This window comes from Hetaerina americana, unplaced genomic scaffold, assembly GCF_022747635.1.
Source record: "Hetaerina americana unplaced genomic scaffold, ioHetAmer1.1.p SCAF_1, whole genome shotgun sequence".
NCBI classification, from domain to species: domain Eukaryota; kingdom Metazoa; phylum Arthropoda; class Insecta; order Odonata; family Calopterygidae; genus Hetaerina; species Hetaerina americana.
Genome location: NW_027286069.1, coordinates 11112840 through 11257018, shown reverse-complemented (window position 1 = coordinate 11257018; position 144179 = coordinate 11112840). Strand labels below are relative to the sequence as shown.

At 35.8% G+C, this 144179-nt stretch overlaps 7 protein-coding genes across 11 annotated transcripts in view; 2 read left to right on the top strand and 5 right to left on the bottom strand.

Annotated features, from left to right (window-relative positions):
- LOC139688040 (serine/threonine-protein kinase 11-interacting protein) overlaps nucleotides 1–19372 on the bottom strand; it is a 41592-nt gene extending 22220 nt beyond the window's left edge. For 2 of the 3 annotated variants that reach the window (XR_011700724.1, XM_071585448.1), the window contains exons 1-5: nucleotides 18456–19372; nucleotides 14296–14492; nucleotides 8346–8532; nucleotides 4877–4975; nucleotides 2110–2499 (exon numbers count right to left, since the gene is read on the bottom strand). Coding sequence is in view for 2 of the 3 variants with exons in the window: in XM_071585448.1 (XP_071441549.1) it covers nucleotides 2110–2499; nucleotides 4877–4975; nucleotides 8346–8532; nucleotides 14296–14492; nucleotides 18456–19203 (1621 nt within the window). In the remaining variant the exon portion in view is untranslated. The remainder of the gene's footprint in view (nucleotides 1–2109; nucleotides 2500–4876; nucleotides 4976–8345; nucleotides 8533–14295; nucleotides 14493–18455) is intronic. The other variant, XM_071585457.1, reaches the window with a different exon arrangement.
- A 5086-nt stretch (nucleotides 19373–24458) lies between these two features.
- Nucleotides 24459–32623, bottom strand: LOC139688117 (peptidyl-prolyl cis-trans isomerase B). The gene is made up of 4 exons (XM_071585548.1): nucleotides 32373–32623; nucleotides 32082–32289; nucleotides 31818–32002; nucleotides 24459–26623 (listed from the first exon to the last, which is right to left on the bottom strand). The coding sequence occupies exons 1-4, from the start codon at nucleotides 32535–32537 to the stop codon at nucleotides 26489–26491; spliced, it is 693 nt and encodes a 230-aa protein (XP_071441649.1). The 5' UTR covers nucleotides 32538–32623; the 3' UTR covers nucleotides 24459–26488.
- Nucleotides 32624–33978: 1355 nt separating this feature from the next.
- On the top strand, nucleotides 33979–42559 carry LOC139688031 (small ribosomal subunit protein mS27). Its single transcript, XM_071585438.1, has 7 exons — nucleotides 33979–34194; nucleotides 34270–34359; nucleotides 34432–34502; nucleotides 34576–34828; nucleotides 34902–35053; nucleotides 40363–40602; nucleotides 42042–42559. The coding sequence occupies exons 1-7, from the start codon at nucleotides 34143–34145 to the stop codon at nucleotides 42507–42509; spliced, it is 1326 nt and encodes a 441-aa protein (XP_071441539.1). The 5' UTR covers nucleotides 33979–34142; the 3' UTR covers nucleotides 42510–42559.
- Nucleotides 42545–79787, bottom strand: LOC139688021 (superkiller complex protein 3). Its single transcript, XM_071585427.1, has 19 exons — nucleotides 79511–79787; nucleotides 79207–79439; nucleotides 78223–78424; nucleotides 77785–78142; nucleotides 77463–77704; nucleotides 77074–77379; nucleotides 76303–76482; nucleotides 74267–74430; nucleotides 72168–72303; nucleotides 70168–70352; nucleotides 66252–66437; nucleotides 60630–60844; nucleotides 60364–60551; nucleotides 59401–59629; nucleotides 55032–55301; nucleotides 52277–52430; nucleotides 48744–48918; nucleotides 46734–46928; nucleotides 42545–42928 (listed from the first exon to the last, which is right to left on the bottom strand). Exons 1-19 carry the CDS (start codon nucleotides 79598–79600, stop codon nucleotides 42635–42637), a joined length of 4002 nt encoding a protein of 1333 aa, XP_071441528.1. The 5' UTR covers nucleotides 79601–79787; the 3' UTR covers nucleotides 42545–42634.
- A 3659-nt stretch (nucleotides 79788–83446) lies between these two features.
- LOC139700041 (pentatricopeptide repeat-containing protein 2, mitochondrial-like) lies at nucleotides 83447–89313 on the bottom strand. Its single transcript, XM_071598505.1, has 8 exons — nucleotides 89167–89313; nucleotides 88674–88908; nucleotides 86259–86361; nucleotides 85965–86159; nucleotides 85699–85887; nucleotides 85514–85624; nucleotides 85323–85430; nucleotides 83447–83941 (listed from the first exon to the last, which is right to left on the bottom strand). The coding sequence occupies exons 1-8, from the start codon at nucleotides 89234–89236 to the stop codon at nucleotides 83771–83773; spliced, it is 1182 nt and encodes a 393-aa protein (XP_071454606.1). The 5' UTR covers nucleotides 89237–89313; the 3' UTR covers nucleotides 83447–83770.
- A 6752-nt stretch (nucleotides 89314–96065) lies between these two features.
- Nucleotides 96066–109486, bottom strand: LOC139688012 (zinc finger protein Paris-like). Its single transcript, XM_071585416.1, has 4 exons — nucleotides 109184–109486; nucleotides 108768–108908; nucleotides 108260–108595; nucleotides 96066–98162 (listed from the first exon to the last, which is right to left on the bottom strand). The coding sequence occupies exons 1-4, from the start codon at nucleotides 109346–109348 to the stop codon at nucleotides 97566–97568; spliced, it is 1239 nt and encodes a 412-aa protein (XP_071441517.1). The 5' UTR covers nucleotides 109349–109486; the 3' UTR covers nucleotides 96066–97565.
- Nucleotides 109487–117786: 8300 nt separating this feature from the next.
- Nucleotides 117787–143789, top strand: Jwa (PRA1 family protein Jwa). 3 transcript variants are annotated; one of them, XM_071585406.1, is made up of 4 exons: nucleotides 117787–118121; nucleotides 120717–120934; nucleotides 126053–126166; nucleotides 143391–143789. In XM_071585406.1, exons 1-4 carry the CDS (start codon nucleotides 117946–117948, stop codon nucleotides 143411–143413), a joined length of 531 nt encoding a protein of 176 aa, XP_071441507.1. In that variant the 5' UTR covers nucleotides 117787–117945; the 3' UTR covers nucleotides 143414–143789. The 3 variants fall into 3 exon arrangements, with proteins under 3 accessions (XP_071441507.1, XP_071441499.1, XP_071441490.1); XM_071585398.1 differs by lacking the exon at nucleotides 143391–143789 and adding an exon at nucleotides 133085–134113; XM_071585389.1 differs by lacking the exon at nucleotides 143391–143789 and adding an exon at nucleotides 129443–129576.
- The last annotated feature ends 390 nt before the right edge of the window (nucleotides 143790–144179 follow it).

Here is a 144179-nt window from a genome sequence, read left to right as displayed (position 1 = left end):
GCAGGAGAAATAATGTGCGTAGGCCATGAGATGGTCATCGCCTTTGAAAAATGGATACGTGTGGCAGAGTAGAGAAGGAAACTGAATAAGGTTTTGTGCCAGCTTTCCTTTGGTGTGGACCCTCCCTCCTACATTAATCCCGAGGGAGATGACAAGCACGGCCGGCCGCTCTTGTCACAGATGTTTTGCAACATGGAACCAATTAAAGTTGCCGTTTTTATCGCAGCAGTAATGCTCTTCTACCAATGCTTTAACACATCTCCCTAGTTGCCCCATGTATGCAGCTGCATAGACAAAATTTAAGTTAATTAAATGAAGAATACAATTTATCTATCCACTGTCTTTCCAAAGACAGTGGAAAGATACATTGTATTCCTCATTTAATTAAAATGAATTTCCACAAAGTTGAGCCAGAAACAATTGAAAATTTAAGTTCTTAAATTACACTTTCTTCCACCTTATTGATTCCATTCTTAGTTTTCATAGGCAGCAATCTTAAATTGTGCCTTTATAAAATTCAGATTTACGTTTAACTTTCAGTAAATTCCTGGTTATCCTCTTGGATTACTCCTTTGTAATGTGCTAATTTGTTCCCTTGTTTTTCATCATTCACTGCTCCAACTATCCTATTAGAAGTCTGAGAGCTTTGATCAGTATATTTTTCTTAACATTTCCTCAATTGTGTGTGAATTGCACTTATTGCCTATTGATATTTATTTAATAGCTTTTAAATCCTTAAAAATGGAAAGTTTAATTTAATAGCCTGTTCATGAAGAAATGAAACAAGATGGCGTGGGAAATGTTTCATGGATCACTTGAGATTTTGATAACAATGGCCTAGTCAAGTTTATTGTAATCTGTGGAAAAGAATATGCATCGTAAAATTAAACAATCCGTGGATTCCCTTTCCACTTGCCAACTTCCTTTACACATAAAATATAAGGAGTTCAAGAAAACATTTAACCCTTCCCCACTCCAAAACACATCCACCTTCCTGCACCCTCTGCCCTAACAGTTAATACATTTACATCTCCATGTTCAGTAGAAAAATTTGTACCTTAATACGTCACCTATGAGAATAATTGGTCACAAATATTAAATTTCCCATGAAATTTTTTTTTCCATTTATTTATTCAAGAGAGAGTTTTTATTCTATTCTCAAGATGATATTTCACTCCATTTATTCTAAAACCAAAGATCAGTATCCATTTATCACCAGGGATTGTTTAATATGCATTTTTCTTGAATGTTCACACGTTCTAAACAAATTAAACTTACAAAAAATAAAGACATTAATAAATTTCTTCATGAGAAACTATAAAATGTATTCTGACCCAAATAACTTATTATGACTACAATTATGAAGATAAAATAAGGCTCTGCATATTGCAAAAGTAAAAGACTTACTTCTTCTAGCAACCAGGGACATACAAACCCAGGCAAAGAGGACTGATCGAACAGCAGGGTAAATATTTAGGGATTTGTGAATGTTTAATGGATCCCATTATATTGTCTGTAATGTTTCTGTAATTTTCCATTTCTTCATAGCACTACTTTTTTATACCTACAGTAAGGGAAATATTGAATATGATTAGCCAAAAACAAAACTTTTCAGTCAAGCATCTTAGTTTGCACAAGGCAAGCCAATACAGGCATCAGGCCCATGCCTATGTATGTACAGCAACAGGTGCTTTCTGTGCAGGAGATCTATTAATTTTTCAGGGGCAGAGAGACAGCCAGTTGGGGATTAGGGGCTTCCTTTTATGATAAACAATGCCATCAATTCTTGACTTTCATTCCTCTCCACCTTTAGAAAATATTTTGGTCAAGGTATCTGCAGCCTACCAAAAATTACTACGGATCCACCTACAGTCACCGAATGTGAGCTTGACAGCAAACAACAAGCTACACATTTATAATTGATTCAGAAGAAATTTTAATGTTTTAAATATTATAATGTGAAAAAAAGAGGCTGTTTCAGAACGCAATGTACATGTATATCTGTAATGTATATCTTTCCTTCTCATGGTATTTTAAATGCAAAAGAACTACAATGCAAATTGTGGAGCTTAGTTTCACTTGGAATAAATCAGGTGGTTCACTACATACCTCCACTTTCTTTTTCTTCTTGTTCTTTAACACATGCTGCATTTTCCTCTTCTTCTTCCTGGGATGCTTCATCATCTGCCAGATACTCATCCACCACTTCAACATGAACTTCCTTAGCTTTATCACATGCTGTCTCCATAGTGCCATCACTTTTCTGGACCACCTGGTCAAGTGATGGTTCCACCACTAAAGGTTGTGAAGGTGAGGGATCAGCCACAGAAGTCAAAAATGTGGGAGCAACAGCTGTCTTCACAGAGAGACCTAATATATTCAGCACTTTCTGTCCTCCATGCCCATGGAGCCAATTTTCCTCACCAACATTCTTGCGTAAAGTTTCTATGTTCATTTTGGTTTCAAGATGACCTGCAACCACAGATGTAGTGGCTGTCCCTGAAATTTATAAAATCAGCAGTGCAGATTAGCCATACCAACTTCCAAAGAATATTTACTAGGGGTGGGTTTGTCCAAAATTTTATCAATGCTGAATCCTTGCTTCCATCAAATCCCAATGCCTAAAACTCCTATTTTAATTTCCACTTACAGTCCTCATCCTAATTATATTTAGGGCTTGGTCTGCATTCAAATTCATTCAATCAATTTTTAGAGGCATATTTAACTCACCAGTAGTTTTTTCACTTTCATTCTATGAAATTTTACATTTTAGGCCATTAAATAATTTTTTTAATTCAAGACAAAGAGATGAAAGAGACATGGATGGACTTCCGAGAACAATTGGCCAGATTGACCTGGTTACGGAAGAAGGAAATCATTACCAATGACCACCTTTTCCTGTTCCACTTTCTCTCCTAGAGATTGCATGATTACTTCCAACCCAAACTCCAGGGAACCGACTACTGACCTCTTCCTCCCCCTCTTCCCAGGGTCCCAGAGACTATTCACCATACACCTACCTCCCCATCTCCTGCCCTACATCCTTGTCCCTCCCTATTCTCAACCCAAGCTCACCTCTTGATAATATAAGTGTGAACCCATCTTGCAGCACTACTCCTGATGATGCTACGGGGTAATGAAATTAGTCAGCAATAAAAATACATTCTGTGAAGATGCAAAGTCTCATGCATTAACTTCCCTTTCATTATAATGGAATTTCACAAAGCATTAGCATCAACCATCTTTCAAATTAGAGATTTCAACTTTAAAATAATGTACTTAATTCTCAAATGCATATTATGGCCACTCAATTAAATTTTTATTGCATTTCATCGGCAAAAATGTCACGGTATTATTTTGCATTAAAACTAAAAATTTTTAATGATGCGAAGACTAGTCCATGGCCTAGGTATTCTAGTGCATATGATCTTGCTTCATATTTTCACCTATTATGGACAATTCCTATTTCTTTCTTGAATTCTTGGACCAATTATTGAAGAAAAAGGTCATGTCTGACTGGTGCTCACAAGAATTTCACAACTTCAATAGTCAACCCAAGGGATGACGTCCACAGAGCATAAACCAAAGTGAGAGTTTAGAGATCAAAGCCAATCATCTCTGACCAAGAGTTAAATGGTTTACAATACAATGTTTGGGATGCGTGCTTGAGGAGGGTGTTTCCTTCACTGATGTGGAGTGTGGACTAAGAGTTGAAGATGTGACATATGATATGTTCATGATGGGCAATTTTTTAAAATGTTTAATGGGCATTTTAATGGTAAAAAGTAGAGCTAAAAACATAAGATATAAATGATTTACACAGGAATTATAACTATTGACTAAAAGAGAATATTTCTCAAGCATTAGATATTTAACAGAGAGCTAGATAAAACAATTATAAAAGCCTTATTGTACAAAAAAAATGAGCTCAAGAGGAAAAAAGAAAACAAAAACCAGAACAACTTCATACTGATTATTCAGGGTTAACAAAATGATAATATGAATAAATTTGCCTTCAATTTTTCCGGATGCACTTGAAATGATTCAGAAGTGCAGAATGGATCATCAACCATTGTGGCAGATCCTAATGGAGGGCTGAGAACTCAATAATTGCAGATTACAGGGGTCCAGATTTTTCATTGTGGATAAAGTAAAAGTACCTTGCCAGAGCAAAATAGTTTTTTTTTAAACTATCCCAAAGTGAACAATCAAAAAAACACAGCATAAAAAACTAGTTGAAGATATTATCCTGAGTAATTCAAATTTATTTGATATTACTCTTTAATGTTTTCCCTGTGAAATACAGAAGACCAATTTCCCGCAGCTTTCACCTGATTGACTTCAAGGCAGATTAAAATTTATTTTAAAAATGGAGATTGCATTCAGACTCCAAGCAACATTTGTTGCAAATTCCAGAAAATTTAGATAACGATTCCAGAAATTAACATATTAATTCAACTTAAAAATTATTTTGTGATTTACATTTATTCCTTCTTGAATCTAAAAATATAATCAGTCCACAGTCACTTTCCATGGACAGTTAATTTCTTTCATTTTCATGAAAGTTTGTTGATTACCATAAATTAAATTTCCAGCATTCACTTCATGAGAGACAGGTGTGAAAGTTAGAAGGGAGACCTAATGTAGGAGGAGGGGAAGGATGGAGTGTTTAAGGGAGAGAGATGAAATATATCTAAGGACAGAGAGCATGGGAAGCAAAGGCACACAGAAAGAGCAAGTTACTTCTTGAAGCCCACTTCTTCATCTAATCTTAGCAGTCCATTGCCGCCAAAACCTCATCTTGTCCCCATTCTTTATCAAGATTCACAAGTCAATATTCTGTACAAATGACTAAGGAGAAAAATATTTTCCTTACCTTGATTATCATCTCTGGATTCATTTAAAAAGCACTCCTCTTCATCTGCAATAGATGCCTCTTGAACTTTAACTGGCTTTCTTCCCACAGGAATACCTGCTTTGCATTAATTGGATATTAGGGAGGACACAAGGAAGCTATCAATCATAGTTTCTTAGAGCGGGACTGAACAGTTCCAGAACATTTTCAAAGGAATGTTTTTGCAATTTGATGATGACTGTTCGTTGGACATGTCCCTTGAGCTCAAAACATTTCCAGAACATTTCTGGAATGGTAGTGATAGTAGTTTTTATGGGAGGCAACCAACAGCTGAGGTCATTTGCCCCACAAGTGATGGACAGGAAAGGATGAAGGTTGGAGAGAAACCTGGCGTTGGCAATTGCCTGCTCTTAACGAAAGGTGCCAAGGGGTCCGCAGCTTAATGTCCAATCCACAACTCAAAGTGCCCTCCATAAAGCACCTCAAAAAGGGATTGGGATACCACTGAAAAATATCTGCCACTGCCGGGATGCGAACCCAGGCCCTCTGTGTTGGAAAATAGTGCGTTAGCCACTTAACTATCCCGATCCCCTTCTGGAATGGTTCAGGTACCTTCCATACAATAGCCCTTTTACTCTCTTATATAAATTTTTCATGAGCTCTATAAAATTTTAGTTCATACAGGGAAGTATTGATTACAGATGAATGAATCATAAAAATAATACATATATGATTCTGAACACATTTTCATTTGGTATGATGGAAAATGGCCAACAGATTAAATATTCTCTTCTGAACTTTCTATATCTGGGTATCTTAGGCTAGGGAATACACAATTGGATGATGAATTTTTAGATTTAAAGAAAGTCTTCAACAAATTACAATAAATTGAAAAATTAACTTGAATATTTTGGTATTAATGAGATAGTAACCAAATGGATTATGGGCTTCATATCTCACTGTGAACTAAACAAAGTCATTGAAAGGCTGAGTTCACTGGAAGCAAATATACGAGGGTCATCTGGAAAGTAGTACCCATTCGTGCCGCATGAAGTGCTGACGACGCGAGTAGCCGCTGGACGAGGTCAGATAGCTTCAGTGGCTTGTCTGCCTTCTCTGAGCCAAGTTGCGTGACGCTAGCATTGCCTGTGTTGTTTCTGTGATTGTTTACAATGTTTAAAAAAATTGAGAACGCCGCCAGTTGTGAAGTGAGGGCAGTGATTAAATTCCTCAATGCAAGAAACGTTCGCCCATGTGATATTCATCGCCAATTAAAGGAGGTGTATGGAGACAATGTAATGGACGAGTCGTCTGTTCGGCGGTGGTGTCGCAACTTCAACATGGGGAGGGGGAACACACACGACGATGAGCGTTCGGGGAGACCGTCTGTCATTACAGACCAACTGGTGAGCTCAGTTGACGAATTCGTGAGGAACGATCGGCGCGTCACAATTGATGACATCTGTGAGCATTTTCCCAATGTTTCTCGAACAATTGTTCATGAAATTGTTAAACACCATCTGCATTATGCAAAACTTTGTGCAAGATGGGTCCCTCGCGTATCTCAATGAGCTGGCGGCGAAGGACTATGCAGCAGGAATACAGAAACTTGTCACACGTTATGACAAATGCCTTAATTTGCTTGGAGATTATGTTGAGAAGTAGTTTAAAGTATCCTCTTTCAAATAAAATTTTTTATGTTTGTTAATATTTACTTTTGTGTCTTTATTTCACGAACGGGTACTACTTTCCGGATGACCCTCGTAAATTCAGGAGCACCACAAGAAATTTTATACCGCCCCTACTCTTCTTGATACATTAATGAATTACGTTCCTAATAAGCAGCAACCTTAGATTATTTACACACAACACAGTGATTTAAATAGGAATAAGGAACATGGCAGATTGTGGGTTACTCTCCAGCAATTTAGACCAGATATCCAAGTGGTGCACGGAATGGGGGTTAAAATTAAACATTATAATAATTTCCAATGGAGTTTTGAGTAAAAGGTAAGAGGAATAATATGTAAATTATAGAGTGGCTTGAATTAATCAACTCAGAACAGGTCCAATACTAGGGGTTACATCAACATCAAACTTTCTATAGGGCTAGAGGAATTAAAACAGGAGCTCCATGAGTCACAATATGAAAAGGTAAAACTAAGACTTTTAGAAAGGGAAAGAACACCTGTATTGGCTCGTGACACTGAAGGAATTTTAATGACCCCATATAATAATTACAAATAGGCCCACCACAATAAAATAAGATTGAAAAACACCACTATTTACAAATTCTATAATTCATTATTCCTTCCCATGAAACACAATCATAGTAAAATCAATCATAAGCATCCCTACATTTTTAATTTAAAAAAATCAATATTTAAAGCTTTAATTTAAAACATCCATTATTTCATATTGTAGATAAGCATGTGTGTGCGTGCGTATATTTAAATATCATGTTACATTTTTACTCATATGCTGAAATATATATTCATGATTATATGCAAGTGCATATTTTTGCAAAAATTGCGGGAGCCTCAACACCTCCCACTGCTGTTTCCGATTGCAGTGCATCAATAGATATCAGTCGCATCTTGCAGTGGAGGTATCTTAAATAAACTATCACTTAAGATGCTGGCTATATCACTTGATCTCTCCAGACTGACAAATCATTCTGGCATTAATGATTTATGACTTAATTTATTTTGGTGATTTGTCATATTGAGAAACAATAAAATTAAAATATGACAATGTAACATTTCAATTTCTGCTTGATTTAATTATCATGTTGATAAACATATTTATTTTTGTCCCATATATAAAGAGTCGATCTTAGTGATATTATCACTTGAATCTTTTATTAGGACAACTGTTCCATCGTCTTTCACCAATTGAACACATGGCACACTTCCTACCAATAACGGGGAATTACATGGATGAAAAATCGTAAAACATTTGGTCAACAACTGCTATGAGCATGAATTGAACACCATTGAAATTAAGGGTTTCTGTTTCGTCCTCTTCAGAGTAAAATTTAAAAAGTAAATATAGTATTTTGTAAAGAAAGTAAAACGTAATTATTCAAGCTATTCAGTCACTACTGTCTATAATGTATCTTATACAACTTATTCAAACGTCATACATATAGACACATTCTCTTTCCCCAAAAAAATATTGTCATGTAATACTTTTTATTTTTTCCTTCAATGACTGATTACAGGCACTTCACAACAGACCATCCCCTTTTGGAGTGATGACTCTGTGTGTAACCATAAACACAGTAATCAACCCGAGGGTCGGTTTGGTAGGTGATGGTACAGTTCACCCAGTACTAAGCCCGACGGCATGTGAAATTCACCCATCGGGGTAGGGGGACCAGTTCCTATCCCTGTGCCGGTTATTGTTTCCCAGAAAGACCTGGTACCCGAAACATCAACTGTGTGTATGTTCAAATCTAGATTATAAAATGATGTCATGAAATACATACCAGCTTCTTGACTAGAAGCCTGTTGAACAAGTCCATCTCCCGGGATAATTTGACGCCCAGAATTTGTGACTTCCTCAATGTACAATGAGTGAGAGCAACTAATGCATAAATTTTCTGCGGTGAATCGTTCCCTCTCATAATAAATGGACTGTTCTAATGAGGAGAGTGTATGACCATCAAGTAGAAGCTGAAAATATAAGTGATATTTATTGAGGATGGAAAAGAATGCGCTTTGGCTTATCACACAGAAACATATACTATAAATTTACTATCAAGAGATAGATAGCAGATAACAATTTTGAAAATCCTTATCTGAACTGCATATTAATCATGACTTTTATGAAAACTAAAAAATATTTTGCACTCATGTTTAAGTGCCATAAAAATAAATTTTTAGCAAAATGTGCAATTATATAAACCCCAGTCACAATCATCAATTTATCAGAATCGCTTTAAGTGAATACAATAATAATTTGTATAACGAAGGATAGCAGGTAAGGAGTATTTAAGTAAATTTTGATGTGTTGTGAAGTAAAATAATATTATGCAATATAATACAAACAATTTGCCAACTTCATATCCCCCAGCATATAACAAATTGTTACTAAAACATACATCAAATAAATGAAAAACTCCAATAGCCGTAAACACTTTACCTTTCAAAACAAAGTAAAAATGAGATTATTTGTGTTTTGTATCAATAAACATACATGGCTAGTCTATAAAACCACAAAATTGTAAAAAACTTCATTTCACCCCATAATGTCCCGCTTAAATTGAAGTACAATGAAACCTACCGGAAAGGCCACCTCTTTAAACAGTCACTTTTTCCAGGCACTGAATGTATTCACCACATAAGCAATTTAAATGTCCCTTGTATTTAGTCACCACCAAGTTCAACCTCACTGTTTGTGCCCATTAAAAACAGGCAACAGCTAAAATTAATTTTACTAGCAGATTTTGGAATATGTTTTGGGAATGATGCATTCTCTTCTATTTTACAACAGCACACACTATGGTTAACAGCATGAGTGCAAGAGCCTCCCTCTAAAGACCATCTTTTGTGAAGGAAGTTACCACTCAATTTTCAGAAAGTGCCCACCTCTCTGTGGGCAGCGACCAGCTTTGTTCTGTTCATTTCACTGAACGTTAAAATCTGATCCTGCAGGGGATGCAGGAGGAAACCTGGCAGTGTTTTGGGGTCTCACAATGGCCCATGGCCACCTAACCTACAGGTGGTGGCCATACTGTAGTCTGAGATGGCAACAAATACTGAAAATCAAAGGATACTTTCAGGGTTAAATAGTGCTCAAACCTTATCCTAGGGAGCCGTATGGGTAGTCTGAAAAGTTTCCCTCCTGACAAATAAATTTATTTTTCAGCATAATCTTATTTTAAGTCAATACACTTTTGCCAGCAATGCTCAAAACTTTTTGTAACACTTCCAAGAGGTAGTTGATGCATTTCTCAGCGAAATAAACAATAATGTATGCGATAACATCCTTGTCTGATGAAAATCTCTGTCCTCCAAGCAAAATTTTAAGACTAGGAAACAGGCATAAGTAGCTAGGACCCAATTCTGGTGAATACAGTGATTGGTAAACCAATTTGAAGTGCATTTTTTTAATTTTACCCATGGCAACTGCCCAAGTGTGAGCAGATGTGCTGTCCAGATGGAAAAGCACTTTCTTCATCTTCAAATGGAGTTGTTTTGCAATATCTACCTTCTGCTTATCAATTAATGATGCATAATACTCTCCCATTTTTGCTTTACTTGTTTCAAGATAATCAATGAACACAAATCCATGACTATCCCAAAAAACAGTCACCATCACCTTCCTGGACGATGGAACTGTCTTCACCTATTTTGGAGCAGGCTCACCCTTTGCAGTCCACTGTAATGACTGTTCTTTCATGGATCCAAGTTTCAACCCCAGTTATCAAATGCCACAAAAAATATGACTCGCTTCACTTAAACTGCTCCAAAAGGACCTAGGAAATGTTCATTGGAATGCATTTTTGGTCCAAAACGAGCAAACGTGGCATCCAATGCACAGATAGCTTACGCATGTCCAATTCTTCAGTCAATATATGACAAACGCATTCTTTGAATATGCCCATAGCCTCTGCTATTTCTCTAACCTTAATTTGATGATTATCCGCTCCCATTTGGTGAACTTTTTTGATATTATCAGTGGTTGCCTCAGTTTTTGGGATTCTGGAATGCTCATCATCAGCCATGGTGGTATGGTCACATTTAAATTCAGCGGCCCAAAATTTCATGGTCATAAATGATGCTGACAAGAGAGGCAATACTATGCCTGAGACTACTAATAGAGAAAATGATCCACGTGAGAAAACCACTGTACATAGCCTTCGTAGACTTGGAGAAGGCATTCGATAACGTAGAGTGGAATAAGATGTTCAGTACTATGGAAAAGCTGGGAATGGACTACAATGACAGAAGAATCATATATCGGCTCTACAAGGATCAGCGGGCCACAATACGCATGCAAGAAGGAAGAAATATAGAAGCAAAAATTAACAAAGGGGTTCGACAAGGATGTAACCTGTCGCCAGCACTCTTCAATATGTACATGGAAGAAGCGATAAAAGAAATAGAAGAGCAAGGAATAAAAGGTATCAAAGTGAATGGAGAGGAAATCAACATGTTACGATTTGCTGATGACATCGCTATCGTAGCAGGATGTGAGGCAGATCTGCAGAACTCACTGAACAAAATTGAAAAAGTGTTCCTGGAATACAACATGAAAATCAATAAGAAGAAAACTAAGGTGCTAGTGTGCGGAAGAGAGAAAACAGTGGCCGACGTCCGCCTGAAAGGAGAGAGATTGGAACAAGTGGAATCATTCACCTACCTGGGAAGTACCATTACTTGGGATGGGAGAAGCACGTCAGACATCAAGCGTCGAATAGCACAAGCTAAGACGGCATTCATGGCTAAAAGGCCTCTACTCTGCTTGAAGAGCATAAGACTGGAGACAAGGAAACAGTACGTGAAAACATTCGTATGGGCAATGGCCCTCTACGGATCAGAAGGATGGACCATTGGAAAAACGGACCAGAAAAGAATAGAAGCCTTCGAGACCTGGTGCTGGAGGAGGATGTTGAAAATCAAATGGACGGAAAAGGTGAGAAATGAAGAGGTATACAGAAGAATCGGAGAAGAAAGGACTCTGTGGAACACCATACGCCAAAGAAGAACAAGGTGGGTCGGCCACGTAATGAGGCACAACAGTTACGTGGGAAGTATAATGGAAGGAAAAATTGAAAGAAAAGCCCCCCGAGGAAGACCAAGAGACAAGTATCTGGGGCAAGTGAAGAAGGCTACGGGGAAGAAGAGCCATAGGGAAGTGAAGGAGCTAGCATGGGATAGGAAGGAATGGAGGGCTGCAGTACACCAATTCTAGGATTGTAATACTAAAAAAAAAAAAAATGATGCTGAAGAGTCCCTGTACATAGATTCGAACTTGTCTTTGATTTGCGTAGGCATATTGCCTTTCAAAAACCAATATTTAATGACAGCTCGATACTCAATGTTTTCCATTTAAAAAAAACCCTCCCAAGACTAACTTAAACAAAAATTGAAAGTCAAAAATGGCTGAAGTTTTAGTGAATACCTTTTAATGAATGTGCAAATGTTGTGTCGCCACTTAGTGATACAGTTCAGCAAGCTATTACTAACAGGGTGGACAAAATACATATCTGTGTTGATTTGAACAGAGACCACCTCATCTAAAAATACTGAATTTGTGAATATACTGGCAGGTCTAATGTTTCATATCGTTAATGAAGATCCAATTTGGATTACAGCCCAATCACTCATGCAATTAGACTTAATCATTACTCATGTCTCAAAAGAGGTTCCATAGGAAGCACATCGATTCCTAAGATTGCATGAGTTTAGATATTCAGATTAATCCTCATCATATGATTCATGTTCCCACCAGTAGGCCAACATACACATCGAAAAGGCTATTCGATTAGACCTCCACTGATATATTCCCTTTGGCTCTTCCACAATAGTAGAAGTGAGAAGTTAACCTAGCCTGCAGCACTGATGGTAAGTTTAACGGCTTCATGAATACTTTTAAAGTATATTTCATCACAGCATTTTCAAAGAAACAGGTATGCACAGAGTGTGCTTAAGTATGGTACAGAGACTCTCAAAAAAATACAAAACACTTTTGCTTCCTATTGATTTAATGATTGAAATACAAGCTCTCCATGATACATATACACAGTTAAAGTTCCATAACTTTATAAAAATAATAACAGAATGGTAAAATAATTTATGAAGAGGATGGCTGAAGTTAAAAGATTTTCAGCAGAGAACTAGATTGCAACATCCAAAAAGAGTTTCTTACATGAGTTTGAGAACTGATAAAGCAAAATACAAAATCCTTTGGAAGTAAATCTAGTCCTGATTATTTCGTTTTGGTGATGGGATGATACAGGGGCCCCAATAAATTGTGTAAAAATTCAGTACTAATATCTCTTTCACTCCTCGTGGCTCGGCCTCCAATGGGTATTCAAAATTTCCAGTATCACATTCCTGTGGAGGTTCCAACTAATCCTTTCCACAGACAACAGATCCGAATGAAATAATAATAATAGCTAAGGGCCCATGTTGGTTAAGATGAAGTCATGGCTGGTTTATATGATGTTCATATGTTTTACATTCGTACAGTCCCTATCCCAGTCATAACAGCAGTGGATAACATCATTGCATATCCATTACACTATATCATCAATGAACATTTTGAGCAAGGATGCTTCCCAAGTTTCCTAAAACTGGATCTGGTCATTCCAGTACAAAAGGTGATTGATTCCTAAAATTCACATGATTACTGTCCAATTTAGATGCTATCAGTCTGTTTCACATTCCCCACCTCCCTCACTTAAACCTCAACCAATTATCTGTAAAATGTGCCAACCATTATTCTCCAAGAAATAACAATCTTATTAATGCACAACCTTCATCAAACAAAATCAAGAACTTAAATTAATTCATAAACTACAATCTACTCTAGGGCAATCTCATAGAAATTCCATTTCATTCAGAATGCACAGCGCTTCCACACTAGTCAGCTTCTAAGTAAGTGGTACCCTTTGCATAACATATTCTCATATATATGTATGCATAATGTGATTCTGTAGGCCTGCACCAAAACCCCTTATCTTGTTAGGAATATGGATGTTCACAATTATGACACCAGGTGTAAGGATAATCTTTTTAATGTCCATTGCAGAGTAGCAGTACTACAAAACCCCAGAAGTTTCAGGAAAACTGCTCTTTAATCAACTTCCTAAAGAACTAAAACACATACTTCCACATAAAAATAAATTCAAAAAGTGTTAACAGAATTCTTTTTGAATAAGTTTTTTACTGTGTCAAAGAATACATAGAAATTGCCAATGCAGGGAAATCTGTTATTTAAATCGTAAATACCCTTTATTATGTAATTCAAAACCATGTGTATGAATTTGTATGTATGTACACCTAATGTACCTGTAAATTTGATTTAATCTTTAACAAAGCCCATACAATCATGTATTGTTCTATGGTGAATAAATCTATCTCTCCCCTTCTTCCTCATAATTATATATGGCCAAGGTCAATTCCATTTTGCCATAATTACATTTGCATATAAAAATATCGCAAATGTACAGCCTGAGGTAACCAGAGTTTGAATTGATATTTTAAAATTTCTGTTTCACTCATCACTAAAGCATGCATCACCTAATGCACCATTCAAAAAGTATCCATCAAAAACATTAGTATGGAGAAGGTAATGCAATTACCACAGGAGATATTTTACCACTGATCAAAAGACAAAGTTGACATCATAAATATATCAATTTTCTAAAGCAAAAATGTATTAAAAATACTACATAATATCAAAAACAATTATTAGATGGTACTTACTTTTCCTGAAATTATAACTAATGGGGCAAGGTGTTCAACAGTCAGCAGACGATGGCCCCTCTTAAAAGAAATTGGATTTCCTCGGAGTTGAAGTTTCTCTATTCTTGAAAGTTTGGCAAGAGGTGCTAGGCAACAATGGTTTATGATGAGATTGTTTGATATGTCAATATGTTCCAAACTTGGCATTCTGCCCAATCCTACAAATAACAGCAACAATTTGGGATTAGTAGTCTTGTTTTGAAAATATATCACTGGAAGAGAGAAAGCTTTCAATTTTACACAGGGTGTGGCGCTTAAATCCAGATGAGGTTATGGCTGTTTACTAGATGCCTATAGCTTTCAAGAGTGCCAATCGCGGCCTTCAGTGGAACTACGATATAGCGGGAAATTCAAATTGACATTTGTCCAGATTTAAGCGACACACTTTCTACGTAGGTTTCATTAAGAGTAACATAATTAAGCAATAATGATGTCCATGTGGAATAAGAAACTAATGTAAGTGGTAAAGCCAAATTATTCCTAAATCCTGCATTTTTGCTATTGTCTCCATGCTGATTTTTATTAAATAAAAATAAAATATCATCATGGATAAACAGCAAATCATCAATGCCACCACTTGCTGTCCCAACCCTCATCTTCTATCTTATATTTTCACTATTGAAAAAAATCCTACAACCACACTTCCAATATTTTTATGCATTACTTCCCCATTGCCAAGTCAGTAAATTCTTACCTTTCAGCAAAGGTTATTCACAAATAAATATTTTTATCTTTTTCCAATAAATGTGCTTATTTCATTATGTAGGCCCTCTCTTAATATGTCAGTGGGTTTTCACTATGGTATTTAATATGGTATGGTACTATGATAACTATAAGACCAACATCAATGTGAACAAAATTGTTTAACAATCTACCTAGCCATTTCAAAAATGAGACAAGAGTTACTCTACTCAAGATGATGCTATTTGCACATCTGGTAGATGAGTGCTATTATAGTGTACATGAATATCTATGTAAAACTTAGGTGCATTATACTTTGGTGTCATATCTGTATTATATATTTCTATTTGTCAACGTTTGTTTTCCTATTTATGCGTTTTATACACCTGTCATATATATCCTCAATACTGTCTCTGGTGAAACATATTATTATTCATAGAAGTTCCACAATAACTCTATGATAAAAATTGTTCCTTGTAGAAAATATTAGTAGTTTTAGCCAAATCAATAGATTACAGAATAATTATGACAGGGCTCCAAGTCCAAATTCCAGGGATGACTGCTTGATACTGTGGAAATTTCCGTGCAGAAACTACAATTAGTATTAACGTTATCAGGTTTTTTTCGAACACAGTGATACTGTGTGCTGAATTCGGCATTTCGTTGGGCAGGTATGTGCTAAATATAAATCTTTAACTGAAGTAGAGCCACCATATGCTCTTAATTGTGCATTATTATCATGAATGCCTGGACAAATATTTATCTCTGGTGTGATTTTTGAGTGCATTGATAATTTCACACAAATGCATTGCTATGGTAATAACTCACTACAGGGGAATTAAGGACAGATCAGAGACCTGCACCCAATGCATTACAATTGGAAACCCTAGCAGAATTTTCCTTTCAGTTGGAAGTTGAGTCTCAGATAAAATGTTAAATGTACCATAAAAGGTCTCTGCTATACAGGTAGGTATAGTGTTTTACCAAAGGCTGAAACACCCATGTTTCAGAAATCATTAAAAATGTTCAAGGCGACAGTTTTTGATTTTCAGCCCTCAATAAGGGTTATATCCACAGTGAAATCCATGGAGTTCTGTGATGGGTGTTCATTTTCTGTGACATTGATTGATGTGATATGGACTGACCTTTTATTGAACTGTGAATGAGTAGAAGCACAATAAGTGATTCCAGCTGTTACATGTGCTTATATCAAGACAAGTCTGCCATACCGGCTGCGGAGGCACTCCATGAAAATTTTCAGGATGTTTTCATGCAGCAGTATTCACTTTGTCATTATTATTAGTACTATAACCGAATCCCCATAAATTCACTATTTTTCCCGATTCACTGATTTTTCCTTCATCACTGAGTCACTCTACTTTTCAAATGAAATTTTATCATATTAGATTCCAAGACTATTTGAAGAGCCTCTTCTGCTACCTACTTGAATTCAGCAAGTATGTGCCATGGTGTCAGTACAATCTAATGGTATACCATTATGTCTAACCTATTTGTTAACAATTTAAACTACAAAGTGAAAAGTAAGATTAGGATATTCGGATAACATGGTGATTTATTGGGAGATAAGGATCGTTTAATTATTGCATAGGATCTAGATTGCATTACTAAATGGTGTTCAAACTGGGGATTGTCATTAAACATTAATAAATGTTTGGTCGCAAATTTCTTCAAAAGATCAACAGGATTTGTCCACAAATTAGCAGGAGTTGACCTAAAAGTAGTTGATCTGGTAAAACACTAAGGCGTTACAATCACTAAAGACTTAACTTGGGGGACCCACATACGTAAAATCTGCGGGCAAGCATATAAAAAATTCAGATTTATTAGATGCATTGTTGGTAGAAGTGACTGCATCTAGAGTTGGGGTGGGCATCATTAGGGGAAAGATGATTCAATGCTAAGTTGAACTTACTAAATAAATTCAGATCTTCATGTTCCAGCGCAGAGGTCTCACCAATTATTCGCACTCCAACATACATTGGTCGCTTGGATCATGTATATAAAATTCGTAAAATAAATGTCAGAACTAGCAGACTCAATGACTCCTTCCCACGGACCATACGGGATAGCAACTGTAGGGTTATAGATAGCAAAAATTCCATTTGGCACCCTCAGGTCTAGGGGAATAATTAGTTCTACTCAATTGCATACAATTTCACTAACTTTGTGCATTTTGTTGTCAAAACCATTCCCGCATGACCACATTATAATGCTATTTAACAATGTAGTGCTCTTTACAATATAGCTTGCTCTGCTTTGTCTGCTTTTAAGTTTCCCTTAATATCCCTCGTCTCTCTCTGTGGAGGGACCCTACGGCTGTTGAGTCACTTTCCCTACCTGTGTCCTTGGGGAGGAGACCAATGTATGTTGAATGTCCATGTGGTAGCGGAATTTTGCCTTCTTACTTTTCAAATTCTAGCCAGCACATTATTGTATACTTTTTACTGTACCCTAAGGTGCAATTGTATTTTTAGCTCATAGTTATGTATTTTCAACCGTGTAAGTTGAAAGGATTTTGGTATAAATGTATACGCCATTGTGGGTGTAGGTTTGTATGTGATTTTGTTCTCTTTTACGGGTGGTGACCTAACACCCCCCACCACATGCCCTTGCTGTGGCTTGCAGGGTATTATGTAGATGTATGCTAGGGTGGTTTATCTATTATACCCAACTAGTTGCGACGAACTTTTCTCATGGAAGTAGAAAGCAGTTTTGCTAGTGGTTAGAAAAGGCAGTTTTTTACAACATGGAGTTGGTCACAGACTGACAGTTTAACTCTCTCCCCAACTTATTTAATATTATAAACAAACATTTTTGTACCATAATTTGGGGGAATACGTCCACATAACCATTACTGACATAAATTACACAACTGTCAGCCACCCATCATAGCCACAGCCAACAAATATGAAACTGGATGTGCAGATTTAGGCAGAGAGTGAGCATACAACCCCATTCAGTCGACATGAGCAACTATAGTCTGAAAATCAGTTACAAAACTTGCAAAATGTAAGGAGATAACCAGCTAGTTACTACGTTAACTAATATGTAATAAGTATGGTGCCAACCAATACTTTCTCATTAACAAGTTCTACATTATCATAGGACTTAGAAGAAATTTCTGAGAAAAAGTCCTATATAGCTACAGATAACAAATAAGACCAGACACCGCTTGTATTTTCATACTTTTCCTCTCTCCATTCTTCCAACCTAATGGAGAAAATTACAAAAATATGATAGTAGTTTTTTCATGTCTAATTGCAATTTAAATTTTACTTTTTTACACCATGCAAGCTTTATAAGGCATTAAAAACTCTATATCCATTATAGAAAAAAAGGAATTTACAGCGAAGACTCAACCTGTAGAAGAACTTACAATTTTTAAAAAATACATGAGAATATAGTAATATATTTCTTACCTTCAATATCTCTCAATTGATTATCACTGGCTATTATGGCTTTCAGTTTGGTACCGTGTGAAATAACTGGAATTGATTGTAGTCTATTGTATGAAACATTTAGATATTCTAAGTATTCCGCGCACAGGCTGAGAGCAGATATGTCAGTTAAACAATTGTGACTTAGATCCAATAATTTTAGTCTTGGTGCGTACATAAGAGCACGTCCTAAAGTCTTTAAATCATTAAAAGACAAAAAAACTTCCTTGAGAAGACACCAATTGTCTTCATCAGAAGCCTCAATATCTTCCTCTGGAGCCAATAAGTCTTTTATGTCTTGCAAATCGCAATGAGTACAGATCAACGATTTAAGTTTATCCCTCATGCACCATAGCTTAATATTCATCACTGTAACACCATGGAGTTCAAGGTATTCGAGAGACCTAAACTTTTCTATGCGGACAGAAGAAAGAGGAATCTTGTTTCTATTCCACAGTCGCAGTCCGGATATTTTTTGAACGAAGTCATGAAGAAACTGTAAATCGTGAATCAACTCAATAGACGAGTTGTTCGTGTTGATAACTTGAAAATGCGATGTATCAACATTTTCTACAATCATATCGAATGCTTCATTAAGTTTAATCAAAAAGTCCAAAGTCAATGTAAGTTTGGCAGAAAAATTTAGCAACCTATCACCCTTGTCACGCAATAATGTTGCCATCCTGAGTATGTCTCTCATTGTGGTAGCTTGAAAAGTACTAGATTCCATCTTACCAACTGAAAATTGACGCAAAATAATCACATCATCTCTGGTTTTTTTACGACACACACATCAAATCACGACAGCCTGCTCTTTCCCTCAAGCTCCATATCAAACTTAATGTATTAGAAGATATTGTTAACCTAAGGGATAGGAACGCGATGGGCGTTCCATTCCGACGTTGTCAGACCCTTGTTCACAAGGGGACTGAAACTCCGTCTCATAGTTTTTGAAAACAAGTAGAGGCCGGTTTCCGAGTAAAAGTCTTTACTGTAAATCGGCGGTGTTTAGCTTTCGTAGTTTGAGACCGGTTCATAGATAACGCAGTGATCGCGGTACCGAAACGTTTTGCCGGGAATACAAAATTAATTTATATTTAAATTTTATTTCTGTTTAATAACGTGATAAGAGCCAAGCGAGGGAAATTCTTAGTCCCTGAAGAATTACCTAACGTCACGTTGCTGCCCTATAAACCTAGGAAATAAAGTCAGAGTGGGTTTTGGCCTTACTATAACAGCTTAATAAACTTAAGGCTGGAAACATGGAAGTAATTTGTTAAGACTTTCGTGTGGAGCATGGAGCTGTATGGTTCCGAGACTTGGAAAATTGGAGAAGTGGACCAGCAAAGAATAGAAGCATTTGAAACATGGTGCTGGACGAGAATGCTGAAGATTAAATGGACAGACAAAGTAAGGAACGAGGAAGTATATAGAAGCTCAGAAGAGGACAAGGCCATATGGAGAGCTCTACGGCAAAGAAGAAATAGATGGATTGGACATCCATTGAGGTACAATGGATTGATTAGGAATATAAAAGAAGGAAAAATAGAATTTCCAGCCAGCCAGTCACCAGTTCTTTCATTGAAAGGGGAAAGCTTTCTATAAATTATATAAATATAATTGTTAATGTGCACAATGAAATTCGCTGAACCTCGTTTCACGGCGTACATACATACATGAGAAGTAATTCTACAACACAATAAAAAATGTCACATTTGCATACCTGTTCCTGTTGACGGAGATTGGAAACAACTTCCTCCCAACGGTCGGACAACTCAGGACATAGCGTTTCTTCTTATCCATGTTAGAAATAAGATACGAAGGAAAAAGCTTGACCATTAACAATAAATCCAGAAGACTTCAATAGTACAGCCACGTGTGCATTTGCGAGACCAAGAATTTAGATAAAACCATTATTTCATAGAAAACCTGAAAGCACTATACCTTCCATTATCCCTTTTTGAAAAAGGCGCCGTTTGGAGCCTCTTGATTCCAGGAGGAGTATAGGACACTTTGTAGTAGCGGTGTTTCAGGTAGTTCGAGGATCTTTTGGTAGATGGCCCAGAACCCCCGGAGCAAATCCAAGGGAAGTGGGCTGGTTGGAACTCCGGTCTGCTTATTCAACTTTTTCCACCGTAGAGGCGCTACTTGTCGCAAGTTACCAGAGTACACAGAGATGGTGTGAGGGATTAGTAACTGCGGGAGTTTCGTATATTCAATTCGTTCAAATTCATGAAGCACAGCAGCCTTTCATTCCTCAATTGAAAACTTGGAAAATGTAGTTAATTCAGTGGGAAAAACTTATTTTGCCTATACAACTAAACGTAGCCTGTCCATGAATGCGTCTATTGCCTCTTGAAGATTGCGAAGGGAATCAACTCCACAGGTAATAGACAGCAGCTGGTCTGAGGACAATAGATTAAAAAATTAATTGCAACAAGATAATATGAAACATCCTTCATTTTTGCTTCCAGGATGGCTAAGTAAAAATATTTAATTAATTTCAGCGTTTTGGTTGTTTTGCTTTTATTTCAGGAAGCATATTCTACCTTTTATTAATTTTTTCCATACTGCCCTCTACCTGCACATATTTCTTTCTTCAATAACATACTTGCATTTCTATTTATGAGGCTTCTTAAATTCCTCGAATGGGAATCTCTTCAACCATATTGGACAAAATTAAGATATATTTATTCCGAAAAAGGTAAAGGCTACATCATGTGAGGACTACAGGACAATAAGTTTGATATCCCACACTGCTAAAGTGGTTCTCAGGGTCATAAACAAAAGGATAGAGAGTAGGGCTAATGATTACTTCGGGGATGATCAGTTTGGGTTTAAGAAGGGGAGAGGTACGCATGATGCCATTGCAGTAAAGAGATTATTAATCGAAAGGAATATAGAACAAAACCAGGAGATATTTACCTGTTTCATAGATTTTGAAAAAGCGTTTAATAGAGTGAATTGGGAAAAACTAATGAGCATATTGCAGAAAATATGAATAGATTGGAGGGAAAGGAGGCTAATCCGCAACCTGTACATGTTTCAGACTGCTCCGGTGTGAGTGGGGAACGGGGAATCCGGATGGGCTGTGTTAGGAAGAGGTGTAAGGCAGGGTAGCCCATTATCACCGTTGCTGTTCAACCTGTATGTAGAGGAAATGATTAAAGAGGCATGGGAAGAACTGGAGGTAGGAATGAAAGTGGGCGGGAAAATTGTAAAATCAGTTAGGTTTGCTGATGACCAAGCTTTAGTTTGTCAGCCAGCCATGGGGTTGCAAGCATTGCTGAGTGAATTGAAAATTCAGTGCAACAGGTATGAGATGGGAATCAATATTAATGAAACAAAGGTTATGCAATTTTCTAGAAAGAAAAAGGCTAAGCTAAACATTAGAATAGGAGGGCAAAAACTAGAGCAGGTAGAACAATTTACGTATCTCGGTAGTGTTTTGGACCAACACGGTCTAAGTAGTAGGGACATAAGGAGAAGAATTGCACTAGGCAAAGAGGCTTTCACAAGGAGGAGGGAGTTGATGACTGGGACTTTGAGTAAGGATGTTAAGAAAAGACTCGTAAAAACTTTGATATGGAGCGTAGCTATGTACGGTGCGGAAACGTGGTCATTGAAGCATGAGGATAGACGTAGATTGGAGGCTTTTGAAATGTGGGTGTGGAGAAGAATGGAGAAGGTGAAATGGACAGAGAAGAAAACAAATGAAGAAGTACTTGGTATGGTGGGCGAAGAGAGGGGTCTGTTCGGAGAAATCCTATGGAGGCAGGAAAAGTGGATGGAGGGGGTATTGACCGGCAGTGGGATGCTGAAGACTGTAATTGAGGGGAGAATGTTAGGCAAACGAGGAAAGGGAAGGAACAGGATAGGGATGTTGGACGGGATGAAGGGAGGAATAAAGTACTCAAGACCTACCCTCCTCCCCCCACCACTGTAAACCCCTCCAATCGCCTTTCCTGATGCTTATCACCCCTCTCCCCTTAATGCCAATCACAACCCCACCTCTTACCCCTCCCTGCTCCCCTCTATCACCCACCCCTTTCCAAGATGAATGTTATATAAATGGACCGACACTTGACTAATTTGTATCTGATGATGACACCTGAAGTGCTGAAACTAATAGTACCAAAATAAAGAAGTGGAGGGATACATTGTGTTCTTCATTTAATGAACATGAACTTCTATGAAGTTAAGCCAGAAACAATCAAATACATCTCATTACTCTAATCTAATTTTAGGCACTTGAGTTTGGTCTGATGGGGCTTCTTCCCAGGGAATTAAGGGCCCTTATTGAAGCAGACCTCCCTGTAGAGAATGGTGATCATAATCCATACAGTTATTGCTTTCTTTCAAACAGAGGGAGTCAAATCTTGCAAATATAAATTGAAGAATTCACACACACTCCATCACTCGTTTGGAGCACCAATTTTTAAATGACAACATATATATACAAGCACTTTTTGCATTTTTTACATATTCTCACAATACTTACAACTTGTCACCCACATATAGGTAGGTAATTGCCAACCCTGGTTTGCTGCAGGGTACCATCTCCACCTGCTAACCCAGAAGTTGCTGGTTTGATTCCCACTTGGGTGGGAAACTTATGCAATTTTTATTATTTCTATAAAAAAATGTGTTGTCTAGGTTTACCTTTTACTCATATTTGCTTTTAAATTTTTATCTTTCTGGCCAGATTATTGGTGAGGCCAACAAATAGGAGTCATTCCACAACTTTCATTAACCTCATAACATTCCACTAATTAATTCTCTTTTAATTCTTACATCACATACAAAAAAAGCTATGAAGTTCCAGGATTCACCTCCTCGCTATGTATAAAAATTAACAGATAAGGTTATTCTTCCATTATGCATTCAATTAACATAAATCCTTTTCCCACAATTAAACAAGTTTTCACCTTTACCATTTACTTGGGAGCCCTCACCGAAAGGCCATACTACTTTCACAGAGGTGTCTGTTCTAACACCAACCTAAGCATTCTTGCTTCCAATTCAGTCAAATCTATATTGTTCAAAATTCAAGAGGTCAAAGAATCAGACCAAAATATATAACTTAAAAAGAGTGCAGTCCTTTTTCCAGTGAAGTTGTGATACTATTTTATCTGCCCACAAAAATATTATACCAATTGAGCTGACAAGTTCATAACAATTTCTTACATTATGTTTAGGAAGAAACATCAATGAGTTTCAAATACTTCACTGAGACTCTCAATCATTGCCCTCCACATAAAGGAACTTCCCTTGAGAGAGAACTAAGTCAGTCAGTCCTTGAATTTTTCCTTTGAGCATTCTCTAAGATCACTAACACATATTTATTTATCCGAACCGATGTCAACAATTCCTTTTGGCTACCAAATAAATTGTTTCAGCCATGGTTATTTTACATGAACTTTGGCCCTATCAAACTTTTACTTATATCAGTTACTTCATCAAATAATAAGACCATAAATGCCATAAAACAAAACACTTGTTGACACTGCATCACGAAAAGTAGAAAGAGAAAACTAATGCAAAGGTAAAATTTAAATTAATTATACATTTATAAAAAGCAATTCCCTTCAGAGCCATATCCTATTTCTTTAGTCACATATTAATCAGTGGCATACACATGTATTTACTGAAAATTCTTTCACAGCTAAAATTCCACCAGGGATGAGGCAGTTAGTTGAAATGACAGTTTTTGTAGATTAAACAACCTAAACAATATTGGAGTACAGTCTTCCTTTGGTCCTGGGGAAAGAATATGTATTCCATCATTCTTCACCAGACCCAGGAAAATGGTGGGCATTTCAAGCCTAGAAGCGCTCCTTTTCCCATCTTAACGAAGCAATAAAAGGGGAACCTTAACAATTTTAACTGCTGACACTTCTGGTCTCCAAATACAAAACCATTTTGGAATTGATGAACCGGAACACATCAAATAATTATGAAATAATTATGCTGGATGAAAACAAGGATTTGTGATTGGTGTTTATTTTTTGAAAAAATAATACATAGTGAAAGTGTACTTGGTAATAATTTAAAAGGTTGTCATAATCCAATGAGAACATTATTTATTCTCGACCAGAATACTATACCAATGTGCATGTAAATATAGCAATACTATCATTGTGGGCAATAATAGACAACAATTAGCAGGTAATTTAGGGTACAATTTAGGGAATGGCGTAGCCAGGATGTAAAATTTTATTGAGCGTTGAAAGTTACAAAATATGTGATTCTTAGAAAGAAAATATTAAATTTCGAAACATGACAGCCTTCCTTATAGTCCTAAATACCTGCCAACACAATTTACATAACTTATCCATCTTTTCTTAATCCTGGTAGCCAGGTAGCCAGCAATAAGATGTTTTCTAGTTCCATTTTTTTTTTCAGAAAAAAATTCATTTTTCAAGGTTTTGTGATACTACGTTGACTACTTATGCTTCCTGATGTAATCCAACCGACACTGCTAAATTTAGGCGAGCAAATTTCAGCATTTTCCAGGTATCCATTTAAACATAGACAATGAATAAGTAAATTAATTTTTAAAATTCGACAGCTCAGCTAATTATAATTCCCAATTCTGGAGGAGATATGGAATCATTTATTAGAGTTTAATTAAACACCTAGATAAAAGTTAACAGTGCCATGATGCCACATACCGCCGCAAAGGTGTGTGGCAGAGGGTGTTAGGTCAACAGCTACGCATGGACAATCCAAACTAAATAAATACAAATATATAAAAGACTAATAAAGCAATTTCATTATTACTTTGAATATTTAGTCACCATTTCCCGGCTAGGAATTAATATTTCCTTGAAAATCAACTGTTTATAAACCGATTCTTAAAAGAGTTTAAAACGCTTTCACTCATTGAAAAATATTCTATACCTACTTGATAATCAAGAATAATATCTGTAGGCACATATCATTAGTGTAAAAAACCATTCCTATCATGGAGTAATTATCTACAGTAGTTTTTCTCACTCAAAATAAGAACCTCACAATTAATACTCAGTAGTAGAGCAGCAGTAAATATAAGCAGTTGTTTTGCAGTGTAAAAATCAGCCTGATTAACAGCACAAACGCTGCTTTGAATAACAAAAGTGGTGCACAATTCTCATAGAATAAATCCTTCAAGTAGATTCTAGTAGAATACAAAACATATTGAAAACATGGTTTAAAAAAATAGCCAGATTACTTTTTAATTAATTTTAAATGAAGAAATGCATTCTTCCTTTGTCATTTTCTCCTTCACTCTCCACTACCTTTCTGGTAAAATAACCTTTACCTTTTCGGTAAAATACCATTAATTCTACCAAAACCCAGGTTCTTATTCAGGATAATTTAAAGGGTTTTCCCATTTACAGTTTTCAAGGATCCCTGGTGACCCACCATGCAAACCTGGAGTACCAGAATTGATATATCGAAGCACTTCAATTCTACCACTCACACATAGCCAAAATGAAACAGCATATATTAATTATATGATTCAAAAAAATTACATTCCTCACAACCTTTTTCAGGAACTCTGAAATTTAATTTAACATTTCAACTTTAACCAGCATTTCTAGGTTAATAAATGTACGATGACACCATATTAAATATTTGATTAATCTCAGGTGAAATTTATTGAAGGTCTGATTTTACGCTAAGTATGTATAAAAATTACAAATTTTACACCCAAACATACACACCTACAAGAAATGAGTAGGCCCCAGTAAAATGTTAAATATCATTTAAGTTCACTTACAAGTCTATGATAAATTACAGGTTAGCACAAACTAAAACTGCATTGAAAATATTTCAAAATTAATGCAGGAGTGCAAGTGCAACTGTGAGCGATACATATATCACCAATACAAAATGGCATGACAGTGAAATATCTTCTCTATTTGTGTTATAAAAAGCACACATTCCTTTTTAATTATCAATAGGTCCTTTGCCACCTATTTTCAGTTTGTACGATATCTACACATGGCATCAAACCTTTTGAAACACAATCACTCTGTTGCATCATCACGAGAGACAGAGAAGGGCTCAGAAAGCTCTTCTGCTCCACAATCCACTATCACAACATCCTTCTCTGGACGATCACGGCTATCGGTGGTTGTTTTCTCCATTTTCCTTACCACATCCTGCGGAAAAAGACAAATTCATTGCAAATAAGCTTATCCAGGTCAAAATTTCAAATATTACTTCCCACAAGACTTTCATAAATGGCAACATTATTAGTGAATTCTGATAATGCTGTGAATTGATCACAAAAACAAGGTTCTCCAAAATCTTTCCAGGATAATTTTGTCATGTAGTAAAATTAATCATCATAAAAAATGGGGATGGATGATCACCTGAAATATTGATTATTTCAGCCTAATTTAAGATGAAAACTGTTATAAATGATTCTTTTGATAAAATTTTTTCTTACCCCTATCAACCAAAGTTTTCCTAAGGATGGAATTACATTAGGAGATACTTGCAATGGACTAGGATAAATGGAGACTCTTCTTGTATGTTTGTACATTCCACATGATAGGGTGCTACCATAATGGAAAGTCACTTTCTTTATCTTTAAGTCTTTATCACTTAAAATGACTTTTTTAGAGATTCTTATCCTGACTCCAGCTGTTTAGGAAAGTGATTGGATTCTCTCTGATAGAGTTTCACAACTTTTAGAAATGTTTAGGGGATTTACCCAATATTAACAAACATTTTTATTGGTCCTAGGATATGTGGTTAACACCCATAGAACAGGACATACACAAGCCACACAAGAGGCAGGAGGAGTTACATTGAATGTCTAAGCATATTTTCGTGCAATTGCTACAGCACAATAGAATTTGATTATTATTACCAATCATATGACATGGAAATTCTTAAGAACTGTTATGAAAACTCAAGAGTGAATGACAGGTTTTCCTCTCACTCCCCTCTCCTCAGAGCGGCTAAATGAATGGGCGTTCTGAAGAGTCAACCCCCCGCGATGAGCCACTCTGCCATTTCCCCCTTCCCGCCCTTGCCTTGACCCTAAATTACAAATCCGTGGCCATGGATGGTATTCTACCCTTCCCTTTACATCCAACCCATCCCTCTACCAGTCTCCAACCTACCCCCACAGACATACTACCTTGATCAAAAAGTTCCCGGAATTTATTCAGAAAATTAAAAATACAAGTTTATTCATCTAAATCTATATTGTCCCCTTCAAAGTAATCCCCATCGACTGCAACACACTTATGCCAGCACTTGATCCAATCCTCGAAACATTTTTTATATTCGGTTTTCGGTATGTCCATCAGTGCTTCCTGCGATTTTTCCATTACTTCCTCTCGGCTGCTAAAACGCGTTCCCCGTAATGGTTTTTTAACTCGATTGAACAGAAAGAAGTCACAGGGAGCCAAATCAGGTGAATTCGGTGGCTGTTGGATGGTATTTGTTGCATTTTTCGTCAAAAAATTACGAATAATGATAGCACTGTGGGACGGTGCGTTATCATGGTGCAAAATCCACGAGTTTTCTGCCCACATTTCTGGTCTCTTTCGGCGAATTGCTTCACGCAAACGTCTCATAACGCCCAAATAATACTCTTTGTTTACTGTCTGGCCTTCTGGCAAAAATTCATGATGCACTACACCGTTGTAATCCATGAAAACCGTCAGCATTGCCTTCTTTTTTGACTGAAAACGACGTGGTTTTTTTGGTCTCGGCTCATTTGGTGAACGCCATTCACTTGCCTGATGTCTGGATTGCGTGTCGTACTCATAAACCCACGTCTCGTTTCCAGTAATGATCCTTTTGATGAATGTGGGATCGGATTCAGCCTCGCAAATCATGTCTTTTGCGACGTCAACACGGTCTCTTTTTTGCATGAAATTGAGGTCTTTTGGCACCAACTTTGCTGCTACACGACGGAAACCCAAATCATTAACCACAATGTCTTGGGCGGATCCATAGGCAATGTTCAAGTCCTCCGCTATTTCTCTGATTGTTAATTTGCGGTTGTTGACCAACATTTCTTTTACTTTATCAATTTTTTCACCGACTTTCGATGTCGATGGTCTGCCACTGCGTTCATCATCTTCGATTGACCACTTCTGAACCGCTCGTGCCACTGGTAAACGACCGTTTTTTTTAGAGAATCGTTGCCGAAACACTTTTCCAACATTTCCAACGTCCGTGCGCCACTAAATCTGTTTTTTACGCAAAATTTAATACAAGTTCGTTGTTGCAAATTTAAATCTATTTCTGCAATTGTAAAAAATCGCCAACACACACAGAGATAGATGTACTCTTGGCTACGTAACTTTTGCAAATGTCAAGTTATGACACTAAGATTTAAAGGGAATATCAACAACAGATGTACCAATTTAACAAAAAAAAACAGAACTCAAATCGGAACGATGGGAGCGCCACACGGTGGTTATTCCGGGAACTTTTTGATCAAGGTAGTATATCTATATAAACCTGTTGAAATTTTACTTCTTTGCCCGAAGTTGCTGCACCAAAGTGAAACCTAGGCCACAAGAAACTTATTTTTCAAGTGGAGTTACAAAGTTTTGTCTTAAAATTATTCATTATGGCTAACTAATTGTTAATCATCCACAATAGCTAACCAAGTTGAATTGTTCTCCACCTATTTTCAATGTCTCTTACCATGAATACTATCTCCTCTGTATGTTAAAAAGAACAAGTGATAATTGATATCCCTATCCTATTCTCCTGCCACTATCTGCATCTGTTCAGTCTGAGACATGTACACATACTGAATAAAATATCTATCCCCCTGGACTACACCTATTTTCTGCAACATCATCATTAACAATCTGTCAAATGCCTTCTCAAAATCCGGGAAGAGCACAAGTATATCCTGGTCATATGTTTATACTCCGTTCTACTGATGACCTCATTTCTGAACCCAAGCTGAACACCTCAAAGTATTCAAATGTTATCTTCTCAATTTTTTTGTTTAGGATCCTAAATAGAACTATAATCAAAAATCAAACATAGACTTTGCATAATGCTATCTTTTCTTTTTTTTTGGGTGGTATAAATACTGGTCAAACTAAGGCTTCTAGCCAAATCCCTCTCCAAAAAATTCTGTGAATGAACTGATGAAAAATCTTCCTCCTTTTCCCAAATTCTTGAGTAGTTCTTCAGGGATGCATCTATTCCCACAGCATGCAAGTATTTAATTTCTTTTAACATCTTTTCTATCTCAAAGTCAAAATTTTGGGTCCTAAGCTATCATTATCAACATCACATTCCCTTTGCATATTATCTTATCAAATAGTACACCTAGGAGTATATATGCTTTCCATCTTGTCAGAATGTTACCACTTACATCCTTAACTGTGTAAACAACACATCCTATTTTACATCCCGAGTCCATCACCTTCCTGTCAAGTGCATTTCACTGTCTCTGTCATCTCTGTCTACATATCCTCGCACTGCTCTTTCCCCCATATTAGTCTCTTGCCTTATATTAACTAGCTCTTTGTACTTTCTTCTCCCTAATTGTGTTCACATTCTTCAATATCCTTCTTTCATCCATTTTCCTAATCATATCTTCTGTAATCCATGGCTTCCTTAACCTTTTTCTATTTGCTATTCCTACTTCATTCATGGACTTTTTAATTCCTTACTTGAGATATTCCTATCTTTCTTCTATTGTACCATCCCTTTATCCTCGCCAAGATTCTCATCAACTGCTTTCTGGTAATCCTGCATCACCCCACTTTGAATTTCATTATGAACCTTACCTCCTTAATTCTCTTTAATTTAAAATAAATGATACAGTGATCTGAATCTGCATATGCTCCTGGGTACTTTGTGAGATGATCTGGCTATGCTGAATCTGCAGCTAACCATGATATAATTAAACTAATATCTCCCTGCATTTTCCTGTGACTTCCATGAATACCTACAGTGGTTTTCAAACCAGTATTAATTATAACTAAGCTATAATGCCAACTGCAGAACTTTCTAGTTTTCTCCCCATGGTCGTATCTAATAAACCTTACTCTCCTTAACTCTCATTTCTCCCTTTGCCTTCCATCACATTTAAATCCCTATCACAATGTTTGTTTTAAAGTGTTTGCTTTAAGGTACACTTGTCATTAATTCATCTAACCAATAGTATACACTTACTAGTACTTAATCCATATGACTGCTTTTGCATGTACACCTGAATTAACATTTGGTTGATCTGGTCTGCTCTTATTTCTACCAATGATATTGTTAATCACCTGTTCCATGTTCAATGCACCTAGTACCTCTCATAACTCTGCTATATATATAACTTTGTCACACGAACTCCAATAATCAACGATATGCTTATACCTAACATGTTTACAGCTCTGCTTTCTTCTCGCTTGATATTTTCCAACTTCCCTGTCCACAGTATCATCTAAACATTCCTATTTTCACAGTGATATTCCTCTTCTCTCCTCTTTACTAATGACATTTTCTCAGGGGTAAAAGAATAATGACCACAGAGGCCCTCCCTCATCTGCTACTGGGCGGAACACTCAACCCTTGAGGGATGAGTTCCTAGTTGTTACATCTCATATTCTTATTTAGTTCCATTATTATTTCTTGATGCAATAATTGCAATACTTACACAATTTCAATCTTACATTTCAATTACAATTGCCTTAACAATAAAATCAAAATTATTGTAACCCTACACACACAATATATGAATGTAACTGACTGAGGACCACCGAATAAAAAAACTGGCGAGTCGAAAAGTAGTAATCAGGAATAATGTTTCTATCCCCATCAATTCTCAGGTACACTACCCAATTATGATTTCACATTAAAATTAAATGTATATAACATTTCCTATAGAGAGTCACATTGGTCATGGCGAAACCTCGTACAAAAGTTGGTAAAATTTGGAAGAGTTGCCTTCAAGCCAAAAATCCCAACAATAAGACCGCCGTATCTTCTTGCCCACGGCATATAATCAGGGGCATACCATTGTTCAGACGCACCGATTCAAAATGTAGAACGCATAAGTGTCCTACAATGAGTTATTAAGTTTTGAGAGTCCTTCTTCCTAGATTGAAATACTTCCAGCCATAAGAGCAGCTAAACTTACATTCCTTTATCAAACTATAGGGTCATTCGGTTACCCTCTTTATTTCGAACAGTTTTGAATTATTAGGAATGTCTCAAAGCACTGACGCAAGTTCAGGACATAAAATAATTGTTTACTGCAGACGGTAAAAAGGATAAAGCTCTTCGCATTCAAATAATGATTTTCTAGCTTGCATCTTGGAGACGGACATAGCAACAGTAATTAAACCCTTTAAATCTTATAAGACTTACCATTCCCTTTATAACTTTCCCGAAGACAACGTGTCGTCCATCAAGCCATGGGGTTTGTTTAGATGTAATAAAAAATTGAGATCCGTTGGTATCTTTCCCAGCATTTGCCATTGAAAGCCATCCGGCACCATAATGCTTCAGCTTGAAATTTTCGTCTGCAAATCGCGTTCCATAAATACTCTTGCCTGAAATTTCAGTCCAAAGGATTCGTGAATGTACTGCACTCACTTACCAATATTAATAATCGAAAACTAATATAATTACCCCCGGTTCCATCTCCTTTGGTAAAGTCTCCTCCTTGTATCATAAAATCCTTAATAATTCTATGAAATTTGCTGCCTTTATAGCCTTCACCCTCAGGTTTCTTAGCCAGCTCAATGAAGTTCTTAACAGTTTTTGGAACTGTTTTACCGAAGAGTCCGATTTCTATTCTTCCAATATCGTCATCACCAATTTTCAAATCGAACCAAACCTAAATAAAACATGAAAATTTATTTGGGTCGTATAGAAAAATTCTGAAGATAATTAAGTTACCTTCAGAGATGAAATATTTACCTTATCTGTAACTTTCGGGCCTTTTTTCGCTTTGTCTTCAGAACTAACAAATACAAACCCCACAATAAACAGTAACACTACAGATGACAAAATAAAACAAAGTGGAGATTTTGCCATCTTTTTCAGCTTTTGAACTAAGTTGCTAAGTACTAAAACCTCACGCATAAATAAGCATACGTCTACTGCTAGACCGGCCCTTACGTTTATATATTCGCGTTCTCATCCTTACGCTGGCATAAAAAGCCATGCGTGTTATTCTCTGATTGGTTGAATCGCAGGAACAATATGCAATCGCATTTGTCGTACCTATCGCACCACTGTTACCAACACGATAAAATATGAAACTCTTCCAAGACGGTAAATGCGTGACTGGTCAAGAGCACCTATCCGCCCTTTCTTTTAATTGTTCTGAATGACCGCGATGTTGTTCAAAGGACTAGATGACGAATAACATCACATAAGAATTTTCTGTATTGCACGCACAGCAAGTGCTAAAAATTATCTTATTGATTGAGTGACATGTACTCCATATTCCAATAAATTTTTGTGGATTGGAGAAGAGGACATAGTCTAATTATTTCAACTAGATAGTGTTTTACAAAGGCATTCAGATTTGTGATTTGAAATCACAACAATTAGCTCTCCTCGCCTCTTCTCCAGGCGATTAGGCCTTCGCGCCACCATAGTTCTGAGACTACAAGTAGTCTACTGTGCTAATACACAGTAATTTTATCGCCAACCTAAACTACAAAAATACTTCCTTTAATTGTTGTTGGTAGAGCAGTGCTAAATTCCAACAATACGATATAGTTGCATGTTGGCATTGGCCCCGGCTCTTTCCCATTTTATGGAAAAGTCTCAATGACTTTTACGCTCTTCGTCATGCTTCTGCGAAACCAGCAGAAGCAAAAAATCGTTAATGCACAGTTTACCATACCGTAGCCTAGTAGGCTGCTGAAAAAGTGCAACGGAACGGTCTACTGTTTTGTATATTAAAAATATTATACGCCCAATAGTATTAGCCGATACCTGTGTTGCCTTCTTCAACTGTCAATATATACCTTCCTTTTTCATAAGTACATGCTGGACAATAAAAGTCAGGCTCCACGACAGCGTGGACAGAGCTTCACTATGTTCCCTACCAAGAGCATGAATTCGTACGTGCACATATATGTTCGGGGCAGGAGGTATTAAGAAATCTTTACTTTCCCGCAGCATTCGGATAAATCAACGTTCAAAATACCTATATATCCGAGTGTAGTATAGCTATAGTAGGCTAAAGGCTGTGCTATTAGGTGCCCCCACATTAAAACGAATCACCAATTTCAACTCTTGTACAATATTTGGATGATTATTTTAGTCATTATGCCGGGGAACGTGAAGTATTCTTACAATTCTGCTAAGAGGAATCACGTACTCTTTCATTCTTTTTGCTGCCACTTGATGCATTAAAAGACGTTAATTTTACATTAATGATTTATAGAATTCACGATTCATCTGGTTGGTGTCACTCGTTTGATTGTTTCGAATATCAGGTGGCTGCAATGAATTCATTAAATCTGCGTTTCCGACCGCAAGATATGTATTCCGACCAATTCGACCACTACCACCAAAATGTATCCACCTGTCGGTGGATTCCGACTTCATTTGCGTTTTGCAATTGTTTTTCACACCGGCCAGCTGTATTGAGAAGTAAACAAATCAACCATCTACTCATTAAAATATCTATCGCATACAAATACTCGTACAACTATTACCCCTTCCTGAAAGATGAATGGGTTGTGTCGTTCTCTTAGATTAGTATGCACAATACGGAGTTTGGGTAAATAACTCGCGGTGACCGTTTTTTCTTTTCCGAAATTTGTTAACAACTTTTGTAACAGAATTATATTTTCAGGGAAGAGATCTTTTTTATCGGAAGCTTACAGATGTCAAGAAGCATGGGCGCAGCGATTAAATACACCCATACTGAAGAAAATCAACATAGGTACCAAAAGATTAAATTAAGTGAGCAGTGTGTGCTTTCCTTTCGTGATACCTGTTGTTCCATTTATTACAGATGAAATGTATCGTGAATTGGACCAGACCTTAGAATCGAAGGGGAAGGCGAGCGCCATCGATATAGACTTAGTAAGAAAATATTTGATAATATAATTAAAGTAATGTTTGTGTTGAAAAGGTAACAAACTTTATTTTTCTTTAGTTTTCGAACAGTGTAGCCGATGAAAGTTATGCAGATGAATTAGAAGATATTATTCATCGGTTTCGCTTGACTCCTAGTACCACCGACTTATTACCCTCCACTCCACACGCCGTCATTCGGTCGTTTATTGATATGGGAAACTTTGAAGCATTGATGAGAATTCTTAACGATCGACTTAACTATGGCATATTCCCAGATTATTACTGCTCCAATCTCTTATTGGATACGCTGTTAAAAATGGGGCAATTCAGAGGTGGGTTTTGTTGCATAATGGAATAGCAAAACTGTATTATGAGATTTACCATCGATAAATAATTTTCATCCAGATGCTGCTCGAATTGCAACATTTCAAATGCTCCAGGAAGACTGGAACCATCCAATCACGTCGTGTTTTGGTTTATATGCATGCCATATGTATTTGAAAAACAAAGAAAACGAGCTATGGGAACCTGAAATTAAAGATGAACCAGAAGAGGAGGTAAGATTAGTTTGTGACATAAACATTGAGAACCACTACGTCTTCTGATAAATATTTACAGATCTCTTTGTTCCAGTTTAGCTGGTTAATGTTAATAAATCTATTGCAATAATTGCCTTCGTTGGCATAACACATTGTGACATATTTTTTTAAACAAATTTGTGAGTTTTTGAAGTACTGTGAATTATCTTATAATTTAAAGGAATGGGTCCTATGGTATCTATCAATGCGATTGTTTACTTTTCTGACGTTTATTGCCTAATTACTTTCATCGTATTACAGCTAATTCTTGAAACACTCGTAGACAGTAAATAAGCGTAACTACAATATTTACTGCTCCATTTGCTTTCTTCATTTTTTGTTTATCCCTAGTGAGTGCAGACCAGTTAAAATTGAAAGTTTCGTAATTTGCCTTTCTCTATTAGGCATTGTGCATAATAAAATCTCCACTATGCTCAATTTTTAATTTTTTCAAAATAACCTTAACCATATCCAAAGTGTAGATCACATTGAGAAGATAATTCAGATAAAGTCATATGGATAATTAATTGATTAATTTGAATGATAAATGTTCAGCCTTTATGCTAAAATCATGTCAGGAGTGTGAACTGCAGTGTTATACCTTGGTGGATTAGAAAATAAAGTCAACATGAAGGTTGATTTGATTGGTGAGTGTAGTGCTCACCTATTAACAGCCCTATGCATGAGTGATATTCACACTTCAGGGTAGAAAGTGGACCAGTTCCTCATTCCCAGTGACATCTGTAGTTCCACAGGAGGATCTGGTTCCCGAAAAATCACATTACCCAAGCTAAAGCTGAGGGTGGCCAGAGGCATCCCCCAAAATCAAGCCGAGGCCCTCTCCTCTACCCATTCCATCACTTTTTCTTGATGGATAAGCACATTGAAAGCTGTGCACTCAAGGATGAATCCATTTGGTCTTTTTAAAAACCAACCCTCTGAGAATTCACCAGTGGGACTCCTGGGTAATGATTCTTCCCACTCCTCCCCCAGAACCTTTTTGCACTCCTACCAATCTTCCCACCTTCTAATAGCCGGCCAACTTAATCATATGCAAGGCATTTTCTAAATCTGTTACTTAATAACAATGTCAAAGTTTAGAAAAACTTCAGAAAAAGTTGGAAGTGGAATAATCAGTTAATCTTCATTAAAACTGTATGACATAGTAGAATATTTTACCAGCATTTATTGAGTGGCTGTTAGTTAGGTACCTTAAAACTAGAAAAGAAAAATATTTTCAGGGAAAGTAATAATGTGCCCATGAAAAGGTACACCATACACTGCATGTACTTGTATGCCTTGAATAGGGAAAATATTTGTCCTATATGTGTCACCTTTAATGTATACGTTTTCGATATATGTTACATATTTCAACTTCAAAATGTTGGTGACATATATTTTGTATGTTTAGGACATGTATGGCCAATATATTGATGCATATATGGAAGACATTTGCCAAATACATGGTACACTATTTTACTAGTGGTAATATTTCCATAGGCTACTTAATTACAGCACAGAAATTGTTATGTAGGCAACAATTATCATAGTTTAAAAAGTACCACAAATTATGAATGGTACAAGTAACATGCCTCAAAGCTAGGTACAGTTGAACCTTGCACAACAACTGTAATTGATTCTGGAATCTTTCTCGTAAAGGGGGACACTTGGTTTGTGAAAAAATGTTTGCCATATGAATGAATGTAAAATAAAATTGCATTCCATAATGAAAAAAATGTGCAAGTTTCATAAAGAAAATTATTTATAAATGTACATTGTTTAGGATTGTGGATTATCTCTCATTTTATTGTGGAATTAATCTACATGGAATGCAAATTTGATTTGTAGAAAGCAATAAAGAATCAAAATAATTATTTTATTGTTTATGATAAATTCCCAATTCTTTTTTAGTAGAAACATGTCTGGAGACATTTGTTTTTGCCAAAGCTTCAAACTTTTGTGGAAATGCGACACAACATTATCATTAAATAAACTTGTAGTGAGCATAGCCAATGGCTTATTAAGGTGATGCTCCCCGACATACAATGAAATAGTTTCCCATGACCTCCTAAGCACATTTAGCCTGCTCTTCTAGAATTTACGCTTCTTAAAGGCTCATGGAGTTTCTGAACACTTAATAAACAATGGTTTTATTTTAAATCACCACTTGCCTTGGTGCAAAATAGCAATGTGAGGTCTTTCTTTGGTTTTTGGCAATGGATTCTCCTCTGCTGTTAAATAGGTTAGCTTCAACATCTTTTTCTAGAGGAGGCCTTTCTCATCAAAATTAAATACCCATTGTGGCAGGTTTTTAACTGTAATGAGCTTCTTGAAGTCACCATTGAAGTTATCTATTGCCTTTGAGTCAGAGCTTGCTACTTCAGCATGCCTCACCTTGATTTGAATGCCAATTCTTCTCTTTAAATTCTTGAAACACCTACAGTATCCCTTGAATACTTCCTCTTCGGCCATCGATGATCCTGTTATCTACTTCACGAAGTTAGCAAAAATCACTTTTGCCATCTCATAAATGATGTTCTCGTAAATAGTTATTGCTTTTCAATGATTTTACTTTTAATTGCTATGGTTATTATTATTAACTATATAATTCTCTTATGACTGTCTTCTTGCAGATTTTTCTTCAGGGTCATTTTTTAAGCTATGCAAAAAATATTATTATACTTGGCATAGAAAATCACAAATAATGTTTAAACCCAAGTTGATAAAAAATGTGTTATCACAAGTGACACTAAGATGCTAGTGTAATGAGTGCTAAACTCAAACCAAAGCAACAGGTATAAAATAACTCCAAGAATCCCTCTTCCTATCACTAGTCATGCAAAAAGTTGCTATTTGAGCTAGTCACTTTTTTATGATTATTTTACTCATCATGCCAATTATTTGCTATGGAAGGTGCTCATTAAGAGAGGATTCACTTTATTCTCTTGGTATATCCACCTAGGTATAATATGTACAAATATCATTGTATGGTGTGAATATAATTCAGGGTGTGGCAACATAACTTCCTTTTTTCAAATGCGAAACGCTTCCAAAAAAGGAAGTTATGTTGCCGCACCCTGTAGATGCAGTCATCATTCTAATTATGTTAACATTGGGTACAGATATTGGGTAAAAATTACTTTGCATTCATTTTTACTAATATCTTTTTATTATACCACCACTCTTTGTCTATTAAGTGAATGAATTGGCAGAGTTGGGGTGTAGCATAGGGTTAGGTGGGGGGAGGGTTAGCCAGGCAAGAAATGTTGTTCCTTTGCTTAGCTTTAGCTGATAACTTCAGGGTGTTGAATTATCACCCTGGGATTTTTCTTCTTAAAACTTCTCCCCTAATTCCCTGTTTAAATTAGGTGTGCCTTGTTTTGTTAATTTTGGCAACCTCCCAGAACCACTGGTTTTCCTGTAAATTGACCACTTGGAACTTCCAGCACCAGTCACTTATGCCACCCGTGAATGACCTCTCCAACCGGTTCCCTCCCTCTACCCATCCACTCTTATCCTGTCTCCGAACATATGCAAATAAGATACAACTGAGCAATTAATAGAATATGATGTAAAAACATAGAAGGAACTAGTGGTGGAAAAATCATATGGTGGCTAACTTCATAATTTCCCCTACCTTACACCTTAAATTCTTGAAATAAAATCCCAATTCTTACTTTACCAATGTGTATTTGATTGGACCTGAGAACTCCCTCCGAGTTGAGTTTGAACTCTGACAACTTTTACAGGATTCTCAATATCTCTTTGTGGTCAGACGTCTGCATTTGCTTGGGGGCATTGGTATTTAATCCATTAAAAGGATGGAAAGAATGTAAAACCCAAAGCCGTACACTTAAGGGCACTTATAGGGGGAATATAGAAGGGGGTGGGAAAGTTATTGTTTGGCGGGAAGTACCCCAGTTTTAGTTTAGTCAAACTAAACTGAAACACCTATTTGTTAATCCAAAAGATCCTATTGAGACCCTAGACAAATCTGGAATTTACAAAATCTCCTGCCCACATTGTGACCTTTCTTACATCGGGCAAACTCGCAGAAATATTCGCACACGCTTTAAAGAACACGCTGCATGTTACAGACTGGGAAATTTCAACAAATCATCCGTCGCCCAACACATACACGAAAACTCACACAACATCACAATTGAAGACCTACAGCTATTGAAACATGTGCCTAATCACCTACTCGACCATTACGAAAGTCTGTACATTAACAAAACAAAAGAAAAACTCATGAACAGTGACAAAGGCCCAATATCGTCATCCTTGTTTTCAATCTCCCTTCCGGAATCATGACCGTCCCTTCCCCAACGGTCAAACGACCACCCCCCCCCCCCCTTCGACCTTCAAATTTCCCAAGAATTGTACCTTCTCCTGTTGGCCCCTCGCCCACCCACCCGTGCTTCCCCCCCCCCCCATAACCTTCCCCCGTCCGTTACCATCCCCCCCCTCCCCTACTTAACTGTTACTTACATATTTTGGCTCCGACTAATCATTCTTCTCTGAAGAGGCCTGCTTAGCAGGCGAAACACCTGGTGTCAGGTTTTTCGGCACTTTCCCCTCCAGCACTGTACTTTTGTGTCGTCCGAGTTTGAGTGACGGGTCACTGGCGCCGGGTTTCCAACCCCGTAAACCCTGTGTGTGTGTGTGTTTGTGACTTGCGAAGGTCAATTTGTTTGCAAATACCTGAGCGAGGGAGTAAGTGTTATATAATTTTTATTTTATTTTTTCATTTGTTTGAGTGACGGGTCACTGGCGTCGGGCTTCCCGCCCCGTAAACCCTGCATGTGTGTGTGGTTGCGACTTGTGAAGGTCAATTTGTGGTGCAAATACCTGATCAAGGGAGTAATTGTTTGAACTATTTATTTTATTTTTCATTTGTTTGAGTGACGGGTCACTGGCGTCGGGCTTCCCGCCCCGTAAACCCTGTGTGGGTGTGTGGTTGCGACTTGTGAAGGTCAATTTGGTGTGCAAATACCTGATCAAGGGAGTAATTGGTAGAACTATTTATTTTAATTTTCATTTGTTTGAGTGACGGGTCACTGGCATCCGGCTTCCCGCCAAACAATAACTTTCCCACCCCCTTCTATATTCCCCCTATAAGTGCCCTTAAGTGTACGGCTTTGGGTTTTACATTCTTTCCATGCACTCGGCCGTAGTACGTTCTTTATCTATTTATTACATTAAAAGGATGTTTTGTTACTCTGTACTTCATGACCCATTTCTATGAATTAGATACCTTATGCCTTGTTAATTTTATTCGTTTTTAGGTAAAGGTACGAGTGAAATACATAAGGAATCCATATTTTGATGATCACTTCGATCTGAGGGACACAAATCATCTAATTGGAAAGACGTTTGTCATTCTGAGCAGGGCCCTGCCTGAAAATGACCCTATCAGACTAACTTATGAGCTGGTAGGGTGGTCATTGTATGAGAAGTGGGACAAAGCAAAAGCATTTTTGGAAAAATTTAAGTCATCCAAAGAAGAGTATATACTGTACGAAGGGGTAGGTAATATTCACAGTTCTCTACTTTGCATTGTGATTGAATAATTCATTACTGCAGTTGGAAATGTGTAATATTATTAACTTATTAGTGTTTATTAAGCTTATTATTGAAACCCTAAATTGTTTAGGCCTCAAATGTTCTCAATCAGTAAATATAAACTTTTATTACATTTTCTGCTGGAGGATTTTTAGATTTTTCCTTAAACTAAACATACTGTTGCTGTAAAACAGGCAAGTGTATTGAAATTTACTGTAAGGAGTTCCTCGTGAAATTATTTTATGCACAAGGGTGTTATTCATTTAGCAAATTGCAGTCTTTTTCTTATCTAGTCATGCAATTCTAGGCTAATTGTCATTTAGCACTGGGGTATAGAATTGTCATTTAGCACTGGGGTATAGGTTAATTTTTCCTGTGCATGATTTCAGATTTCTATCAATCCTCTAAGAGTATTAATCATGTGTAATTTAATTGTATGGAAATTCATGCTTCCCATAACAGTATTTGGGCTAAGTTTAACTGAACTCTATTCCATGGAAGGCCTGATTAGCAGAATATATTAGTGTATGTTGTACTGAAGTTTCTTTGGAGCAACTTTATTCATTTGTGTTGAAGTTACTTTGGAACTTTAAATTCCCTATCTATTTATTCCCTTAAGTGCCTTACATGACCCTGCCCACTCCTTGGAGGTGGTACCACTATGCCACTGCCTAAGGTGGTGAATCTTAGCATAACTCTAGATTACCTCAAAATTGAGATGTGCAGAAATGCATTTCTGAGGTCAAAGTTAAAGTTGGTAGTTTTATCTATCAAGATTAGGTAGGTCTTATGAACATTGTGAAGATGTGTTGTCACAACAAGGAAACAATTTAGCCTACTACAGGTAATTTTTCAGCTCTCAAGTCTGCTTAAAGTTCTTTCTAGTGTAATGATAGTACTAAATGCCCTGCACATATCTTGGAAGTCCATGGGGTGGGAAGTAACACAGTGAACCCAGGACATGAGCATGAAACTCTTCCCTCCATTCTCTTCAACTATATTTCATTTGTGTCCTGCCCCTATCATTTATCTAGCTTTCTCCCCTCTGTTAAGGCTTTCAGCATCACATTATACTCCCTGTACCCATCCAACTATTCTCCCTTCTTTGAATTCCCTCAAAACCTCTCCTCTCTTCCACATCTAGAGAGGAAGTCTTCTGAGGATCATTCTTTTAAATCTAACTGACTTTATGAGCTTTATATCCTTTGCAACCCCTTTAAAAACTCTAGCCTTGCCCATGCTCCATCAATTTTTTTGATAAACTGGTTAAAGTTGATGTTTTTATCACATTTCCCAGGAATGCATCACCAATTTGAGTTAAGGATCATTAGGAACACATCATAAACAAGGGAAAAATATCACTTGTATGGCTGTTATGACTATTGATTAATTCTTTTTACAGATCACTTTGATTGAGAAAGCTTTCTCTGAAGGTGAAAGAACCCAGTCCAAGGAACAGGTGCAAGAATTCCTGAGCTCAATTAAAAACTTGCCGAAAGTTCAGTTGCGAGAAGAGCCAAGTCTGTTGTCATTGATGGAAGATCGGTTAAAGCAAGTGATTTCCCAGCAGGAAAAGAATGACATTACTCAGCAGTTGGAACAATATAACATTTGGGGTGAAGAGCGAATGGAAATGCTGAAAAAGCAAGCTGAAATGTATCAAAGAGAGTTTAAACTGAAGAAAATAGAAGAAAAGAAGAAAGAGCTCATTGAAAAAGAAGAAATGTTGTTCTTTTTTGACAAGAAAGATGAGCTTGACATGGTGATAGAAAAGAATGAAGAGATAAAAAGAATCTATGAAAATGAGCAGAAGAAGAAGAAAAAGGTGGAAGAAGCTGATGATGGTTATATTCCACCGGATGTCAAATAGTGACATTTTCTTTGTATTGCATACCTATTAGAATATAAATAAAATGTAAAAAGGCATTATTTTTATTCAATTTTCACAGGGTAAAGACAAGTTTTGAAGGATGACTCAAAATTTCAGCATTGCACTCATTGTTTCCCATACTCTTCATACATTTGGGTGACCATTCGCTCATAATTGCTTAGCCACTTAACCATTGGCCTTGATGCCTCAAGGCGCCTTCTTACATGGCCAATAATGAGTTTAAGCCATGACATTCCTTTCGCAGATTTGTTCGCTATGCAATGTGGGAGATATGAAGCAATCAACACAATCCAATTTTCAGGCACATCTGGAAATAGGTGGACTGCTTTTTGTGCACTTCTCAGACCCTCATTTGCTTTTTCAGATAACAGGTGACTCAGACTCACCAAAGACATAACCTGTAAACAGTATTTAATAATTATCATTATTATTGCAACCAAATTAGAATACTGATGTTCACAAAATAAATTCTATATCATTGATAGTGATTTAGAACAATTCTATGCATAACAAATGCAATATGGAAATTCAATGCACACACTGTAGGTAAGCACTTTGATTAAGCTTAAGAATTGATTGTTATAATTGTGAACTCAAAAATGATTATATTTCCTGAATCTGGCCCTTACACCCTTGAGTACAAAAAGTAACAATTTATGGATAACATTTGAATCTCAGGTTGCAAATGGTGTAGGGAAGTGATAATAGAGAATATTTCAGGGAATTGGGTCAAAGTCAGCTGCTGACAGATAAATTTGGTTTAACTCAGACAGGTCCTGCATGTACTATGTATGCACATATTTTTCCATTAATTATGTAAAATACTGGACCACTTTTCAAAGTGACTTCTAGTTTGGCAGATATAATGAAAAGTTAATACATATATTTTAGCATAATTATAAAACTGCAAATCATTTTAGTAAGTCAATATGATATATATATAGGCACTTACCTTAAAGACACCATAATCTCTGTTTTGTTTACATTTATTCTCATTCCATAGCTATTACAATGATTTTCCAAAACACTCGTAAATTATCACAACCCAGTGGCTGACTACCAAACTTAAGCTCCATCATCTGTAAACCTAACTGATTTTATGAATCATCCACTAACTTTCATTCCATTCCTATCTCTGGTTCTTCGAATGGCTCTTTTACAATTTACTCCACTCACCCAAAGAAAAGCATTGCTGATAATGGACAACCATCTCATCCCTCTTCCTAACACTGCCCATCCCGACTCTCCATCTGCATCTCATACCTGATCGTACTCCTATTTTCTATGATACAATCATTAATTCTAACCAATTGCCTACATCAAATGCCTTCTTGAAATCTATTAATTCAACAAATACATCCTCATTGTATTTCATGTTCCTCTCTAATAGTGATCTTATTGCATACATGGCATCAAGCATGCCTTACCCCTTCTTGAACACAAATTGGTCAACCCTATGTATTCATTTGTCCTGCTCTCCATCCTCCAGTATGACTGGACCTAAGCTATCTTCATCTACATCATACATTCATTCTATGTCAAAGCTTGATGGCCTCATTTCTTTACCATATAGTTTCCCTATTTATCCCTTCCATGTCTCTCAAATCTTTCATGGTTTAATTAATAACTTTCCCAACTTATCTTTAATTGGATGCACAAATTTTCCTGTCTTCCGTAAACTCTCCATATTCTTGGTGTTCTCCACCACACTTCTCCCGGCTATTAGTTTCTTCCCTCCATGATTTCCTTGTCCTTTTCCTAAAATTTTGTTTGCACCGTACAATATCCTTTTTTTGAAATGCTCCCATTTTTCTTCTTTAGTACCTGGCTCCTTTTCCTTCCTTTTTCTCCCACCTTTTGGTCCAATATTATTGCACTCCTTCACTGACTTTCCTCCACTCTGTTGTATACATGTATTACTATAAAACTATCAATCCAGTAATCCCTGCTATCCTTCTATCTTGCCTCAAACAGCCAAAAACCTCTTATTTCCTCTATCCATCTATATCTTAATATTTTCTAATTTCCTTGTCCTCAACGTCACCCTAATATTTCAAGTTCTGATTTTACCTCGTTCATTCTTCTTCTGTGCAGCTGCTGCTGTTGCCAATATCACTTTTGCAAGGATTTTGTGAGATGACGACTGCAGAAGCCTTGCCTCTCCTAATGCCGTACACTACACATGGCTAATTGGGCCAAGTCCTGTAGTTGCCAATACCCATTGTCATTGTATGGTCCAATCTAACATTCTTGAGATAAATAACTGTGGTGGTTTCCCGATAATTTCCTCAGCTAACAAAATAAAATTTTTTTCACTATTAAATACGCAAAAACATTTTCTGATCATGCTTCATTAAAGAGACTTCATATTTCACCTTCAAGACTAGCATTTGTGTATTTCATAATATCATTCAAACTGAGGCACATTTCTTGTCAGAATGCTCCCCCGGCCTTTTGTTCCTCATCCCATATGCTACAGTCCTCCCACAGAGCACATCCTTGGAGTCATGCAATCAATTGGGATGCGTGAGAAACAGGTTGAAGTTGGTCATTGTCACCTTGCCACACTACCACTTGAAGAAATTTTACAATAATGTTCAAATATGAACATTTAGCCATTTTGTGTTCTTTTTTTAGGATATATAGAAAATATTTCCTATGATATGGTCCCTAGCACATTTATAAATATCAAATATGAACCCAATTGTGGCCTTACATTGTGCGTTAAATTTTCCTTAAAAACCACTCCCTTTATGTATGAATTAAATAATGTCATAACAAGGAATTGACCATCATGATTGGAGAGAAGCACATCACAGATAAAAAAAGCCTGCATCAAAGTGAATATGATGCCAAATATGAATTATGCCACTCGCATTTTATCAATCCTTTTAACAATAACACAAAAACTCATGATTCTACTAAAGTAAAGCATTTGAAATATACTTTTGCTGTTTTCACCCAATAATTTGTAGTGTCTAGGTCAAAGAAATTAGTTGCATAATCATGGATGAAACTGAGAATGGCTCAATAATATTTTTGAATGATTTCCACCGTTGTAAACCACAACAATATGTGCCTATGATTTGAAAATAACCAAGACTGTAATACCTCTCTAATAATTAGCATCTGCCCCAAAAATAAGTAGAATGTTTTATCCCACAGATGTAGATGGATGGAGTGGGGAAAATTGTGGCAGGAAAGGTAGGGGAATGTCTTGAGACAGCGACACAACCTATGCGCAGGCCATTGTAGTGTGTGGATTGCTGCTAGACAACCCCTGTTGGAGGGTTGGGTCACAAATTAAAAATGCCATATTACACGGAGCAATGATATGTGGTAAATTTTTGGGTTAAGCTGGGAAAACCTATTTTGGAGTCCATGGCCATGGTTAAGGATGTTTATGGAGACAAAGCAACTTCCCAAAGAATGGTTCTCTGCTGGCACAAGATCTTCCGGAAGGTAAAAAGGTTGACGATGATGACTGCCCTGGACATACGTCAACAACACAGGTTAAATAAAATGTGCAAAAAGTGAGAGAAATGCTCAATCCCAATCGATGCTTGAGAGCCACAATATTCACAGAAGAATGCCATATTCCGAAAAACAGCTTATCGCATTCTTATAGAAGCTTTAGCCATGAAAAAGGTATGTGTCAAAATGGTCCTCAAGGTGATGTTAGAAGATCAGAAAGGTGCTTGTGCGACAATCTCAAGTGAACTCTTGGATCTTGCCCCAGCTGCTCTACAGCCCCGACGTAGCACCGCGAGACTTTTTTTTGTTCCCAAGAATAAAAAGGAGCTTGAAGACAACCATTTTAGCCAAAGAGGCAGTGATGAGGTATTTAACGAGGTTCCCATTGACAACTTCCAGGAATCGTACTGTGACTGGAAGATGCACTGGCATCGGTGTGTCCATGCACAAGGGTGCTATTTTGAAGAATTTCAGTACTTTGTACTTTTATCTGTAGTAAATATTTTTTTCTTAGTTTATTCTACTTATTTTTGGGACGGACCCTGTATAATTGATACATTCAAGGGACTCTGAATATTTTTGTGGATGTTATCCCACATATATTTGCTGAATTTTGTATTGGATAAAACCCAAAATTAATCTGAAGAAATCTTTGCACCAGTTGATGAATGCTTGTCATTAATCCTTTAGTCACTTTGGAATAAATATCACCTGGATTAAGACAGTTACCTTCGATATGTTCATCATGCTTTGGCCAAGAGTCATGGCAATGTGGGCACAAGTGGCAACAGACATGACCTCATTCCTAGGTTGAGCTCGATGGGTGTGCAGCAAAAGAAGTGCCAACAGAAGCCAAAGAGTCGGAAGATTTGGATAACAATGTATTCTTCCACTTAAGTGCCGTATTGATTTTAGGTACTGGCCCTGATGAAAAATGAGCATTCAATTAAACAATCTATTTTATAAACTGTACACTAAACATAATACTTTTTACTATGCTAATTTCTACAATGAATAATAGAGGTATCATGTAGAAGGGTTACACGGCAATGCAATGATTAACAGAAATGTTTTCTCACAGTATTCACATTTAAATATGATGAAACCTATCGAAGGCTTTATACCAGAAATGCATTTATAGAACATATCAGTTTTCAAAGAGACCTCTCTAAAATTTTCCATTTACCCTGCCTTACATGCCCAAAAGTAAAATTCTTTCAGCTCTCAATGTTTTATATTTTGTTTAATTATTAGATTTGATAGGTTGTTGATTTGGGAATTCCCAAATTGGAACTGGTACATATGCAGTTCGGGTATGAAGCCTTCAACAGACACCAAAGCAATTATCACCCACAATAAAATATTGAAAGCCATCAGATAGGACACAGGTTTCACATGTGTACAACATATATATAGAATGAAGTTGGATAGGACATGCTTTGAAACATTCAGAACTTTAAAATGATAATAAAAAAGCAATCTATCCTAATAAGCAATTGCCACCTATATCTGGTTTCAGTGCTCCCTGACTTCCAGATTTTCCTGACCAAAGATCATATTTTCCAATCACTTACCTTTAATATTTAACATGGAAGTACAAAAAACTACACTACATCCAAATAGCATTGCCTTAAATAGCCTACATCTTTACCCCATCTGATTCACCGACATGTTATAAAAAACTAAATAGGTACATTTAACCAAATTTGTTGAAATAACTTTGGTAACCAATATTTCATGAATTAAATACATTCAGGGTCTTCCACCAGGTCATCTTCTTCAGGTTTTCAGGAGTCAATGAGTGGTTCAGTAGTTGGAACATTGGTGAACATGGAGAGCATGAACCAGTGGAAGACCAAACAAGAATTTATTCAACTGATAAGTTAGGAGAACAACAGATCTTACAAATACATATTTAATAAGTACTTTAACAAAGAATCATTTTATTTCCTTAGCTGTCTAAAAAGTGAATTATTATCATTAACGGTATCTCTGTTTGAATAACAGGTAATTTCACAGAATTCCTATGGCATCCATAAATCCCATTTATAAGAGAGTATCAAGCTCAACTTTTAGCAGGCAGTGTATCTCCAATTAAATTACTAATCCTGAATAATATATTAATGTTCTGCATAGAAAAACAGCAAGTCCTAATGTCCAAATTCAACATATGACTTTACTTAAAGATAATTCAGCAATGGAAATAAAATGAAAAAAGATACATTCATAGGCAATAATTAAATATTCCAAAATGTGAATATACATATTACTTTTTTTCACAATCAAGCACCTTCAATCATTGATTTCTGCGCGTACACATTAACACAAGCTATTATTTTATTGGAATTTAGGTAGACAGTACCCAAAATTGGATAAAAAATTATGACTCAAGTCTTCCTATATAAAACACTGGATATATTTTGCACTGTATTCTAAGGAAAAGCTGAAGGGTGAAGAAAGTAAAACAGTTGTTCCAGTAATTTTGTTTTAATATCCTGAATTTCTAGGCATTTTGGAAAAACCTATATGATTTATCTATATAAATTTCAGGAAAACTTTACTCAGCAATAAAAGACAGAAAAAGCTACGATTTTGCTCTCATCTTCAAAACAATAGGTGAAAAGATTAAGGTCATGTGGGCAAGGTCACCAAGCCCAAAGCTTTCCAGAATTGAGATTCTATTACCTAATGTACATTAAGAATCCGTGGTTTTAGAGTTATATATTATTTTTGACTTACCTGTGTAAAAAAGGAATAAGAGTGAAACATAGCTATGTCTGAAGTGAATGCGCCATTATCTTTATATGGATCTAATTTTATCAGCATCTTTTCAGTTAAATCCATGTCCTGAGTCAGTATTCCTAAGGCACACAAGGCAAACATTCCGCATATTGACGGAGCTTGAGACTGAAAACTAGAGCAGTCATCTAATTAAAACACTACAGGGCAGAGTAAGTTAATAACACAAAAATTAAACAATAAAAGCAAATTTGTCCTTTAAGTATATATTTCCATTAGAGATACCACTATAATGTAAGGAAGATATATTTCACAAAACCTTAAGCAATGACATAATATTATATGAGTACCTAATTGCAAGTACCAATAAATCTATATATTCGAAAGCATGCCATAATAGTCTTATTAACTCTAATGAGAAAGGTGGCTTGGGCCTTTGAAGCTTCAAGAAATGAGCGAGTACCCTCCTCTCTGTGTTCTATACTTAATGTTAGCCATTTTTATTCATTGCATTCAGCCACTCTTTAATATTACTTCCCCAACCGGATCCTGGAGGAGACCCCTTCATCATGATTCATCATTCTCTGCATCAGGCATTGCTAATATATTACGCAGTTGGTAGTAGTTTTTAGGGGAGGCGACCGACAGCTAAGGTCATTTGCGCCATAGGGGATGGACAGGAAAGGATGAAGGGTGGAGAGAAACCCGGCGTCGGCATTAGCCTACTCTTTACGAAAGGCGCCAAGGGGTCCGCAGCTTAACGTCCCATCCGACGGACGCCGTACTCACTCAAAGTGCCCTCCACAAAGCACCTCAAGTAGGGATCGAGATACCTCTGAAAAATATTCAACACCGCCGGGATTTGAACCCGCGCCCTCAGGGTGGGAAGCCAGTACGTTAGCCCCCGCACCATCTCGATCCCCTATATATTACGCTGTCCAATAAATACGCGAACTAAGCCAATAAAAACTTTATTTTGCAAAATTTAGTCTACATCGATTTTGTCCCCTTCAAAGTACTCTCCATTCATTGCTATTCACTTATTCCATCTTCTTTTCAACTGTTTAAAGCACCCTTGGAAGTCCTCAGCAGTTAGGCTTTTTAGTTTTCTCATCGTTTCTTGTTATACTGTGTCTTCCACATCTTCCCAGTGATGTCCCATAATAACCTTTTGGCATTTTGGGAATAGATAAAAGTCACAGGGGACGAGATTAGGCAAATAAGGAGGATGATCAAGGATGATGATTGAATTTTTTACCATAAAATAGCAAACAATCAATACTGAATGTGCAGGTGCATTGTCATGGTGAAGGATCCATCCATCATGTTTGGTCAAAATAGTGTGCACTGCTGATTTTCCTAAATTCAGTTCATCAGCAATCATTTGGACAGTTTTTCGATGATTGGTAAGGACAAGGGGCTACACACGATCAATGTTGTCCTCAACACGGGTGGTTGAAGGTCGTCCCGGCCTCGCATCATCCGTGGCATCTTGTTGCCTATCTTTAAAATGCTTAATTCACTTGAAAACAGATGCTTTCTTCAGAGCATTATCGCTGTAAACAGCTGTCAATATTTCAGCTATTTCTTGATAACTTTCACCGCACTTCACCAAAAAACTTGATGTTGATTCATTGCTCCGTGATTTCGTCAATTTTTATTTTCAACAAATAGTAAAAACTAGAACAACAGAAACTAACATAGCCACCATATGCACAGCTCAACCATCCACCAAGCACAGTCGGCTCATTGGGTCTCAGGCAACTAGCGCCACTAGTGGGTGGGGCTATAGCCTATGTCATGGCCACCAGATTGCACCATTTCGCGCATTTATTGCACAGACCACGTATATGCACTTGGGTAACATAATATGCAGATTTATTTTTGTTTCATCAAGTGAAAATGGTGAGAGGAATAACTGGTGCAGAAGTGATAAGAAATTCCAAAACAAATTAAGGTTTCATCCCAAAGTGAAATGGGACAAAGCGTGAACTGTTTACTTTTAGAATAAAGGATTTGCATTAAAAAATTAATTCTAAACTGAACCAACCTTTGGGCATAACTTGCCAGTCTCATACACTGAACAGTCTGGGAAACATGTTTCCTCATCAAATCAGTCACTTCACAGGTCAACTGGATCTCAAATTCAAAAAGATAAGCACTGGTCTACTTCTGATTCCCCTCAAGGACCATCTCCTTCCTTCCTCACTTTTCCCTCCCTTCCTCACTTTTCCCTCCCTTCACATAGCGACACAGCAAGCTTCAGAAGCATTCCATAAAATTTATGCCTAACAAGGTGAAACTGGTTGAATTTCGCGATAAATAAAACTGTAAAATAGGGCCATCCTTTTACTTAACAGCTACCCAAACACTCGATAGCCACATTGAAAACATTAACTTTACACATTTCCATCAGCCTGGGCCATGTTGCTTAGTTCTGAGATCTGCGCAGAGGGATTCTTCAACTGGTGATTTCGAGGCACAGCCCATATGTACTTCGGACCATTTGTCTCCATGTACCACATATAGTTAAAGGAATTTTAATTACCCAAGAAAACATTATTGAGCTACAAAAGGACGGAATTGGATGGGTCGTTCTTGTTCTTACCATTAGAGGATGAAAATGGAAACTAATATTCCTCTCTCTTTCTCATTGTTAGAACACTGAGGGAGAGTTGAAGATGGCTTTTCTTCTCATGGGTCTGAGAGTCAGCATTGAAATTCAATTGAATGAGTCAATTCTTCATGGGCCTTGAGTTCATTCTATGGGTCAATTCTTCCTAAATCTCTGTCCCCCCTTCATGTATAGTGCCTCAAGCATTAATTGATTACTGTTTTTCCATTTACCTAATTTACACAAATACATAGGCTCTCTCCCACAATAATAATCAAAGCATAAGTAAATTAATTGGAGGGCTCAATATTTTTCTATCTTGTGTGACTCTAGCAGCAGTAATTGCCATTACCTTGTGGAGTCTGGTGTCATGACCCCACCCTCAAAGTAACACAAATACCTTTAGCAAGACTAGTGATGCCTGTTCAGAATAGTGAGGCTTTCTAATGACCAGCAGAAGACTTTTCCTTTCATTTTACTGAACAAAAAATTTCAGCGGAAGCATCCATATATGAAATTAAGTTTCAATGCTATGCTGCTCATGCAATTTCAAAACATTGCAGCCATCAATAAAATCAGGGACGGAGGAGGGTGTCTGAAAAAGCTAACAAAAAACACCCTCTCCACCAGCAATAAGAAATTAGAGAATCTATTTTCCCATTTCATGACAAGTGCTAAAGGGGAGAATTAATTTACAGAATGACTAGTGATGCCTGTGGCTGGTGGCTGGATAAGTCAGTTAACACAATGATTACTACATATTGCAGGCCTGTCAGAAGGAGTGGCAATAATATAATTGGAAGAATATGACCAAAGTCCAATTCTTGTATATCTCACACCGTGTCCTCAATGTGCTGAGTGCATTTTAGTACACGTACAGTATATAGTTTAAAACTGAATTGATGAGTATACCACTTACCTTTGAAATAGGAGAGTTTGGGTGATATCTGGATGGACTTTGTAAGCTACAGCAGCCATTGCCACCAATATATGTGACTTCCACTCATCTGGTAGGTTTACCATCCATTTCAGAGCTGTTTCATATGCTGCATATGAATCTTCATATCGTTCCCCTGCAACAACCATAATAAGCAAATGAATTTCAAACTATTACTTCAATTTACCTCATTGCTGAACTTTAAACCATCAACTAGATCTGGGTTGCAGGCAGACAGATTAACTTCTCAATAAAGAGATTAACCTCATTAGATTGACCTCTACACAATTTTGATGAACACAGTTCAAATGTCAATGGCATTTGGGATATCAATGGTGAATTTCTTACTGATAATAGACACAAAAAAGAAATGGAGAGAGCATTGACCGAATGTTCATGATGGAAAATATACACATACCAGAATACTGGAAGAAGGGCATACAGTCAGGGATGATGAGAAAGGAGGGTACATCCTCCAGTCTTACCAGCTACTACAGTACAGTAAAAGACTTGAAGGCAAACAAGACACCAGTAATCATTGATACAGTCTTGAAACTAACAAAAAATTCAGGAAAAGATTCTGATACACCTAAAAAACCAAATACGATACATATTTATATGAGAGGCTAAGCTTTGATGGATATTTAAGAAGAATCGAATCATTCATATACCAAGAAAGAAAAACTGGATGAAAATGTGTGAACATCAGAACAGTCAGACTGATGGTCTATGAATTGAAGTTTCTGGCAAGAATAATACACCATAGAATAGAGAAGAAAGTGGAAGAGTATCTAAATGAGGACCAATTCCAATTTACAAGAATTAGAGGAACAAGAAAAGTGGCTCTCGCTCACAGACTCATTGTAGAGAAGAGTATACTGAAAGATCCACTGGCCTATATCACATTCCTTGGTCTGGAGAAAGACTGGCATCATGGACTGTAATGCGATACCACATGCCCTAAAGGAAATTGTAATTAACTACAATGACAGGATATTGATGCATGCTTTACATAAAAAGTGAGGAAGTAGGGAATAAGTTCTTTCAATGCAACAATTTCAGAGTGTAAAAATCATTCACCTTGACCAGGATTCGAACCCGAATCCCTCAATGCCTGGCCGAGTGCTTTAGCCAGTTGAGCTATTGAGGCATCCTTGAACTCTGTTTGGGGGCTTTAAAGGAACAAGATGTTGTGACAAAATACCATACATACAATGCCACAGGCATCTGTAGTCGTGCACGACAGGCCACAGTCCACAAGATCAAAACTAACTTTAAACACTTAGGTTGTTTTTACCTTTGACAAATTCCAAGAAACTGTGGGAGATGCCGCAGTTTTCTTGGAATTTGTCCTATGGAATAAACTAAAATGAAGAAGGGAGTAAAGTAGGGCTGCTCATTATCACCATTGATATTTATTGAGCACACTGAGAAGGCAATTATTGAGATACAGGATCGCACCCAAAAGTGGTAGGACTGATTTTCTCTGGCGCGAACGGAGCGGTGGAGAGGGGTCTGCCTGGCAGGGTAAGGTGGAGGGGGCTCTTAGCAACAGACCAACACCAACCTCAGTCGCCTGCGGGCTGTCGTTGAGTGAGGGCACCATTTTTAGTGAAGCAAATTTTTTGTCCGTGTCGAAAAACAAAATGAATCTGAATTTAGAGCAACGTTATTCCGTGAAGTTTTGTGCGAAACTCGGGAAGACGGCAACTGAGACCCTCGATATGATCAAGCAGGCTTATGGGGACACTTCCTTAAGCCGTTCCACAGTATTTGAGTGGCACAAGTTGTTTAAAGAGGGTAGGGAGCTCGTTGAAGACGACCATCGCTCCGGACGGCCGTCGACGGCAAGAACCGACACGAATGTGGACAGAGTGAGGACACTGCTGAACACAGACCGACGCTTAACCAGTGAAGAAATTGCAGATCAGTTGGGTCTGTCTGCATCCAACGTCCAATGCATTATTTCACAGTATTTGGCCATGCGCAAGGTGTGCGCCAAGATAGTGCCGAAAATTCTGAGTGTCGACCAACAGGCAACTCGTGTTCCTGACCAAATACGGCATTGCCACGTTGCCGCACCCACCCTATTCTCCCGATCTGGCACCACCGGACTTCTTCTTCTTCCCCCTGATGAAAAGACAGCTCAAGGGACGACGTTTTGACTCGATAAAGGTCGTTCAAGAGGCTTCGACGAGGGTCATCAACGACATCCCCAAAGAAAGTTTCCAGCGGGCGTACGGGGAATGGGAGCAACGTTATACTAAGCGAGTGGCAGCTCAAGGAGCATACTTTGAAGATTATTAAGTCAATGTAAGTATATCGTCAATAAAATTCTTGTAAAAAAATCAGTCCTACCACTTTTGGGTGCGACCCTGTAAATGCTACGAATTAACCCATAAAAACTCTTCCTTCCGCACAATACAACAATCTCTAAGCATACAAATCTTTCTACTTTTCACTTATACTTGACTTTTACACTCTGAAATTGTTGCACTGTAATGCACATTAGAGGATGACTCCATTAATAGTTACTGTTATGGCATCTCCTGCAGTTTCTAAGAATTCTTCCTCCCACATTTTCCTCAACCCTTAATTAATTCTGCAGGGATGCTATCTATTCTCACATCCTTATTCAATAGCAATTCCTTTAATGCCCTCATTATCTCACCGTCAAGTATGACAAAATTGTCAAAAGTGAAATGCAGGAAGGTTGTTGTGTTCACACTTCACTCACCTTTCAAATATGCATGAGCAAGGCCGCACTGCGTCACATAATCAGGTTCTTTAATGGCAAGGTACTGGTTTATGGCCTCATTATATTCTCCAATATAAATTAATGACCGGGCATAATTATTTCTAATTATGTCCAACAATTCTGCATTTTCAGCATTCTCGAGAAGCAGCACTCCTTTCTGAAATGCTTTTCTTGCTTCAATGTACAGACCTTGCCTCTCCAACAGCAAGCCAATCATATTAAAGGCACATGGATTGTCATGGACAACACCTATTAGGACCAAATGTACTTGATTCAAACCAATTGTAAATATGAGCACATTAGCAGGTGTGTACATAAAGATAACTATCTCAAATGATACAGCATAAGATTGATACAACAATTGAAACAGTACATTTTTTACTTGAAATAAAAAATTATCAAAATAAAAATACCCCATACTTCGACGAATTCATACCTCATATTTGTCAAAACATAGAATAATTCAATGAAACAAAGGGAAGTGATCAATGTTACAGCAGTCTGTATAAAATTTTCAAAATGGCAAGAAAAATACTAACTTGCAAAATAACTAGCCTGAAATGGATTGCACTGCACATTATGAACCCCAATTCATTTCCATATTATGCAGATTACGTCATAAGTTAGCAGCAAAAATCCTACATGTTATGAGAAAGTTTCATTTGGAATTAAAATAAATGTAAATGGACTTACTTTAGAGAGTGATTACTGTTTTTTATTACAATTTATAGAATTTTTATTAAGATTTTATTTTCTTCAAAATGAAACTCATAATAACAACTCTTTAGCAGATTAGGGGCTGCTTTCCCCTTAAATTTGGCTCTTTCATGGGAATTAATTTTACATGGTAGCTGGACAAAAATTAACTTCCAAATATTGTATCATTCTGAGTGGATGCTTCATTACTGTCTCTTTTTTCCATCATTTTCATAATCTAAATCAGAATTCAATAGCTTCCACACTTTAGAAAAATGAGTAAGCAACTGCACACACTAAAAAGTGTCTCCAGAGCCAGACACTTTTTCATTCCATTGTATTATTTGTATTGTGGGTCACTTCATAGGCAATGAAAATATTTTTTCTGTTAAGCAAACACTACCTTTTGAAAATATTTCAAATTATGCATATTGAAGGAGGCTATATTTCTCCTTGTAAACCCTAATTTTGATCAATTAGATGCAAAAAAAAAGAAAAACGAAGGTAATCGAGGCGACTTGAGGTGTGATTACACTTTTTAAAATTACTGTTATATGTTTTATTATCACAAAAAAATTAATGCAATTATCACGTTTCAACATTGAGCTCAAGTTCGAAATTTACAAAAAAGGCTAATAATTTTCAAAGTAGTTTTCATAATTATCAAATACTTGTCCACAATGAGGAAGATAGTTAGTAAAATCATCTCCACTTTTTCTAATTCTTCACATGCATTAACTGTTTCCCTCACGTGGCTCTTTCACTGTAGGTATCAAATCATAGCCACATGGCAAGAGATTGATTGTATTTGGAAGGTGCTTTAGAAATTCCTATCTCGAATTCTGTACAGGTTTCTTTAAAACATTTGATTTGTGGTCATAACATTGCCATGAAGAACAATATCATTGTGAAGCAGTTCGGGCCATTTTTCCCTGATTGCACAACATAAGTAATGCTGCAGGATGAGCTTGGAGAAAGCTGCATTCATACTTCAAAATATGGAATAAAATGACACAAAATTATGCCTACAGCAACGTATGAGCATAACTTGAAAAGTTCTCGGAATGGAGTAGAAATAAATGACTGACCTCAGTGAAAAAACTTTATTTTTCACTTTAGTCTCTCTCTACATTAATGCACTAGGTCTGGTGATAATAAATGTCTTGGTCCCACCTCAAAAATTATATTCCTTCCGGCTTGCAAAATACCCTTCTACTTCAGCTGTTAGTTCTTTGTTTGAAGAGAAAAATTTTGAGCTTGGGGATGAGATTGAAAACTGATGGAGCCAAATCAGGTGAATAACATGGGAGTGGAAACAATTCGAATCTTAGTTCATACATTTATTCCATGGCTACGATGCTTGTGTGTGGCCATGCATTGTCTTGATGAAAGATGACTTTCTTCCTTGCCAAATCTAGCCTTTTTTCATGCACTTTTTGCTGTAGTTGGTCCAGGAGGTTAGAGTAGTATTGTCCAGTAATTGTTTGACCAGAGAGAAGACAATCTATCACCAGAATCTCTTGCGCATCCCAGAAAACTGAAGCCATCACCTTTCCATCTAATTGTATTGCCTTTGCTTCCTTTGGTGGTGGTGAATTAACATGTTTCCACTGGTTTGACTGCTGTTTTGTACCTTGGGTATAGTAGTGGACCCAGGTTTCATCTGTGGTCACAAACCGGCACAGAAAATCTAGTTGGTTGCTCTTAAAATGGGTCAACCGTAGTCAGGAAATTTCCATTCTGATTCTTTTGTGCTCCTGCGTCTAGAGTCACAGCACCCATCTAGCATATAATTTTCTCATAATCCAATTCCACAGTTAAAATGCAATATGCCCATTCAGATAACATCCCTTCAGCTCCAGCTATTCCTTGCACTTTCAGTCAACAATCCTCCATGACCATTTTATGCACCTTTGCAATAATTTCTGAGGTAGTGGCACAATTTGGCAGACCACAACGAGGATCTTCATCTAAGCTGTCCACACCAAACAAACTCATTTGTCCACTAGGCAGCAGTTGAATATGAAGGAGCAGAGTCCACCAAAGTGTTCTGAAAGTCAGCATGAATTTGCTTTGCTCTTGTACCTTTCTTTAAGAAGTATTTGATCACTGCTCGAATCTCTATTTTTTCCATTTTCGCAAATCACTACATGGGAACAACAACAGAGCGGCATCCGCACCACAGATCTATTCCCAGAGCACTGATGCATAATGTGTTTACTCATAAAGGATTAGATATTACTACTTGAGAACTTGGGCTCAGACCGACATCTGGTGATGATTCTGAAAACCTTAAAAACTACCTGCATATACTCTAAAAAGAACATTAACTTGAATATGAGGTTGATTAAATACCTTTGAGCAAATGAGTGCATCTTCATGCAGGAGACGTGTTTAAGCTCAGCTTATTAGACACTAGCATATGTTTCATTGATGTAAACTATACATACATGGATTCAATGCACTATCTCCATCCAGCTCACAGCAAGTAAGTTTCAAATGACATGATCCATGCCATGTCCACTTTTGAAAGATATTCTAACAGTGAAACAACCTTTCACATCTGTTCATGCCATAAAATTTGGCTCGCAGTTGTCCCATTAATCACTGGTGCCTCTGGAACACTCAATACATGTTCTGGTGTGTTCTCTGATCAAACATGTGATGACTGCATTAACTTCTTGTGAGATCAAAATATATATGATGGTGATTCTAAAATGTGTTTTTCTTGCCTCTCATATCTACCCTGACTTGATTCAAATACAAGAGAGTATTGTCCTCTTTTATATGCACACAAACATACCTACTTTGACTATCATCTTGGGGGAGGGGGGGTCACATTTCTGAAAAACCAATGGTTAAAAAAACTGATGTTAGTACCAATAAGTAGATAGATGGGAATGTGGTTTTCTAAGGTTTATGGGCCACATTACTATGGCCATAGCAACAGCATCATCGTTCGACATTCAGTTTTCAGTGGGATTAATGGAATTTCTCTCTTGAATCATCATCTCTTCAATTAATGTCATAAAATTACACATATGAGGGCTATATTCACACTTTAAATGTCATGACCTGCAGAAGCTCCGATTCCAAAAATCTTTAATAGTATGAAGATTGCATCCCTTTGTCTTGCACTGCAAATTTCTCTCCTTGCACCATGAAATGATTCCACCAAGTTACGCCAGGAACCATTTCCTATATCCACTTTCTGACTTTAATGCTTTATTCCACTGATGGATAGATTTCAAGTGAAGTTTCAGGTATAATCTTAAAATAATCCCTATTTAATACATTTTACATCATAATTAAACTACAATTACTCACGGGGGATCGAGATGGTGCGGGGGCTAGCGCACTGGCTTCTCACCCAGAGGGCCCGGGTTCAAATCCCGGCGGTGTTGAATATTTTTCAGAGGTATCTCGATCCCTACTTGAGGTGCTTTGTGGAGGGCACTTTGAGTGAGTACGCCGTCCGTCGGATGGGACGTTAAACTGCGGACCCCTTGGCGCCTTTAGTAAAGAGTAGGCTAATGCCGACGCCGGGTTTCTCTCCACCCTTCATCCTTTCCTATCCATCCCCTATGGCGCAAATGACCTCAGCTGTCGGTCGCCTCCCCTCAAAACTACTACTACTACTACAATTACTCACCTGTATACCACATTAAACAGTCGGTTGCCACAGGTATAGCATGCATTTTCACTATAGAATAAATGTAGTTATGCTTCTTCCGGGCTTCCTTATCTTTTTCAACCTCATCTAACACTGAACACACCCAATGTGCATAACCAATGCAACTTTCCGGATGGACTCCCAGTTGTGTGGTGTGACGGAATAGATCCATGGCTTTCTCTGGGGAAATACTTTCTGCTATCAGAGCCTAAAGGGACAAGATTGTGTTGATTAAAGCATTAGATTCCATAGAAACTTCTCACAGCAATACCAACATCAATGATTGGGTGACACAAACTATTGCGAAGGATATTCCGCATAAATAGAGAAGATCAAGTGTAACTGCAATCACAGGAATGACAATAATATTTAAAGGTAAAATTACCTGAAAAAAAGTAATAATTCCTGGTAAATATTGAGTTTCATGTGCCTGCACTTTTTTGTTCATTTAATGGCAACTCTACATTAAATTGATATCTGAGATTATTTCATCAACAGTCATTAGAATCAAGTACATATTCGACGGTAATTTTCATGCAACACCTCTATAATTGATGTCTTTTCATGGATTTTTGCCAAAAGTTCACATCTCCAGGAGTTGCAAAGAGTCATTACCATCAAAAGTATGTAACTATGTCAAGTAATAGTAGTATCTTCAAAAATGAATGTTTATAACATAAACCTTGAAAATGGTCTAATTTAGCATAATCCAAACTGTCATTACATAACTAGATCTAAAGAATGAAATGTAAATATTTTAAACTCATCCATTCCTTAGTACATATGTCATATCTTACACTATTCCTGGAGGTAACAATAAATACATTCAAGATCTCATGCTGAGGTCCAAGCACATATGAGTTTTCACAATTGAGAATTTAATGCATACAAGTATATTTTGTTGATGTGCTTAACAGATTATTTTAAAGAAGAAAATTTTACCTGTCCTATCCAACACCTAGGATATGCCGGTTCTGTTCTTTGAGCTTTAGCGAAAGCTTCATGAGCCAGCCGCAGCTCACCAAGGGTTAGATACAACGTTCCCAAGTTAGTCCAAGCAACTTCATTAATTTCTTCAGCCTTGATGGACATAGAAAATGAGTGCTGTGCCAACTTGAAATTTCGTATTTCTGGAACACAAAATCATATCCATAGAAAAACATTTCTGAATCAGCATAAAATATTACTATTCTGAGACAAGTAGCTACCATTTGATGCAGCTATTATCCCAATAAGATTCCAATGGCTTGAATTCCCTGGGTCCAAGGAGATAGCTTTCTTGGCAGCATCCAAAGAGAGAGAGCGGAAGTTTCTCTTCAACCTTCTCTTGGCGACATGATCAGCCTGGTAGTGATAGTTCAAGGAGAGGTCATGCCACAGAAGACTGTTATTGGGTGATATGCTCAAAGCTTGACAGTAACACCTTCAAGAAGTAAACAAAATATAATTAAAAGTTGAAAAAAAATAAATGGATAAAATAAGATCACTTTCGATAGCAATATCTCCCAAAGCATGTGACTTCTGATTGCTCTTTGCTGCTGGAATCATTTTGTACCAGTAACACAATTGCAGAAAACATCTGGTGAGTTCATTGCCCACCAAGCAGCTCTGCCCCACATGTTAACCTCAGGTTTAAAAAAAAACAATAATCTGAAACCTTTCCACTGGGCGAAGATACCTGAAATGACTGTAATCAGTTGAGGTGAGAGAGTAAAGGATGGGAACACCAACATTTGTCACTCTCGAGAATTTGAAATATCAACTGCAACATGCTTGGGAGCACCATATATTCATTCCAAACTGGCATATCCTCCCTCCCCCATACAATTAAGAAGTCATGGGGGTACAAAAGGATGGAGATGAGTGCAAATAATAAGATAGGGGAGATGATCGTTTTGAGGTCAGGAAGGGGGAGAGGTACGTGTGATGCAATAGCAGTAATAATGTCACTAATAGAGAGGAAAAAAAGAGTGCAATCAGGATGCATTTGATAAAGTTAATTAGGTAGAATTAATGAATCCATTACTGAAGATTAACACAATAGAGATTTAGATGAGCAATATTTACCCTCAAATATATAAGATCTTGGTTAACTTAAAACGTAAGAGGTAATAAATATAATATGGTTCTCATGATGCAAATCAAAATACATACATAATTACAGCAATAGGATTCTCATAATTAAAATGATCAGGCAAATCAGAATTCTTAATGAGTTAGACACACTGTGTGAATAAAGTCCCATAAAAATTATTGAGTTTTACAGATGTATCCCTAGAAATGGTGCAACCTATAGTATAAAAGGACATAACAGAGTACAGGGGATGCTGTTGGAATGCAAGCAATCATGACAAGGTTGTGGTGAAAATGATCGATTGTGGATGATGATCATCGTCAAATTTATAAATAACTAGCTGAATACCCGGCTTTGCACGGGTTAGGGAGAAACAATAATATAAATATACTACATAAATAAAAACAACAAATTATAAAGTACAATAATGCACTACTTCATACAAATTTAAGAATCTTTTTTATTTAACACCTGTTTATATACTACATTTTTTGTTTCATATACAGGAGAAAGAATATATAAATTTTTAGGCGAACCTACTCTGGAGCAAGCAACATAAAGTTGCCCGTGGCTAAAACATGGCGATCTTAGATCAACACCACAAAACTTTAAAGACTGTCCCTGTGATTTATTAATGGTTATTGAAAAAGCTAGCCGGACTTGAAACTGTAATCTTTTAAAGTTGAAGGGAAGATCAGTTGGGATTGGAATAAAAATTATTTCACCTTTTCCAGTTAAAATGACTGCCTGGATTATATTTTTCATTAATTTTGTCACACACAATCGTGTCCCATTGCAGAGTTTTGGTGGATCTAAATTTCGCAATAAAATGATTGGAGATCCTACTTTAAGTATAAGGCGATGTTGTGGCAATCCAGCTGGATCAAGTGAATTTAGGAATTCCGTTGGATAATTGACGGCTTCGTCAGCATCCACTACGGTATCAACCGATTTATATTCAATCACGTCTCCTGGCAGCATGGCTAGTATCTCCTTGTTAATTTCATTATCATCATCGTTCTTAGGAGCAAGAATGGCTCTTTCTCGCAACCATTCTAAATTTTTATAATTTTGATTAACGTTAGGATAGACTGCTCGTACCATATCGCGGACAGTTTTCACCGATACACATAAATCTGATGACAATTTTATCATACCAGATGCTTCAATAACTAATCTATCTTCTCCAATCTCCAAAAGTTTATTTGCAAAACTTTGAGCATTCCCATCTCTTAAGAGGATTCGCATGTTTTGTTTAAGGCTAATTTCTTGGACATGATTCCATAGAACAGAATGTTTTAAACAGGCATAAATTTCATCGGCTGGAGTCGATTTTGGAATGACAGGCAGAGTTTGACGGAAGTCTCCACACAGGAGTACCAGAGCTCCTCCCATTAAACTGCAGTTTCCTCTAAGATCTTGAAGTGTTGCGTTGAGGGCCTCAAGAGATTTTTTATGAGCCATCGTACACTCATCCCATACTATCAATTTACATTCTATAAGAACTTGTGCCTGGCCGCTTGTTTTATTTATATGACATGTGGGATTTTCTTGTCGGGAAATATTAAGTGGCAACTTAAGGGCAGAGTGGGCTGTTCTTCCTCCTTCCATTAATGTCACTGCAATACCTGAAGATGCAACGGCTAGAGCAATTTATCCATGAACCCTGATTTCAGCGAGAACTAAATTAATTAAAAATGTTTTTCCCGTGCCACCAGCAGCATCAAGAAAAATGATACCTCCTTCTTGTTTATCTACTTGATCCATTATTGTTTCGTACGCGAATTTCTGATCTTCATTAAGAAGTTGCTTTTTATCCGCGATGTATGCTTCTAAGTCTAAGACATTGTAGCTAGTTTCACGTATATAATCTGGATAAAATACACCCTGTTGATCTTGTACAGGTGCAAAAAGACCGAGTTCCACTAAAGTCTTGCTAACCATGGTGATACACTTTTCCTCCAAAATAATCAAAGTTTTATTAAAAATGTCGGAGTTAAACGTAATATCCAATGTAGGATTTTCACTTCGAACTTTAGCCAGTATATCCTCACTCATTGATTCTTTATATTTTTCCCATATTGTTTTTGGGTTAGATGGATTACAGGAGGTTATTATGATGGCAAACAAAATTCGGATTTGTCCTGGAAGAGAAATCAAACTGGCCTCTCGCAGTGAGTCATCCCAGTGTTGATCTCCTTCTAGCAACCCTAAATTCTGGCAAGCTTCTCTGAATGTCTCACATATTTCTCCGTTTACCGTTCTTAATTCGGCAAATGAGCGAGGTCCTCTAGTGGTATGTAGAAGCATTCTTAAAAAATAACATTCGGCGTTGTTAGGATGGACTGTGTAGACTCAGCCCAATGCGCCACATGAATAAATATTATTCTCAAGATCAAAGTTGCCCATTTTTCTCCTACAAAAGACTTTCCTTGATGTATTCCACGTATAATATCTCGGCAATTCTGAATACAATAGTGTTCTTGCAAAAGTATCCTGCTGGCATAGTTGGAAAAATGCTGTTTCTATGACAGCAAAAAGTAAACAAATTACATACATACAAACAAACTCTCTCCTTTATATATATAGATGATTTAGGTTAGTAGAACAACTACTTTGTATTTTTCACTAATCAGTTTATGAGTCTAAATATCTGACACAAAAATAAATTTCAGCTAACCACAAAGGTTTAAAATGTTTTTGCAGCATTGAAAGTGTTAAATCACTTGAAATCATAGCTGTGACCCACCAGAGTTACATGTTATTTCAGTTTAATTTTAAGATGGATTAAGATCACTTTCAAAAGGTTGAAACAAATTAAAACAAGCTGGCTGAAAGCAAAATCTGGAAATTTTTCAAAAAGTATACAGATACATCCACATAAACAACCTGACTGTATGATAAGTCATACTTCCAATTTTTAAGAGTTAGGCCTTTTTAATGTACATTAATTGCATCTGCTTGTAGAGACAAATTATTTCCATATTCTTTATTTTATTATAACAATTGAAGATAGTTTATTCGTAAAACATGAACATAAATTTTTTAAACATTCTCCCCAAATCAATCATACATGCACTTTGATTTTACATAGCTTTATTAAAGACCCCTTCAAAGTGTAAATTCAACATTTCACTGTAATTAATAAATGCATAGCATGTGCAGACATTTATACGAATTCTGCAGGAGGCAGTGGCATATCACTACTTTCCTATTTTACATGTGTGTTCGTGCAGTGATGTTTGCCCGACAGCTTTTTTCATGACAAAAGGTAAATCATTTTATAGCATGAAACATAACGAATGTCCAGAAGGTAACTTTCATTTGCTTACTAAAAACAACATAAAGATATAATATTTTCATTACATACCACACTAATTAATAAATTTGCATTTTTTTCAACACAGTCTACACTAAGATTGAGAATTAGTTGCAAAATTTGACAATATTTTATACACTCTCATCACAAAATTCTAAAGTCTGTGATTTCCGCCCGGCCTGAATGGCATATTGTAATACCTCTTTGTCTTCAAAGCCCAGCGATGTAATTCACATGTAATCACTTGGGGATACTCTGGGCTATAAAATGATTTGAATTGTTTCAAATTGTACCAAGCATGAATTTTATAGAATAAGAGGGGGTATTCCCATGCAAGGAAACCACCTCAGAGCAAAAAATGCCATGATATTTTGTTTTGAATCTCCTGCCTCTGTTTCTTTAATGATTTACAGTAGACCTCTACACTGATTGTGTCACACTATCTTTACTAATTATTTCACTCAATAAACTTCACAAAATTTATGGTAAATTTCAGAAGCATTAGAGTTTTTTTTTTGGCTAACCAAAATCTTATTATTGTGGAACACCTCAGAGTGTAGAGGATTTTAAAATGCAGCACACATTTCAGATGAAAATTGTATGAACAAAGAATGGTAGCAAACGGTCTCCTCTAGCATGCTTGTCTATACATGTAGGTACTTAGCCATACTAAATTGTGTCATGAAGATGGCGAAGTTGTCCTTACTTCATGTAACGTGGCATAAAAATGATGAAGTTACTTTCCAAATAGCCCTTGTAGTATCATTTAATGCCATAAATACCTTACCAAAAAATTTAAAATTTGTGCCCCATGCCTCAAAACCTGTTAGAGCTTATTCTATCGTATAAAATCATTCCATCATGTTTTTACTCTAGTAAAATGTTTTTCGAGCCTCAGCTTCCCAGTCTGTCTCAAAAATTTCCCCATTCTTCCTTTGTTCTTTCAGTTCAACCATAACACATTCATTGATCCATTCCTTGAATTGAACAAAATTATTTGTTTTTATATTTAAGTATTCCTAATGTACAGCCTATTTCCACAAGTCATGATCACATTTTCCTTTTAGAATCCCCATTTTCCATCCCATGCATCTATGTCACAACAGAAAATTACCTTTCTGCTGCCATCCATAAAGGACAAGGCACCATGTGCTGAGTAGAAAACCTACATGAGAAGTTCAAACTAAACCATGTGCCATGTGATGGCAGATCCACATGGCTGCAAAAATGCGGGCATTGGATCCACATGAGTCATAAAATTACTGTATAAAATTTATCAATAATAGTGGATACTAGTGAAATCGCAAGAACTGTCCAGTTTAGTGAAATCACTAAGTGTTAGCTACTTCAAACTATTGATGGGGTTGTGGAATGGTAGTATTTATTTCAATAAGTGTAACATAAATATTAAGTCCTATTATATCCTGAACAACTTACCGAGCACCTAGTTCCAATATGGTGAGTTTATTTACGGTTTTAAATTCATTTTCATTAGCATCGGCATCAATAAGCTGCCGGTGGATCTTTAATTGGCAAACAGCATCTGGCAGCTTGGACATAAGAGAGCATGCATCACCCATTAGCTTCCAAATGCATGCAAAATCACTCTCCTGCCTTGCTGCCCTGAAAGGAAATCCAATTTAACTTCATTAAAAATAAATACATCAGTAATTTTACCAACAAATCCAAACCACATTGCCTTGACCACCAATTGACAGACACAAGGTTTGTTCAAAAAGAGATGAGACTGTTCGAATAAATACTTGCTTTTAATGGTCACCCTTTAATAATGCTTACTGCCTTCAAAATACAGCCCTTGGCTGCCAATATAGTGCTCCCATTGCTCTTTTCAGTTATCAAATGCCACCTAGAATACTTCTTTTGGTATATCCTTTAAGCCTGCTGTACAATTTTGTTAGATGTCTTCAATAGTTTCAAATTGGCATCCTTTCAAGGTGAAAAGCAACTCAGGGAAAAGGAAAAAGTCTGCTGGAACAATGTCTGGAGAGTAAGTGAACTGGGAGATGTGCTGTTTTCAGCCAATAACTCTGTAATAATCAATGTATTTGTGCCAGCGCATTGTCATGTTGAAAGCACCATGACTTATTTGTCCACATTTATGGCCTTTCCTGCCGAAATTTCGGTCAAAATGGTGAAACACGATCAAACACTAATGTCAACTTCATTGGCAATCTCCCTGACAGTTAACCTATGGTTTGCATCTTGCCAAATACCTCTTGAATCATTGCAAGGTTCAGGTGCACTTTTCCTGACGTCAAGACAAAATTCAATTCACATGCACTTCTCCTCAAACACCTACATTCTCACCAACACAAGAATTTGTACAGCAAGCAAATGCAAGCTCAGACAAGAATGGTTATTGTGCAGGGACAAGTCAAGATAGGGCCATGAGCAAGGTGGTGTTATACTTCTCACAGGCATCGCTATAAGGCATCACCTCACTGATTGTGATCCGTCAAGCAGTTTGTCCATACAAAGACCAGTCTCATCTTTTTTTGTACAGACCTTGCCATCACTTTTATGGCAAACGAAGTTAGCAACACCAGGGAAAAAGTTTTGCTAACGAAACTGAAAGCAGTGGAAATATCAGTGAAAATAATTTTAAACTAACATTAGGAAAAGAAAGTTACCAGCATCATCTTCTCTTTCACAGAAAAAGCACATATTACGAAATACCTTAACAGATCCTCAGATGTTGTACAGATGAAAAAAATATATAATTTGCCCCTAAATTTCCTACCTGGGACCATAAATTGTCCTGCCCCACTGTGAGTAAGTTGTTATTATGTCAGAAGAAATCATGCAGCAAGAGCAAATATGATTATTTCCCACTGGTCACAGAGGAATTGCTCTCAATGAATCCCAAGATAAATCAAAATGTAAATGGAAGACAGAAGTTGTGAAATAGACAGTGAAGTTGAATGAGACATCCCTATCGAAGCACTAGTTAACCCTCTTAGTGAGGCGGGCGATATATCGGCTTTTGTATCCCTGGCGAAAAGTGCAGTGGGCCGATATATCAGCTCTTGCATAGGCTATTGTTTAAATCGCTGTAACTTATGGTTTTTTCTTTAATAATTTATAGTTTTTGTGCTATCGATAGGGTGAATTCCGTACAATTATATAACCCATTTTTTAATTTTTTATTAGCAATTTTAAATGCTTTTCAAGTCCCAATTTGACTCAGTGAGATCAGCTTTTCAACAAAATCGAACTATGCAGAGGCTGACAAAAAAATTTGCAATTCACTGGTTTTTCTTTATTTATTTATAATTTTTCTACATGTCTTTTTGATTCTTTCTTATATTTAAATATGGTAGTTTTATTGAAAAATGTTTAAAAAAATATCAGTATTGTGTCTAAAATCGAAATATTATTGCAAAAAAATATTCTTCAAATTTATAATACTGTAATAATTACATTTATTTTTCAGATGATGTAAATGTATAACATCATTATTAACTACAATATTTTATTTTAAAATAAAAAAAACTGCACATGGATATCTAAACAAATAACTTCTTAATGTTTTTTTTCCTAAGGTGATACATTTTCTTAAATTACCCTTCGCACTTCTCACTAGTACCCCTGGAATCCTCACCGCACTAAGAGGGTTAAGATACAAGAAAACTGGGCTGAGGCTTGAATTCTGTGTCGAACCAATTGACAATTTCTTATGGGTTTTAGTGAACCCTGAAAGCAATAATACTGGAATCAGTTGAAAAGCTATTCATAGTTTCAAAAGAAAACCTATGTTTTGGAGGGTTCCTCTGCTGGTAACTTGTTTGAGTACACATTGAATGATATCAATCCATTTGTTAAGCAGGGGATGCATTGGCAATCTCTATTGCAGGTCTCGCAAATGAATAAATGGTAGAAATGTCAATAAATTTAATGTGCTTTTCACATCAGCTTATTGATTTTATGGGTCATGGTAGCCCAGGGATAGTGTTGGACTAAAGACTGGATGGTCTGGGTTCGATTCCAGGGCAAGCCTCTCTCGGCACCCTCAGCTCAACCCAATCTTTGTGATTTTTCGGGTACCAGATCTTGCGAAACTATAGCCGGTACAGGGAAAGGAACTGAGCCACCTAACCTGATGTGTGCAATTCACATTCCATGGTGCTTAGTACTAAACTGACCTCTGGGTTTATCACTGTGTTTATGTTTATAGATTTTAAACATAAAAACCTGGAAAAATTCCATGAAAGATTATTTTTGGAAGTAAGAGATTTCTGACAAATTCACACTGCGTGGCATAACTGGCAATTTTACCTTTCACAAACAATGCAAATATACGAGAGTCTGCATAAATTCATTTATTATGTGAAATATGAATTAAGTATATTTTTCATTTATGTCAGAAACTTGTGACAGATGCATCAACATGTTTTTCAAAAATGGCAGTCATTCAAACAACACATTCTTTCAAAACAACTCAAATGATTCATCCAGTTCTCCATTTTTTGGGGCACTGGATTAATATCATTGCGACATTGCAACAAGAAGAGTTCCTAACAAAGAACCAATAAGCAATCATGTTAAACATGATGAATTATTTTCCAACATCCTCTAATGGCATGCTTCTAATTTTTTTAAATTACTCAAATATAAGTCCTCTGTGCTGATATTTCAAATCAGAGATTCATCTTGGAGCAAATTACATGAGTAGTTATAAAAGTACATAGAAATCTGAAGTATTTCATGAAAAAGAACAAAAAAAATTCAAGAATAACTAAATACAAAAATCACTTTTTGAATAGGCCATGTTCTAATCAAAAAGTAAGTCAAACTCTCACACTAATATTTATTCTTCTGCACACTTTTCCTTAGGAATAGATGCACACAAAAATGAAATACAGGTGATAAGTTTACCATGGGAAAAGGGAGATAGGGCAACTTAACTCAGGAAATTCCAGAAAATCCTAATTGATGCAACAAGTACAATGGATGTTAATCCCACCACCAAAGGTACGAATTCAAAGATCAGTTCGGTTGATAAGGGCAGAGTTCAACTCCTCCTAACAAGACATGGCATGGTTAAAAGTTACAAGCGATGGTAGTTGGAAGCCTGTTCATTACGACAAACTATTCGCTGTCCCCTGGGAAGAGTTGGTACTCAGACTATCACATTCTCAAAATTTTCAGATATATTACCTAGATGTGAACCCAAGACCTTCCATTACTCAGCAAAAATCTATTATTCATCCTGGAAAAATTCTTCAGAATCTGAGGGTATAAAATCTTTTTCAGAAATTATGAGTTTTACTTCGAACAACAGCTGCAACTTTTACTGAAAGAAACAACTACAGAAAGTGCCACATCTACATACCTAGTCAAGTGCAATAATGCTTCCTCACACATATCCCGAGACATTCCAATCAATTGCTGAGCAAAATATACTCTCGCTAAACATAGGCATGTTTCTCCAGTGCCTTTTAATGCAGGAACATAATTGGGATTGGACTTCAACAAATTCTGGAAATCAATCAATGACTCCTCATATTCTCCTAAAACCTTAGGAGAGAAAAATCACAAGCATGAGCTATAATTAAATAATTCCATCTTTTTGGAATGGGGAGGAAATGAATAATTCTATGCATTAAGAGAAAACTCTCTAAGTTGATCGAACCTTTTAGAAAATAGCATGCAGGAATTCTATATTTGGGTACAGTAAAAAAATATGTACCTTAATAATACATACAACTTAAAATTAATTTGTTTGGTGACACATCATGCCAAGATGGTCCGGAGTAAGAACTTCTAATTTTTTTGCATTAATTGGGTAGGTAACATAGGTTAGGTTTGATTTGATTATACCTTCTTTTCTGTAAATTTTGCAAAGAGAAAAATTGATTTTAAAAAATTTTTATTTCACAAACAGATGACCGCAATTTTTCCACTCCTCATTAAGATTTAAATTCATTCCCTCCGATGAGGAGTTACCATTAAACTGTTGCATTCTTTCTCTAGCTGTTATATAATTTACAAATGTATGTAACAATAAATGCCAACAGCTGAACTTCGTACATTTTAAACGGCTGCTACAAATTTTAATAGTCTTTGATTATTTTTTCATAAGTTAATTTTAAAAGTGCATCATTTTTTCAGTAAAATGCTACTATTCAATGAGGTTGAACTATTTCTTAAAGAGTTTACTTCTAAATGGTATCATTTCAAATTCCAAGAAACCGTGGGAGATGCCGTGACATTAACTTTTAACAGAATTATCCACTAAAATTGTTGTTTAAAACAATTTTTGTTGTAATTGTTGCATTGAAGAATCATTTCATTTTTTTAATTCAGTTTCCATTATGCTCGGCAATATCAAATCATATTTATACAAAGCACCAGCAAAATCTTTTATTTCAAAAACCTTATAAGAAAAAACACAAATTGTAGAAAAAATGATAGTGAGCAAACAACATATACATATAGAATGTCTCAATGAAGCTCCAGTGGCATTTTATACCAATGCCAAAACTTCAGTGTTACCTTTCTGTGCTGATTATAACACCTACCTATATATCAATGAATAATATTTTTCCAACATAGCACCATTACAGGAGTATGACCTTAGCCTTTCAAATGTTTGGGGGCATCCTATTACAGATGCACGAGGGTTTGTCTAGAAAGGATCCAGCCATGCAATATTTTGAAAAAAAAAATAGCCTACCTAAAACAATTAGGCTACTTTTCTAAACAATTGGCAAAGTCCTTTTTCGGAATGATCATTAGCTGCCTTTGTCGCATTCTCTTGTATCTCGTCATACAACTGTTGGGACAACTGGGCTTTTGTTTCAGGGTCAAGGCTGTAGACTTCCAGTTATTACCTTTCTTTAGAAAACCTGGGCCATCATTTGCGACTTGGAACAAGTCCCCTGCAACCGCAGCAAGAGTTCTTGACTTTGACAAGATAAAAGAGAATGCGAAGAGTTGGCTGATGGCAATTTTGAAAAAGGACTTTGCCAATTGGTTTGAGAATTGGAAGAGATGCTGGCATAAGTGTGTGAGGTCCCAAGGGGAGAACTTTGAAGGGAAGGGAAAACTAAGGCCTTATTGTTCTAGGTAGGCTATTTTTCTCAAAATACAAGTATTGCATGGCTTGATCCTTCCTGGACAGCCCTTGAATATGCCACAGTATAATACAGGAAAAAGCACATTTTTTATCATCAATTTAGCACAGTACTATCTATATAATCTACCAATCTATGTATTTGGCAGAAAATATTCTTGTCAAACTCCACTCTTCATAGCTTTAAAAAATTCTACTCTTGGTGTTTAAGAATCTAAATCAATTTGAAAACAATTAAGGCAATTATAATGCCTCACCTGTTTAATGCTTGCAACCTGGAATGCTGGATAAACTGCTGATGGATCCAACTCTGAAACTCTAAGATAAGACTTCAGTGCAGTCAGGTACGATCCTCGTGACAAATATGCATCAGCTAAACTCTCCCAACAATGCCTGCCATTAAAAAACAAAAGGAGTTAGTTTGTGATTGAGAGTCATAGGAAGAAATCCTCATGGTGGAGCATCACGGCCTTTTACTGGTCACTGGATGGCATTACATTGAATCAAAACTTTGTATGATTCATTTTTTTCAACAATGGCTCTAAATGACATCAAAGAATTTTGCAGTTTCATTTTCAATTTCATGCACACTCTAGCCAACATAATCTACCCAAGCATTCACAATAAAATTCATTTCAGTCAGATGTGATACAGCAGTAACAGCTAATACAATAATGAGGGAACAACAAAATATACTAAGGAAGCAAACTTTCCCGGCTCAAATCTGCTCTTTTATTTGATCAACCATGGCAATGTTCTTAAATCACTGGCATGACTTGAACAATTCATTTCCGTGGATGCATCAAATCCCACAACTTTTGACCATTTTTTTCTGGAATTTTCACAATTTCCTCAACCCTTCTCTTTCTCCTTGACTTTTCCCATGCATTCAAACCCATTTAATCTGGCATTGAAAACTTCTATGAGAGCAGAAACAAATTCTGAATGCATACAAGCAAATCGAAACAGAGGGAGGTAATAAAAACCATGTTTCTTTTCCAGGGACACAGCTTGTAGTGACAATTTAATCAAATAACAAAGCTTACACAGGTTATTAACTTTAAATGCCTAAAATAATCTAAAATTGAGCATCACTTGGTAAAATGCTTAACGAAGTCTATTAATGAGGGTTGTCCGGAGAGTAACTTATATTTTGAAATAAAATATGAACCTAGTGACGAGACAATATTTTATTATAGGCAATTAGGCACATTTTTAACTATTCTTCTACATACTTGCCAATAGTAGTTTTCAGTGCCATCTCAGAAGAAATCTGCCGCCTTACACGTTAACCACTTGTTTACACCAGCATGCAATTCTGCATCACTGTCAAAGCGCTGTGCATCAAGCTACTTCTAGCATAAAATCCACAATTTTTTTCACAAATTTTTTTGTAGATTTTCACCATCAGTTAATCTGTCACAAGGCTACTGCGGTCCTCGTTGTGAAAATTGGTGCGGCCATGTTTAAACTGTATCACTCCCTCCACCTTCAGTCATTATTCTGTCTCCATACAATTCACACAGTTGCCTGTGAATTTCAATTGGTTTGTGTTTTTCTGCCATTAAAAATGTAATCACAGATTGCACTTAACAATTCATGGGATTTTCTATTGCAGCGCACATTTTTGCAGTGAGCAAGTAGAAGAATTACAGTCAGCACACTACCACAGCAGAATGCATACTGAGTGTAGGGGTGTTTATGCACCAAGATAGTGGCTATAGACCTACCTACCGCCACACTAGACCGACACATAGGTTACTTTCTGGTCAGCCCTCGTACATACAGTTCTTGACCTCATTAAAGGGATTAAAATTTTTATCAACATGGAAAAACTTTTAAAATCTCCAAAAAAACATGTTCTATTCATGAAGATTGAGATATTTTGGAGAACAAGATTATACTTACAAAAAGTAATTACACAGGGAACTGTTCATTTACATACAACCAAGAAATAAGTAAGGTTATAATAAATTTGCAATTATAAATTTGGAATTTTTTCTAAATTAATGGATCTTAATTCAAATTGAATAAAAAGGTTGTTGAGGGAGTGAAAATATTACAATAACCTAGAAGAAACGTTTTTCAGAACATCCTCTTCCTTCCACATGACCGTGCAAATAATTCTGCTGGTACTCATGTATTCAATGCAACTTTATAGGGATGATAATGAACATGGTTTGACTTTTGCCATTCAATCACTTGCAAAAGGTACAAAAAATTCACACAGCAGTTTTTTCAGTTATACACAGAAAATGAAAGGGGATATTGAGCTTCCACACTCTTTTCCTGAAAAACTACATTTTTGCTAATGTTAACTTTCTCATTAATGTTCACATTTATCAATATAACTTACCTATCAGCTGGATCTGTTCTAATTGCAGACTGAAAGCATTTAATGGCTTCATTGTGATTGTCTTGCCCTAAATGCTGGAGGCCAAGACGGAGCCATGCCCACTTGGAACTGGCTCCCGCAGTTGAGGATGACGTCACGGAGGTGAGCAACTCTAAGTTGGCTTCCTAAAAATTGGAATTTAACAGTGAATACTCATACAGATGGTTCATGTCAGTTCACAAATACATATTCAATGTAGCAGAAATTCGATTCACAATTTTTTCTCCTATCTAATGTTCCTGCTTCGTGACTTACTGACAAACTCTTTCTCAAATAATTTGTCTAATATTCATCCCAATTACACCTATTGCTGGATTCAACTGAGCCTCGAGTATTTTCTATTACCTTCACCCTCCAGATTTTCACTCATGAAATTTGCCAATCCACAAACCAGTACTTTCATCAATTTGTCTGAAGTAATTCTTTGGTGTGTATTTATGCTAAGGAGCACAGAAAACTCACGGTCTACCCTAGATAGCACAAACTGTATGTATACTACTGAACTCAGGACACCTCTCGGGACAGAGGTGGAGTATTTATCTTGAAAATCTTCAATATAGGTGATATCATCCTGAAAATATTATTTCTCATCATTGAAGGGTACCGTGAATAAATGTTCTATATTTATGTATATAACCTTTCATCCTGGAAAATAATGATGGAGCCAATTTATGGAATCAGCTTCATATATGATGATCAAAACAACATAAAAATTTGTGAGACACAAGTAAATTTCATTCAGATAAGTAGTTAGGACGATTTACTTCATGTGCCTTTGATGGATGGGATAGTGAATTCTTAGGTTAATAGAAGAGCTGAAGGTTTTTACTAGCCCCTTTCCTCTCTCTAATATTTAGGTCATCTTGATAATGAGCACAGATGGGAAATACTGAATTTTTTCACAAACTTTTTCTCATTTCTTCACTATTTATGATTACTTTGGTTGAAACAAAATGGGATGATAAAAATCTAATGAGACCAGCACATTACTTCCCCCTTGTGTATTTCCTACCCATGAACAAACATAAGGTATGCATTTAATTATCAACAATAATTACAGCATTACTCAGGACTATTAAAATTTTTTCTTTGGGCTTATGCAAGATGAAATTGACATATTGTACTGCAATCATTCCTTCTTAAAGTCTATTCTTAAATGCATAGTAATTTATTTAGAAATCTCTTTCCTCTGGCAGTGGAATGGATTCGGCATTTTCCCCAGAAATGGGAAAAAGTCGGTGGAGACAATGGAGTTCCTAAGATAACCACTTTCCCAAAGGCCAAAACACTCTAAAATGTAAAAATTAATGACTCCCTATAACTTTTTACGGCAAGATAAAAGAAATAGTGAACACAAATAAAGAAACTCTTTGGTAGTAATTAACTCGAAAGTTGGTTTTATGGATGAGGGAAGATCTGACCTTCTAAGAGCCTTATATGGCTTGTGTAATTCACAAATCAAGGTAGATGGGGGGCCAGATCCTTTCCCCATGCTGCCTGTGGTTTCCCAGGAAAATCTGGTAGCTGAAAAATCAGGCAGCTTGGGGGAAGCTGAAGGTCCCCAGAAACATCCCTGGGAATCAAATTAAGGCCCCTCCCCAGTCAGTAGCCCAGCACTCTACCCTCTGGACTAGCACCCCTACACATTTTCAATCAAAGAGCTAAATTTGGAGCTTTACTCCCATTCAATTTTTCATGATAGAGATTAAAATGAATGTGTGTTCATGTGTACGTATAAGCAAAAATGTGCATTCATCTTCACAAAACTTCATATTTTTGCATAAATACCTGGTATCCCAGCAACAAAAAATTATGCTTTGGACGATGCTACCGATATAAAGAAGTTATTAGCAATAAGAGTACCGGCACAACAAAAAAAACTAAAATAGCTAATCCAAATAAAACATCCCCCATCTTTTATATCATACCCCATACGTAATACCTTGGAACATAATCTTTCATTATGGGTACATATCTGAAGAACACAAAACACTTACAAGGCAACCCAAACTTCTATAAGCATCACTCAAGCCTTTGCCAGCTTCCACAGAATGTGGGTTAAGTTGAAATGCCTTCATGTAACATCTTCTTGCCTTGTCTTTATTTTTTCCAATGGTAAAATAAAATTTTCCTAGGAGCACAAATGGAATGCTGGAACTAGGATCCAATTTAGCAGCCTGAAAGTGTCAAAATAAATTATTCCACACTTCATAAAAATTAGTATGCAAAAACCTTTTGAAAAAGTCAAATAATTATTTAAATAATACAAACATCTTGAGAGTAGTCTAATTTACTCATCAAATCATAATAAAACTTAAATAACAAATAGTATTAGTAATACATGAATGAAGCATATTAGAAATATTTCCGTTTGACTAACACACACAATAGTACTCACAATATTCCAATTTGCACCTATATCCATTACCTCAGCATTATATTAGACAAAAAAATGAAATATTGCTATGCTTATTTACAATCATTCAGCATTGCCATTTACTAACTGATGCACAAATAAAATTTACCACACAATTTAATCGAACATGTATGGAGTATATTAGAAAAATTTCTGTTTGGCTAACACATACAATTGTTTTTAGGTACTTTTGCTAATCGAAGGTGCTTTATGTAGCTCTGCAATTGTGCTCTAAACAATCCAAATTTTTATTCAGAGAGCCACAATGAAAATTTTAACTAGATATACATACATAATGTCCACCCCAGCAGAACAAAATAAACAGAGATTACATTAAATACTAATACTTTACCTTCAAGAAAGAGAATAAACACTGATCAAATTCCTTCAATTCCCACTGTAACTTGCCAAGTTCGGTCCACACTTCTGAGGTACAGTCTTGATGACTGGAGGCCTCATTTAAAATCTTATGAGCTTCTTCCAAGTTTCCTTTGCTTTTAAGAATCAGTGATTCAAGCACTGACACGTCAACTTTCAAATTCTCTATATTCTTCAGTTTTTGAATAATTTCTTTGGCATCTTTTTCATTTCCCATAGCTACAAATGCCCTTCCCATTATTAAATGGACGGCATAGTTTTTATCATCCTCATGTAACAACTGCAATAAGAAATAAAATTATTTAGTGCAATGAGTTAATGAGGGACTGGCACAATTTATTCTCTCCCTTGGAAAAGAAATACCTCATGACAAAGCGGCAAGGCCTCCTGTGCAGTCTCAGCATCGAGATGCAATGAAAGAGCCTTTGCTAAGGATTGCTTCAAAAATAATTCTGTTCCTTTCTTCCTAGTAGCATCTGAAGAAGCTGAAAACTTTTTCAGGCACTCCCTCAGGAAAAATGTAGCGTCTTCTAAATTATTAAGACTCAGGTAGCTTATTCCCAACAAACCAAGAGAATAGTAAGAATTTGGAATCAGCGGCATGGCTGAAACATGAACAGATGATAAATTATGACTGATGCTTTAGGATCATTGAAATTGACGAGTCCTCACTTATCCTACAGACCTTTCTTTAAGAAGTCACATGCATCCACAAATTTCTTCCTTTTGTACAACAAAGCACCCTTTGCCATTAGACCCATACTTGATTCAGGATTCAATGATAATAATTTGGAGCAGTAAAGTTCAGCTTCATCTTCATTAAATGATAGCTCTTGCTCATCCAGGAAAGATTCATAATATGTTCGGCATATCCACTCCAGAGGGTATGGCAAATTGTTAAACACTGAATGCATCTTTTGTGCCTCCACCAGCAGCTTATCAAGACTTCTGTTTTTATTAAGAAGTTTAAGATACTTTTTGAAATTTTCCTCATTTTCAATAGTGGGCCGCATACTCAACATTCCACCAAGACTCTCTTCCAGCTGCAAGAGTAATTAATAATTGCTATATTGTCCATGGGGGGCAAAAAAAACAAAATAAATAACTAACAAAGAAAACATACCACTGAGTAATATTTTGAAGGAACATCTTTCAGTTTGGTCAGAGTGGATACAATTAACCCATTAATGGTTTGTTCTTCTTCCTTGCTCAGTTCTGATGATGACTTTAAACTTGATATTGTTTCAATGCAAAGGTCTAAATCATTCAATTTCAAAGCAACTTGAGCCAACTTCTTTGACACCTCGACTCTCTTGTTAATATCACTTAAGTGAAAGAAATGGAGAAATAGGTGATTAAAAAAACGAAAAATCTGAAACAAAACATAGAGCATGATATTTAAGGGATACAATTTTCAATATTATGTACAATGCTTGTGAAAACATCATAATGAATGAATTCAACAACAAAAGCTCTGCTTTGGCTCAAGTTAAGGTAGCCACAGCATTCTTATTTTCAGATATTCTAGGTTTTTGGTGTATTCTGATATTCTGTACTGATTCTGCGCCCTTCTCCAATTCAATTTTATGATGCAGATTGTTTTTCACTTTTTAATTTGAATTTATGGGATCAAATCTGCAACTAAAATATATTTAGTAAAACAATTTATTTTATAAATAAAATGGCATATGGTGGCCCTTTGACACGTTAACAGTCAGTCATTAGGATAACGCATTTACTTTGTGGGCTTAATTGGTTGTTTACTTCCCTTTCGAGTTATACTAGCCCTGTGGCCAGATTTGGAAAAAATTGTGCACATACTAAATTACTCACCTGTTGCACTACACAAGTTGTACCATATATACATTGGGTACCCTTCTATTTTTTAAAAAAACTGGTTCAATTTGAAAAAAAAATCACCAGCTTTCTCAGGAAACCAACGAGAAAACTTCACTGATTATTAATAAGGCGAATCTTTCATTTTCTATTATACGATCAGTGTCAGTGCATAATACGTTCATCCATAGGGTGGTACCTCCCCCTAATTGCTCTCAATTATAAAAAATAACATGTAGAAGTCAAATCAACTAATTCATTTATAAAATACCTTTCCAAACTTATGATCTTATTGTAAATGTCAACCAATTCTTTGTATGCACTCTCTTCGTCCACTTTCTCATAGTACGCCGAGAGACCTTGCCAAGCGAGAATTTGATCTGGCGAAACTTCAATTGCTTTTTTAAAAGCATTTGGTGCCTGACTTTTTTGATCGGTCTCTTGAAGTGAGACCCCAAATAGGACCAAGGCAAGGTAATTATTTCTGTCACTTTTCAGGACATTCTGAAATGAAAAATAAAATTGATGTACAATTTGTAGGAAATAGCATATAGTAGGGTGCAACGTTCTAGTACCTTGCAAAGTTTTTGGGCAGTTTTGTAATCTTTTAATTTGATAGCTTCACGAGCCTCTTTTAAAGCGGCTTTCACGTCTTTTCCATCCATCACGTAAAAAAACTTCACCCCCCTTGTTGGTTGATGCTAATACCTTGCGGTGAAATGCAATTGTCTTGAAACATGCATGAGGTATATTACTTTGATAAACTACTTGTACTATTGTACACCGGCGTCAAATCCACATTTACATCACAGTCAGTTGTACTTCGCTCGTCCCTCTTCAGCCGCTGAAGATCCAATTTGCGCAAACAAATGCTATACCATTTAATAACTCAGCTAGGGGTTAACCGAAGAGAACACATCAGCTCCCGCAGAAGGACAATCAGCTTTGTAGTTTCCACTCACATAAAATGTTTTTTATATCTTCTCCATAAAAGAAAAGGTAGCATTCAGCAATAATTAGTACGTTAGCATTTACCTAAGATACCAATCAACTCCAACTCAATGCCTAGCAGACGATTTGTAGTATTCAGAGCGCATGCGCAAGATTTTTAAAGGATCGCGGCAATGTTTGTTTTCACTGTTCGAGGTACGCAGAATTTTTTATATCAGTCAACAGCTAATTTTAGTTATAAACAGGTTTCGATTTTTCGTAAACCAACATATATATATTATATATATGTATTTATATATATAAAATATATATATGTGTGTGTGTGTGTATATATATATATATATATATATATATATATATATATATATATATATATATATATATATATATACATATACACACACACACACACACACACACACATATATATATATATATATATATATATATATAATGGGCTGACACAATATAACACAAATAGAAAAGAATAGACACATTTAAAAGAACACTCACACGGTAAATTGTTCGAGCTTTCGGCCCTCTCAGAGGCCTTCTTCAAGAGAGACTGAAAATATGCTATTGCAGAGGAGAGGGGAAAGAGCTATGGGCGTGGAGGGGAGGTGTGGAGGGAATGCTGGGAGGGAAATTAAATATGGCGGTTTAGGGTGGGAATTTTAAAGGAACGGAAGGATAGTATGTAGGCGGATTCACGAGTTCTCACCTGTATGTTGGTGGCTGAATCAGGTAGGGATTCTAGGATGCTTAGAGCAAAACACTGGTCGAATGAAAGGTTGTGGGAATTGGCGTGTGAAGGGATAGGAAGAGAAGAGAGTGAGGCAGAATTGCAGGAGTACCGGTGATTATTCATTCGGATGGATAAGGGGGTAATGCATTCACCTATGTAAAAGGAAGTGCAATGCTTGCATGATAAAAGATAAATAATATTTTTTGAGAGGCAATTAGCCTGGGAACGAGGTGAGGGGGCTATGAGGGGATGTAGGGAGAGGGGAGTAGGCATAATAAGAGGACAGGTTTTACATCGGGGGCGGTTGCAAGTTGGGGAAATATTGGGAAATTTGTCACGGGAGGGCGCCAAAGGGTTGGTGGATATCAGAAGGTTTTTGAGATTGGCGGGTCGTCTGTATGCGATAGATGGGCATTGGGGTAGTAAGGATGAGGTCGCGTCATTGTCATGTAAAAACAAACAACCTTTTATCGACTTTGAAGGCCAATATCATAATTTGTGTGGATTTCAACATTGAAGTAACGCTGAAAACTATTATCATATTCTTGAAAATCTGCTTTTGAAAAGTTGTACTGGAGAAACAAATAGCCAACTCCACTGTCGGCCTGACTAGAAAATGTAATTACCAGTTCTTGTCCTGAACTTCATTATTTCCTACCTAATGACGGACCATCAAGGTATAAAATTCACTTTTAAAACTCAAATAACTCTTGAAGAAAATTCAAACAGAAGTAAAACCATAATTATGTGGCCTTTAGCAGTGGAAGGTTCAGAGATATTCACACTACGTCCATCTTATATCAATTTGCATAGTATTTGATCAGTCTTGGTGCAGAAATTTAGTTTTCCCAGTATTTTAGGTTATTTCTTCAACATTTTTTAACTCTACTTTCCAAAAAAGTTACTGAATCGTAACCTTACTAAAAGGACATACTGTTTGTGTTGTAACTCCTGATTCATGTCAACTGAGGCTAGCTTTTTCTGGCAAATAGGAGAAATCGGTGTGAGATGCAGTCATGCTTATTTATGAGTCTGTACAATATGTAGTGGACAATTTAGTACCAGGCATTATGGAAGTAGCATCTACCCAATGGCAGGAGGAGGGAGGGAAAGATGAGGGCAGATTAACAGAGGAATGAAAAGATTTGCTCTATAAAGAATGCATACCTTATCGTGAAATTTACTAATTGGAGAGAAACTGATGAGCACTTGAATGCAGTACCATGGTATACTTGAGTTAGTAAGCAAAATAGTTCTCAATGCAGTAAGATGCAATAGTCAAATATTCTTAAAAAAAGAGCCATGCAGTAAAACATTCTAGTGATAGGATTGAAGTCATAATACTTATATCTAGCATCATTAATTCATGGAAATGTCTACGGCATCAAGGATTTTCTTTATCATTTCATAGATTTCACTGCTATAAACTTGGTCATTTCAAATGAGTTATACTGGATGTGCCAGCACCATTATGTATTGTCTCAAAAATGTGATTCAAGAGTTTTATTGAAATTTTAAAATTTTGCCTAGAGGTAAGTAGCAATAGACTACCTTCAAAAGTAGAATTACAAATTGTCTCAAAATGCAAAACTAGCGAAGTGGAAAGTTGTACAATGATAATCACTCTGAAAGAGTATTTATGAGTAACTGACATATGCAGCATGAGATATCAGATTTGAGAAATCATGCCAGTAAAATATGCTATGCCTCAATTCCCAAAATCCAACTGAATAAAATAACTAGCTTATGCAATGCCACGACAAATGAAATTCAACCAGATCACAAAGACCACAATATTATATATATTTATAAATATTATGGTGGGTCATGGTAGTCCAGGAGTAGAGTAGAGGTTTGGACTCTTGGCCAGAGAGCCTGGCTTTTATTCATGAGCAAGCCTCTCTGGGCACTCTCTGCTCCTCCCAAGCTGTGATTTTACAGGTACCAGATCTTTCTGAGAAACCGGAGCAGGGAAAGGCACTGGCCCCCTACCATGATGTGTGAGTTTCACATGCCATCAGGCTTAGTACTGGGTGAACTCTACCATCACCTAACAAACTGACCTTTGGGTTGATTACTGTGTTTATGGTTTATATATGATGAACATTTCAGTTTTATCCAAAGGAAAGAGAAATAATTACAGAACTCCAATCTATAACAAATAAAAACAAAAGCTATTAAAAGAGAACTGTTCTTGCTTAATGCTCAAATCACTTCATGCAAAAAGCCCATTCCACTTGATTTTCAATAATCCAAGAAATATTAATAAATAAAGGGTTTAAAGGATGGTGAAAATAATTTATAGTCAAGAAGTGTGTTGGTCACAATGTATGAAGTTCATGTCATACACTCTAAAATAATTATTTCTTAAAATGCACATTAGCGGATGACTCCGTTAAAAGTTACAATTGTGGCATCTACAGCAGTTTCTTTGGAATATTTCTGAAAATAAAGAAATTTAGAAATTTTAGAAATGTGGAATGAGCAAACAAGTGGAGCACAATGAAGTTTCATTGGCATAAAAGTGCATTTTTTTGGCTTCATACTCTAATTTAAGTATTTCATTGAATTTATAAAAGGCTTTCAACATTACCTTTATAAATACACGAGTACATTTAAAGAGATGCCATCTAATCAGCAGGATTTTAACTTGTAGGCAAGATTATGAAGAATCTTTAAAACAATGTACATGGTTGTGTCTACCTCACAAGGATTGAGAAAAAATACTTGAGAAACAAATCCAATGCCTATTGTCTGCTCAACTGAGCAATGAAGAGATAATGCAGACACAGGGGAGGATTGAATTCCACTCCAAAATGTTCAACATTTTTACTTACAAAATATACAACCATAACTCGTACATAAATACCTATCATTTAAGAATGTTGCTAAGTCATTAAAGAATTCTGTACCGACATATTCTTCATATGGAAGTATAGATTAAAAACAGAAGATATGTCATTGAGTTGTCCTTGAAGGCTTTATATGTCATTTTCAATATTTTCTATTGTTCAACTCTCAACACAACATTCAACCAGGCAGATTTTTTTTTGGTATGGAGGTTTTTTAAGAAAAATGAAGATTAAACACATTGGTTGACAAATATTTTACTACATTTTAATTATGAGATAAACAGTTATCATTCCATATCCTTAAGACTTTGTCTGTAATGTCTTGGTGGAGCATTTCTATAATTATATTGAGGTTTCTGATGCAAAGAATCCTGGAAGCCTGCTCGATTCCGGTCATCCATTTGGCGTCCAGGTAAGTTTGGCACAGTTATTTCAGAGCAAAGATGTTCATCAAGAACCTTAAAGAAAAGAAAAATGGTATATTTTATCTATCATTGACAATTAATTTATGTATTCCTAACTATAGAAATGACTACGCGCACCATTTAAACTCATTTCACATTTGTTCCTTTTGCCATATAAATTGTTCATATTTCCTAACTTTCAATCTTTGCACATTGCCTTTTTGTTGGACCTTTTCGGTAGCGCCATAATTTTTTTTAAATAATAAAGATGTTACATAAATCATGCTACAAATGTTACATGAGTTTACCTACAAGCCACAAATTTAGCAGTTTGACTTAAAACCAACTTTCCCCTCTATATTTTACAAATATTTTATTGTAACGAGTCTAATGTTTAACTAACTTTTACTTTGTTCTTATACAGCTCAGTAGGATTCAGTAGTATTTATATCCAATTTACTTCCCTCTCTATGCACACTAAATTCTGCATCCTTGATACTAGAGACCATCAAAAAATAAATATTAAGTCTTCACTTGACTTTGATACTTCTACTGGTGTTATCCCATCAGATGTCGTCAAAATATATATTGTCACATAAAAAAGAACTCGTCCACCTTCCATGATGTTTGAATTGCACATGCTTTTGGGCTTAGCACTAAATGAGCTCTACCCTTACCTATCAAACCAACCTTCAGGTCTTGGCTGTCTTTTGGCATATCTTTTATTTCATGACCTATATTTCATCACACTGTTGCATCATTGGTTGAGCATTAGGTTGTTTTGCAGAGTTTTGGAAGGAAGGGCTAGAGGCAATCACAGGTGTATGTAGTCCATAGTGAAGAGACTCAAAATCATACATGAATGTGAGAGATACAAAATAAATATGCAAGGATAGAGCAAAGTGGAAGAAAACACTAAAATAGATCCTGGCTTCCTAAATGGTAGCCTAAAATTAGGCCTTTTGACCAATTGTATCTTGATATTAAACTGTAAGTATGCGTATGAATAATGTAACAAGGTATGAATGTACAATGTTAAAAGCTAACTGCACAAAAGTGTGTCTTAAATCTTCATGGCAGTTGTTTCTATTTACAGTGTTGAAGAACTTAGCACCTTGAACACTAACACCTTGCTATTTGTATTCACTGTTCATACATCTGCCAACTTCAGCCTCCAAAATAGAACATGCTGAATGTAACCAACATTTTCAAAAGTACAAGTATTTCGATCAAGTTTTCAAACTAGTAGGTTTTTCAGAAAAAATGTAAATGTATTGATTACTCAAAAGATTTTAAATTTTCAACAGTTGAGTTGAAGTCCAGTGATAATTTTGGGAATCACAAATGAGAAATTTTTTTTCTTATTAGCAACATGATGAACTCAAAAACACATTTATGATTTTATATTTAAAGTAAGAGACTGAGACTACTTTACCTTATCAGATATATGGCCTCCTTCTCTCAAACAATGTTCTATATTTCTGAATTCCTTTACTAAATCTTGATTTCCATTTTCATTGACCGCCCTCTTTAGCTTGTCAAACTGTAAGAAAAGTGGAATATAGGATTTAATCAAGCAAGTACAAGCTTCCACACAATGTGAAGCAGGATAATCAAAATACATACCACATCCATAGTAAAAGTTTGCTTAGTCTGCTCAGGAACATCGGTTTCAATTATATGTCTTAATATTGGCAGGGCATCTGAGGCTCTACCCAAGTCAGCTAGAGCAGCTACCTAAAAAGTGATGAGTGCCGAATGATTTTCATGCCAGGTTTGCCACTATGTTTGAAATTGTACGGAGAACTTACTTTAAGATTTCTGACAGTGATGTAATTTGGGTGCTGCGTGCATGATAAAATCTCTAGAGCTATGTGTGGCGAGTTTTGGTTAATCGCAAGAGCTGCCGCAAATGTCACAGCTCTCCTCACTGGAGTGTGGCCAAGTTCAAGCATTTTTTTCCATGCATTCATTGCATAGTCCAAATATTCTTTAGTATTCTGTAAAAAATAACCAAGAATGTGTAATATCATGCATCATATAAATATATGAATATATATCAAGCTTACAATAATACCATCTTGTAGCATGATGCCATGGCTAAAATAACAACATTCTTTGGATATTTGGGACCATGTATTTGTTTGCCCTGGATTATGTCAAATACTTCTAAGACTTCTTTATACATTGAATTTTTGTATAATAGGTCCATGAGTACTTGGTAGCTCACAAGTTGATCGAAAAATCCATCCAATTCTGGGTCTTTGAATAGCTGAAAGGTATTAAATTATTAATTATTCATAAGGAAAATATTCTAATCATTCATTCATGGTGACGGTTGTGAAAATTGGTAAATGATTAAAAAACTTACTTTCAATGCAACCTGCGGAGCATTGAGATAGTGAAATGCTCTCATAACCACAGGGCCAAAAATAAAACTTCCAAACCTTAGTTCTTTATTTTGACGGTTGAACCTGAAAACATAATTTTTTAACAAGGCATAACTCAATCACTAATAAGAAACACTGAGTAGAATTTAACACTAAATCACAGCTCCTACAGGAATCTTTCACAATGCTGGCTGGATGGTGCTAATCAGATGTGTATATAATCATAGAAATACAGGTTGGGAATAATTTATGGTGTTGGAAAATTAGAGAAAATGCTTCTATTGGTACAATGAGAGAGCTGTGATGCTCTATAATTAATATTCATTAATCTATTTATAATCTTGATAAATACAGGTAATCAATACCACCAGAGCGATATGGCATGTGTAAGAAACTATGATACATAATTTGAAATAATTCACAAAGGCAAAATAATATAAAATAAATATAGAAGGGACAAACCCTTTCAACTTATCTTCTTATAAAATATAAAAATATCTCTTTAGATGATAGACTAGAAATAATAATAAAAAAAGGCTTTGAAGGTGGATGTTACAACATCAATTACATGTGCAACTTTAGGGCCTCTTCCATAATGGGTGAATTGCTACTGAATCAGTAGTTCAGAAATGGAAAGGGAGACACAGAGGGCATTACTGCCTATGGGCATAGGGCAGGATTTGCAGTGGAAATTAGACATACAATTACTAAAAACGCTTTCATTACATTCATAATTCAACATCCATGGTATGCATGACGCACAAAAAAGCTGTCCCAAAAAAGAGCAGGTACTACTAACAAAAGTAATATGTGCATTTTCATTTAGATTGGGTGAAAACACATTTCCTTCAGGTGCATACCTGCATAGTTTTCATGGCAAAAATTATGGAATTTAAGTTCAAATTATTACAACATCCAACTTATTCACCAGATTCAGTGACTATTTTTCATTCATAACTTGAAAAAATGGCTTGGCGGAAAATGACCAGGTTGAGCAAGGAGGCCATCAAACCAGCACAAATGTCAGTTTTGAGGACCCTCCAAAACCCTACACTTCGGATGGCTTGTACTCAAGAAATCCTGGGAAAAGTGTACTGAGCTGAAAGGAGATTTTTGAAAAATAAAAAAAATCTACCCAAAACAATTTTTCTATTTCTTCCCAAGGACTTCTTCAATGACCCACGTCTCTATTCATCCTTTCACCCCTTCTCTCTTCATGTGTTTGTTCTAGCTCCCATCTTCTCACCATTGTCACAATATTCCTTGTAACTATCTTACAGTATGAGGTGGTTCCCGTTGCCTTTCTCAACTATGATTTTAGTAAGACACCATCACTTTAAATGACCTTCCTACTTAGGTCAGTTACCTTTAGTCTCCTCACTGATGAGCAGATGCCACACAGACTACCCTTTGTCTGGCTCCCACCCTTTGAGTTATCTGGCATAGGTAATCCTGACTGGAGCAACAATCATTGTTCCAATGAAGACAGTTCCAAGGGTTAGTGTAATTTGCACCCCTCCTACCACACCAAGGTCATATTAAATGGGAAGGCATAACTATAATATGGCTTGGTGAAGGAATTTGTTTTAATAGCTCATGGAGCTGTGAAAGCAATTTCAATAAATTACTGGCAAAACAAGAAAGAATAAACAATGTAACACTGAAATGCCCATCAAAAAAACAATCATGTCATAAGAAAAGAATTAAAGATACTGAAAAAAATTCGAAATTACTGTGATATTTATTTAATGGATCCACATAAAAATGATAAAAATATCTAACTTTTGGCTAAATAACTAAAGCACCAAAGAATGGAGATGACCATTTGATGAAAAATTGAGACATAAAGAGAAAGAACACTCAATGAAAGGTAACTTTAGATTCTGAAGCATGAAAGACCATCCGCATATACTGCCTCTTCAAAAAATTGATGCTTAAAACCAAAACGTTTTAAGGATCAATATTTCTTAATTACAGCGACTTACTTAATAAATTTGATGGTGTTCTTTAATTAAAATTCCCTTTCATTTATCATTCATGACCACATACCCTCAGATATGATACTTCGTAGTTTTCTTTACTTATATTTTCTTTGTATTTTATTTTGATGTTTCATTTTATGGTAATTCGGAATTCATTTTAAGCATGCCAATGGTGTACACTTAGAAAAAGTACTGACTTGTTCTGTTCTTTTGGCAATGATAATAATACTTGCGACTAATTTATTGTTTAGTCTATTGTGAATAATTTGGACACAGTAGTTTCGTAAACCCCAACCGATGACTTCAATATATGTTTTCGATTGAGGCAAAAAATGAACAATTGGTAATTTTTCATCAAGACATCCTGTAATGTCGGAAGTCCTGAGTATGATGTTAAAACTTAGCAATGCATACCTTGATATCATATTTTGTAGCAATTCAACATCCTCTGGCTTATTTTCGACTAAATGGACCATGCTTTTGAGATCTTCGGTGAAAATCATATTGTTCGAAGTCGGGTTGGTGAACTCCAACATTTTAGATCTGAAGTTATCAGCAAGATTCAAAAATTGAACTTTTATGCGTTCTCGAGTTTTTATGTAGCCATCAATACCCATTGACGTTTGCGCAAACAAACATCGAACTGTTACTGAAAAGGGATAATACTGTATTACTCATCAACATCATATTAACTGTTTTGTGTCGGTTGTGACCATTCCAAACCAACACTACGTTTTCTCAACGCCCTACCTCCGAGATCTGACAATATTAATATCAAATTGGCATATGTGTTAAAAGGCTTAAGTATGTATTTCACCATTTTATTTTTCCATCAAAATTAGAGAGAAACTACTATTAATAAAAACTGTCTAAATCATGAAAAGGAAACAGACGAACGGAAGGATACCTGATTGAGCACTGCCTGGTAAAGGAATCTGCGAGAATGCGAAGAGAGTTTTCCCCACGCGACAAAACATTATTTAACCTAAGAAGCCCCTTTACACATTTACTAAAATACAACGTGCTAACACAACGCAATGTACTACGAAAGTATATTTTCATACTTCGCGTCTATTTCTAAACGTACTGAAATAATTTTCATACTTGAACTGAATATCATGAGCCGTGTCAGGCCGCTAATATTGGCTAATTTTTAACTAGAAGTACGGCACATCAAATTTAAAATTTCAATTGCGCATACTTATCTTAAGTGGTCTTTCTAATTTGAATTTCCAAGTGGAAGTGGTAATCAGAGGGAATATTTTTAAGGAAGCATATTTTATGTTAATTGCAAGCAATTGCAATTAATATATTTTTCGTGAATGAAAACTATACAGTCAGCAATTGTGCTTAAATTTTCTTTCATTTAAAGTTTAAAATTTGAATTTGATTTCAAATTTAAAAAAATATATTTGCTTAATAATGCGAGAAATACGTTTCGCTCATTCGAGGAAATGTTATGAAAAATTTTCTTTTTGTTGTTGCATGACGTGTTGAATCATACCCCGACGCCCACCCTGGCTTTCAGGGTACCTACTACGCGAAATGCAGAAGTGGAACATATCTCTAGATTGGGAAATCCTGAAACTCGAGATATATTCTTTGGCTAGGGGTTACCATTCCCGTATTAAGCCATCGAGTGACCACTTCTACTGATTTTCAAATAATAATATTTTTTAAAGATATAATGAAATTAATTTAAGACGTATTTCTAGACTATTTCATGGCATCTTCGTGAACTTCTTCATCCCATGTTTTTATAATGTATGGGTCACTTTCGTGCGCGCATATTTCATTGATTAAATATAGTTACTATGTTTCGTGAAGGATTCTCGGGTCTTCCAAAAAAACGATGCCATTTTTGTTCTGATTGAATGCTATACCACAGCCTATGTCTATTGTTTGCGTTGTAAACGAATGAAAAATATATCGTCTTCTTATTAGGAATTAAAGGAAAAAGAATGCTTTAAAAGTAGGGACAGCTCACACTAAAACCTTCCTTGTTTTAATCCCCTATGTTCGCCTCTTTTTTAATCAAAGTCATTCTGTTGAATATTTAAATTTTTTAAGAGTACTAAATCGTTCTCCTGAGGTATTCCAGAAAAGTTATTGACTTGTTTTAAAATAATTCATTTTGCATACATGTATGTGGCATTTTGGAACATTGATCGGAAACCTGTTAAACTGGGAAATGACTTTGAAAAACAATTCAAGAGATATGTGCATGTGCCATCATTTAAACTAAATGCCATGCCATTTTGAAAAGTATATTAAATTATTCAACATTTTTGGGTATGCTGCATTCAAGGTCAATAGTTCAAGCGCTAACCTCGGCGGTGGCTCAGGAAGAGGAATCAAATAAACCAACACCATGGTTTATTAAATAATTTAAGAGTTATGAATATAGACGGTTGTGGACACTGACGACTGATAATTAAATGGTCACCTCCCATGGTTAAAATGGTTGGCAGAATATTGTGATTGCAGCAACCGTGGAGATGATTAACAAGCATTTAGGCTGAATTCAAATTGTGATATTGGAGTAGTGAAAGAATAAGAAGAATAACCTCACTTGTAATAAGTAATAAGCTTCTAGCAATGAGCCAGTTGGCTGGTCATGGTATAGGACTGCTGTTATGCCATTTGAAAGAAAGCAAGCCACACTGCGCCAGCTCCGAAAATTAAAGATCAATGTTTCACGACGATGAAAGTTAACATATCGAAGATTCTTCTGCAAATTAAGAAGTTTCCAAATTATTAATGAAATACAATGATAGAGAAAACTCTTAGAAAGAGACAAATAAAGAGATGCTGTGCAAAAAGAAGGGAAGGATGAAGGAAATGTGAGAAATCTTCAAATATTTATTATAGGTATTCAACTGGTTAAGGTAGGATTTAGATGGACACAAATCGGGCACTATAGTAAGTCCCTCTTTAATTCCATACACTTGCTTCCTCCCTTTATTCCGTCTAACCTGCCCATCCTATTCCTCCCCCTACTTCGCTTAACCAAATTTCTTCCCTCTATTACAGAATTTATCTTTCATTCCCAACCAAAGCAATCTGAATCCATCTCTCCCGCCTCCTTTGGATTTCTTCCAATAATCCTGTCTCCTCCCCCACTATGCCCAGCACTTCCTCGGTTGCTTCCCTCTTTCCCCATTCCACTTATTCCATCATAATCCTCATCCTATGCAAACATCGTCGATTTCGATAGACACCATGATTAAGAATGGGGAGGAACTCCAGCTCTCATTTCAAAAATACTATAACACAGTGGTCCCATCCTATCCAAGGAATAACCTTGCCCCCACTAAGTGGGTAATAACCCCCACTCCCTTCCTCAGTCGCTGCTCCCGACGAACATTCCGTTCTTGCGAGCTTTGACCCCTTCCCTCTCTCAGTTACTCCACTCACTTCCACCAGGTCTCTCTCCCTACCTTACTATAGAAGCAAAAGGTTGCACAGATCCAGCAAGCATCGTGATGAGCATCTTTGGGGAGATAAAGAGGACAAAAGTTGCTATACAACATCTTGTAGAAAATGAGGCAGTAAATATGCCAACACTGGACCTAGGATTCAACAGAGTGCTGCAAACCTTAGACAAGAGAATAAAGAACAAAAGAAAAAGCTTCCCCTCAATGACACATTTTCATCAAATTTGTGTCCTCCGCCACACATTAAAATAAAAAAATCGACTTGCTTCTTACATCAATATGTCATTACATCGATAAGTAGAACTGAGATAAAAAGAGCAAAATTGCATTGACAATGTACAATAAATAGTACTCCCTCTAGTCACCTACATATGCAAACCTTATCCTCATGACCTCGAATTGGATCCAGGGCTCACTGTCAGTGGCAAGTCATCTTTTCAATCAGAATTCACAAAGTACCAGACAATATCTGCTATACTAGAACATTTTTCCTTTAAATTGAAACATTAAAATAAGCAGCACTCCCATCTATTTGCACGTGAACAAAAACCTTGTGTTCATGCCCAAGTATATGTAGGATCTTTCATTCTGTAATATTCTCAAAGTTTTCTAATGATAATTGATCTATTCCAACTATTATCATGTTTATACTTAGGAGAACATCTGATTTAAAATTTCTTATATGACATTCACTATGAAATATTTTTAGGGGACAAGTAAAATAACTTTAAGGCTTGAGAAATGCTCCAGAAAAGAGGCTTTAACATCGTAATAATGCCATGGATTAAAAAAATATATTTTTATTACTACTTTTTTATTATTATTTTTGGACTATGCTGATCTACACCAATAGTAATATATGTGGTATTACCAATCCTGTTTGCATACTAGAAGAGTAAATCTTTATTTCAGGTTGGGTAGAGTAAGTGTATGATGCTGTTCAGATTTCTAATACATTAATATCCCCAGCACAGTGGTATTTTTGGGACTAACTGCTGCTGTGAAAGTGGCATGGCTCTGCAGGCAGAGTCATGCTACTCAAAACAAGCCACACCACCAAAGTGATAATTTGTTTCACAATGAGACCCACGCCAAGGGATTGGGAGTTATTTCACTATGAAAGGCTATTCTTCCTGGCTCTGGCCCCTAAAATCATCACACCGAACAGAGTTAAAACTCCAATCCTCTTGCAGTAGAAAACTCCTCTTGGTAAATGACTCTGACCTTGAGTTCATAATAACAAAACAAAACTCTAACCTCAAACAAAACTTTCTGGCTTGGGATTGATAATACTTCATATACTAATTGAATGCAGTATATACTGAAATGATGATGAGGAAAACTGCACGATCATTTTAATTATCCATCAATTTCAAAGAAAAGCTGCCATTGTGTTGGTCTTTTCTGCAGTTTAAGGTTAATAATTAAAGGGGTCCTTATAATCCTGATGCATGTTCTTCCCTCCTGTTTCTTGCGATTCATTGAATGTGTATCACTATCATCCTTTTAATATTGACCTTAAATTTTCCTTGCTTCCCATAATTCTTAGGATTATCATTCTTTTATTATTTCCTTATGCCTCGAGTTTGGTGGACATTTCCAAAAAATTGAACTACCTAAAAATTTTCTTTTTTCCTGTATTTTAATTAAGAACCTGATTTTCTAAACCTTCTTTAACTGCACTTTTCCATACATGGTAACTACGGGATTTCATAACACTTGCTGCATGTCAGTTTCTACAATAAAATTTTTTTTTGAAATTTTAACCTCAGGATTCTGCAGGCAACACAATACTGACAGAATCCAATGATTAAATTATCCAGGCAAAACAGTTTACTCAAACAAGCAGTGATAACAAAGAAGGGAGTTGGTGGCCAAGCCTCAAACCACCAGTCTTAAGAAAAGTCACCACAAAAAAATGAGGGGAAAAGGGCATACAGAACAGGAAAAACTCAATATGATTCATGTGTTTGAGAATGGTTGTAGGGGTGGGATAAGGCTCTATCCCTATATATGTGCCTACCAGTGTCTTGCTACTGTAGCCCAGCGGCCATTAGCAGCACTGCTGTTGTATCATTTTGGGCTCTGCTGAAATAATGGGGTATTGTAGCAATAGTCTCATGGAAAACCTAAAATTCAATTTCAGGTATTGTAATGAGCACAGTCGATCATCTTGGCTACTAATGGTGAGGTCATAAAAACTGCCTGTGGCACTACTTACTTCAGAATTCATTTTAAGAAAGTTCAAAGATTATTATAACAAAGATTTTACATACTATCTCGAAATATAATGTAAATGTGGAATTATTTGGAAATTTTTCAAAGCTTTGATGTTGACTGTACTTGTACATTACAATTTTTTCTAGTGAATTAAATTATTATTTTTATGCTATATTTGTGCTCCCCTGTAATTAGAGTATTTTGATTAATATTTATGCTCGACGGAAATCATTTTAGGAATCCTTCTAAAATAAATTCCAATCAAACATTTTTGTACTGCATTAAAAAAATTAAATCATTGAATTAATACAATGGTTCAGATACGAGTATGAAAAAATGAAAGCACTCATCTACTGTAAGAGGCATTGAAGTTATTTCCCCATGATCTCCTTTGGACAAGTCGTTATTTTGTACAATGAAAACACGGTATTTGAAATAAATATCGCATTCGGCATGAGAAAAAATCTTCAAATGATAACCTACGCAAAATACCTCTTTCACATGTTCTTAATACTCACCCGTCTTAATATGAAAGGAGTAGAATATTAAACTCTGCAATATGGGCCTTCCAGGGCAGATTTAAATCAACATTATCATTCTTTTTGATGCTGAATCAAACACGTTGAATCATAGAGTAAAGCTGTGGGGAAGTAAATTGTTCATTCAGCTAACACGACATACATATCTACAAATTCTCCTAAGGGAAACATCCATAGCTTATTTTCATGACTATTTAAGTTTCTCCTCTTGGAAGTTACTACAATTACCTACTTGCTAATTAATAAAGATTCAAGATATTAAAATACAGCTTTAAAATGTTATGTTAGAATGTCTATTTGACATCTCTGATTAAAATCCAAAAAATAATCTAGTTTGCCTGCATAAGAATGAGTTCAAGGCTCTACATAGGTATAGGAGGATTATTGGAAATTGGTTTTTGTGAGTTCTAATAATTCTTCTCAGCCTACGTAACCCCTCTTACAATGAATGAATATTCAATGGTACCACATAATCTATACTGAAACCTTATTACTTACTTTTCTTCTTACATAAAGAAGGGTTTCAATGTTTAGAAGGTCCACTTTATTTCATAAGATCAGCCACGCCATCATTGGTTCAAGCTATAAAAGCAAAAACCTAAAGCCTTACACAAATGCTACACTCACTTTACCAAGTTGTGCTGAAAATGTCAAAACTAAGATAAGAATTGATGAACCAATAAAAATTTTTTAAAATTATGTTTCTGAAAAACACTATTGGCAGGGGAATAATTGGCATGGTATCAACATTGAAAGAACATAAATTCCAAGAAATTTATGCATGCAAAACATTTTTTCTACAAATTGATGGCTTCAAAGACAAAAATATTTTGTTAGTTGCGCTTGCCCAGATTCCTGAGGAGTGTTTTAAAGAGCATTATTTATCCTGCAAAGAATGTCAGGAAAAAAATCTTTAAGATAAACAATTGATACGCTACTGCATGTTTGTTATTTTTAAGTTAAAAAACTTAGCTTAGCGAAACAAGGCCAAAAATGCAGTATTTTGATTAATATTAAAAAATAAATAAATATCATAGAAAAACTGCTTAAGATTATATTTTTTCCACAAATAATAGTGCATTATCCAAGGAGATGCTCGTTAATTCAAATTATTTGCCTTCATAATTAAAGCCTATATGTATTCACATAAAAATGGCTAATAATATGGTTCAAGTTTAAAAGTTTACATTTACTAGCCCAATACCTATAGAAACTCTGCACTATGAGGGACAGAGCAGTTATGTCATGCTATAGATGACCTCATATGACTGTTTTAAAATATGAACAATTTGGGGCAGCAAACATTTTAGAGGCATCATAAAACAAGAGGACCTTTTCAAAATTTTGCATCCATGACTATTCCAGATTTCACACACTTTAGACATGGCCTAAATGCCCGATCAACACAAACTCTTTTGTGCCTCCTGCAATTCATAACGGCAGGCTTTGAATAAACTTGAGAGTCAACAGAGGAACAAGGGCAGACAGTCAAAGCAGACCTAAGGCTCAAACATATGGCGGAAATGTGCCCAGGCCCATCAAGTTCGCCCTCAGAACTTCATATCACTGGTCTACCCCTGCAGGGGGATTGACAAATAAAACAAATGATGGAAATCCCACAATCTTTCTTATATTGCTTCCCAGACACCTTATTCCCTTGGCATAAAAGTACATTTATAAGAATGAATAAACAGCCATTCTTTCCCAATCCTAATCAATGACAATAAGACACACCATCTTTTTTTTACCATTCAGAATGAATTTTTAACCAAGAGAAAGAAAATCACTGCTTCACAAAGCAGACAATATTCTTTTGCACAAGAATTTTAATGCCAATTTAACAATTTTTTGAGTGGCATAATTTTTGTGCCCTGAGAATATTTTTACTTTTGAAATTAAACACATCAATGTGCATTTGAAAAATAATCCATATAATACTATAAATATTGAAATTTTCACCATCACTGATATAAATGAGGTCCTGTTAATAAATTATTATATATACACATGACTAGATTTAGCAACAGTTACACTATTACACAATAACAAAGGTAACATATTTAAACAAAAATGCTGCATGAAGAACATAAGCACTCTGTAATTGATTTGGCTTACAAAAAATGGATTCAGAAGAGAGATTTTTCTCCCTTTCACAGCACAACAGCAGTTTCACTTATGCCACCACTTCTCTATTCAACAGAGAAAATTTTATCAATTTTCAATCGTTTTTTGGCTCATCTTTTAACTTCCTCTTGGATATTATTCTTTAAAGTAACTTATATTTGGAACAAAAAATAGTCTACCCATTTATGATACCATATTTTATGAGGAGCATCAGAAAATAATATTTATTTGCCTAATGGGCTAAGGCAATGGTTCTATAACATTAATAAAAAATGACATTGCAATGACTTCAACATTGACATACGGCATAGGTGGGTAGTCTTTGCAGAAGGTACATAACCAAAGGATACCGTCAATTAACTCAAAATCTGGGCTACTACCCTGCAGGCCTATGTTATCCCTTATTAAGTGCAAACATTGGCTTCTCCCTTCTCTTATACCTTTACCATTCTCTTTTTAAATAAAGTTTGTTACTTTGGCATGGGTAAAGGTACTTTTTATTTTCTTCCCAAAGCTTTAATATCGTGCAATACTATCAATTATTTATAAGAATCTAATATATATTAAATGTTCCTAAGCATACTTATTCTTTGAAGAAAATATACATGTATTATTACTCTGATGAAAAAAGAGTAGATCAACTGGAGGTTCAGCCCATTAACTATCATGCAAAAGTGTTTTTGAAACTAAAAATTTCCGCATTCACACACAATTACATAAATTATTGTTTATGCCATCATATTAATAAATACATGGAACCTTAACATGTTAAGCTTTAAATCAATCTTCATCAAGCAGAAAAATTACCATAAATATAGAAAACATTTATGTGCAACCCAATTCCACACGACAGTAATATATTAAGAATTCATTTAGACGGACCTTATATACAAAAACAACAAATCAGGCATGTTTTAAAAAGGGATGCCTGAAACAATATGCAAAGAAGTCCAAACCTATAGATGACACTGCAGAATGGGCATTTCTCAGAGCTGCAGCTCAATCTTGTTGACCAGATGTTGCTTCTCACTGTGGCAATTCCTAACATGCCTCAGCAGTTTTTTTCTTAACTTAAAAGCACTGCCACATATTTCGCAGACAAATGGTCGTTCAGTCGAATGCACTACCAAGTGCTCCTTTAGGCCCCCTTTGGTTAAAAAGGCCTTTTTACAAACTCCACAATTCCACCTAAGCTTCTTTGAATGGTATTTCACCTTATGGTGCTCTAAAATTATCTGTCTCCTAAACCAAGAACCACAGTCACTACAACTGAAACCTCTGTTCACAGATAGGGCTAATTTGTGATCTTTGGCATCACTACCCTCGCCAACATCAGCATGACAAGTCATATGATGCTCCATCAGGCAAACATTATTCATAAAAGATGCATCACAGACTGAGCAGATGTACAATGGTGCACATTCACTGTTTGCTTGATGAAATCTGAAGCTATACTCATCAGTGAATACAGTAAGGCAGTCAGAACATTTAAAATTACTACCAGAATGTAAAGCACCATTATCATGTGGTGCTGAGTCTGATCTATTATTTGCTTCATTTTTAACATGGTTTGCATTCTTCCCCTGAAAAAAATAAAAAAAATCCTCTGATATTCCACTTAAATGACATGAAACATTATTCATATGTTATTATTACATTACACAAAAACTATAATTACATGCCCTCATTTTGGGTCCATACTTCTCAAATCAAAACATTACTCTGATGAGAACTAATAAAGGATTCTTTCCATGATAATAACGTAACAATAGACTAGATTTTTTAACACAAAGAGAGAGCATGCTGGATGTATCCTAGAGACTAATTAGGTAGTAGAAGAATAACATAGCTGAAACAAAGCAGTATTCATAAGCTGAACATCAAATTTTAAATAGAACTACATTAGTTGTTTTCTTTAAAAAAATGGATCACTATATATGCAACTGACATCATTACCCTTTTACAACTAGAATATAATATCAAAATACTCCAATTACTGTCAGAAATTAATGACTAAAATACAATACATTTAAACAGGAGAAATATATTAACACATGAGTGAACACTGGTACTGAAAATCTACTCAGGGAGAAGTGTCACATTCTTACAATATGTATGAAAAACTGTCAATAACTATGCATAGAAGGAAAATTCAGATAAAATTACAATTTCAATTAACTGAGAGCCCATTTATAAAAATGACTTCTTAGGTATGCCTTTAATCTTTCTGGCACTTGGATTGATAGGTGAAAGCTTTTGCTAATTCAGTGTTATAAGTAGGCAACTAAGCTCAATTAAACTCAGGAGGCCAAGTACATTTTATTTTCCAGTCCATAAGAATAATCCCAATCCCAAGCCATAGAGTATTAGGTATTTAACTTCTTAAATTATATGACACACAATTCACCTGACAAGCAGGATCAGAGAGGAATTCAAAGTTCATTTAGACTTTCACATTTGCTATTTGTTTCATTCCCAGCTATAGTTCATAACTTTACAAGTTTTCAATGTTATTCAAATAATTAAGAAAGGGATGTCAATATTTTTAATGGATGGTATTCTGATCATAAATCACTTATCTATTCTTGATTTAGTACATTTTGTTTTCCGGCAATTGATACATGATGGTGATGTGTGGATGGACACATTTTAAGGATACTTGGGATGGCAAATGGTGAAAAAAATACCAATTTACCCTGGATTCATTTAAAAATTAACATTTACAAAAAAATCATACCCCACGAAATGTGTCAAAACTGGGGCGGGTGGTGATCCATTTCCTGGTAAGGAAAGTATATGCCAATATATTTTGAAAACAGAAAATTAACAGAAGCACAAGCATAAGGATTTCAAGCTTTAATTTTAATATTTCCATAACCTCAGCATTTTTCATTGAAAAATCATGCTATTTGGATCAGTAGACAAATGAAATGTATCCTCCTTTGCATGAAAGATAAGGTCCACATTGAGAGTAACGCCAAGTACCTTTGACTTGGCAAAATAGCATAGTGATATTTGCCGAGGCTGTGCGATAGTCATTTTTACCCATTGAGGTTTCAAATTAGGGGTAGGTATGTTCTTATATAGGTAACTGTAAATCAACCTATAGCCTATTTTTAAGCAATTTTCCAATCATAAAATCTGGGTGGGCAATGGTGCCTTTGATGCCATCAAGTTTTTCACTAAAATGTGAATAGGATAGGGAGATGTTTATTTATATGAAATGAAATAATTTCACCACCATCAAATGTCCCAGTGTCCTACTAGGCTAACTAATTAGTGAAATTTCCTGGTTATGAATGAAAGACTTAACGCCAGGAAAGAAAAATTAAAAATACAAACTGGCTTGAATCCTAACCCTCCCATGCTAAACTCAGATGCAACTAACAAACATAATCAAGTCATAGCTCAGTCTATAACTAGCATGATGTCTCTTTACCATACATCTAGCAAGTGATTGAATTAATGAAACACCTACCCATAAACTAGGACTATGACCAATTACAAAGCAACTGAGATTAAGAGGAAAAAATACATATTATATCCTTTGTGATTTTCAATGAGGTCAAGGCAATGCATGTTGAAATGATTAATGATAATTTACTTAATAAAGACCAGTTGTATCAACTTGAAAAGTGAAATATGTGCCAGATTTCATTGTTTTGCCATTGACTACACCGTTAGTTGAAATGCTCTAATTGAAGCAAAGTAATGGTGACCCCTTTACATCAGGTATTTAAATCCACATTTTGGACTGATGAAATTTGCGCAAAGAATGGTTTGGATTACTGAATGAATTCCTCTTGGGTCTTCTAACAGGTTAAGTGGAAGACATGGGAGGACTTCATTCAGCTTATATGCTGGAAAAGCACCAGAGCTTGGCAAATTATGTTAAATTCCACAATGCTAATTAACCAACATAAGTTGTACATGTATACAATGACTACCTTATTTGCTTTCATAACAATGATGGATTTACTGCTATAGATTTTTAATAGATGTTATAGTGACCAAGGGGTAAAGCGTTGGACTACTGATGGGAGGGCCTGGGTTCGATTCCTGGGCACCCTGAGCTCCACCCAAGCTTTGTGATTTTTTGGGTACCAGATCTTCCTGGGATATCATAGGCAGCACAGGGAAAGGAACTGGCCCCCTTACCCTGATCGGGCTTAGTACTGGCAGAACTCTACCATCACCTACCAAACCTAACTTCGGGTTGATTACAGTGTTAATGGATTTTTATATAAACTTATGCAGTTTCAATCGCTTTCAATACAAAATGAATTTATCTTGTTCTTTCTTTAATATTTTTTCAAAAAGCTAATCACATTGTAAATTCAATGGTGTCACTGAAAGCAGGCATACTTAACAACTGAAGCAAAGAATATAACCAATCAAACCCTTTGAAATATATAAATCAACACAAGTCTGTAAGAAAATATTCCCCTGATTTAAAAAAAAATTTATGACTGTCACAGCCTTGAACATTTAGCACAGCACAGCACTCGGATGCTGTGGGGAGTGGCATCATGGGGAGGGTGAGTTTTGTGGGACGGGTATAAGGGGAGGCACAGGAGAAGGTGAGCTCATGGGAGGCTGGATGGCCGCGGTGGCAATCCAGAGCCAAAGGTGGGCTTTGTATGCTGCAGATACCTCAAGTTGCCGCAGAGTAAGTAGGTGCAACCCTTATAATTCCTCCAGCTCCTCCCGTGAGCAACCAAAGGTGGATATTTGGAGCAGAGGCCCTTGTGGTCCATGACTCACAAGTGGATTTAATTCTATCGGGTGTCACTTGATGGAATGTTTTCATACTGTAATTGAAATAAGAAACTTTGTTTTCCACACAACTTCTATTTAACATGACCTGAGTTACAACATCATCAGCTACACAGCCTTGTAATACATGAGTTTATAAACATGGGTCAATCAATGACTCCTTAGAAAATCCAAGAAATGGTACTAGTGTGTGCTTTTCCTAAGTCACATCTCTCACTAGACTGCTGTTTAAGTTTCAGCTATATCCATCTAATGGTTTCATTTTCATAGTCGATGGAACCAACAAACTTTTATTAAATCAGAGAAATAGAAAAAATCTGAGTTTTGAATGATGATTGAACACTTCTATTTAAAATACTTATCACCAAAAGAGATCAAACCGGAGAGGGATGAAGTTCATGGCACATCTGTTCTTGTGTGTGCGATGGCTTGCAATTGGGTAAATGAGTTAAAAGGTGGCCATGCATGCACAAATGATGAACATCATTTGGGACATACAGTGGAAATGACTTTCTCTGAAATGATTGACCAAATCCATGATAATGTTTCGAGTGATTGACAAATCAAAGTTCCTGAAGTAGTTGAGGTCAGAGGCATATCACAAGGTACAGTGTTTTCAAATTTGCACGAAAAATTGGGCTGAAAATATCTCAGAAAGATTAGTACTCACAGTTAAGAATAAAAGCCAACAAGTACTCGATTTGGAGGCTGGTTGTGCACTTTTCCATTAAAATCCTGATGAGTTTCTGCATCAATACAAAACTGCAGATGAAACATGGATACACTAATATACTCCAGAGACAAAGGAACAGTCAAAACAGCGAGTTTCTAAAGACAATCTGGCTCTGAAGAAGGCGAAGACTGAGAAATAGGTTGACAAGGTCATGGCTATGGTTTTTTGGGATGCATGCGGAATAATTTAGATCAATTACTAGCAAAAGGGACAAATGATTAAATAAAAGTATTTTGCAATGTTATGGCACCGGTTGAGCGAAGAAATCTCGATAAACATCCTCATTTGGTGATGCAAAAAATCTCTTACATCAATGAATGCACAGATGCCCACTTGTGCAGTTTTGATAGCAGAAATGATGGAATTGAAAAAATGGCTAAGTGGAAAACGAGGTCATCTCCAACAAAGATGCCTATTTTTAGGACCTTCCAAAATCCTTTTTGGATGACTGGAAAAAGTTAGAGAAGCACAGGAAAGTGTGTATTGAGTTTAAAGGATATTATATTGAAAAATAAAAGGAATCCAGCCAAAATACTTCCTAAGGACTTATTGAACCACCCAGGTAACAATACGAAGAAATGGGTGGAAAGGGCTAGAGATTGACTGTGAAAATGGGCTTAAAGAAATTCACTGATGGAAATGGGCCTAGGGTGATTAAGGCAGTAGGTGAGGGTGAAAAGGGTTCCTTTGGGGGCGGGAAGAAGAAATGCGCAATGGCTCATTTTCAGTTGATTGCGATAGGGCTATGGCAAATGGCTTTTGAATTGAAAAGGAACCATGGGGGAAAGTTGAATTCATTAAAATACATAGGAAACCTCCTGGGTGACTGACTTTTGTATCCCTGTCACTTGCCTGTCTCAGTATCAATGGCCAAACCTTCAACACACCCACATCCTAAGCATATCTGTGTTAAGGGAGGTGCTCTTCCTCATGTCTGCTGCCTTATTTACCTTTAGGCCATCTCCTTCAGCCCATTTTATGGTCAAACTGTGACCCTTCAAATTTCTTCACTATACTCTGGGGATTATTTATAGCTGATGATATCAAAACATGAAACCCAAGTCATGCTCAGTAAAAGTTATGATGAAAACAAAGTTCATCACACATGTGGACTTTTATTTACAAAAAATTTAATACATTTTCTTCATCATTGATTTAAAGCAAATATCATATCCTTACAACTCATGATTTACATATTAATTTGACCCCAAACTGCATGTGATTCTATTGATTTCGAGCATCACTTCCAAATATATTTAGGTATAGAATCACCTGTGCATCATGCTTGAATATCAACAAAATTGCATGAAGTTTGATGTTAAATTAATCAGTAAACTATGAGAAGCATGAATATGTTCTTTTTTTCAATTTAAATCAAAGGAAAAAAACATTATCAATTGGAAATAAAAGCACAATAGTAAGTCATCATGCAGGTACCTCCAGTCCTCAATCCTAGGGATGCATATGATTAGGAAGGGAGGATTCCTTATCATAACAACCACCCCTCTGTCCACTATTGCGGTTCCTCACAGCAAGGCTGACGGCAGAATATGGCACATTTAAAAGTTGGTGGAGTAGACATATTCAGGGTCATGATAAACAATGGCACACAAATTACCTTTCCTCCCACGATTATGTTCTTAGACATTATACCCTACCAGTCCCAAATATTTCATTGTGCCACGATGTTAGTTTTTGCAAGGACTGTATGTTAAGTGCAGCAATGAGTGAAAAAATATCTAAAATCTGAAGAACATTAACAGGCAAATTATTGCACAGCAGGGGATCTATCTTCTTGGCATCCAAGTCTGTGGAAGGAGTTCCTCTTTCAGAGAGCTTCTGAGGTCTCACCACTTTGGATACAGATGGAGGTCACAAACTTTCACTTGTATTCATAAATCAATTCAACAAAACGCTTAACTTTTTGTGATGGTTTGCACACCCTTTGTCGTTGGATAAAAATAAATATCATAAACCTTTCTAGTTTCTGAAAGAAACGGTAATAAGCTTGGTCTATTTATTCACTATTTCGCCAGAATAAAGAAAACATAAACATAGCAATCACCCTGAAGGTCAGTTTGGCAGGTGATGGTTGAGTTCACACAATATAATAGAGTTCAACAGCGTATGAAATTTATGCATCATGGTAGGGACGCCACATCCTTTCCCTGTGCTACTTATGGATTCCCAGGAAGTTCTGGCACCCAAAAAATTACTCAGCTTGGGTGAAGTTGACAGTGCCATGAGAGACAAGCACGGGAATTTGACTCAGATGCATATATAAGAGTTGTTTTAAAAACAAAATAGGAATTTTTGTAATTTTGCAGAGAGGATAATCCATGGTATGGTGCACCAGGAGTTCCTCCCACAAGGTCTAAATATCAATAAAGAGGGCTAATTAAAAGTTAAATGCCATTCATGCAGAGCAATGTGAAAAAACCACCCACACTTGTGGCAAAAGAATTCATTGCTTTGGCACTACCACAATAATGCACTTGTTCACACTTCACAACTTGCTCATGAATTTTTGGCCAAAAACTGCAGTGTAATGATGTCCCAGCCTCCACATTTGCCAGAAATGGCACAGTGTGACTTTATTCTCTTCCCAAAAATAAAGAGATCCTTAGAGGGCCATCATTTTATAAGCATAGATGATATTAAAAACAAATCACCGAGACAGCTAACAGCTATACCAAAGATTGAGTGCCAGAAGTGTTTTGAGGATTGGAAAGAGTACTAACATAAGTGGTGTAATATCTAATGGCTACTTTGAAGGGGATAACATTGATGGATACAAATAAATAAAATTCTTTCCAAATAACTCAAATTCCCATTATTTATTGAACGCAACTCATACTTCAAAAAACCATTCTCTTAAATGAGGACAAATGTCAGGTTTGTATTACTGCAGTATGTTTCTTCACATTACCTTGCATCGTAAAGTTCATTCAAACACCAACTTTTATTTCTTAAATTTGTTTCCTCCCAACAAGGTCTCAATCATTTACTGATTGAGACCTTGTTACTGTCGTTAAATGCTTTGTAGCAATACAGTCATAATAAGAGTTATGTCCTCAATAATTATTGCACAATATTGCATCACATACATCTCGAAATCACAGTGTCGATGGAAATTTTTCTTATACCATTTTCCTATCTATGTAATTAGTATCCATGAGCAAATGAGTAAGAAAAGTGACAGAGCCAGAACAAATTAGAATTGAAATTTTGGAAAATGTAATCAAAAAAATCAAGGCGATGAGGAAATCTTTATAAATACAGATAAGAGAACTAGTGACCAAGTAAGGGATGAGGATTCAAGGGTGGAGTAGTTTCAGAGAACATCAGCTGATCCTCATCGGTGAAGCTAACGCAAAATCGTGTGCCGTAAATTGGTATTAGCAGGTATGAAGGGGAGGGTGATGCTGCAGTATAACTAGGGCAGTGACTTTGAGAAGATTACTGGGATGGATGTTCATGGGCAATGACATAAGAAAACCTATCTCTAACCAGATAATAATGAGAGCCACTTTAAAAAGACTTGGAAGTCAAGAGCATGTGAGTGGATAGAAACTGATGTGAATGAAATTTAAATACACTATGTGTACTCAATTTACAAGGTCACAAGCTATATGGTAGTAGAACGCACTTTTTCAAATATACAGGTATCGTCACCCCTTTTTTCAAAGAGCATTCACAAAAAGAAGATTTCATATAATTGAAAATACAAACATTTGGTTGACAACAAAACATACACTGCAGACAGTACTAATAAGACAATTGCTTAGATTCAGCCACTATTGCAACTCACAAGAGAAAGGTTTTCAAAGGTTCAGCTTTTTAAGCAGTAAGTAGTGGTGGATGGGATTTTGGTCTGTGGAAAAGAAGACTCACATAAACCTTTTCCCTACTTTCCCTTCCAAACATTGCAGGTTTGGCATTTAATATTTATATCAAACTTTTAAATTAAGATTCCCGGGAATTTATTGGCTAACGCTTGTGTGAATGCCTAGGTCATCAACAAATAGTAAGGCAGTACACTAACCAGAAAAACGTTCATTTCTAAGGACAGCAAGGCAAATATTAAAAGAAAAAGAATCCCCTCATAGCCACACCGTCCAAGTAGAATGACAGAGAAACATTTCTGATATCATTCACATCACTCCTGAAATCTAAATTCTGACAAAACTATGTGCTTTCTGCTTTAAAGCGGGAGGGCAAAAGGTATCAAGTATTGGTGTCTTGAATGTGACGTTGCCTATGCACAGAGCACCACGCCTCTGAATTTTGTCAAGCAAGTCAGATTTTATAAATTTGGATTTATTAATACTCAATGAGTATAATATTATTCAAATTAGGAAATATGGCTATCATTCATCGCATGTAAAATCTAATTTTTAACTCATAACAAATAAATAACAATCAAAATAATTGTTACAATGCTTAGTAAGTTTTTTATGATAACACAAATCTATCTAGAAGAACTATCAATTTTTTGTTTACATATCAAATAATCAACAACAAAAACGAAAAAATTGCACAAGAATGCAACTGATTATTTACTTAGTCAATTTTACCATGAAATTGTTTAGAAAGGCAACTGTAAACTCTTAAATTAAAACCATTGGCCAATTTTGTCTCTTCATAACATTTACCAACTAATTCCAAAGAAACTGCGGGAGATGCCGCAACAGTAACTTTTAACGGAGTCATCCGCTAATGTGCATTTCAATGCAACAATTTCAGAGCGTAAAAATCATTCGCCTTGACTGGGACTCGAACCCAGATCCCTCAATATCCGGTCGAGTGCTTTAGCCACTTAAGCTACCGAGGCGTCCTCTTAAACTCTGAAATTTTGGGGCTTTTAAAGGAACTAGATGTTATGACGAAATACCGTACATACAATGTCACATGTATTCGTAGTCGTGCGCGAGGCGCCACTGTCCACGAGGTTAAAGCCAACTTTAAACACGTATGGTGTTTTCCCTTTGACAAATTCCAAAGAAACTGCGGGAGATGCCGCAACAGTAACTTTTAACGGAGTCATCCGCTAATGTGCATTTCAATGCAACAATTTCAGAGCGTAAAAATCATTCGCCTTGACTGGGACTCGAACCCAGATCCCTCAATATCCGGTCGAGTGCTTTAGCCACTTAAGCTACCGAGGCGTCCTCTTAAACTCTGAAATTTTGGGGCTTTTAAAGGAACTAGATGTTATGACGAAATACCGTACATACAATGTCACATGTATTCGTAGTCGTGCGCGAGGCGCCACTGTCCACGAGGTTAAAGCCAACTTTAAACACGTATGGTGTTTTCCCTTTGACAAATTCCAAAGAAACTGCGGGAGATGGAGATAATTTCAGAGTTTAAGAGGACGCCTCGGTAGCTTAAGTGGCTAAAGCACTCGACCGGATATTGAGGGATCTGGGTTCGAGTCCCAGTCAAGGCGAATGATTTTTACGCTCTGAAATTGTTGCATTGATTTACCAACTAGTTATTAGTTTGCAGTTTTTCTGTACCACTTTTAAGACATGAAAAACTAATTAGTACACTAAAAAAATCAACTGATCTCACAACCCCCAAACTGAATGCACTTCCTACAAGAGTTTTGACTCCCCAGTTGGGTGACTAATATTCCGTAATAGGCAATTATTTCATCGTTTGCTTTGAAAGATCAAGAAATAAGTATATTGATTGCTGGCATTTAAAGTTTATTTGTTTTAGGATCATAAATTAATTTGATGGGGTCAAGCTCAAAAGCAGCACAGGTGTCAAATGACACCTCCACTGGCTCTAGGTCGGAAGGAGAATTTGTAGGATCTTCGGTTAAAATTTAAATAAAAGTAAATAAATAATTCTCGATTCCTAAAAAAGAATAAATTAAAACTACCATAAATATGCATACATAAATACATATGTATAGAGATCACCTCAGTTTGAAATAGATGTTTCAACATAAATTAAGAACTCCAGTGGGTGATGAATTACCAGAGATTAAATTGCTATGAGGAACAAATTGCATGTGGTTTCTCGAATTTAAATTTAGGTGAACAGGAATCCATCCATCAATTAAAAGGGAGTTATTTTTGTCTATGATATGGGATAACTAAGTGATAAACACACACAAGAATACACTAAAGGGTATCAAAAAAACTTTTTCTATCTTACCTGCTCCCTCACAATTGAAAAGACACTGTGAGACAACTCTCTACCCTGGTGTGAGCTTGAGTTTGGAGATGATTCAACTTTTATTGACCTTCTGACAGCCTCCATTCCCTTATCAATTGATAAGTTTTCATCTACCTCGGATAACGTAGCTTCACACATTAATGCCACATTTGTGTCATCTGCAGCATCTCCGTCGTAACTACTAGTATCAATATCTCTCCTTGCACTTTCAGTATGGGAAATTATTGGATTTAGGTTATCTAACATTGGATCAACATCTTGGTCTTCATAACTGTTAGGATCATCGTTGACATCTTCTGATCTTTGTTTTAATTGCTGAAAATTTGAATAAAAATTGGGGCATGATAAACATGATCCACACGAAAGATGGCAAACATCCTAAAATACGGGTGTCATATTATCTAGGAAAATGCAATTCCAAGTGACGCCCTTTGAAAAAACAATTATCATCAAATGAAATACAGTACAGACATAAGAAATTACTTACTCCGTTCTCCCCATCGTGGCTAAGGATGTATTTCAACGTTATTTCAGCCTCATGACTAACTTTCTTGAAACGTCTGAAGTGGGATAAATCATAAAGACAGTCATAACATATACCTTCTGGAAGACCATCGCCTGGTGTGACCTGTGACAAGTAAATCAGCTGTTGAAATACTCTTCACAAAACAGAATCAGACGAAAAACAACCGATGAGTTGGGAAAAACGCGGAAATTTATTTTGAATTTCATTCACTACTTTTGTGAAATTTCTCGGGATGTAGCGAGCTTCAACATTACAAGCACACGAAAATTGACTACCAACTGGGTTTCTTAACTTCTCAAGAGTAACCATCGATCTCGCACAGATTGATAAAATATCAGATTCCATAAAATTAAGAATCGATTATTGATACAACTCACATTGAGTTGAAGCAACTCATTAATTTCGTCAACGACGACAAAACCGTATCTATCACTTTGTTCGTGAATATCCACGAAACTATCTTTGTGATGCAGGCAAAGCCTACATAGGCGTAAGTTGTTGGGGAAACTCATATTCACTCTTCCGATACTTTTTAAGCACATAAAAAAGTCCTGTAATTATTCACACGACGTAAAATGTTGATCCCCCATACTGCACGGACACATTGCGCAAAAATGTGCAATGTTTTGAATAAAAACAGGACTGAGAAAGCTAAGCTTTCACCATGGAGGATACATGGCTTTTACACGACTAGAAATTTTATGCGACGGCAGCGACAGTCAATATGGTGATCGTGGAATTTAATATTTGTAAAATACGGAAAAGACTGAATGCGTGCGTACTAGTTATTCGGGGGAAATTCAAATTGATTAGTAGGTAGTAGTAGTAGTAGTTTTGAGGGGAGGCGACCGACATAGTCAATGAAATTATACATACATGTAAAATAAAATGACTAATTACCTAATAAACTCACAACACTTTAGTGCAATTATTTTTATTAATTTCAATTTAACATGATCAATACAAACAATCAGAATGAATGTACCTACTTATATATTTAATTTTAACTAATAAACCAAAAGAAATAGCTTCATCATTGTGGATTAATGAACAAAGGTTTGGTTTCTTGCAGCCCTTCAAGTTTTTATGATACTTACCAATTACTTTATTAACAGTAAGTATTGTTTCTTGCACTTATCTCATAATTTATCCTGGAGCCTTCCATTGTAGTACCTTATCTGGTCAATGAAATACCTACCTACGCCATATTACTATATCACACCTTAAATTGTGTCTGATTAGTTTCCCACTGTTTTTAAGTCACTTCCATAGGCTTCTCTCTACACTCACTCATCAAAATACATACAGCTGTATTTGCCAACCTGTTCTATTTATTTTGTTCATTCTTTGGTATTAAGTATTACAGTTCAGTTGCTTCTAAACTTATCAGCTATTGGGGTTCAGCAAACCATCAATTAATGGTAGAAAATATACTGTTTCACAACCATTTACAAATAAGATATAATACCTGCAGGCATATGAAGATATTCAATTGATTATATCCTTTTAAAGTAGCCATTTAAGAATCCAATAGATGACTATAAAAGCACTCATGGGTAGTTTCAGCCCTGTCCATTATTGGAAGTCTGTGAGCAATGAGATTCCAATGCTACCTTGCTTCCAAGTGTATGTATGTATGCATGTATGTATGTGTGTGTGTGTATATATATATATATATATATATATATATATATATATATATATATATATATATATACACACACACATATAAATATGTACATACATGCATATTCTTTGGCCAGGAGATGGTGTTAGGGAGCTGTTTCATCCAACTAAGGAGAAATGGATGACACCAGAGGAAAGAATGGTAGGGGTTACAATTTGCTCAGCCAACTGAGATACTCATCAACCTTAATCTTTACTCTCCAGAAATTACTCGGTACTAGCCCTGTGGTTGAATTTCCTTTTTGAGGGACTCACATCTTTAGCAAAATCATAGGGAGAGGGCAGCATTATTTCAATCGGTCTTTTTTCTGACACTGTCATCTGTGAAGACCAACCAACTCATTGACTTAGATCATTTTTACCTTAGTCCTCAACTTGACACTCTGCCCACTTGGTAAACATTGAATCAGAGGAAGCCCCTGAATCAAAGTCAAAAAGTGTAAAATACCAGTGTACTGTTATCCTTCTTCTTCTACTGACTCTCACTTTAATTGCTTTTTCACTGTCCCTTTATTTGTTCCTGAAAAAAGTAAAGAATTCCGAAATAAAGTGCAATATTGCTATGCTACAACAGCTAATTCTTTTAAGACTTCTCTAAAGTTTAAAAAATATTTTTTGTCACATTAGCACCCTAGATATTCAAACCTAAGAAACTTTGACAAATTCCAAAGAAACTGCGGGAGATGCCGCAACAGTAACTTTTAACGGAGTCATCCGCTAATGTGCATTTTAATGCAACAATTTCAGAGCGTAAAAATCATTCGCCTTGACTGGGACTCGAACCCAGATCCCTCAATATCCGGTCGAGTGCTTTAGCCACTTAAGCTACCGAGGCGTCCTCTTAAACTCTGAAATTTTGGGGCTTTTAAAGGAACTAGATGTTATGATGAAATACCGTACATACAATGTCACATGCATTCGTAGTCGTGCGCGAGGCGCCACTTTCCACGAGGTTAAAGCCAACTTTAAACACTTATGGTGTTTCCCCTTTGACAAATTCCAAAGAAACTGCGGGAGATGCCGCAACAGTAACTTTTAATGGAGTCATCCGCTAATGTGCATTTCAATGCAACAATTTCAGAGTGTAAAAATCATTCGCCTTGACAGGAATTCGAACCCAGATCCCTCAATATCCGGTCGAGTGCTTTAGCCACTTAAGCTCCGTTAAAAGTTACTGTTGCGGCATCTCCCGCAGTTTCTTTGGAATTTGTCAAAGGGAAAACACCATACGTGTTTAAAGTTGGCTTTTAACCTCGTGGACAGTGGCGCCTCGCGCACGACTACGAATGCATGTGACATTGTATGTACGGTATTTCGTCATAACATCTAGTTCCTTTAAAAAGCCCCAAAATTTCAGAGTTTAAGAGGACGCCTCGGTAGCTTAAGTGGCTAAAGCACTCGACCGGATATTGAGGGATCTGGGTTCGAGTCCCAGTCAAGGCGAATGATTTTTACGCTCTGAAATTGTTGCACTAAGAAACTTTGCCAAAATATATTTTTAAATCTGAACTTAACATGTTAAAAAAGTCAGATTTAACCAATAAAGAGTGAATATGATATGGGTTGATGGTCCCACAACTTTTCAATGTGTTAAAAAGAATGGAAAAACATGCTTACTTACCACTAAAAAACCTTTCTCATATCTATTAAAAAACAATTCGTCCATCCGAGGTACGCTATGTTCGAGTTACACCACCAAGGAGTCAAATTGTCAACTTGAATATACTGGACTATATCATTGATTGAGGCCTGATGGGTTTTTGCTGTGAAAATAACCTCCGTGAAATTTCCAGTCATTTATAGATTGGTCCTGGAGGTGCACTCTCTGAGGATAAAACCCCGGAAACTATTGAAATCTTCTAGAACTGAGCTATGCAAAGCCAGTCCAATGTGAAATGTATTGCCATAGTTAAGGGATTCAACCACCTATTACAACCAAAGTTAACTTCTGCGGCAATCATTTTATTTCTAGTTTTTATAAATCTTTTCATTTACTGAGTTGATTTAGGCCTGGGCCCTCCCCCTTGATCTTTTCATCTGATTTGCCCATGAATCTATTCATCACAATATGGTTTAAAAATTATCTCTTGGTTCATAAAGCTGCACCAGAGTCCTATTTTTATCGTTTTTTAAATTATTTTTTACGATTTTGTTGAACCCGGGTGCCATTATTTTATTTCTGCAATCTTATATCTAGTCAGAAGAATTTACTCTTCTCTTGCATCATCATCAACAGTATTCTAATCTTTCAGTAGTCTGACGTGAATTTATTTTTCACAATAATGCTTCTGTTAATATTCTCTATCTATAAGAGAACTTTCTCTTAATATTACCATTGAAATTCTGATTAGCTCTGACCCATGTTCAATTTAATTGGTCTCACGTGGCTCTGTAAGCTGTTTTATCATTTGCTTTTTTAAGGTTAGGGGGCACTCTTTATTCATATGAGGTGGAAAATTGTGTAGGGAAAGAATGCTAAAAGCCAAAGAGTATCTCCTAGTGAGAGAGGTGTCTTTGGCAATGAACCATGTTTATTTTTTATTGCTGATAAGAATTCAGGAAGTGTGAGTTATTGTGTAAGGTGGGGAAAGGGAAGGGTTTGGAGGGGCAGCGTTAGAAGGGTGGGGAAAATGTAGAAGGTGAGGGGGTAGAGGGGGTATGAATATATGTTTGGAGCAGGGTAATTAATGTCTAATATTGATTCCTGGCCAATTCCAGGACTACAAGAGCCAGATGAAGAATTACTCTAATGTTTTGAGTTTCAGTGGAGGATCAAAGGGTGGGAGGGATTCTAAGATGGATACATTATAGCATTTATCAAAGGGAGTGTTGTGTTCTGAGGCGTGTTTGGGGATAGGGAGCATATCAATTAGGGAAAAATTCTTGCATGAGGCTCGGTGGTTGTTAATTCTAATATTTAGGGCTGTGGTACACTGCCCAATATAATAGGCAGGGCAAAGTTGGCACTTCAGCAGGTACACTGCTAAATATGCAAGTAGAGGAGGGAATTGGTGGGAGAGAATTGAAAAGCGGGTGGGAGAGGGATGGGATTTTGGTTTTGAAAATAGGGCATGTTTTGCATCTAGGTTTATTGCATGGCGTGGGAGTGGTTTTGGGACAGGGTGGGGATTTAAGGAGTGGATTGGTTGATTTGAGGAGATCAGATAGGTTGGTGGGGCATTTGAAAGTAACAGAGGGACATTTGGGAAAAAGGTTGGCGGTGGCATTATGATTTTTGAGGATAGGGTAGAGGTCTTTTAGGATTAATCATAGAGATTCTAAGCCCGGGAAGTATATGGTGCAAATTGAAAGAGGGTGGGGTTCCGCGGCGGAGGAAGGTTTGGGAGTGTAGGCATGTTTTCGGATTCTTTTTTTCGGAAGGGATTGGGGATATCCTCGTTTGAGGAGGGAACAGTGTAGATTTGAAAGAAAATTATCAAGGGAGTCGGGGTCATTGCAAATTCTGTGTCCTCATATGGACAGGGAGTAAGGAATGGAGCGTTTGGTGTGATATGGGTGGCAACTATCATAGTGTAAGTATTACTGTTTATTAGTGGGTTTTAGATGTACAGAGGTGGGAAATTTTTGGTGTATTAATGTTACATATACATCCAGGAAGATGATTTGGGAGGAGGAAACCGTAGAACTGAAGGAGACAGAGGACGAAGCATTGAGGTCAGAAATGAAAGTTTTCAGGGAATCGGTACCATGTGGCCAGAGGAGGAATATATCATCGATGTATCTGAGCTACAATAGAGGTTTCAGTGATTGTTTTAACAGGAATTTCTTCTCTGCGAGACCAAGAAACAGGTTTGCATAGGAAGGGCAGGACCTGCTGCCCATGGCACAGCCCTTGATTTGCAAGAAGATTTTATCGTTAAAGGAAAAGGAGTTGCGGGTGAGGATAAACTCGCAAAGGCTAAGGAGAAAATCTGTGCTGGGTATGTGTGGCTCAGGGCATTGGGAGAGGCAATGTTTGAGAGCGGAGAGACCTTCTGAGTGGGGAATCAATGTGTATAGGGATGTTGCATCTATAGTGGCCATAGTAATCTCGGTATCTGCAGGGAGGGAGGTTGATTTTATCCTTTCCAGGAAATGGTAAGAATCTTTGGTGTGTGACGGTAGGGAATGGACTATCAGTTGGAGATAGTGGTCTACAAATGCAGAGATTCTTTTGGTTGGGGAATGACGGGAGGATAAAATCGGACGACCGGGATTGCTAAGCTTGTGAAAGTTTTGGTTTATGTCCACTAGCACTAAGTGTTATACATTATTATTCTCGTCTGTGAGAGTTTTAAAAAGTGTTATACATATATATATATATATATATATATATATATGTGTGTGTGTGTGTGTGTGTGTGTGTGTATATTTCTTTTGTTGTTGCAGATGTTTTGCGCATGCATGGGCTGGCCAAATCACAAGTCCTATTGGACATGGATTCTACTATGGCAATCAGAAATTCGGATCCTTTTGTGGTTCATTGCATATCAGCCCTTACCAAAATCTGGCCATGGGAGCTCCTGGGAAAGAAACGGGTTATCCCCCCTTTGCTGGATGGGGGTTGGCTTTAGCTATCATAGAAATGGTCGGTGGGCTGAATATAAAACCGAGCAGTTTTGGAATCCTGACACCAGAAACTTGATTCAAAAACCAATCAAAATGTTTCAAAGGGTTAATCACAACCCTAACCCACAGCAGTTCCAGACAGCATTAAAATCGTAATTAATCAATAATGTAGTTTCCAACAGGTTCAAGAAAATACTATGGATGATATAAAATCTTCCAACAGCCCTGTTCTCTCTTTTTTAAGAATAAAATATTGAACCCAGTGCAGAAAAACGTATAGGATAAAAAAAGGATTTGATACAATGTAATAAGAGAAGTTGTATACATTCATGCAGAGCAAATATATCCTCATGTCCATCCTTGTGACCAATGTAGGGTACAACTGAAAATAGATCCTAATTTATTATGTGATGCTTATACTTTCTTTTAGAAAATGAAAAAAAATTCAGCCTGCCCTTTAGAAAATTTTCTTCAATGCAGGTACAAATGAATTAATTCAATCCGGGGGAGAAAGAAATTTTGCCTGCTTTAATAATGCCAATACTGAGTTCAGTGGCTTAAGGTTTTAGTTTATGAAAATTCATGATTATGGAGTAAGTAATCTTTGTATATTTTCACACTAAACTTTATTCCACTACCACCGGTTTTGTTGCATTGCGAGGTGTCAGCATGAAAACTACCCGCTGATGTCACCTGTGTATGGAAACTGTTATTAGAAAGTTAACGTGAAAAAATACAAAATGTAATTATTTAGTGAAGCCGGCATTCTGTGGAGCAGTCAATTTTTGGTTTTTCAGGTGTCACTGTTATGAACTTGGTTCTGTGAATTTTATCTTTCAGTTATCACTGAATTGCCGACTTATCGTATTTATATAGAGATGAATAAAATGTAGTCATTAATAATTTTTTGTTGTGTTTCTTTCCGGTAGTCTACTCATACTCATTCAGGCTTTAATATTTGCTCTCCATTTTTCATTTAAATCCTTTAATTTTACTATAGTTTTCGTAGGTTACTGTACAAGCTGTTCTAGAGCATATACACACACACATTCATTCGCATGGAAATAGATATAAGGAAAAGGGATAGGAACCATTTATAAGACCGGCCATGAATAATAGAGGCCAGTCTGTTTTGCTAAAGCACAATCTAATATTATAATTTTTTTCCTTAATTGCAGAACCATTTCCTAAAAAACACGCCCGCATCTTTTGAAGATACAGCAGCCGATGCACATGTTTTTCTTTTCTCCGAACATCGCTAACGTCATTCCCTAACGTCGGGGCGCTGTATCGGTAGCATGCAGTATATAAGGTGGAACCTCGCTTAACGAGCGCCCCGGATAGTGAGTAATTCGTTTAAGGGGAAAACATATTGTGCCCAATAATAATTCGCTTAGAGAACGACGTTGCGCATAATTGACGAGGAGAGGGGGATGCCCGAAGTGATTGCACTGTTTACGTTTGTGCTTAGCACTAGTTTCACCGGCATCTTTGTGTCGCCAATGATCGCACATTCGTTCAAACGTGTTCAGGCGTGTTATTAGTGACCTTTCGCGCACACCTCTATAATATATTTTATGTAGCTGATCTATTACGCACATACAAACGGTGGACATTAACAATTCGTATTATCCTAAAAAACTAGGAAAAGCTGACTTTAGAAGAGTTGATGGAGTTGCGTCGAGTTTCACAGAAAGATGTTGTGGAGGAGAGTTTGTCTGAGGAGGAGGTGACTACAAAGCAACAATTATCTAGCGCAATAAGAGAAATGCTGAAAGAATGGGAAACTGTTGCATCGTACATCAACAAGAATCACCCTAATACGGCAGCTGTTACGCGCGCTGAAAATTAAAGATGATACCGCTGTGTCGCATTTACGCAACATTTTGAAGAGTCGGCAAAAACAAATGTATCTTGACAGTTTCTCGAAAAATTAGGCATGCATCACAAATAATAAACTAATTATTTTAGCTCGTTTTTCACACAAATCTAATTCGTATTCTAGGTTGGCTCATTCCGCGATAGAGGAAGAGATGAAGACTACAATTCTCTGTTACATTGTATTTTGTAAAGCGTCACCCTAATAAGACTGGCTATGGGCGCTAAAAATTTACGTAATGATAATGATATGTCACATTTCCAAAAACATTGAAGAGCCGGCAAAAACAAATGTATCTCAGCAGGTTTCTTATGAAAATGAATTAGGAATATATCATGAATAATAAACTAATTATTTCGATTTTTTGTTTTCTAAGAATGGAATTTGCATCCACGGTGGTTTAATTCCGCGGTAGAAGAAAAAGGTGGACGCGAAGCACAATCCTAAATGATGTCTATATAATATCTTTGAACAAACTTTGCACAAAAGTTATTTCATTTCGAAATGGAACGCATTAAAATATTTTACACTACTTTATATGGAAAAAAAATGTTTCTCTAAACCAGTGTTTCGTTGAACGAGAAAGATCGGGGAACGGATTATGCTCGTACGACAAGGTTACACTTTAATCATAATTAGTTGAAAAAATGAAAAGTATATGGAAGATGGTATCCAAAATATGAAGATGGAAGACGAGCATTTAACAATAAATGAATAATTAAGAAGTAAACCACGGTGTAGTAATTCGACCCTAGCTCTACTTATCAATCAAGATTGAAACAACGGCCCAGTTTCAATGTAAAACAACGCCCTCTTCGAGCGGGTTTTCCAAAGAAAACAGAGTTAAAGGCTGATGACGGGAGTGGGCGATCCTTGCTCTGGGCTATCTAGGAGCTTAGCTGACGACTCTCTTGTGTAAATGTTTTGGAAGTTGTCTTCTGCAATTTGTCAACTCAATATTTGATTGTGGGATAGAGACACATTCTGTGTATTTACGCAACGAACATGGAAGTGGAAATTTCACCCTTGAGGAGTCTTCACGACTTCATATTGGATTCGGCAAGATTCCAAATCCCCAATGTGAAAGATATGGAAAAATGGGGAAATAGGGTTGTACAGAACCTCTTGTATTACCAGACTAATTATTTTTTAATGTCAGTCGTTATCTTCCTTTTGGTTGGGTAAGGAATATTTTATTTAGTATCCATTATTACTTTTAGCTGTAAAGTTTTTGCATTTAATATTTATCATTTGATGACTCATCTGCCAAATAGTCATCTTTATAAATGCCGTCCACGTCTGAAAGGTTACCTGCATGAATTCGTAGTGATATAAGTTGTGGTTCTAATCTTGGTTTTGAAAAAATGATAATAATATCCCGGTCATTACACGCAAGTAGGTCCTTTCCAGTGAAAGTACACGAAATGTCAATGCTTCTTCATTGCATAAGAAAATATGTATGGACCTTGATTAATTTTATATGAAAATAATTGCAAAATATTTCAATTTTATTTCATTTTCAGTGTAATTTAAGTCTGAAAGAGTTTGTTATCTTTTAATGTGATGTACACTATATTCAATTTTGTATTTTACTCTTTAAGTATTTGTAAAGCTGCTTTCAGACTTGGACATACAAAACCAATATTTCCCCGACGGGTGTTGCAAAACAAAAAAAAAGCCTCAGTCTATATGATACGTATGTGCGTGTACATTTCCATGCCATTTTACTCTTACTTAAATGATGAAGGGCTTTTTTCAACAGAAATGTTGACTAGATCTTTCTTCCAGTTTTCTAAAATCTGGCTCACAGTTTTTAGATCAGTGAATGACCTGTATTCTTGTTTGACCTTAATTACTTGATTTTGTTACATTGTTTTCTATCAACTATCCTCTCTTTGTCTGTCGCTGTGGAATATATAGGCATAGGACATGTTTAGCTTGGTGGATGCCTCTCTTTTAGGTATGGAGTCAAATATTTACCTAGGTGTGGATATTGTGTTGTTGCATGATAATTTTTCCTTTTTCAAGTGAAGACGGATTCGCACTATTATATTTAATTGACCAGCATTTGGAGTGTCATTTAGAATTAACTTATGCTAAGCCATGGGTGTGTCAGCCAAGTGAGTAGAGTGCTGAGCTGGGTGTCATTATGGCTGATGCATCTGGGAATCTTCATCGTCACTCAAGCTGCATTATTGTGTAGGGTATTTGGATACCAGATATTATTGGGATACCACGATTGGAAGAGGGAAAGGAATTGGCCACCCTGCAACACCGTTTGAATTTCACATTCTGTGAGCTTATTGTTTGATGAGCTTCCCTCTCACATGCAAAACCAGGCTTGGGTTTAATACTGTAGTATTTTAGGATTAGTGCAGGGGTTTATGTCATACTACCACAAAAAGAGATCCAGTCCTTATGTTTCTTTCCTTAGTTAAAAGTTGCTTGGTGAACAATTCTTTTGCTTAAGACTGTCCAGTGGATGCCAGATTCCGTTCCTTTTTTCATAATTTGATGATTCCATTGCTAGTTATAAAGACAGCAGCCAACAGCTTTGGATGGGAAGGTAAAAGGAGGTTAGTAATTTAAATTTATTTAAAATTTTTTCAAATATTCAAAATCCTCTTAACAAATGACTTTAACTGTTGGTTGCTTCCCCTAATTAATCCGTATTTATCTATGTATTCAAATGAAATAAGTAACTTGGTAATTCCACACATACTTTATTTAGAACACGACCTATGTTTTGGCGTTGGATGCATCAGGTATTTTATATCACCTGGTGATGATGTCCAGGATTGAAACCTATGTTGTGCTCTAAATGAAGTGTGTGTGGAATTAAAAAGTTACTTTTTTCAATTTGTTGTGTACATTCCATACAGTTACCCTGGAGACAAAAAATTCCACAGTTATCAACTTGAAGGTTGGTTTGTTAAGTAAGGGAAGAGCTCACCTAATACTAAGCCCATCAACGTGTGAAATCCACACATCAGGGCAGGGGCTAGTTCCTTTCCCTGAGCTGCCTATGATTTCCCAGGAAGTTCTGGTACCCAAAAAACACACAGCTTGGGTGAATCTAAGGCTAGCTTCTTTATATGTACTATGAATCTCAAAACTTTTAATATGCGATAAAAATTATCGAGTGACAGTAGAAGTAACCAGAATCTTCTCAAGAGATTCCTATTTGTCATTCCTGTTAGTTGGTACTACTGAAGGAATGTTATGGGTGTTAAATGGCAGAGGGAGAACATTTCTCTCCCTTTCTTAGAAGATGATTTAATGATTGTGATTTCAGCACTAGAACAATGAATTCACATACATCCAAATCCTTTATCTATGATGTGAAACTGAATCAGAGAAGTCAGAAAATGATTTTTCTAATGACATAAATATCATTTGAGCTCAATTAAACCAGATTTTCTGATATCAGCTGCATTATTGCAATGACAGTTTTAGAGTTAAATTGAATTTTGAAATGGGAGGGACCCATGTGGCACATTTTAATGGAATTATAGGAACTAGAAAAAAGTGCTAACAAAATTTTGCTGCAAAGGGACTGAAAAAATTTTCCTTGGGAGTATTATTTAATAATTTTTCAATTGCTCGTATATGGAAGGAAGCAGAAATGTAACTATACAAAGTTGAGACAGAGTGGTCTTCTATGGAGTTCATGCTAAAGAAAGTATTTTTTCATTATCTTCTCATCATAGAAATGTGATTACTTATTTTGATTGTTTGCCAACATTGTGCTAATTTTGCTGATTTTAACTTCACAGGATTATTCATCCAGTTAAAATGCTGTCTGGAATGTTGGCAATTGGCGTGGCTTTTGGGTTGTTCTACTACTTCACCAATACTAAGAGAACTGCCACAAGATTCAAGAAAGACCATCCTTTCATTAGTTTGCTGCTCATAATTTTGGGAGGATACTTCATTGTGTACATGCTTGGCTCAGTGGTTGTCTTCCTTTTTGGCATTTTGCTGCCATTTGCAGGTACAATGAATTCTATCAACTAATTAGTGGAGAACATTTTTATTTGTTTGCCATTGAGCAGTTGCTAATTAACTCTCAGTATCAGCCAAAACCACAGTGGTCTTTAATGAGTTATTAGCATTCGTCAGGGTCTTAAGTGCCTGATGTGACAATTAATATTTGGAATTGAACAAATATTATTAGACAAACGACATTCTAGATTATTGGATGTATCCACTAAATTAATCTCTTAGATACCCTGGTTCTTTGAAGTTATGTATACAGGGATTCTATTTATTCTAGTGTCACATTTAATTACTTAGTTAATTATAAAATAAATGTTGCCATAACTTTGAGGAACAAAAATTGACGGGTTACAAATTACTTTATTTTGAGGATGTGGTGCTCCACAAGAACATTTTAATGGGAAGTCCAGGGTTTGGAAGCTGTCGTCACAATGATAGGTTTCGTTATAAAAAGGTATATTTTACTAACCGCTATTTTCACCTGTCTTCTAATCTTGTACTTATGATGTCATAATATTTCCACCGTTAAATTTACAGATTTAAAATACATCTATTCAAAACAAGTGTGATGTACATATTGTAGGCTCTATTAAAACATATCTTATTATTCTACTGGTTTAGGTAGGTTTTGGATGAACACAAGCTACTAAATGATAAAGCAAAAATTCCCATGCACAAACATGTACAATATGTACATTAAAAAGAAAGGAAAATAATAAACATGTACTTAAATAAGGAAGGAATGAAGTTTTCAGGTTGAAGGTAAAAGGAAGTTGCTAGGAGAGATGTGAAGGGATGTCACAGTTGTAATGTGCAGGGAATGGTGGCTCTTTGTTATTAGTGCATTTGGTGAAGACTTGGCAGTTCAAAAGCCCTTAGCAGCCAAGTATGTGCCAACCCCCAGGTTCTTACCTCAATGCTTCTGCTGGTTCTGGGAGGATTTTTATTACCATTATTTAAGAATTGATTGCTGGAAGTGATATGCTTTGGAATGGGATGATTGTGGAATGCAGGAGATATTGTGGAGTGTTGGTGATTAATGATATAAATGGATAGGGTGTTGTTCAAATGCCAACGCAGTAAGAGAGGAGAGGTGGTTTATGACTATGGCCTGTGGCACAAATGGCCATTGAGGTTAGTTTGAAAGACTGGAGTGGAAAAGAGGACAGCATTTACACCTTTGGCTGTTGCAAGGTGATGGTTATAGTAGGGAATGTTGCAGGGGGTAATTGGGGGTCTTGTTGATTTTACCATGTCACGCAAATTTGGTGGACTTTTGAAAGAAATGGAGGCGAATGTTGGTTGTTGGAGGGATATGGATTCAAGATACTGTCTCGGGCGGTACTTGGTGGAAGTCTTTCATACTATGCACAAATGAAGGAAGACTAACTGGGTGAATTCCACTGGAATTTTTATTTTTCATGACCATGGTTTTGTCAGAAGGCAACATCATCAGGCCATGCCTTACAGTGAAACACCGTGAAAAATAAAAATTCTAGTGGAATCTGCCAAGTAAGACTTCTTCATTTTTGCCGAATATGGAGTCATTAATTAAAATAATGGGATGAAATTCCTATGGGATCTGTTGAATTTTGTATCAAAAAAGTTTGTGGTGATAAGATCGAGAATATCAGGGTGGTGTGTTGTGGTGTGAGGAATGTATCTGGCAGTGGCGGATAGGATTTTACTATGATTTGCTAGGGTACCCATGTTTGCTAAGTGAGTGATAGAGACCTGTGTTCTTCTATAGAGGGGATACATATGCAATAATATGAGGTGGCTGCAAATAAAGAGGGAAAATGGTATGAAATATTTATTCCGGGATTGGTGAAAGCTATGTAAATGGCAGTATTGTTGGTGGTTGGTTTAGTTTTTACTGGAAGTTAATATATTATTTTGGAGTCAGATATCAATGTAAAAGAAAGCAAGAAAGAAAAGAAGTGAAAAATATTGGCTAGAAAAATTAGGATTTACAATGGAAGAGGTTAGATTTTCATGACTATGGTGTCAAAGAAGGAAGATGGTTAATTTAGCGGGCCCAAGTGAGAGGTATAAGATTTTTGTTTTGGTTGAAAGTATTTTCGAGGTGGCCGATGAATAGGCTGGCATAAGAGGGGTGTGCCCATGCCATCTTCCATGGTGGTGACTATTATCTGAAGGAAAAATTTGTCATTGGAGGTGAAGGTGTTTGAATTCAATAGTTTCAGGATCTACTTATTGGAAATTCATGATCCCTGAATAAATATTATTTGTATTTTCTTTGCAAAGACTTATTTCACTACTAGCAGTTTCAACACATAGGCAAATACTTGTGTGTATTTTTAGCCATGGTACCTGTAGAAATTCACAGTGTAAGAGTCTGCCTTGGTAGTTGCTTCATTGGTAAGGCACTTGGCCAAAAATTTAGGGATCTGGGTTCAAACTTCCATTTAGGGGAATGATTTTTGTACCATGAAATATTATATTTGTCTGGAAATCAGAGGTGACTCTACTAAAGTTATTGTTGCGGTATTTACTAAAGCTTGAATTTGTATTCAGCAAACATCTTTTTGTGGAGAGCAATTATCTTTGCGATGCAATGATTTCAAAGTGTAAAAATCATTGCCATTGACCAGGATTTGTAGAGATTATCTTTTAGTTGAGCTAAATTGGTCTGCAATATTGTATTCATCTAAAAGTTGCAATTAGTAGGTTAACGCATTGGTATTCTTATTCATAATGGAATTTAATTTGCCAAGCTCTTCAACTGTCGCCCAGTTTTATTAATAGATACCATACTTCATATTCCCATTTTACTTCTTTTATACTCCTGTATTCTTGTGTCTCCCGGTGCCATAATCACCAATCCAGACTTAATATCTGCACTTAGTGTAGGCTATGCTCAGATTACCTGATGGTCTCCCAACTAAGGTAGATGATAACAGTGTAAAATGAAATTCTGAATATACTGGCATATAACATAAGCGATTCACTTTGAATCTGATAAAATCTACTGGTATAAGGAATATTTTACAAATATAAATGATACCCATTTTGTGCATGTTTGAATCTGAATTCATTCTGTGTGTGAAATGAATCATATGTGTCTTGTCATAATATATGGCCTTAAATTGGTTTCAAAAAGTGCCCTTATCATGATTTTAATCATAAATTGTAATTTTTTTAAATTGCCATGATATGAAAAAGTAGAAAATGAGCACTTTGAGCCTGATTAGTAAATGAACTTTAAATACCTCACTTAAATAACATCAGCTTCTAGTTTCAACTTTCAATATGTATAATGCTGCTTGTGTGATTTTAATGGGGATGGATATGGACAGAAGTTAGTGTTCGCAACACAAGGAAGTGTTCCTGTAACTTTATCTTTCAGTTAAAGGAAATAAATTATGAATTTTGTAAATTCTTTAAGATACACTTGTCAAAGTAAGAATGGAACCAAGAATTCATAGATTGCTACTGGTCTAGAAAATATCTTTTAGTGCCAATCACAAAGCAAAACTTATTAATGCAATCTTAACGTTCAAAATAGTTGTGCTGTGAAACCTTGCATGAATGCTTTTTGAATGTGTTTATATAGTATCCCAGCCCGACTGATCAACTCAAGGGCTAGTTTAATAATGGAGAGTAAGGCTCTGTGAGCCTTAAATAGCATATAAAATGCATACATCATGGTAGGGGGATTTTTTGCCACAAATATCTTGTGCCTGAAAAATTTAGGTGTGTAGAGGTGTGACACACAATCTAAGATGACAGAAACATACGTTTGGCATTGCTGGTAGATTATAGAAACCATTACTTTTGGCTGTCCAAATATCTCAAAAATCTCTCTCATAGTTCCAAGTTTACCTAAAACCTTTTTTTCATTATTGGTTACCTTGTCATCAAAATGAAAATTTTGTAAAATAAAATGAAAGTATATACAAGTTATTAGCCATCAAAAAATTCAACACCAGCACCATCATTAGACCAAAAATCATTTTTTTCTTAATTTGTTATTACAAATGAAATCAGCCATATAAATTAATCCAAAGAAAGTTTTAAGTTAACACAAATCAGGCAATTTACTATCGCCCTCTCTTTCATATCCATCTTTTTGATAAACAATAATATTTTAGTTTTTTAAGAAATAATAGCTTGAAATTAATTTGTAAAAAAACATTTCCAACACTCCAGCCCTGTCTCAGTGGCGTGTTCTTGGAGAAAAATAATACCTTGATGGCTTATGTTATGTGAATAATTATTCTGCTCTACCCTGCATCCACCAGAACATACCAAGATAATGCTCTGTGTGATCGCTTGCTCTGTTCTTTTAAATTGACTTGCCAAGAATAAATGCCCTGTAAAATGAAACCAAGTCTTTGATGGAAAGAATGCACTGGCATTACACATTTGCTGAGGAAAAAGATAAATTTTTTGGACTTCTGCTGACCTTATGTGTCATACATACGTACATAAACGATTGAGAGAAAGGTAGATAATGAATGAGCAGCGAAACAATGAGATCAAAGTACCTAATTCTGATGAGCCAAACCAGTCACTTTAATGAAAATTCAGCACTCGTTCACCCTCCCAGAGTTGCCAATATTATATGGAAACATTTGAAATACACAGCTCAACATTTTTCTGTCGTAAAATGCAGATAAAAAATGTTTTTGTTTCTGTTCTTCTGTCTGTTGCCAGAACTGTAGGTGACTAGGCATTATTTTATCAAATAGTCATTTTATTGGAAGGGATAAAACTGTGAATGCTTTCATGATTTTACAATAAAAATACTTAGAAAAAGAATTTTACATCCGCATAATGAATTGGTGTTAAATTTCAAATGAAATGGCTTTTCCAAGAAACTGTACTAGCTGAATTCAACTGGATATTTTTATCTAAAATTTCTTGTATAAAAATGAATATGGTTTATTAGTAGGTGTTATGCATCTAGAGGTAGTGAAGGTACTAAAATTAATTTAGCCCAGCTATCAATGTATATAAGGTTCTGTCATGAGTTCTGTATGAATATTAATTTTTTAAATGGGTGATAGAAACTATAATTTATTTGTCCTTGTAGATAGTTTGTATTAATGCCATTATTCAATGTTATTTCTTATTCTATGACTTCCAGTGACCTTCATCCATGCATCTATGAGGCTGAGGAACATAAAAAATAAGTTGGTGAACCGAATTGAAGGTATTGGATTGAAGAAAACTCCTATGGGACTCTTCCTTGAAGAATTGGGTATGGAACATAGTCAGTTAATGGGATAAAACACAAGAATTATTGTTGCTTTTCACCTTGCAAGTGAGATCAAAGTAAATTGTAAATCATTATGGAGTAATCTCTCTTGAGTATACTAGTAAACTAACAAATGATATCTCTCAGCATTCAATTTTTTAATGTCAAATAAGAATTCATTCATTAGTGCAAAGCTATAAAGCATAGGCTAATATTGTGATAATGCTTCAATCCTCATCAGCATGAGAAGTTATAGAAAATGCAGTTTCATCTAGTCTATATACAAATTCACCTTAATGAAGTTATTGTTTTATAAATTTTATGGTACAGATAATGATTTGATGCATTTAATTCGGTTTTGTTGTATATTAAGCTTTCCTCTACTGTGCATTACAAGTTACCTTTTTATGATGTTGTCATTCTTCTTATTCCTCTTTTTTATGAAGTGAATGCTGTCTTTCATATTTGTGTAAGTGTTAACATGTGAGTTGTATTATATTTTTTCCTTAATAATGTTGTAAAATGTCAGGCTTAAATTTATGTAATCAAAATGACAATATATTTTGACATATATTAACACAATTCAATGTTTAATTAAATGGTTTTACTTTCAGTAAGATTGTTTGACGGAATAATAATCACTTCCATTGCTCAACAAAATGTGGTATTCACTTTCTAAAGGTTAAAAGAGAAAAATATGCAAGAATTATTTTCACTATAGTTAATAGTGCGATAGTTGGAAAAGTATAAGAGGGATATTTTCCTCATTGTCCCTTTGAGATTGGACTTCTTACATAAATAACTTACTAAATGTCTTGCCTGTGACCATATTAGTGTCCTCATGAATTTAAACAGATTTTTTAACCATATACAGGAAAAACCATCCCTTATTGTAATGCAATTCAAATGAAATATTCAGAGTTCAATTTAGATTCAAGATTGAAAGAGTGATCTCTTTCTGCTGATTTGTGACACTGAATGCCATGAAGATAGGCTACGTGCATATTTAATGAGATAGGCCAGGCATATTTTTAATTTGCACTGCTGCATTCAGGTAATCAGTAATGGCATTACTGCATTAATACATTGGCCATTTTATGTTACCTTGGTAGGTTTAAGGCCTGAAAAGTACTCATGCATCCAAAAGATATGATACTCTGTGTTAATTATGGGATTGGATTCTGTTCCAACAGTCATGGTAGGTTCCTTAATATCCCATGCTTGGTGTGACACATTGCAGCATCTAGTGACCCTCGAAGGAACATCATTCATGGTACCGTATTGCATCTAGTTGTAGGAAAAGGTCTAACAACATCTGAGAGTTGGCAAAAATGTCGGTAATTGTTTTATCTAAACTCATTTTACATGGTAAGCTTGGCAATTAAGTGATTGTATATTTTTTTGAAATAATGATTAGGTTTTGATAGGGTGTCTTTCTACCTGAAATACTGATGTCTGAGATCTTTGTAACTTTGAATTAGAGGAATATATTCTTGCTTTGTGCGGTAAGTCCACATGGAAAGAAAAAAATCTAGTTTTCCTGAATTGACAACTGTTTCAGCCACTAGGTGCCTATGATAACACAGGAGTTGAAACCTATTTCTTTAAGAAAGCACAGTACAATACAAGTCACAATAAATTGTAGAAAAATAATTTTGGAAATCCATTGAAAATGTATTGCTATAAATAGCGTTTGTTGTTTTATTCAGATTGTAGTTTCCACTTTCATACCATTCCATGCTGCCCAATATTCCTCCATATTCCCTCTCAACAGCTAATGAACAGTGGCGCCAAAAAAAAATCAAACACCAAGTGTGACACATCTTCCTCTTATGAACACTAAGTGGATCAGCCTGCATTAGGTTATTCCATTTTCTCATTCAAATATATTTCACCTGTTTTAAATTTTTATCCAATTATACTGAGTAGGATTCACATATACTAATTCAGAATTTAGGTAGCAGTGGCAGTCAACAGTGTTAGAGTATATGATGCAACAGCTTAGCATTTCCTGTTTTCAAATTTTCCTGCACCAAGTTTCTATGCAGTACTGTTCTGAAATAATCACACCAATGAAGAAATTTGTAGCAGCTGCATTGAGAAATGCTCAAACAGTCTCCCCCAAGCTCACTATAAAACATGTCTTAGTGCCAAATACTCTGGTTTGCCACTACTCTGTAATTTTTTGTACTAATCTTTTTGTACCTCCTAAAGAGGTCAATCATTAAGGATTTGAGATTTACTCCCAGTTGAAATCCCTCATCAATTTTACATCAAAACAGTGTTTTAGAGTGTGTAATTCACAAAGAGAATAAAACGTGAGTAGAAATAATAGATTCATTCGATCTTGTGCAAAGGAGCTATTTTTCATTATTACATTTTCATGTAAGCAGGTGTATACCTGTCCAAATCATTGATGGGGTGCTTGGCAAATTTGGGTTTTTTTAGATGATCTCCTATACTTCCTTATGGAAATATTTCCTTGAACTTTGAAATCATTGAGCAAGTGGCCACTAAAAATTGTTATTATAAATAATTACACATCATGCTTTGGTGATGGCTTAGTACTTCGGCCACTAACCTCGTATTATTCCCATAAAAATAAATTTTAATATGAATTTCCTGAAAAAATGTTATTGAAAGTTTGAGCTTTTAATAAAGCTGGTATATGTTGAAAAGTAGTACTTCCATTTAATTTTACCTAATGCTTCAATCAGCATTTTAAAAAAAGTCCCGTCTGCAAACACAATTGGTTAATAACACTGCTATTACACGTCTACTGATGACTTAAGTTAGACAAATTATGCATTTTCTGACTTTTCAATCAAAAAGATTGCACTATCCATCATCAAGCCAAATCAATGTTTTCAGAATTTTATGCAACCCTTGTAAGAAGGATTTTAAATTTTGTCATTAACACTTTCCATGGCAATTTTGTTGATGTCTTGAGTTTCTTGGGCATCATTTTGTGAGTATATTTTAAATGTGATGAAAGGATAAAGCAAGTCAGTTTTACATAATTTAACATGCCAACCATGGTTTGAACACAAGGTGTCATTACTAAGTTTTCAGAAATGTGAACCAAGGGTTTTAAAAAAAGGTATTGTGATTGCTCGTCGAAAGCTCAAGACCACTCTGCCAAGAAGATGCTTTGACCATAATAAATTTTATTCTTAACTGCAGTATAATTAATTATAATTTATTGGATTGACTGAAATTGAGGAATGTGATGGGCTCTTGAGTGCATCCATTGTAAAAGTTGATATGCATATTTTTCAGTGAAAAATTTTACTGATACGAGAAGCACAGTTATAAGAATATATATATACATTCACGGAAGGCATATATATAGCAACTATGGAATAAATGATTGTGGTTTGTGCTTGGCTATCATTTGAAATCTTATTTGGATTGAGCTCACAACTGGTAAGGAAACAGTTTTGCATGTAATCAATGACAGAAATTATGGAATATATTATGTGAATCCTAGCTAGATCATTATATTTTTGGCCATGTTTTGTAAATAAATCCATAGGCTCATATAATACCTAAATGTGATTTTATAGACTTACAGAATTTTGCCCCTTTATGATCATTATAGCCCAAGTAAGAAATGATCAACTTAGGAGAAATTCTCAAAGCTTCTGTTATTGTAGCTGTTTACACTTAAGTAATTAAGAAACCATAATATATGAGTACATCTTTTAAAGAGTTGAGAATGCTGCATTGTTTAATTGTCATTGAGCCATAGTCATTCATGGAATTAACTTGGTAATTAACACCTGCCAGTAGGTTGGTTATCCCCGCCTAAGTTTTGGGTTTTTCATAAATGCTGATGATTTCACCCATTTGAGAATATAAACCTATTTACGAGGGCTGTCCAGAAAACAACTTCCGTTTTTGTGTAGTTTTAGAATTAGTGGAGGGAGCTGAATGGTCTCTGTATTGACGCATACAGTATCAGTATGTCTCAAGCTTCAGTGGTTGGAAGGCCGTGCCGATTACATTTGTTTACAATAGCAACAGTACAATTGAAATTCCTACCAAATGTGAGGTTCATTCAGTGATAAGGTTTTAACTGATAAAAAACTTCAAAGCTGCTGACATTCATTGGGATATTTGTGCTCTGTACTGACCAATTGTGATGAGTGACAAGAGTTGTGTGTCAGTGTTGTCATTCTTTTAAGGGTGATCATAAATGTCAATGATAATAACAGAAGTGGCCGCCTGTCTGTGGCGAACAATGAACTGCACCTGAAAATTGATGGGAAGTTCGTGAAAACTGACATTTTACGATATCTGAAGTCTTTAGAAAGTTTCCACAGATTTCTATGACTCTGTTGTATGGAAATACACCTGAAAAGTTAAGCTACTACATGTTTTGCGCTCATTTCAATGAGGAACTTCAAGATGCCATCATCGGTTGGCTACAATCTCGTTAGCAGAATTTCATGCGGAAGGAATTTTCAAAATGAGTTCAGAGATATGAAAAATATTTAAATCTGATTGGCGAATATGTATAAAATAGTAGAGATATGTAGTTTTGAGGTGAAAATAATGAATTTTTTGTATCTGTTCGAGTGTATTTATATAGAATAATGGAGGTAACTTTCTGAGCAGCACTCGTATAACTATGCTCCCATTTGGTGCACGTTTGTCAGAGTTTTGTCAATAAAATTTGGAATTTTGTATTTGAAAATAAGGAATCACATTAATAGCAGAATAAAATATTTACTATTCATTTTTTATGTCAAAACCATTCTGATGTTTTATTTGCTATTGTTGTGAAAACGATTTTTAATGCCTTCACATAAGTACACAGTAGTTTTAATTTCCCAAGGACCCACAATGATTTTTTTATTTGCATTTTTATTTCATATACTGTAATTTGTGCATGAATCTGCTTCTGTTTATGTATTAACCATGAAAACTCTCTCTATAGCTTAATTATTACTACTGCATTTTCTTTCACATATTACATAGTTTAAGTTTCTCTTTTAGGAGAGGCATGTATATACTGCTCCCACTTAACAGTTAAATCACTTGTGGGCCGAAGGTCACCAGTATGTCTATCCTTGAAATGTGGGGTTTGTACTTGAGGGTGATGACTTGTATGAAGGGTGGATGACTTAATCTGTGAAGTTGCTTGCTTTAGAATTTCCAGGAATTCAGCACAAATAAATTTGCCTTGACATACTTATAGATTTCACGTTCACCAAAAGAACTTCAAATTTCAATTATATAATTGTAAATTCTATTTGTGAAATGCGATCGATACCTCATGTGTTAAACTTTCATTTATGATATGGAATGTTAAAATGAATGTAATTTGTGATGGACTGCATTTAATCATTGAATACGAATTACTAAAGGCATGTGAAGCTTCATTGTATTCATTTTTAAAGTGAATCAATCAAAATTTTGATGAATCAAATTTTGCCGAAAAAGATTTGTTGGTTAAAATTGAAAAATTGATTTTAGCATCTAAAATTTCTTAAATGCTCAACTCCTATGCAAGAAAAATTGGTGATTTCATTGGTGTTTGCAAATAATATCAAGCACAGAAAATTGAGATACATATTTACAAGCAACACATTTTTGAAAGTGTAGGTATTGTAAATGTCTATAAAATATTAGTTCAAAATATCATGTTTAGTGAATTCACCATCCTGCCTCTTGCCTGCTAGAATACATTTACTTCATAGGTACTCAAAAAATGCTGATGATAGTAAGAGTTGGCAAATTATGTAGTTCAGAAAATAAATTCTATTTTTTAGGTGAAGTCTTCCATTATATTTTGCTATGAATGGGTACAATTGAAGCATGGTGAGATAAATTTGCAATTATAAATAGTTGCTATTTAGTTGAAAATTTATCGACAGTATAATTTCACTGCATGCTCCTTTGCATACAGAATGTACAAGTTTTCTGCTTGATATTTCAGTGAGTTTTTCACACATTTTTTTAAAACTATTACCATTATTTATTAACTACGATTGAATGGAAAATGAAACTACAGTCAATCTTAAATTTATGAAGTAAGTAGTATAAAACAAGGGATCAGGCTCTTTGTGAAGACCTTAGTTAAAAGACCATGTATAAAATATTGTATGATAAATGCAGGCATTCTAAATTCATTCTTTGCATACTGTTGTGTGTGTATTAGAAAATTTTATTTTGTTCACGTGAATCCAAGCAATGGGGATACTATTTTATGAAAATCTGACTAGGAGAGGTCGATGTATAATAAATTACAAAAGAAAATTTAATAGCCATAAAATTTTAGCAAACAATTCTGTACTTCAAAATGGTCTCGCGTGGGATAGATTGTCATGTGAGTTCCATCACTGGCAAAATGCTGGTATTTTTCATTAAGCATATTATCATTTTGGCCTTTGAAAAAATAGGGTGAGGTCTAATGTGCTATTTTATAATGCCTGAGGAGCTTGACTCCATAATAGCTGTTCTGCTTGGAATCTCTAGTTAGCAAATGATATGAGCTGAATACAAATGTGCACCAATGGAAAGATAGTTTATTTATCTCAGTTTATTTATTATTCAATATTTGGGAAGCATTTCTAATTTGATTCATGATGTGATGTTTTGGGAAAAAACCTCGTTTTGCACATCCATGCCCATTACTTTTTGCCTTAATTGAAGAAACTTTAATCTGGGAATACATATAAGCCTATTAATTTTCACCTTTTTTCTTATCCCCACAATTAACTTTCAGTTTCTGTCATTCAGTTTTATTTCTATTAAAAAATCTTAGTATCGGTGATAACTAATGATAATCTTGCATTGCTATTATTTAATTTCATAATTAGTGGTTGTGATTGCTTACTGAATTTTTGTTTCTTATTAATTTTGTGATTTTTGTCTCTGCTTTATCCTTTTATTTTTCTTATTTTATCCTAACAGACTGTTGGTTTAGCTTAACAACAGAGAAGTATCAAAGTACTAAAACTCCTGGCTTTGGCAATCCTGGGAAGCATAACCAATGAAACATCATTTGGATGAGTCTTTACTTGCTGTGATTTGGACCTTTGATCTCAATGAATAAACCAAATACAGAGCCTCCTAAAGGCCACATAAGAGTGAGTTCAGTTATTGAAGGAAACTAAATTTGTTTTCATTTATACTATCTACTTCTGAATTGTTTGTATGCATTGATTATTAAAATTACAATGAAGTCACTAAACAGCATACTTGTTTGTAAAAACTAACTAAGAAAAGGAGACAGTTTGTCTTCCAACCATGTACAGTTAAATAACATGCTGCACTAGTCGTGAAAGTAATTTGTAATTTTAGTGAATAATCTGGTCTAAAAAGTGGTTTGTTTTTATTTTTGAAAGAGATTGTACTCAATATAACTGATCTAAGCCAATATGTATATCATAGCCCCTACAATAAGTTAAAAGCAGTTTTTACTTTTTAGTTGGTTGTGCTTTTTACAAATAATATTATAAACATTTTACAAAATCTTGTTTGTTGGTTAAAGATCTTAAATAAGTTACTGAAAGAATTGTATAATAATATTCACCAACTAATCCTCTCTTGGATAATTCCACATTATTAAACGTATTAGTTTGTGTACAGTAATTTTATATAATTAACCTTTGTATGATCCAAGAATTTAAGATATTCTCATGTTTTACCAGTATTATTGGGAATGATAGTAGCTTTCTATGTAATAATTGGCCATTTGCTAGTTTTATGATTTGAATTTTTTAACGTTAATCATAAACATGTGAAATTTTGATTTGTAAAATTGAAAATTGTCCAGTTCTCTTAAGTCTCCAATCAGATTAAAAATTTGCAATTGGTGAAAAATTGAATTTTAAATTGTTGCCTGTCCTTAGTTTCTAGGAGTCATGGTAAAATATTGTTTTATTATCAATGAAAAATAAATGCTATATTTACCAGTGTTAAAGATGCTCTAAGATAATGGATACATCTCAGCATATTCAAATAATTAAATATATCAAAATGTTTCATGGGTGAATGCTCTGAATTTTTTCTTTAATAATACTGAAACATAGTATGAATTCACTTCCACTGCCAACTGGTTTGGGTTAGCATATGCCTACATGAATCTCATGGATTTGCCATAATTTTACATGATGAAAATAATATCCATGATGCTGAAAAGTAATTTGCGTGTATTTTATATCCATTAGTATTTGCAATTATTTTAAGAATCTGAAACATCATTCGTACTCTCCGTCACTGTTTGTGGTCATGAACAGGTGCATAAACCTGAGTTTCAAGTCCAAAATTTGATTGCAGAGATAAGTTGTATCAGACACTAATGGTAATAATACATTTGGTGTTGTGAAAGTAAAAGTAGGCAAAGTATTACAAATACTGATATGTAAGATTTTTATCTAAGCCATAATTTTGTAATGTTGTTAATTTATTTCCAATAGATAGAAATTATTTTCTGAAACTTTTCCATGTTCATCCATTTGAGAAGAAGTCAGCATATGGTCACAGATGTATGAGAAATACTATGATATTCATAATTAATTGTGAATTGGAGCTTAAGTATCATCCCCTTCCTCATATTTAAAAACTTGGTTGAATACTATGTACATAGGAATATTATTAGACAAAAATCAAACTTAGTATAAAACAATATTAGAAATGAATTTAAGTAGAAACATTGTAGTTTCACAATTTTTAATAGCATTTGACCTCGTCAAATGAATGATGGTGTGCCATTCGTGACTTTCCTGATAGTCAGCATGTTGGTGGTGCCATTTTCTAATGCACCAATGCGATTTTTTTTTAGTTTGCCCCACCACCCTGAACTCAGTGAGGTATTTTTAGTAATACACCCAAATTGATTTTGCAATTTAAGGTGGTCTGTGGAAGTTGCTATTGTGCAAATTCAGTTACACCGTTATGTTATTTTTTCTCATTTAAAAGTTAGATCAATTCAATTTATCAAATTTTTCAATGTTAATCCACAGTTGAAGAAGATAGTGTTTCCCTGAACATGACAAACTGTGTTGTATTTTTAGCAAAATTCAATCAATATAGGGACTTGCTTTTAACAGATTTGGCTTTTTCGTTTCATTTTTTTAAATATTTATATTATTTTTTTCTAAAATAACTTAACTTCATATATTTCTTTTTGCTATTAAAAATTTCAGTTAAAGATAGCCAAGGACAGAAATGTACCATTTTCCAGTGCAAAAAAATGAATAGCAATTGATAAAAACCCCAAAATTTAAAATAATCCTGTAAGAGTACTTCTTAAAAATTATAATCTCCTCTTATTATTTTCATTCCCTTGACCACAATACATTTTTGGATGATTAAAAGAAAATAATTTCTTTGGAATGAGTGGTTAGGTGATGAATTGAGGAGTAAAATTGGATAGGAGGGAAGATGTGTTTAGAGAGGGGCCAAGCCATCAAGAATAAAAGATAAACAGGAAGAGGTGACAGAGAAGGATGGAACGTCAAATGGGAATCCCTCTCAAGCTCCACCCACTGTGTTCACAGGATTTTTTTGAACGAGAAAGTCCCAACCATCATCCCAATATATCATACAGCAAAAGTTTCAACTAAAAAATTTGAAATTGTTTAATAATGTGATTCAACAATAAGCCGCAGATTCTTTTAAAATAATCTTTGATACTGTTAAATGTTGACTATTAAATAAGGGCAAAATTAACATAATTAAAATAATAATAATAAACTCCTTTGCAAACATTTAAGAACAAAAAATGTACCTTTGTCATGTGGACTATCTAATATGAAAGCTTAAAGTTGAAATGAGGCAAATGGTTTTAATGTAGGTTTCATAGTTTTATAAATAATTTTGTCATGCACCAAAATTTACTAGGGACAACCTGTGATTAATGCGTGTGCCTTGTGCTTGATAAGAATTAAATGCTAAACACATGAAAAGAGAGGTTTCTTTAATGAAAATATGAGTTAACATAAGTAACATGATGTTGGACACTTCTTAGTAAGGAATGCAAGTAAAGTAGATCATTTTTCTGAGCAATTGGGAAATCATATACATTTAATAAATAAACCATAGAGGGCTTCAGTCAAATAGTTAACTGATACACTTTTGTCTGCGAAACTAGGATACGTAACATATTTTCAACACGTCACTAAGCTGGTCCCATGCATTCATGCATAAAAATGCTTATATTTTGTCCGGTGGGCCCTTAAGGTATCATTTGGTAATTACCATTAAGTTCATTGAGGACTCTGAAATCTACTCGGTAAAAATGGTTTTAGTTCCTGTGTTTAATATATCAGGAAAATATATATTGTGGAATTTCATGCGCCCAATACTTTTCTTAAACAATCATGCATCAAAATTATCCAGAGGTTTATATCCTGACATATTGAATTTTGTACACAATCGAATTAATTTCTAAGCATGAATGGACATACCAAAAATATTGTGAAATACTAAATCTTATTTTAATGAACCTGCTTAAACTGGAATTTCGTGCATGCTGTCTTCCATTGAACTAACTGCAAGTAAGCACCACAGAATCTTACACATTTATTTTTCTTAACTTCTTTGTATACATTTGTCAATATGTTCTGATTTTTTTAACCCTCGTTCAATATTTTAACACAGTGAATGACTTGGCTATTGCAGGTAAATTTAAGTTGGATTATTGCACCAATTGTTTTGAATGTGTTGTAGTTGTAGAATAACCTTTTCCATAGAAATGCACGGAAGCTCAGGGACATCATCCAACGTTATGTTATATTATAGAGGAAATGATGATTTTCATGGGAATTAGCTGAAATGTTTTCCCTGGCATTTCCCTCATCTTGTATTATGTTGTTTTTTTGCCATGTACGAGGGTCATCCGGAAAGTAGTACCCGTTCGTGAAATAAAGACACAAAAGTAAATATTAACAAACATAAAAAATTTTATTTGAAAGAGGATACTTTAAACTACTTCTCAACATAATCTCCAAGCAAATTAAGGCATTTGTCATAACGTGTGACAAGTTTCTGTATTCCTGCTGCATAGTCCTTCGCCGCCAGCTCATTGAGATACGCGAGGGACCCATCTTGCACAAATTTTTGCATAATGCAGATGGTGTTTAACAATTTCATGAACAATTGTTCGAGAAACATTGGGAAAATGCTCACAGATGTCATCAATTGTGACGCGCCGATCGTTCCTCACGAATTCGTCAACTGAGCTCACCAGTTGGTCTGTAATGACAGACGGTCTCTCCGAACGCTCATCGTCGTGTGTGTTCCCCCTCCCCATGTTGAAGTTGCGACACCACCGCCGAACAGACGACTCGTCCATTACATTGTCTCCATACACCTCCTTTAATTGGCGATGAATATCACATGGGCGAACGTTTCTTGCATTGAGGAATTTAATCACTGCCCTCACTTCACAACTGGCGGCGTTCTCAATTTTTTTAAACATTGTAAACAATCACAGAAACAACACAGGCAATGCTAGCGTCACGCAACTTGGCTCAGAGAAGGCAGACAAGCCACTGAAGCTATCTGACCTCGTCCAGCGGCTACTCGCGTCGTCAGCACTTCATGCGGCACGAACGGGTACTACTTTCCGGATGACCCTCGTAGCATCCCATAAACCCAGCTTCTTGTTACTCCACAATTTTGAAACACCTTGAAGGCATTACAAAAGAGTTCTATCTAATCTAGTATACTTTTGAAAATCCACCCTTGACTTAGGGTTTTTAAGATACTTGGGCACAAATAATAATATGAAAATTACTGTGCATTTAAAGAAGAACCTGTATTAGTTTGCAGTGATTAGATTGAATAACATTTGGGTGAAATATCAGCAGTGTGTTGAAGGTTATAATTTAAAAAAATCTTTATAAAGAAAGGTAAATGGGAGAATCGAATATGCATATGGTACACCAAAGGAGGATGGAAAGATCAGACTTGAAACTCAAAACAATATTTTGCAAATCAGTAAGTTTAGGAGCTAGTTTTTTTTCTAATCTATGGATTTTAAGTTTCATCCCTTCTTCAAACATGTATTTTCTGTCAATATATGTTAGGCTTATCTCATTGAGTTTACAGTGCAAAATGACCTCTTTAATGGTGTAATATCACCAGTCAAATCATTATTTTCTTGTTGAATTGTATAAATGAAATTTCAAATGAACAAATGGTGCGCTGTATTATGCTTACAGATAATTTAGGTTGAGAAAAATACTTCAGCAGAAACTCACTGCTCAAACATATCCCTCCTTTGGGAAAAGGATAATGTATGGCTTGGTCCGCAAAGTAATTCCTATATAAATGTTGTGCAGGTATTTAAATGCAGTCGCCTTAAGGGCTTTCCTAAATGCCCTTATGGCAACTAAAAGGAACTGGCTCAAATGTGTTTTCATATGCGTCAATGCTTAATTCAATGTGTGTAGGGTGAAGTTTGGGAGTGAAAATATGACTTAAATGAAACTTCAGGAGCATTGGTGAACTACTCTATTAATTCACATTACACATTGATACATCCCTAGAAGTAATGATACCAGTTAAAGCAATTTCAGCTGTAAAAAATTATGAAGTCATTTTCTTTGTTGCAATAACTTCATTATGATACAATAAATCATAAGTGTAGTGTTTGCAGTGAAAGACCATCTGCTTTGTTTATTCCTTCTACCTTTGATACGAGGGTTGCTATTTATATTTTCAGCCTTGACAACACAAAGTGCATTAGGTGCCATCTGACATTTCCATCTGAAAGTTTGATCCTTTTAACACTAACTCTCTTCAGAACATTTTGTCGTGTGATCATAACTTGTGTTGTTTACAGTGACTCGAACATTTTGTCTCAGTGAAGAAATGGACTTAACTCGTGAACAATTTTGTGCGATGATTTTTTATGACTTTTGACATGGATTATCAAGACAGGAGTGCACCGATCGACGTACTTCCACTTTTGGCGATGAAGCCCCATCCTTTGCCGCTGTGAAACGCTGGCATAACAAATTCCATCATGGCTACCGTTCGCTCAGTGACGAAAGTCGAGAAGGTCAGCTAAAATCAGTTGTTGTGCCAGAAAACATTGATTCTGTGCAAGAACTAGGAAAGGAAGATCGTCAAGTGACTTATCATGAGATTGAGGCACCCTCGTATGACGAGCATCAATAAGATATTGCTCAAAAAGATGCTCATCAATTGGTGCAAAGAAATGCTCAATAAATACAATCACGGTGCATCAAAAGCTGTGCATAATATCTACACAGGTGACGAATCTTGGATCTATGCATATGAGGCTGAAACAAAACAGCAATCCACTGTATCGGACTTCCAAGGCGAGACAAATCCGACATAAGTGATTCGTGCACGAAGCGCATCAAAATAGAAATTGGTTCAAGCGCATGCAAAAGTGTATTGATTATCATGGAGAATACTTCGAAAAACAATAAAACCATTTTCAACAATAAATTACTGTCTTTTCATTATTAGGCTGAAAATATAAATAGCAACCCTCGTGTCAACTTAAGGTATTCGGTCCATGCACGTAGTGAGATACCAAAAAAAAGTGATGAAAATGCTTATATTTTTATTTGCACTAGCAAATTTAACATGCTAGGTCTGCCACTAAAAATAAACTTGTAAAATGACCATTTTTGAATCATTAACTTTCATAATTTCTCCTTAAGCCCAATACTGTGTACAACCCAACAAAGTTACAGAAGTTTTTGATTTGATATGCACATTATTATCGTAAAACAAAATTCTTGCTAAGATATGATTAATTTGCTTTTGTAAATGAACATTAAAATTTAGATAAATAATTGTTATAATATTTTTATGCTGACAGAAAAGTTATATTAAATACATTTGCATTATATGCGGTATTTAATTCTAATTTCATAATGCACATATTATTTTTTATTATTATTGGTATTATACTGGTTAAGGTAGGTTTTGGGTGGATGCATATACAACAATGTATTTCCTTGCCCCTCCTAAGAAAACACAGTTTGACAATACAATAAGCCCCTTTTCAATACCACTTTACTTCCTCCCTCCCTGGATTCTGTCCAATATGCCTATCCTATTTCTACCCCATCCTTGTGTAAGGTTCTCCCCTCTATCACAGTCCTCAACATGCCATTGCCATTCAAAACACTGCATCCATCCTTTTCCTGCCTCCATTGGATTTCTCCCAAAACTTCCTACTCCTCCATCATGACAAGCACTTATTCATTTGTTTTTTTCTATCCATTTCACCCTTTTATACCCATATCCTTACCCACGTTTCAAAAGCCATTCTTCTTTGCCTAGCAAATTTTTCTCCCTAAGTCCCTACCGCCTAGACCATGTTGCCCCCAAAGACTCCCATGATAGATAAACTGTTCCGACTGCTCAAGTTAATGAGCTCCATTTTCAATGCTTGAGTTACCCTTTGTCTTTCTTGAAAACTGGGTAACCTATGTTTTATTTTCATTTATTCTCATCCTATACCTATCGCACTGACTTTCAAATGCACTCAGCAGAGTTAGCAACCCCTTTGCTGACTGACAAACTAATGCTTAATCATCAGCAAACCTGATTTTATGAATTCCCAACCGATTTTCTTTCCTACCTCCAGTTCTTCCTATACCTCTTTCACCATTTCATCCACATATACATTGAACAGCAAGGGTGATAATGGACACCGCTGCCTGACCCCTTTTCCTAAAACTTCCCATCCCAACTCTCCATCTGCCACTGGCACCTGGTCAGTCTGTGACTTGTACAGGTTGCAGATTAGTCTCCTATTCCTCCAGTCTACTTATATTTTCTGCAATACATTCATTAATTCCACCCAATTCACTCTATGAAATGCTTTCTCAAAATGTACAAAATGGACAAATGCATCCTAATTGTATTCTTATAATCTTGTATGTTCCTCTATTAATGACCTCATTACTGCTGAGGCATCATGCTTGCCTCTCCCCTTCTTGAACACAAAAGATCATCCCCTAAGTAATCCTTTGCTGTGTTCTCCATCCTGTTATTGATAATCCTGAATACCATGTTAGCTGTCCATGAAATTAAACATTTTATTTTGTAGTCCTCATGTTTGGCTTCCTTTCCCTTTTTTGGGATGGGTGGTGACATTGATCGGACAAAATATTTTAGTTAAATAATTCCCTCAAAAATCCTATGAATTAAGTTGTCTCAGGTGTAACTTTATGGGATTTGCATAAAATATTGAAATGAAATGAATAACTTTTACTTATTTCATTTCAATATGCTATGAATTAGTCCATAAAACTTTCATATTTTCTTTAAACCCTAAGTAGTTCCACAGGAATGTTATCTTTGCCCATGGCCTTACATTTCTCTTAATCCCCTTTGTATCTCACCTTCAAATATGCCTGGACCTGATACGTCTTCATCTACAACATATTTTCTTTCTATGCCCAAGATTGCTGGTCAAATGCCTTTACCACATAGTTCCCCTATAATATCCCTAGTTAAATTAATAATTTTCCTGACTTATCTTTGATTGCTTACATTGCTTTCCTCTTTTATTTCCTGGCAGTGCTTTTACCTTCCTGTACAGTGCACCAATTTTACCTTTTCTTTTTAACTTTCCACATTCTTGTATTCTGTTACTACCATGCTTTTTTGCACTATTAGTTTCCCGCCTCAATTTATTATACAGCTCTTAATACTTCCTTCTACCTAACTCAGCAATTACATTCTTCCATTTCCTTCTCTAAATTGTCTAAGCTTCATCTGTAATCCATGGTTTTCTTGTCCCTTTCCTATACAGCTTTCCATATCCCCCATTTGATAAGTTCTCATTTGTCTTCTATTGTACCCATATTCCTTCCTCATTCATAATTTTCTCTGCTGCCTTGTGATACTCCTTTCTTATCATTTCAGAGTATGTAATATGAAGTTAGAAAACTTGATTTCAAATCAGTTTCAATCATAATTTCCTTATAGCACACCAGAAAAGAAAAAGATTTTTTTAGGATGTTCCATAATGTTACACTTACACCCTGCTTCAATAATGCCACCTCAATTGGGGCATTGTGATGTAGGTAACACAGGCAAAGATTAATTATTAACATCTACATAAATTAGTTAGGGGGACATTTTCACTTTGTTATTTATATGCATTGAGGAAAATAAAATTTCCTAATTTAATTCTTTTATGAATCAACCCTAAATGAAATTCTGATTTATTTTCCAAGATTCATCATCAAAATAATGATTTTATTCAATATTTTGTCCAAATATTTAATTGAGTAAATTTATATACAATTATTTTTGGTACTAAACATATTCACACTTAGAGGAATTTAAATTGCAATAAAACATGCAATTGAGGGGCATTTCCCATGTTTTCATCATGCATAGAATTTTAATGTGCTTGGTATTTAAATTTGAAGACATTAAATCTAAATCAGAAACCAGTGAAATATAATCAAGCATGCGCCTATAAAGCAGAAATCAGGGCAAGAAGTGGGGATCTACTTCCTGTCACAAGATTTTCTGTCAAAACGGTTAATTCTTCCAGCCGCAAAAGACTGCATTTACATTCTTAGTACCTAATCCTTTTCAGGTTAATTTCAGGGTGTATGATAGCATCCTTAATATAGTCACAACAATTTTTTATTTTTTGAGATATTGTGTATATATACAGAACTTTACATATTTGGCATGCTCAAACTTGAATTTTATTGTTAAAATCTGAAATACACATCGCCAATTTATCCCATTGTGGAAGTTATAGGGTGTCATGCTGTTATAAAATGAAAATATGTATGTTTGTGGCAGTTTTATTTTAAATTTATTTGTATCAAAGAACCTAATCTAATTAACCATATCTTATTGCTGCTATATTTTTCTGTATTAATTATTCAAACTGACAGTTGCTTGGAAGTTGAGTTAATGATGGTTAACTTACAGATTTGCTTTGAATTTATTTATGTTGGGAAAATTTACTTCTTCAAATTAATATTTAATTATTAACTCAAGAAAAAGTTTTGCATCATTGTGATGGGCCTTCAATCTCTCACTAACTTTTTGCCACCTGTCAACTCCCTTCATGTGGTGATAATGCTGTGGGGAGATATGATATTTGCATATTGCTTCTATTTAAATAATGTGAATTTTCTTTTGGTTAAAGTTTTCAGTTATGTAAAAATTCATTAGATATGGTGTAAAAGAATTGACTGCCTCTCAATAAAATGCATTTTAACTCTTACCGAGTATTTTTCCCCTACAGGACATTGGGATGTTCAGTATTGAGGTAGTTAAATTTGGCCATACAGATCCAGTTTAAAGCATGGCATGGCAACTGAAAATTACTTACTCTGTAATTCATAAATAACATAATAGCTGGAGGTTTTTCTCAAAATATTCTCTTTTTATATTCAGTGACCAAGTGATTTTATATTGCTTGGCATATTCATATATTTTGTATAAAAATAATTTTGAGTGGTGTGTTACATGTAATTCTTTGTTTTTATATATTACCATGGTGTGTCATGGCTGATATAAGCCACTTCAAATTTGTGAACTGTGTGTGTCATACATGACTTTTTTTTATATATTATAGAGGCTTATAATTTCACTGTACATAAATATTGCTGTGAGAGTTAAATTTGAGTGGATTGCTTAAAAGAGAAAATACTAAAACAATAATATATATGTTCCTATCTTAATAGAAACTTATATTTATTTTAATTACCTTCCATTTCACCTTAATTGCAAAACTTTTGTAAAGGAACACTAATACCACCTTATGCTCAGAATAAGAGAAAGTAACCATCTGCACTCTTTGGTATTATATTTTGTAAGTTTATAATTTTTGTGGTGCTGCTACTAACTTACAAAAACATGTTTAGTTACTAACTTTTAACTTTGAAAGTGTGCATCACCTTTTTCTATTAATTTATCAAATTTAATTGGAAGGATTGTCTGAAAAGTTTCCAACCTCAGCATGAAAATGGCAGTACTCTTCGACAAAAGTTGGGGAATGTTTTTGCGCATTTGTTGACAGGTACCAAAATTT

Coding starts and splice junctions, on each gene's coding strand:
- LOC139688117 (XM_071585548.1), bottom strand. CDS start 32,537: ATGCGTGAGGTTTTAGTACTTAGCAACTTAGTTCAAAAGCTGAAAAAG. Junction 32,003..32,081: donor CAAAGGAGATGGAACCGGGG/GTAATTATATTA, acceptor CTGAAATTTCAG/GCAAGAGTATTTATGGAACG. Junction 26,624..31,817: donor GGAAAGTTATAAAGGGAATG/GTAAGTCTTATA, acceptor CTTTTTCCGCAG/GATGTGGTAAGGAAAATGGA.
- LOC139688031 (XM_071585438.1), top strand. CDS start 34,143: ATGAATGGGTTGTGTCGTTCTCTTAGATTAGTATGCACAATACGGAGT. Junction 34,360..34,431: donor ACTGAAGAAAATCAACATAG/GTACCAAAAGAT, acceptor CATTTATTACAG/ATGAAATGTATCGTGAATTG. Junction 34,829..34,901: donor AAAAATGGGGCAATTCAGAG/GTGGGTTTTGTT, acceptor ATTTTCATCCAG/ATGCTGCTCGAATTGCAACA.
- LOC139688021 (XM_071585427.1), bottom strand. CDS start 79,600: ATGGATGGAAAAGACGTGAAAGCCGCTTTAAAAGAGGCTCGTGAAGCT. Junction 60,845..66,251: donor ATATTGGAACTAGGTGCTCG/GTAAGTTGTTCA, acceptor TACTTCTTGAAG/GTGTTACTGTCAAGCTTTGA. Junction 52,431..55,031: donor TGCTCATGCATATTTGAAAG/GTGAGTGAAGTG, acceptor TGGTTGTTGCAG/GGGAACGATATGAAGATTCA.
- LOC139700041 (XM_071598505.1), bottom strand. CDS start 89,236: ATGTTTTGTCGCGTGGGGAAAACTCTCTTCGCATTCTCGCAGATTCCT. Junction 85,625..85,698: donor TCACTGTCAGAAATCTTAAA/GTAAGTTCTCCG, acceptor ATCACTTTTTAG/GTAGCTGCTCTAGCTGACTT. Junction 83,942..85,322: donor GAGGCCATATATCTGATAAG/GTAAAGTAGTCT, acceptor CTTTTCTTTAAG/GTTCTTGATGAACATCTTTG.
- LOC139688012 (XM_071585416.1), bottom strand. CDS start 109,348: ATGTGCTTAAAAAGTATCGGAAGAGTGAATATGAGTTTCCCCAACAAC. Junction 108,909..109,183: donor ATGAGTTGCTTCAACTCAAT/GTGAGTTGTATC, acceptor TACTTGTCACAG/GTCACACCAGGCGATGGTCT. Junction 108,596..108,767: donor GCCACGATGGGGAGAACGGA/GTAAGTAATTTC, acceptor TCAAATTTTCAG/CAATTAAAACAAAGATCAGA.
- Jwa (XM_071585389.1), top strand. CDS start 117,946: ATGGAAGTGGAAATTTCACCCTTGAGGAGTCTTCACGACTTCATATTG. Junction 118,122..120,716: donor GTTATCTTCCTTTTGGTTGG/GTAAGGAATATT, acceptor TTAACTTCACAG/GATTATTCATCCAGTTAAAA. Junction 120,935..126,052: donor CATTTTGCTGCCATTTGCAG/GTACAATGAATT, acceptor TATGACTTCCAG/TGACCTTCATCCATGCATCT.